This window comes from Xiphias gladius, chromosome 13 (assembly GCF_016859285.1).
Source record: "Xiphias gladius isolate SHS-SW01 ecotype Sanya breed wild chromosome 13, ASM1685928v1, whole genome shotgun sequence".
NCBI lineage: Eukaryota > Metazoa > Chordata > Actinopteri > Istiophoriformes > Xiphiidae > Xiphias > Xiphias gladius.
In genome coordinates, this window is record NC_053412.1 from 9030051 (window position 1) to 9174229 (window position 144179).

A 144179-nucleotide genomic window follows, 5' to 3' on the forward strand; every position below is an offset into this window, starting at 1 on the left:
TTAGCTGTACCCATCAAATGACATAATAAGGCTTGTGCTTATCTTTGCTGTGTGTCTTCTATTTCTGCTCAGTACCATCCTCCCCCATGACATCCTCATTCACTTCTGCCAATTCCTCCCACTCTCTGTGCCCAGCGTATCAGAAAAATCAAGCGCCACAAAACATTTAACATTCCAGCACAGGACTGCTGAATCCACCGCTGGTTTCCAAAGGGGAAGTGTCTGCTTTTGCTTTTCTTTGGAGGGGAAACTTACTGACATTTTCATTGTCCGACAGCCAGCCAGCCTTGTGTTTATGAAGCCTGAGGAAATCATACAAAAATGTACATGCCTGCAGTAAAAATTTGGGTTTGTGAGTATATGTTTAACTGATTCATACCTACAGTGTAGTGTAAGCATAGCTCCATTTTTTACAACAGGAAATGAGTCTGACAGAAAAGTGCAGAGACGCATATGCCATCAACAGTGGGCATATTAATGTTTCATTGCCGAGCTATGCGTCTGTTCTCTACTTTTTCCATCTTCTTTCCTCCAGCTTTTCCAACATCACTTCCTTTTAATTTTTCTTTTTCTCCAATTGTCCCTCTTCACTTTTTCAATGAAAAGAAGAAAAGGATCTGTCATGAATGAGTTAAATGTAAGGCACTGAAGCCACAGAAGCTTGTATTCTACGGAGCTTTTTTGGTTAAGGCACGTCTAACTTTATGTAGGGTTTTCCACTCTGGGGTATGATCTCCTATGTGATCCTTTTTAAGCCATGATAGGGGTGTGGCTACAGAGATGGCAAAGTCGGTCAGTCTGTCTGTCAGTCCAACATTTTGGTCCATGCTGAAATATAATATAAATACTGTAATTGGATGCAGTGCCATGCAGTTTGCTCCGTTTTCCCCAGAGGATGAACCCTAAACAATTCAATGATCCTTTGACTTTGCAATTAGCGGCACCGACAGGTCGCAGTTATCAGGTGAACCTGCAGGCCAAGATTTCTGTCCAACGCCAGTGTTTAGTGCCAGTGCAGGAGGTGTGCCCTATACGTAGCAAAGTGAAAGCTGTGCAGCGGTGCAGGTCAGGGTGGCATGCGGGAAACCCGAGTTTGTCTCCTGTCACAGTCCGACAATTAAGGTTGAGGTTGACAAAGGTGCGCGAGGTCTGATAATGCAAAGTTGAGAGATGTCCTAAATATGCCACTGTTTAGAGAATGAACCCATCTGATTTACGTCAAAACATGCATTTTTCTCTGGTGCCACCTTCTGGTCAAACTTTACTACTTATTGTTTGAGCAGTACGACTGAAATCAAGTTGTTTATCATCTTTATAGTAAAATAGCAATCTTCCGTCAAGCGATAATTGAACCCAGACAACTTCAGCTAGAAGGCTAATAGCTGCTGGTCTTCTATACAAGGCTGATATTTGTTCACAGAAATTTGTACATATGTCTCAGAGTCTTGACATTAAAATGCTTTGCACAACACCATTAAAATGACAATGAATGTAGAATATCGAAAGCAGAATATATCTACTATAAATTCAGGTAAAAGGACTTTGAAGTGATCTTACCCAGGGTTTTCTCAAGATTTCCAGATGGCTCAGGCTTCGTCTAGGTTCCAGGCAATGGTGTCGGTTGGGGGGTTATAAATTATTCAGGGGACATTTTCAGTTTTTGTTTTTGTTTTATATGAAAAAACTCTTTGACCAGTGGTTTTCATCAGAAAAAGATGTTACGTGTGAACGTAACAAACTTAAGTTTGTTTAGCTACCAAGCCAGGTGTCTTTATGTAAGATCAACTAACTATGCTTGCTGACTAATGTAACTTAATTCAGTACATGAATATCTAGGTTACCAATTTCTTTAGTTGTAAAATAGGCTAGATTAGTTATATCCTTTCTCTATTTGCTATCGCTTTTGTTAACATCCAAAAGAATTACTCCCTAACAAAAAAAGTTACGCTTCATTTATTCTTTTTGAGGCTTGTCATATTGATGGCTTGAAATATCCAATCAGCTGTTTAATTAGCTTGGCGATGAGCCTCTGTCACACAAAAATCACACACATGTTCGTCCGAGCACTGTTGATTGGCAGGTCATGCCTGTTGCCAGCTTACCTTTCCATTAGAAATCAAGGCACCTCTGCATGTTTTTTTTTGCCAGCACAAAGAACTCGCACCGTTGTTTCTACATTCATTCACATCTGTTGCCTAAACGCCTTTACACGTTCAGTTGGCTTAAGGTGCCTTTCTATGGCAGGGAAAACTCTGTAATCCATTTTTAAATTTTAAGAAACATCTTGTGTTCTCTCTCAAAGATTAAAAAAAAAATCTGTCTGGCCTTGGGTAGCAGATCTCAAAAGAACATGCAAGACAAATTGTTAACAGCAATCGTGCCTGACTTTTGCCGGTGTGTTCAAGGCTGATGGAGGATGACATAAGATTTAGAGTCACACAGGCTTTTTAAACATTTCTTTCCCATTCCCAAGGACAACATTTCCTCATTGGATGATGAATGACAGGAAAGCAGTGCTGATTTAAATATACTGTCCTACTGTAGCAGTGCGCAGTGGCAATGTTCGCTAAAGGCACATTCTATAGAGATACAGTATCTTCTCTTTGCACCGAGTTGCTTTCAGAAAAATCCAGCTTGTAATAGCTTAACAGCATTACTAGAACACTGCTGCATTATTTATTCCCCTTATGTGCCAAAGCAAAATTTGTAGGATCAATGTTAAATAAAATCGCACACCACTACTTTTGTTTTGCCTGAAGTAGTCCAGTTAAAATTCTTGTCCTCAGTGAGTGGAAATATACAGCGTGTGGCTTGAGCAGGGTGTCTGTGGTCTTTCACCATGTCAGAAAATACTGCATCAGCATCCAGTCCTTTCCATTTCCCTGTCAGAGAGCAACTGTCTTTTTGTTTTCACCATGACCACGATGATATGATGCTGTAGCTTTGAATATGTCAAACATTCAATCTGTCAATTGCGGATGGAAGTCCAAAGTGATCATTATAGTCGGAGTTCTAGAGAGTAAATCCACTGAATTCAAGCCACATCTGCCTTCAATTTGAATACAACATGCTTTTAGCCAAGACCTCAGTTTGCCGTGTCATTCTGTATCTGTTTAAAGTAGTAACAATGAATGAGAAACTGTCATTGTGGACTCCCGCAGAGTGTGCAATTTCATGCAAATTTCTGTTTTTCTAGTTCAAGTTTTTACTTAACAAAATTATACATGCTTAAAAAAAATGCCTCGGATGGACTTTAAATTACTGAGACAGATGACATTTTGCTGCTTACGCTGAGTTCTGATACAATATATCAGAACATAATTAAAGGGCAGTACCGAATGCATTATAAAGATTTTGCAAGAAACATATTTTGTCAGCTTTCAGCCAGCAGCTCTGTGAGGACGCGGGCACAGCACTGCTTTGAGCTAAATGCTACTATCTGCATGGCAACAGTGACAAAGTTAACATGCTGATGTTAAAGAGGAACAATGTTTACCTCTTTAACCATCTGAATTTATTGTGTAAGCATGCTAACATTTACTAATTAACACTAAAGACAAAGTGAAAATGTCCTTAATTTTTAAGGTATTTGGCCATAAACCGAAGCACAGGACAAATTAAATTTATGATCCGATGATGATGCTAGATAGAAAGAGAAGGGATAACCAAAGTTCTGAGGGGAGCAAGAATGTCTGTAAATAATTTCATGAAAAAATGTAAAAACACATTTTTTATCCATTTGCCATTGTAATAATCATTGTATCAGACAGATAAACTCAATTCTGATCCAGTCATGTAAAGGGCAGTCATGTCTCAAAATTTAAAGCCATTTCATCACTCTTATGCTGGTCGTGCCACACTGTTAACTTTCACGCCACCTCTTCAAAATGTCCTAGTAAACGTCTCTTCTGGATTCAATAATTAGAGAGTGTGTTACCAAAAACTGATGTGTGAAACTTAGTGATATATCCCTCATTTTTAAGACTCCTCATATGTAGACAGAAGATCACTACTGGAAAGTTGGAGCACATGAAGATTGTTTTGCTTTAAACTTGCCAGAAAACTACATAAGATAGCCAAAGGCTCCTGGAAATACAGTGGAAAACGTGACTAAGTTTGTGTGTGTGTGTGTGGGTGTTCGAGTCTTGCCCACAGAACCAGTGATCTCAATCCCATATTAGGATTGCTCCCAAAGAAAGGATTAAGTTGTCACAAGCATAGAAATCTGGCTGGATCACTGAGAGAAGACTTCACTGAAAGATTTGACCTTTTCAGTCGTTCTGTGATTTGTTTTATTGTTTTTCTCCATTTTTCAGATACTGTTTTCCACAAAAGTGTTTCAGAAAAAACTTAGCATGACATCCTCTGCGCTGTGAGTCCACATGCTTCAGGGAAGCGGAGGACCATGATATTTTGTTGGTTAGCGTAACAAACAGATGTTATGCCTCTCTACAAACAGATCTGAACATCAAATCCACATTTACTTCATTTGTGGATTTACTTCAAACAGGCTGGATCTGCCCACCTCTGTCCTGTGGCGTGTACACATGCAAACAGGCCCTTGTATGTGTGTGTCATCTTCATGAGCGCTGGAAACAGCATATTGAACTGTTGCACACAACTTTAATGCCTGGAGACAGTGCAACGTGTTCGGAGTGCACAGTGTGTCAGATATTTCCGTATCGAGGGCAATATGCGCAAGATGTAAGCTTATTAAATCAACACCTGCAAGAGGATTTTCAGCAAACTCTGTAGTGGAACTAATTTTAGGACAGGTTTGCATAAATTACCCTTCGAACGACCTGTTGGCCATGTTTTAAAGCTATTTCCATGTATTTCAAAAGATTGAGAATTTAACTGTTTAAAGCCGATGGTGTGAATAATGAGTTTAAGAAAAGCATGTTTGCAACAGCGTCATACCCAGGTGGAAGGAGTTAACCGTGTTGGAAGAGGAAACATCAAGTGAGCTTTAAAGCTGCACTTATCAGTATTTTTATATTAATGATGGATCAGATGACTGTTTAAATTTGAAAGGTGTCACTTATAGTGACAAGTCGACAGAGAATTATCATCCTACTCTGTAGTTCCTCTCAGCCCAAAAGAGCTTTTTAGCCTCTTTTAGCTAATTGTTTTGTTTTTTCGACCCACAAATTCTGCTTTTACCAATGTCATTTACAACCGCACTGGGCAACTGTTTTCAGTGAAAAAAAAGCTCAGATGAACCAAACTGCAATGCACAAAGCTTAAATAGTAATGTCAGAACCAAAGAAAGTTGACCACCTCATAAATGTCCACTGAGTCGAATTAAAGTAGGTAAGACAATAACAAACCCAAATTGATATTTTCAAGCAAAGGAGTGAAGTTAAGCAGAAACATAAAGTAGAGAATGATGTGACACTGAAGTTGAATTTTCAACTCTGCAGTGGAAAGCTTGTACATGAGCAGCCCTTCAATATACTTGAAGTGCCTTTTAAAGAAAAAAAAAACTTCAAATAGTAGTTCTTTAAAACATCAGTGTGACTGTGATCTCTGATTTATTCACGAAACCAAGCACATTTACTGGTTTCACACTTTCTAAGTGATAAAAACAAGACCAAGCTCCATTTAGTCTCAACAAAAAGAAGACAAACACTTACTTTCTAAACTCTGTTCGCACTTTTGGGTTTGTCCTTGTTGACAGTCAACATTTCTCACCCGATCAGAAAACAAGTCAAACACCCACTGAGTGAAACCTTTAAGTCTGTTCAGTGCTAGCAACCACTCGCCAAATGAAAAGGAAAAAAAAGTGCTGAAAAAGTGTTTAAGATTTCATGTGGCTTTTGAGAGCCTTTCATTCCCTCTCGAAGCGTGAGTTTTCCGATTCAGCTGACAAACCTTAATGCTTCCTAAGAGCCAAAGGCTGCATTGTTCAGAAGACCTGCTTGGTATAAGTAAAAATATAGACTTATACAGATGTAGAAATACAGTACAAGAATCAGAGAGCATGAAATATACATGGAGGGAAGTGGATGCTGTGGTTTGCCCTTTTATTTGAAAAGCTCTCAACATGATCTCAATTGGGAATTTAAAGGAGGACGATAAAGCAAATATAGAAATGCTATTTTATGATACGGGATAACAGAGCATCTTGGGTTTTTCTGACTTACTACAGAAACAAATGGTCAACTGCTCAGTGCACTTTCATTCAGAAGATGTAGACGGGCTGTTGTACAATTAATCGAATTAAAGGAAGTTGAAAAAAAAGGGGCAAATTAAATAAAAATAATGATTATGTTTGTAAATATTCTCATTTTTTTGAAAAAGGAATCTCTGAACTAACCCTGTGGACTCAAAATAAACCGACTAAAGGCTGGTTGATGACAGCTGTAATGTTAAATAATGAATTGAAATTAAAATGAAGTCTACACAACTGACCTCCCCATGCACTGCAACATAAGAAAAAAAAAGATATGGTACTTGTGTTTATTTCTGCATATGTAATGTATGTCTTTAAAGCGGTGCGTCTAACTGTATGCTAAAAGCAGGTGAGGAGATACATAATTCAAGGCATGCAATGGAAAACAGATGTTGGTATACTGGGAGGTTGACAGACCAATAATCCACTCAATATGTCTCGCATGTGTCAACAGGGCCACACATGTGCAGTGCATAAACTCAGGCAGGCAGAAAAAGCAGGGGCATAAGTATGCTGACAAAGCCACAAGACCACAAATGAAATCATCTGAATATGATAACTGACCACACATATAAGTACCTAAACCAACCCAGCCACCCACACACACCTCTTATTTTCTTTCTGTTTCTTTGTGTGGGTGCTTGTCCTGTGTTTGACCTTAAAACCTTTCTCTTTACCACCGTGGGGAACTGTCCTCTGGAAGCTGACCTTCTGCTTGTGGCCTCATGACCAATATATCTTCAAACCACCCTTATGGACTGAACCTAATGTGCGAATGTGTGCGCGTGTGAGTGTGACATGTGGGCAGAGATTTCTGGCTGGACTATGCTGAATAAATGAGCAGGCCGCATTTTTTTACACTTGTTAATCTATCTGTCTGACTGTGCAGGACTTCTTTAAAGCTTTTTGATTAGTATCATTACCACAGATTTCCATGAACTTTGGTATTCAGATTAGTCTTGGGCCAACAGAAAAGTTGAATCCAGTTTCATGGAGTTTACAGATTTTCATCTTTTGGTGTAACAGGCAAGTTGGACAGTTGTTCAGTGTTGGTAGAAAATCATCTAAGAGCTTTACTTTGCCTTTAATGTCATACATGTGTGTCCAGTATGAAGTGAGGCCTTGAACATCACAGTTTGATTTTGTCTTTGTGTGCCATGGATTGATCCCAAATATGCCTACACATTTTGTTCAAATGTAAAGAAAAAGCCTGCAACTCATTTACTCTATGTCTGATGGGGTGGACGACATAGAAATGAATTGCATATATATTGTATAAATAATCAAAAGTACACATTTGTGAGTGAGAATGGCTTACGATTTGTCATTTGGATCAGATCTGGGTTTGATTTGAGAAGTACACATGTTAAAATTTGAAGACACAGCAACACTGGCCTTTAAAAAGCAATTTCAGTCAACCCCCACTTGGATAAAAGTATATTGTTTAACTTATATAGTTCTTTGTCTAAAGTCTTCAAATAAAGAGATATAAATTACCCACAACTGCTCATAATATACCGTATAAATTTTTACTTTAGTCTAGGTCGTGATTCCTGCTAATTAACCTCGTTACACTTTGAACTTTCCTGTGGGACGCCTGAGCCATCTATGAGCCACAGCCAACCTGCTAATAATACTCAGTTTTAGATAAGAAATCCCACAGAGAAGCGACCATTTTTGGAAGCATCATCATCAGTTAAACACTGACATTTGAGAAGGATAAGTAGACTCCCGGAAGACCGTGGGTGTGTTGAAGCCCCAATCTGACACACCAGAATTTACACTATCACTCGTCATTGAGAGAACATTTTTAGATTGTGCTGTAGAGCTGAGCAATCAAAGGAAAAAAAATATGACAACTATTGAGCTAAAATGTTGTTCCTTCCATGTTCTGCTTCTTGCATACAAATTATGCTTGCATATGTATAGATTCCTAAAGGAGAAGTTTTGTCAGAAGTCCACTTGTGGAATTCTTCGTGTGCTATTTACTTTGTACTAAAACTTTATGAATAATCACAGTAGAGAAGCCAGATTTGACTTTTCTAAATGCAAATCAAGTCAGGGGCTGTGTGGGGATTGTGGTAAGATACTCAAATGGGGAAAGGGGAACAAAGAGCAACAAAGAGCAGAGGAGTCACCCTTTTCATTAATTATGTTGGTTCTAGCAGTTGCCCTTTACAAAAGTCAGTGGACTTAATTAAATTACCACACACGCTCGCAGGAGGAAGAAGTAGGAAATAACCCTGTAAAACAGAGCCTTGCGAACATTCAATCCCTTCTCTAATGAAAATGAGCACCGTGGGGATGTGGGGAAGTGTCCTCTGAGTCCCTCTGTTAGTACTATAGTAAAGCAAAAAGTAAGTAAAATAGTAAAGAAAAGCAAAGTCCTTGGCAAACATCAAAATTGCAGCACAGCTACTATCTTATATGTGAAGGCTAGCATCCGCTTTTCTGCACACTGGTTTCAAAACAGCAGCTCATGGTGAACAAACACAGCCAGGGCTGATAGGAATGATATTGCCAATGCTTTCAGCCCTGCTAGTTACTGTCCTATAGATATAATGCCCTTTAAACCCTCCGGGGCCTTCGGAGCAAAGAAATTATTTTTCCAGGTCAGCTTGCATGTTTGCTTCTCACAGCTGAGTCTTGCTGCCTACTGTTAGGACAGCCTATATAGGATAATTAACATTGGTCCAAGGGTCGAGGGAGCCAGAAGAGGCTGGCATGAAGAGTAAGCGGTCATGACATGCTTGCCCTTCCCCCTACACATGCTCCAAAGCCCAGAGGCATCGCTCGAGGTTATGAAAGCTTACTGAAGAGGCGGATGAATACCGAGTAATATGGCAAGTGGAAAAGCCACAGAAGACTGGGCATGGAGAGGCAGAGTGTAAATGCCAAGTCCTGTTGTAGTGCTGCATTACAGTGGTAGGGAAGAAAAATGAACTGGAACACGAGGAGGGAGCGACACTGCCAAAACATCTAAGAAATGGAGAGGAAATAAGCAATACACACAAGCTGCTCTTCGATGGCATTTAGGAAGTCTCCAAATTCAACTCTTTATTAACTTAAACTTCACTGATCCGCCAGTGGGCCAGCCATTACAATCTCATGCTGTGCAGCCACACACTGTTCGAACCCACAGAGGTAAGATTGCAGAGGAGATTCCAAAGTTTCCAAGTACAGCAAATGAGTTAAGTTGAATTTCAAGGTTCGATTTAATTATACATAAATAACAACAACATAAACAGCAACAACGTGGAAATTACACGTCACACTCAACCAATGCTGATGACAAACATAGAAGTAGTGTGGTCTACTACATGATTAGCGACCAAAGGTAACCAGTGTGAATTTTGGGGAAATAGTACAAGTCCAACAGTGCGACCTGAAGAAGCTGAGCAAAGTTCAATGTTATGCAAATGTCCTCTGATTTACTAACCTTGAAGCTTGTTCAAAACCTTTACGACCACCTGACTGTTAATGTATTTTGCACCATCTGACGCCTGTTTTGCGATGTCGCCCCTTTTTTTTTTGGTAGTGGAGTTAAATTGGGTATTTATAGGTCAAAAATGTCAAAAATATGCCTTTTATTGAAAGAACCTTCTTTGAAAACCTCTGGGCTGTTGTTCAATCAGAAAATATTGTGTCACTGGAGTCATAGGGTTTTTAACATAGTAAAATACACTTAGACATATTGCACTTTCAAGAGCAAATAGGTCAACCATGTGTTGTTATATGGACTACAGGCAACACAGTCACTTAAACATCTTCTGTGCTTTGCACCATCCCTGAGCTGCCATACCCTTGAACTCCTGCTGATTTCTTTGACTTATATAAGGAGTATCCATGTGGGAAAAAGTGAGTAAACAGGGGGATTGCTTTTTCAAGTCGTTGATCACGGTCCATCTAGCTTGTTAGAACATATTATGTGCAACATGCTGCCTTTGTTCCCACAATTCTTCAGAAAAGTGCATTAACAAATATTTAATTTCCACTGTGACTCCCTTTTGTTGTTGAACTAAGCAACTCTCGGGTCATGACGCTTTAGTGGCTCTCCAATCAACCATGTCCTGGCTCTTCAAATAGAAAAGAATATTTTAATATAATAATGCTGATACAGTATGTGAAATATTTATGCAAAGGCTCGGTGGCAGGAATTAACGTCACCCTGCCATATTTTAATGTAAATGTATATGACAATAAGAATTTGGTATCTATTTTCTTCATTCCCTGTAGAAAGAAAGAAGGACATATTTCCTGTTCCCTTGCATTTAATGCTGTGTTGAATGCTTTTGCAATATCCACAGAATAGTTCAGTAATATAAACATTGGTATCATAAATTTAGTGATAGATTTAGTAACAGTTAAACGGTCAGGCTGGTAAAATATCAAATATCAAAAGGATGGGTTGCCACCCAACAATTCCATGTTCTTTGGCCTTTCACCCAAAATTTAGCTCATGTTTTAGCTAAGGTTGATGTTGAGTGTGATGATGTGTGATGATGTGTGAACAGCTTTCACTCAGGAGACTAAATAGTAACTAGGATATACTCTTATGTTGGTAATGGTGACATGTAAGGTCTGTTTATATTTCCTTCAAATACCAGTCGTGTATTTTCTTTGCCTTTTTCAGCTGTACAGATGGGCTAAATGGGTCAACAGACGGTGGATGTGTGTCAGTGATTCCCTTCTGGTGCAGAGCTGACCTGTTTGTGGAGAATCAGCAGAGAAAAAGCTGCGGATGCTCACTTAAAAGCAGCCTTGACCTGTTTGTTTCACTTTCAAACTGTATACAGTGCACAGCTGGGATCTGTGTGTACAGTGTGCTGGCGCTCAAATAAACTAACATCTCATTTTGGAACATATTGATCCCATTAATTATCATCTTTGATGTACTTTGAAGGCTATAAACCAAACTCCTGCTTTATGAGGGTAGGTTTGTGCCTTTAGGCAGCAAGGTAGTGAACTGTGAAACTTCAGTACCCAGAAGTCACTTAATATCATGTAATTAAACTGCGCTTTCCCTGTATTGTCCTTCAAAGTTTCTAATTCCTAGCTGTTGGTTGTTAATATGGTAATAAGTTTCATCTCTGGGTATTATTTTAAAAATTATGCTTTCATTCCTCTAATAACGAATTCTAATAACTTTGGTGATCCACTGACTTTTCCTCTAGCTCCAACATGAGGTTGACATATTTGTTTTGTATTAAAATATCTGAATGACTTTTGGATGGACTGCCATTTGTGGTCATTAGATGGTGATTTGTAACAACTTCAGTCCTGTCCTCACTGCCAGGAATAACATTAACATTAACTACTGAATCCTTATTTCATTTCTGTCCAAAAATATGTCTGAAAATACTGGAATCAGACTGTAGAATACCTATGCTATGTACATTTTCATTTTTTAGTTTACCCTCCAAATTCCCCTAAATAGAGGGGACATGACCTCATTGTCCTTAATATAGATATAGCCCCATGGATTGTATTAATGAGCCATCAAATCACTGCGTTTTACTTGAAACAGAAAAAGACAAGAAAATGTCATTTACAAAAATTAAATTGTGAGTTTGGCTGTCTTCAAATACTATAAACCTCTGTTTAAACCATTAAACAGTCATCCATCCCATGCATGTTTGACTGAACAGATGCACCACCCTTCCAGTCAATTTCTACACCTTGGATTTTTAACACCTTCAGTTTTAACTTGGCTACGGTAATGTGGGTGTAGTCCTATGTTTCTCAACTTCTCTGTTCTCAGGAATCAGAGAGGATGTGTGTCCCCCCCCCCCCCCCCCACACACACACACTCACCTCTGTTTCGAAGTAATGTAAGACACAACAGGTCTATCATAATATTTTCCACTGCAGCAAAGACAGGATGACAGCATTAAAAAAGTGCCAGAGGTTGTCCTGGAACATATTAGGACTGATCTTTGAGCTCTGGGGAGACACTGAGACAGCTGCAACCAGCACAAACACATAAGCAATACAACTCTCAAATATCTTTGAATGTTTCATGGGAGCTACACTGTAGGCTACATTGTCTATTCCTCCCTCATTGATCACTGAAGCTCTTGTGGCATTGTTTAGAGCACACAACAACAGCCCTTATCGAAGCAATGTGCAGCAAGAGAACCATTTCAGTAAGTTACTCTTTCAGCAAAAATACAAAAATGGATGCACTTGTGTAATCTGACTCAGATAATACACATGAAAAGCTAAAGGCCTTCTCCTGGGTGGCTCGGAAGATTATCCCACCACTTCCCTGGCAAGCCAACACATCTCAAGATTATCTCCCTATGTGTTCATGGGCATGAGGGAGAGAAGATACAGACATGAAAATCAGATCCACAGTACATCCTCTGTAATCTTTATGGAGCATGAATAGCCCTCACTCAAAAGCATGGCACATTCAATATTCACTTTAATCTGTTTTCTCCTGCAACTGAAGCATATGATTAGGCATGTCTGGCCTCATCAGCAGGTCTTACGCTCCCTGGTGGAGCTCGATTTAGCTGCTGATCATGTTGTTAGGGCCGTTGGACAGCTTAGATCATTCAAATCCTAACCACTGTCAGCAGTGATGTCCAAATTGCTTTCCTTAAGAAGAATATGGGCAAATGGGTTAATCTGTATGATTTGGCCATATGAATTCCTCTCAGGACCCATTTGTGCTGGCTGGAGAATGACCGTAAAATGATAACATGAAGAAATGTAAAATGAAGGATTCTAATTCATTCACATTCATTTGTGTTGAGTTTCATTTTTGGTTTGTGTGTATAAATTTGTACACTGACCTGCAGCCTGATTTCCAGCCTTAGGTATTCTGTCATCAGAGACTTCAAAGGGAGGGCAGAGTGTGCAAAAAAAAAAAAAAAAAAACGTTTCTGCCACAGACTAGAGAGAAATGTTTTTGAGCTCTGACATTTTTGAGGTTTAAGTGTTTTGATGGTAGGATTTGGGTTCATCTGTTCTTACCATCTTTGTCAGACGCTGGAGGTACCACAATAATCCAAATCCTGGCTAAAGCCATAGGGGGGGTGAAATAGTCAGCTGAGTTTGATAGTCTGGGACACCTGTCATTCAAGGAAACATGCCCACACACCACTTCTTAACAATTACTGTTCTATTAGCCACATCACAACAAGTGACGTTACTTACTGAAACTCTCATCTGTTTATATGTGGACTTCAAGTTTTCTGATATGTGTTCACTTCATTCCTTCATCTCATTATGGTTAGAAATGTAATTTGAAACCAGTCACAGCAGTGACTGGGAAGAGGTCAAAGTCATTGACCAGGAGTCATGGGTGGGCGGAGAAAGATCATGGGCGAGATTCGGCATTGGATGTGAAATCGACTGACAAAGATGGTGAGAACAGATGAACCCAATCATTCTCAAGCTAGAGGCAAGGATCTATGGATGCCAAAGGTGGTAAGTCTGTAGGTCAACCACTACTGGTCCATACTGAAATATTTCAACTACTAGTGGATGAAATTTTGTAGGGACTTATGATTCTCAGAAGATGAATCCCATCCTTCTTAGAGCCACTAGCAGGTCAAAAATTTCACTTTTCCAGTTAAATTTCACTATATCTACTTGATTGATTGGCACAACACCGGCACAATGTATCCTGATGACTTTGGCGATTCCCATTGCTTTTCCTCTTGCACCACCACTAGGATGACATTTGTGCCTTGGAGTGAAATGTCTATACAACTCTTGAATGACCTGGTATGAAATTTTGTACAGGTATTCATTCCCCACATGGTGCATTGTGAAAACTTTGGTAATCCCTTAACGTTTCCTCTAGTGCCAGCATCAGGTCAAATATGTTAATCTCTCCAGTACTTTGGTTTATGACATTCCTTTTCAGCTGCAGCATTTTGCATTTTTTTTTTTTTTTACTAATTAGCAAATGTTAGCATGTTAACACACAGAGCTAAGTATAGACTCTTACCCAATCTGAAATCCATTCTAGCTCAGTTGTTAGTATTTAATTATATACGATCCACATTCGTTGATAGGTTATAATGATACCATCAGCAAACATAGAGAGTTTGCTTTAGAAACAGGTAACATATCATTAAAAATAGAAAAAAGACCAATGGTCGCAATAAACTGTATTCTAAAGTTAGAACAAGTAAAAATACTGTTGTCTGCGACTAGATTAGGAGCCTCTCATCCAGTTAAGGGCAGAAAGTTTAAAACCATGAGCAGCAGAGTTTCCTTAAAAGAATTCAGTGTCATATGATGGTCTAACATGCTGATTCCAACACTTTTCCTTCCCACCGAGATCAAATATATTGCAATAAAATAATCATTTATTATTTTCCGGCATGAGAATACATTTTAAATACCAGCTACTGGCAAATTAAATACTTTGTCCATTAGTTTTAATAAGCCAGTTTCAGTTTAGAGTTTTGAAAGTCAAACTGTGGAGATTGAGTTTGAAAACATCTGCTGCTCTATGCTTCTATTCCCTTGGGTGACAATGACTAAAATTTAAAAGCAACTCTAAGCTGGGAAAAATTGCAAACATTACTACAAATTGAAACAGATTGCACCAGCTTTTAGAGTGAGAGAAAAAGAAATATACATCGTAACATCTTGCGTAATCAGCAAATGGCTGCACAGCAAGCGCAGTCCATTGATCCAATTGAATTGAGGTATTGTGGCTATGTGTCCGCATTCAGACTAAGTCGTGGGACTTTGATTATCCTCGCTGGGACTGACTTAAGTGAGATGTGCAGTTGTAGCCAACTGACTTTGGAAACTGGACAGATGCCTTTGAATGAGATGTATCTACATTTTCCACAAGGAGAAATTATTTATTTTTTTATTTTTAAGGATAAAATTCTAGGAAGTTGTGATAGATGAGCCAAGATGCTGGATATCGTCTCCCGCCTCTCCATTAATCTGCTGTGGATCAAACATGCAGAAGGGGCCAAGAAGCTCAATGTTCCACGTAATGGAAGCCTGAGTTTCCCAACCACCGGACAAAACACTTGGAGTGCTGGTTTCCTCTGCCCGCTTCATGCTCGCCTGAGCCTGAACAGATGACAAGTAAAACCCGGAGGCACCAGGGTGGGGGGGTGGCTGAACAGGAGGAGGAGGAGGAGGGGAGATGCAAGAAAAGATCCTAAGTGTTTTGATTTGCTTGTTCGCTGGATGTGTGGATGCATGTATCTGCGTCCTCTCTCTCTCTCACCTCTCTTTCCCATCTCTCTAACTCACTGTTTCTCTCCCTTTTCCTCACTTTCTCTCTTTCTCTCTCTCTCTTACTCTTCAAGGTTACTCACTATTGTTTTTCCAGACTGGAATCATTGCACGCTTCTCTTCCTTTCTCTCGGAGGACCATGTGAGGTTCTTGAATGTAAGTGCCTCCTTTGTTGCTTAATTCACTCTCATTGGGACCATTCCTTTAGAGGCAATAGGTTTAGGGATTTTTTTTTTTCTTCCTCATAGCACATGCACAATAGGATGTCATACATCGGAGGGGTGGAGTGGGTCGGGATGGGGTGGGGGTGTTTAGGGGGCTTGATTGCTCCATGTGGTCCAAGTGTGGGAGCTGAATGCACGTGTATGCTACTGTCATTGTCTGAGGGCAGCTTTTGCACAGCTTTATCTTTAGTTTTCAAATTGAATTTCTGCATGTGTTGTTCATTGACTTTTGGTTGGCTTTGTATTGTTTGTATTTGGCGAACTCAAATTGCTTGATTATAGGTCTACAAGATCCTTAGATTAACTGCAAGTAGATAGTCTACTGAATTTTAGAAATAAACAGTGGAAGCACTACACAAAAACAACTATTTTTCATATGTGAACAACAGTAATACAATACGCTCTTATTTAAATATAACAAAATATCTGTGAATTAGGGACTTGAGTGGCTAACTACTATTACTTAATGGTGGTTATACACAATTTAAAGAGCAAAAAGGTAAATGCTCACAATTAAAAATTACTTCCATCCATCTATCCCATCATATGTAAAGGCTATTTGTCCACTGATTGCACATTAACTCAACAATCTAATTTAAGTGGTCATATCTTTGGTCATATTTTGGTCAATATGTGTGTTTGAGTATTTTTAAACTGTCTAAAATCTACAGAACGTTATACTTATGTTTTAACACTAGCTTGTTAGCTGTACACTGCAACTTCCCAGGAGGCCTTTGTTTATTTATAACAAAATATCATCCAATTTATTCTTTGTTCTCTACGTACATGAGCCAATGAACAAATTGCTTGTTTGGAATCATGTTATGGAAGGGAATGTTCCCCATTTGGGCTGAATATTTTATAAAGCTCAATCTTCTGCTAGTCAGTATAATAGGCCTTGTTTGTTGGGTTTGTTAGGATGCATGTTATGTTTTAGTCAAAAATAAAACATAGGATAGTACATACACTTTAATTCAAGTCTTCATGTCCAGAAAAATGAATTAGGCCACTTGAAATACAAACCCAGTCTCAGATCTACTGTCTTCTTCCATGAGCTGCCGAAAACTTGCGAATGCTAAATACTGTAAGCAATGATTTGAATGCACAGGCACATTCCTAATCTATAAAAAGCAATAACTTTGACCGACAGAGAGGTATGTTTCCCATTATATTCTACTATAATGATGATTCTTATGTAATATTCAGTTTGAACTTTTGTTTGTGCTCTCAGACGCCTCCAAACTGAAAATTCTTCATTACAGTTCTTCCTCTACTGGGTTTTAATGCATGCAAATGTGCACTCACTCTTTTGCAAAGATTAAAAGTATAGATCAACTCCACAATATAAGAAGCTTACATTCCTTTTGGTCTGCATGAAGTTCTGTGGAGGTCCCAGCGTTAAACAACCTCCCATGCTTCACTGCAATGCAATATGTCTGAGGAGAATTGCAACTGACATGGCCAATGAATAATACAAATAGTGTATATACACTGTTATCAATTATAGACAACTTTGCTACGCTGAATGCTGAACATAGGGATCTATGGTGAACACGTGCGTTTACATAAACTACTCTATTTGTGATTGCTTGCTTTAAATTTCACCGCGGACTTTTTTTGAACTGCTGACACAGTAATGATGCTTTCTGCAAAGTGGTTCATTGAAGGCCAGCATACAAACACACATAGCTCTAAATACTGAATAATAATGCGAAATGCATTTAGCTGCTGGTGCAGTTAGTGAGATTTCTCTATGGCTGATTGATTACATGAATCTACAGCTTACTTGAGTGCAGGATAAATGAAACATATTTAGCTGTATTTCGCTATATTTGCTGTAGAGTAAAAAACCATATGTTACATACATATATTTTTTTCCCCCAAAAAACTCAGTAAAACAAAGTTGTCATGTAGAGTGATGGGAATTCATGTTTCAATTTGTACAAATTTAAAACGGTTTTGTGAGCTGAAAATCTCCGAAAATGTGTCAGTGGTTTCAAAGAATCATTTAAGTTTGAACTCCTAAGGAGGTTTCCCCACAATAGCAGTAATACTGACTTTTTAAAGGAAATTCTTTTACTTTATTCACGAGGCCCAAGGCACTTTAAATGATGCTTATCTTTTGTCGATTAGGTTTTTACGAATCCTGGTTGTGCGTTGACCTTTTCCTTCAAGATGGATGAAATGTTTCATAATTCACTTCTAACCAAGCCAACAGAAACCTTTTGAGGTTGTCATTACTGCCGTGGTCATGTAGTTCATAATATTCCCGGTCCATCCCTTCCCCATTATGGATTCCACACACTTGATTCCCTTATCATTGCTGACATGTGGAGAGGGAGGTGTTGGTGAATGCATCAGGATGTGACAGTTGCGTACCTGGAGCTAGCGGCACTGAGGTAAAATTGAGTGAAACGGTGTGTGGAGGAAGGTTTGGATATATGACACTAACCTCAAGCAGACATTTGAGTTCCTGTCTAGTCACAGTGTGAAGTAAAGGTGGAGAAAGCAAAAGATGGCTAGATAGTGAAGTAAAAGTAGAGATATTGGGTTTCTGGAGGCAACACTCTTTTTTACTTCTTCATTCGACACAAACTGCTCTTGCTTCTGCCAGAAACATAACATTTTTGTTATGAAAAAGGACATTTGTTGATTTAAATATAGGAATATAATTTTAATGTGGTTTGATACAGATTAAAATCATCCTCCTTTGACGTCTTAATTATTTGCACTACACTCAAATTATTTTCAGTTTTAACACCCTCTTTGCCATATTTGGAGCCCAGCAGGGTCTCAAGCTTGGAGGCCTTGGCATCAGCGACTGCCAGTGTGTCCAATCTTATTCATATCCAGCCAAAGCCCCCCCTCCCAACTTTCCAGCTATAAAATCCCATCTCTCTGCTGAGGACTTGAGAGCTTGGCATTCAAGTCTCAGCTCCTCAACAGCCAAAATCTGGCCCCTTGCCACCTCCTTGTCTTATACCAAAGCCCAAGAAAATGAGCTTGAATAGAGAGAAAATGCAGGGGGGTGAGTTTGGAGAGAAGAAGGTAGGGTTTAAATGGAAGTAGAGGCATTTTATTTGCAATGGCCCCCTTTCATCCACCCGGGGGGTATTGGACTGTATGAATGAGCCGGTTTGTTCTACGGGTGACCAAACATGACACTTGAATGTTCATCTGCACAATGACTAATCTTGAGAGAGCCAAAGACACTCGGTGATGAGATGGACCATGAACTAGTCAAGTGCCCTGTTCTGTTCAGTCTCTGCTGAACACACAGCTTTGGCTCGACCACATATTTGGCCATGTTGGCGATCCAACTTCTTTCAGTACATTGTGTATTTGTGCCAGCCTCTAGAGGACAATAGAAGGGTCTTACTATGGTTTAATATGCTGGGAACCTTGTACAGATAGCACTGCCTCTATGAGAACTCACATTTGGAGTGACAATAACCTTGCATAGAGCAGAAGAGAATACAATATAACTTTTTTTAAACCAGATTAATGCAGTTACCTTTTAAATTGCCAATATCAATTTAATTTGGGTCCTACAAACATGTTCCCAATGACAAGATGAAATATTTTTAAGGTTTATGTTATTTTTCATGTTATTTCATTATAACATGAAATTTTTTAGGCAGTGACCCTCAAGGATAAGCGGGTATAGCTAATGGATGGATGTTGTTAGCTTAACCCAATGACATGATAGCAAACTAAACCTGTCTGCTAAAAAGCTGCAGAATGTGTCTCACGAAGCAACCAAGTTGAGTGTATAGTTTCACTGTATATGTGGGATTCAGTCAGACCAGCCCTGCGCTAAAACAATGCAAGGGTCTGTTTTAGATGCTGGTGAGACATGAAATCTGATCCTCTAAGGCCAGTCTGAGTTGTAGATCCATGAGTTTGAATGAAGTGCCAAAACACCACACAACGCTTTATATTGGCACAGGATTACGCAATTCTCGAAAATCTTTAATTGTTAAAAAGTAGTGCCAATTTACAGTTGCTCATTTTTCCGTGCTAGGCTGGTGCCCCAGGTGACCCTGTAAGGGAAGGTAAACACAGTCAATGTTCAGTGGTGTTGGGGTGTACTGCCAAGGAAGGACAAACATTGATCTGGCAGATCAATCTTTTTCACAGTTGTTATAATCAACAAAACCTGATCTGGGATTTTCAACAAAAAAAGGATACAATAGAATAAACCTCCTAAATACCAACAGCGGGTAATTCAAACGAGATCATTCTTAACGACATACAGTGATAGCTGACACTGTATGTCTCATGTAGTTTACAAAGTCTTTGTGCCTGTGCAGCTTAGTATGCCACTGATTAACACTGCACTGCAGGTCAGTCTGCATAGTGCTGCCTGCATTAATTGGCTCTTTGATTAGCTGAAGCTCAGAGTCAATGTCAGGCCTACAAGCAGAAGTGGATTGATGTTTCCTCATGGAGAATTCATAAACTGGGAAAGCAGTGTTGGGAGAACTGGTCCCAAAGAGAGTCTAGTTCAACATCACGAATGTGCAGTTTTATCACTGTATCATGATATTACATCATACTCCCCCCGTGTGATTCTGGGAAAAACATGCAAACTAATTATTGGGGGCAGGTTTTCCAGGTGCAATGTTGTGATCTGTAAGCAAAAGCTCAAAACATTCCATTGCGCTCTCATTCACATTATATGTTGCGGGGTGAAAACAAAAAATTCAAATGCTATGCTCCAACATGTTAAGCTGAGAAAGAAAAAAAAAAATCTGATCAAGCTAAAATAACCACAGAGCAACAAACAAGAAGGCTGGCCACAGTGCTCTCACCAATAAATCCAAAAAAATCTAAAGATTGTGGTGCGCCCAGCCTTTCTAATCAGGAAACATAATCCTAGTCAGCATGTACAATTGCACTGTTACTAAGACAACCAATACAATAATGACAACAAAAGATTAAATATCCCAAACACAAATTCATTGCGGAGGCTTATAAATGACAGGGTGAACAAGTCAGCCTTTATGATTATTGAAAACAATTGGATTTGTGTGCTGTCTGAACAAAGGATAACTGTCTGTTAGATGTTTACTGGAGATATGATCACTTTTGGTTCACATTAGCCTTGAGGGAGAACCACAAAAGGCCTGTGTCTGGTAAACTGAATCAAAGTCACCAAACTGTCTTGGAAAACTGCAGCCAGTGTAGTGCTCAGGGGAAAGTTCATATCTGTAACTTGAAGGATAATTCAACTATTTGACCCTGCTGTCAGACCTGTAAGGGCATCAGGAATCATGTTGCATTGGCCAAATCAGGGTGAAACTCAATCAAAATGCATTTCCCTAAGGATGTAGAAAATTACTTTGACTTCCGAGTTACTGTGTAGATTGACGCATGGGTGTATTATCCATAAATCATATAATCATATATCCCTGGTATACTGCTGTAAAATACCATGACAATATAGGTAGTGACATTCACAATTAAGGTCATAAAAGGTTGAACCTTTTTGTAAATTACCTGTAAATTACCTACCCCTACTGTTATTTTTATGCTTTCCTTTTTTAGGAATTTACTTTAATGGAATCAGTAGTATTTGAACTAACACTGCCTGTCATCATACAGGTCAACGGGGCATCTTTTTTCCCCAAAAGAAGGGTGTTTTCTCTCAGGATGCCTTATGAAGTTACTTTCTCACCATTGCCACATTTGATAGCCTTCACTTACAGATGAGGAATTCTGGTGTGGGACCAGTGTGGGGTGACTAGCTTCCCCTCTCCATGAAGAACTGTAAGCTCAGCTTTCACTGTACAGCCTGATTTCAGTCATTTTGATCAGCCCAGGATGAGACATCTCACTCTCTGCTGAGGGCTGAGATATATCAAGATTGCTTTGAGCTGTATCTACAGTGACAAATCTTTCTTTGTTATTCTTTTTATTTTATTTTCAGTCTTTATTGCTTATTTCTTTCATTTTTATATTTCCATGTAAAATATAGATGTTTTTATATATACAATATAAAAATGGTAAATTAACTTATGATATTTCTCAGTTATCAATATTAAATGTATACCTTGTACCTTTATTCAACTACATCTTAGTTGTATTATTGATCAGCATCAGGATTGCTTCACCCCGTGGGTGTAGAGTAGCACAAATGGGATATTCCATTAAGACCAATGAATGTAGCGTGATTGGCCATTTCTGTTGGTTTACTGCAGTGAAACTTGAGGCCAGATATTGGAAGGAGAATACAGGCTTTTCTTTGTTTTGTTTTTTTCCTCCAGGAAACTTTAACCCTCTCAAAAGATGGTCTTCTCCATAGGATCTCCAATGGCGTGATGAGCCAGTCAACTTCTGGGTTGAAACAAAACAATGCTTATCTCCCACCATTGCTCAGTTTGACTGATGCATACAGGGTTGGCTTCTGCATCCGCAACAAGAGGCGATGCACCCTCACAGGAAGGAACAAACACTTGAAATTTTCTCTGAGACTGGATTCCCTTTGTGCAAACAGATAACACATGCTGAGATGTAAAAAGCTGTACATTCCAAGGGAAAGTAATGCAATATGACTAATGATTTTATAGATAGTCTTGTTTGTTTTGTAGCGCAGTAACAAAAATTTAAAAAAAAACACACACAGACACACACACACACACGCACGCAAACCCACACACAGACAGACAGTCCAACAGTGTCTCTCTCTGAGCTTTGGAAAAGTGCCGGGGGTGTTTTATCGATCGAATCTCTGAGGTCAGGGTGTGTGTGTGTGTGTGTGTGTGTGTGCGTGTTGGAAAGGGGCCTTGTGTGTCTGCGGCCGGCAGTATTTATCCGTGCTGATGTTAGAAGAATAGAGACTAGGTGTTGGCGCGGCCTGAGGGGACAGCTCGAGCTTGATAGAGAAACTTAGACAGGCAGAGAGGGCAAGTAGCCATGTTGGAAGCAAATGTCATTCGCTTTAAGAAGCTTTGTCCCCTGGGATGATGCACCTCCGTGTGCCAGCAAACTGCCTGTCTGTCTGCCTGCCCATCTGTCTGTCTAAATACTGCATTAGAAGTGACTTAGATACATGTTCTACCTCTTCAACCTCCTCCATTTTTATTCCATCTGTGAGCAACTGATTGTCCAGAATGCCAAGATTTGCTATGTACTGTGAGCCGAATTGAATCATTATTGAGATTAGTTTTGAACAATTGAAAATCCATTTTTGCTCAGTGGTTAGTAGCTCACAGGTTAGACAGTCCTGGGTTCAAATCGATACTCCACTTGTATCTGCATTATTTCTTTTGGGAGCTCTGGTTCCCTCCCACTTTCCAAAGACACAGAATTGCACATAAGTGTTGACTGTGATGGCTGCCTGTCTCTATGTGCTAGCCCTGTGACAGACTGGCGACCTGTCCTCTTTGTACAATGCCTTGCACCCAGTGTGAGCCCGGATAGGTTCCATCCCCAAGTGACCCGGCACAGGATGAACAGGAATAGATAATAGATGGATCAAAATCAAATGTGAGTACATGTTAATTCAGTATAAAGATGTGAGCACGTTTAATTAAAATATGTCTTTTTTGCAATTTTGGACATTATAGGCTGTACTCTAGACATATGCCAACCCTGTCTCCTAGAAATTACTTTTATATACCACTACTTGCAACAGAAAATATATTTGATTGCATGTTCTATTAACATAATGAGTAAACTTTTAGTATCTGCCAAGTCACAACACATTGATACTGAACTTGACTGACTGCCAGCTTAGTGGCTGGTTTAATATTGAAACTGTCCGACGTGACAGGTTGCACAAGAAGGGACGTGTTTTCTTTAATAACACTGAACACGATCTCTCTCCGATCTTAGGCAAAGTGCTTTTGTTGCCTAAACCTAACCACCTGCGGGACTTAGGATGTGTCAACGTCCTACACTTTGTATATTACATTAACATAGCACCTCCTACAATGCAGAAATGTTGCCAGGGGACATAATCCAAGCTGCAACCAAGTTCCACATGAAAACACAACGGGCAATAACAAATTAAAAGGAATATAATTATGATTTTGAGGAGACAGGAATGCATATGCATATAAATATATGGTCACTTAGACTCTAAAGCAGCTTTCACTGCCTTGCTCTTGCATCAATCATCATTCATCAAAAGGTACAATATGACTGCTCTATGCCCTAATCTGTCAGACAAAAGCTCAAATGAAAGGGTGTGAGTAAGAACTAAATTCCTTAAACTTAACTCTTAAAATTGTTTGGCTGTACATGATACGCACTCCTTAGTGGCCAATTTTTGAACAAGAAGAGTTAAAGTTATAGAAGGAAAACATTCGGTATGCTTCTTATCAATTTGACAGTGATAGCATAGTCCAGTCTTGGGTTTTGATTTTTAAAGGTGAGACAAATTTTGTTATTTACTTTTGGATCACAGATTTAAGAAGCCCTAAACTGGCTAGACCAGATGATTTACGATTATTGAAATCCCACCTAAGCCCAACAGAGTTTGTTAATAATTCAAACCATTAACGATCCAACTGAGACCGTTATTTATTCCATTTATAATTCATCACCGTCTCATGCTGTAGTCACACTGCCACTGTATGGAGCCCCCTCCCCACCTTCATACAAAATGCATGTTCATTAATTAATTTTCCAGCTTTCACTGACTTTGCACTGCATTCGATCATCATCTGCATCCCCAGCTAGCATCCCTGATTCTTTTTATGGCCATAGAAGATACACAAGCTTTTATATTCACTAGGAACAAAGTGAGATGTTCCCACTTTCTGTTTGTGTACAGCATGTGTGTGCACTCACTGTCATAGGTGATGGCAGGCCCATAAATCAGAATATTTTCTCACTGCCAGTGTACTATAGTGCATAAACCATTGCATTACATTAACGACCACACACATGAACACACACACTGAGGGGCACTACACTGCAGGGACGAGACCGGGGGAGGTCGGAGAGCCTGACATTCACTTATAACTTATTCATGCTTTGCACTGTCATTTGGCACACCTGGGAAAAAGTCAATTTTTCTCACAGTGGGAAGGCTCATCCAAAGCAGCAGTATGACTTTAAAATAACACCTTGCTCTTCAAACATCTTCACATATAATTTCCTATTACCTCCTTCTTCAGGACTCCAAATGACAGAGTTGCACTTTGTTTTGCAATGCCTTTCCGGAACCACAGTAGAACCACAGTAGGTGTCCCAGCTGGAGCAGTTTTAGGCTTGGCTGATTGAATCGTTGGCGCTGGGTTGGAGAGATTCGCCTAAAAAGGTCACAAGTGCACGATATGACATGACACTTTAAGTCAGTCTATAAAGTTATTTCATGGCCCCGCACATATGAGTAGTTTTTATCCTAGCTGCGGTTAAAGCACTTCAGATTTGACATATTAGGCGTGTGATTATACTGAAAGGCAATAGCTGTTCACCAGCCAGTGATGTTTGCTGTCCTTCGTTGATTCAGATAGTGCTGACCTCCATTTAATGTAGAATGACGACTCCTGAGTTACACAACCTCCAGGGAAAAATTGAGAGATAATTGGGTGCAAAATCCATGAAAACCATTGTGGATAGGTACTGTCTGTTGATGGACTAACTGGAGGGTTAAACATTGGACATAATGAGGATTGCAGTTTGAGAAGCTCCGTGATGTAGGAGTGTACTTCACAGGAGAACAACATAATGATCTTCCTTCCTGCCATGAACTCATAACAAATGTATTTTAAATTACATTTGCTTTTCCCCTGGGCTCAAAGGAAGAGAAATGAAGAGAATGTGGTATGTGTCATCATAAGGGTGTGCCCTTATTTCACTAAACACAAGATGGCACATAAACTGTACTCTCCTCTGTGGGAGAATTTTAATAGATAATGTAGTGACGCCTGAAATAGCACTTTAGCTTGAAGATAAACTTAGCTGTGTGTGACAATGAATGCCTGAGACTCTGTTGATGCTCACCAAGTAGTGCATAATATTCAATGACCTATTAAATACAGTCAATGCGCATTTACAGTATATCTTGTTAAACCTTCAAGAGTTAAGTCTGTGGTATTAATAGACTGGGATTGGTATTAGTAATATGAACAGGTGAAATAATCAGATCGCTTTAGTACTTTTAAAATGTTCTCATTAAAAAACGTGCAGGACGTTGATGATGACACGGTGAATGACTAATGAAGATGGTACCATTTTAAGTGCCTCAGTGCCTATGGTAATCTTGTAAAAAGTCTTCTGGCTTTGTTGGCCTTGATAGTGAGCTTAGACATTGGTTTGAGCATTTATAAACCGTAAACTGGTCAGGAAAATACACAGATCAGAAGGACTGGGTATCAAAATTTGGATTTGAAATTTACCACCATTTTAATACTTTACTTTTGGCACCATGATACTTATTATACAATACCTTATTTTGAGGAATGTGTTAATAAGATGTTTTAAGGCTTCACATTAAAACTGACTTATAGGCATTTTATTAACTCTAAAAAGCTTATTTGTCTTAGAACAAGGGAACAGACCTGAAATTGAATTAGAAAAAAATACAATTTCATAACAAGCTCTCCTGATAATTAAACCTGACTTAACTTTTATGCTAAAGCTAATGTTTTTTCTGATTGATCTTATGATTCCGGGTCTGTTTCCAGCGTGAGTATGAGTTGTTTTCCTAGTGCGCCTGCGGGTGTTGGTTTGGGTTGAGGGCGAGCGGCAGAGGGACGTGACTCCCTATGTGACAGTTTGAGGACACATTGGGCCTGCTGACAGCTAGTGATGATGCGGCCTGACACCCGTATATATGCGTGTGATTATGTGTGTGTGCGAGTACATCTGTGTGCGTATGTTTATGTTTATCAGTTTCTATGTGTGTGTGTGTGTGTTTCTGTGTGTGTGTTTCTGTGTGTGTGTTTGTGCGATCGCTTTTGGGCATGTATGTGTTTGTGTGCTTCTCTGTGTGTGCATTAGCTTGGATGATGTTGCAGTGAATTTCGTTAGTGTGACAGAGAATGACCTTGAGCTGTTGCTGCTGGTGAATGTGTCAGGGTCTGGCTATGGATCTAGATGTCCATGTGTGTGGTGTGCATGCATAATGTGCAAGCACACTATTGGATGCTCTTATAGTAGCTTCATCTAAACCCTGAAATCTGACAAGTAATCCAGACAGTCTTCCTTCGTCATCCTGGAGGATGTTGTTTCATCGCATCCAATTTGAAGGGAGCCAGCTGGGTAAAGATGCTCACAGCTACTGTTGATTCAGAGTTTCTTAATACTCACTCTGACCTCAGTTGCCACGTGCGCACACACACACACACACACACACACACACACACACACACACACACACACACACACACACACACACACACACACACACACACACACACACCTCAGCTTCATGTGTTTTAACCTTTTTGATTCATGTAGTAAAGGAGCTATTTCCAGCGACAATGAGTAGCGTCTCAGATTGCAACAGTTTTCTGTTCCCTTCTACCTCTCGATTTTCGACTACTCTGCATACCAACAAAACTGCACCTACATTTTAACCTTTATCAACTAGACTTCTTTATCTCCTCCACTCCTTATCCCTCTCCCTCCACATCTCTTAATCTGCCTGTCTTACTCCCTCTCCTCCTCTCTTAAAATCTGTTTTCAGGGCTTTTCTGGTATTACTTTCTTCCTGATTAGATCAGTTTATTCGCTGAGGTCACTTGACAGAGGCAGATAACTCACAGACAACACAGCCGAATCTCCTTAACAAAAACACAAAAAGCTCTGAAATACTCATACAAACACTTCTTTCTGACTTTCATTCCCTCCTAATTCCAAACTGTGCATCAAAGCAGCTGATGTGTCTCCGCTCGGCTGGTATCAGCTGTACATCTTCTCCTCACTAATTGAAACCAGCCCTTTACTGCCTGTGTTTGAGGGCAAATGTGTTTGACATTTTCCAAAAAGGGCCTTAGCTGTGACTATGAAGGTGCTCTAAAAAAAAGGTCACAAACACTATTTTTTGGGGCACAAGCGAAAATGTATGTATGAGGAGCTCTACAGAATATCTCGCAGCCTCCCGTGAGTCATGCGGTATGAATCCATATCTAATTTACTGTCCAAGACAATGATCAGTGCCCCGGGAGGTTCTAAGACACTGTTTATCTAAGTCATAAAGATTCCTCTGGAAGATGATGAGCTGATGAAGCTCATGTGTTTATAGATATTTTAATGTACAGCGGTATCAGACTTTCGGACCCCACTGTATGTGCGGGTCTTTGAATGCTGACTTACATTGTTGGGTAGCCTTCAGTATGTGTCTTTTTACATTTATTTTACATGAGTGGTTGATTAAGAGCCATTTAAATTATCAAAGAGTTGTGGTCACGTGTCTATGTGCACATGTGTGGCACAAATCCTACAAATCCCAGGCTACCAACAGCGTTGGTGCCCTCTGCAAAGGTCTTGGTCATAACCCTGTCGTGCCTTATCCCCGTAATGGTCTCACCCTGAGAGTAGAGACGGACTCCACCACATTCTGCTCATTCTTGGTTGTTAAAAGTAAGACCTCTCTAAACTCAAAGTAGAGGCCAGCTTTCCTAAATTCAGAGAGTTGGAATGGGAGAGCTGGAAATGAAAGACAAAAGTGGAGTTAAAAGTTTTCTCTTTTTCCCCTTACATTTTACAGAAAAGGTAGCAGTTAATTTGAAGCAAACAACAGAAAAAAGATGTTGGTTTTGCTTGCCATAGCAGAGTTTTATTGTCACAATCCCTTTCATTTACTTTTTGCATAGTTTCTAACAGGTGACAGAATAAAATCCTGACAAGGATAGTTTCTCAAGAACAAACAACCAAGGCCTTGAAGAATACCGAAAAACTGACACAAAACGTCATCTAACATCTCAACAACTTCTCAATATGGCTGTGTTTGTATGTATGTAACAGCAGTACAACGAGAACTGAAGCTTTTCTTTTTCAAATCATCTTCCCGGAAGTGAGATTTCTCTTGACTTTACCTCACTTTACTTGGTTTTTCTTGTATGTTGTACTTGTACCTTGCACTGAATACGAAGCATTGCCTCTTGCAGATCTTACATGTCCATTTTGCCTGGCAAATCAAGTCATGATTTGGAGCTCAATACCCTCCATCTCTATTTGCACTATGTCATTAGAAGCTCATTGGATATCAGTAGCGGCAAGATAGGAACATATATTTCAAGGTGAAAAACTGCCACTTGACTTTGCGTTATTGTGGCGGAGGACACCCGTGAAAGCTTCAGTTACTGTTTCTACTGAGAGACTTGAATCAACGAAGAGGCCTCCTGTCTGTGTGCTTCAATTCTGAAGAGTGCTGTTGAATCACCTCCTTATCGATTATCATATGTTTTCCCTTTCCATCACAGCCAGCTTCTCACGCCACTTTAGAGTGTGGCTGTTTGGAGCAGGAATACCCACTCATCAAGGCATGCAAACTATTTGTTTTTGAGCATACCTATAACTTAATAGTTAAGTTCATGACTGAAAAGCAGCTGACTGTATAGCTACTATTTTCTGTGATACACCAATAGTGTATAAAAGAGGGGAAATGGAAAGTGTACACTAAGTCAAACAACAGTTTTGAAGAATTCAAATTTGTAATGTTTAACAAAAAAAAAAAAAAAAATCAAGCTTCTGTTTATGCTCCAAAACATGAAAATCCGATTACCAACCCGTATAATTAGGTTCATAAAGCCATCCCTCTAGCTATCTGTCATTGTGACATGTTAGAACATAGTTTGGATAGTTCTAAAAGAGATTGCGACAGAGATCACTTTGAAAGAAAGTTACTGACCTACGACCTCCTGTGACCTCCATACTTTCAGATTTTAAAAATATTTATTTTTATTGCACTGACCTCCCTGCAGAGGTACATATTTTTCTCTTTTTCGAATCATACTAACTATGTGTGCCTATGTTTTCCTTCTTGCCGAGGTGAGGGAACGTTTCATTTCCTGATGGAATGGTAGAGAGTGCTCGAAGAGTTAGTGGTCTTGCTGTTGCTGAGAACTGACCCAAGATGGAAACTCTTTCCTTGTCCTTTTCCAGAAGAACATTCTTTAGCAGCCACCTCACCTCGAATGATCCCACTCCAACTGCTAGAAACACCCAGCCAGAATCCCCACCACAGCGTGCCCACACACAAACACACACACACACACACACACACACACACACACACACACACACACACACACACACACACACACACACACACACACACACACACATTTAACTAACTAAATCCAAATATTATACATGAACATATTGAAGGCATGAAAAAGCTGTTTAATGGAAAATGCCATCACCTGTAACACCTATGCTAATAGCCTTGTAGCATGTTATATCTTTGTGTCGTATAATTTAGCTATAGTATAACTTATATCCATGATCACTGGAATTCGTGAATTTCTTAAATTTCAGGGGAAGGTTCTGAAACTTTTCACTAAATCCACTAAACAACCTCCGTTTGAGATCTCTGAGCCAAAGCTTTAAAAGCACATTTTGAGTGACCTTACAGGAATTCCAATTCAATTATCTAATTGAAATCTCTGTCAGTGTTTGGCATTTCAGTGGTGCATTAAGTTTCAGACATGCTTTCTGGAACATATCAGACCCAGTCACACAGTTTCATTTGATGCATAAAACTTAATTTTGGGCCAAAATACAATTTCTGGCTCTGCAATCCTGCAGTCCAGGATACAGGATTGAATTAAACCCATAACCCTTTGCAGGGTAAGAATAATGTTTTACACTACAGGCCTCACTCCCCTGGTGCAAAATGTTAGGGATTATTTGTCATCTAGCTACCAATGAGCAACAGGCTTTCAAAGCTTTCACATCACATGGGCTGTTAAGATCTAAATAATATTTGGGCTGATAGTTTTCCATTTTTTGGCTATATTGTGCTTCTGTCATTCTCGATAGCCAGTACTGAGAGCACCGTGGACAGACATGACGGGGAGATATATTTTCCGACGAGACAGCTGATGAATGCTGAGGATTGTGGATGAAAGGTTGCAGTTATGGCCGAGCCGCGTGCCTTGTGTGGGAGGGTAAATGACTGACTTGCATCTTGGAGATTAATTTAAGCTGCTTTCCTTGTGGGCTGCATAAAAAAGGGGGTTGTTTTTATGAGTAGTGGCCAAAACGGCTGAAGTTTCAAGGTGGCGAGAGAGGGAGAGACAGCGGGGAGACAAAAAAAAAAAAAAAGATTGGTGTCATGGATGCAAAAGTACAGACAGATGAAGATAGTATACAGTAAATTCACAAATAGTAGCCTTAAACCTTAACTGGAGAGGGGCCTTATTTGAAAGAGCCAGATATTTCCTCTATGTTGTAAGTATATTTTATCATATTTCCTGATTTTCCCCATTTTGAATTGCTCCTGATGGTGTGTGCTGTTTATGCAAAGCCATGGTTTTTAGCCACTTCCATACTATTATTGCACCATATTGGATCAGAAAATTCTCAGCCTCCCAGTCATAATTACGACTTGGATGTTGATGTGTGCACCATTTACAAGTCGGAAAATTGTAATTATGATAACTACGGTATGACATGGATGCGGTACTGTCAATGATCTCAACGTTTCTGGCACAGATGTTTCAAATTAAAAGCCTTTCAGCAGCTAAAAAGGCATAATCCCTCCCTGTCTTAAAGTCTTTTAATGTCAAACATATGCAATAAGATTGAAAGAACGACAAAATAGAATAGATTGGAATTCATTCGTGGATGAAAACTGTACTTGAAAAGAGAAATTGAGAACAACAGAGTGGTGAGTTGAAGACTTTGTTGTTGTATTGATGGAATTAGCAATTTAGAAATCTGAGCCATTGTGAGCCATTACACAATGGGCTCAAATTTGGCTTGAAAGGTTTTCACCCAATTGTTTTGAGTCCTCAACTTTTGTCCTCCATTCAGCTAAAGCGTCCTATATTCAGCCCTGAAAAGGGATGTGAAGTCACAGTTCTGATATGGTTAGTGAACAAATAGGAAGCAAAGCCATCAGACTGTAGACAGTGTACGATGATGCTGAAACTCAGCAATTACAGTTACTTCAACAAAATGGGGGTTGGTTTGCTTGTTGTCTGACCATTAGTTTGATGGAGGATTGATATTAGGTTAGTCTCTGTGCGTTCAGTGGAGCTTGCTTGCTTCGCTTATAAAAAGAGGAGAAACGTGTCTCCTGGTCATTAGAATTGAGCGTTCCAAAGCTTCCTACCAGTATTTAGGTGTTTGTGTCTTCTTTTTTGTGGCTTGCTAATGTTAGCCACTGCCGAAACCTAATGTTCAGAAATTCCCGTGTTTTGCCCAGAGCTGGCTGGTATGTTAAAAACAGGGTTTTGGCACATACTGTATCTAGGATAAATTTGCAGCGCGAAGTTGAATAGAAGTGAACCTGTGAGCCTAGCGATGACGGTCAAGATTTTCCACTGAAACCAGAATTGCATGCTTGAATTTGTCAGTTATGCAGGGTTCAGTTGAAGGGAATGGGAGATGTAGTGACAGGAGTGCAATCGTAGTGCACCTTTGGGGGCCAGCCTTTATTTGTTCCTTCAAAATATGTGAGACCTGGCCATTATTTGCATACTAATTTTGAGAATTAATAGTAAAAGGGGTGAAGATTACAGTGAGGTCTTCTTACTTAAGGCAAAATGATACTTGGCTAAGGACTGCCTCCATGTGTACATATTCACATCCACATATGAGTTTGCATACAAGCACATCAGCAGAGACAAGTAGACACACACACACACACACACACACACACACACACACACACACACACACACACACACACACACACACACACTTACTCACAAAATGTCTGTATGAAACATCTGACTGCAAACTCACACTTGCGTACAGGCGGCCCACACAGACTCCACCCCCACTGGATCAGTGATTGGCCTACTTAGAGGCAGGGCAGCGCACTGGCAGATTTGGATACAGGGAACCGGAGGGGGAGGGACGGGGAGAGAGGAGGAGGGGGCGTGGGGAGATAGAGAGGGGGGCGGTGCACTAGTTTGTCCCTGCTCTCTCTCTCCCTCTCTCTCTCTCTCTCTCTCTCTGCCGGGTCAGGATGGAAAGGCTTACACAGGCAGGGGAGGAAGCATGTCATGAGAGGTGATGACACAGTCACGGAGACGTATCCACATCCTCGCTGACTCCCAACTCCGCTGCTCGCCGCTGCTTCACCCGCTGCTGCTGCTGTTACTGCTTCCCACAGAGGAGAGAGGGAGCCAAAGATAGCCCTTCATTCTCTCTCCCCACCTCTCTCTCTTCCTCTCTTTTTCACTTTGTTTGTGGATGATGGGATTTTAATCATGTGGAAGGTAAGGGGGAAGAAGAGAAGGGGAGCTTTTGTTTTGTTTTCCTATGCATACTCTATAAGGGGCCTGTCTCCAGTGTCTCACTTTGTGTTCCTCTTAGTTTACTTAAGTCTGTGAGAGTCTCCAGGGGATTCCCGCATGCTTACACCCTCCATTCTCAGCTCAGAAAATTATTCTCAGTGGAAATGAGGAGTGGAAGAGTTGAGTGCTAGCATTACTGGAATGATAATGACAGAGCAGCGGCTTCGGGGCTCAGCCAATGAGTGTTGTGGAGCCATCTGTATGATGGTTCGAGGAGAAACTTCTGCAGGAATAGTTGCTGAATTTACATTTATAACAGGGAGTCTGTTTTTACCACATGTTCTGTAGGATTATGAATACGTTTTTTTTTATTCCTGATTGGTTTAAATGTGTCATTCTTTGAGCTCTGAGCAACTTCAGCCACAACAGCTTTAATTTGGGGTGATAGTCCCCAAAAATGATGCAGTCAACATCGATAAATGCAGAATTGGTTCAAGAGTAGAGTTTATGGTGAATTTTGTGGAATGTTTTTGAAATTTTGCTCTTATACTTAAGAGGTTCATTTTTGAAGATTGACCAGAAAAGCCCATACATTAAAACTGTGTATGTGTGCGTATTTGCGCATGTGTGTTTGTGGGTGGGGCTATGTTGCGTGTGAGTCCGTTTTGTGTGACCCAATTTCAGAGAGCCACTGTGTGTTTTGGTGGTTGCTTGAAGCCCAAGACACAAAGACAGGAGACAGTGCCTTGAGGGATGCTTAAAATGTGCGTGTATTCGAGTGCTGGAAGTGTGTGTGTGTGTGTGTGTGTGTGTGTGTGTGTGAGTGGGTGTGGGTGGCTTTAAAAAAAAGGTCCCGAATGTTTGGTCTTTTTTGCACTTAAGATGGAGGAAGTTTGACAGCGTTAATTTAAAACAGCTAGAGGGAAGAGGCCACCTTTAGCCGGATGGCACTTTTTCCTGCATTTTGCGTGTATATGTGAAGGTAACACATGTTTGATTATACATGCACGTGCAGGTCATGCCACTGTAGACTCTACATGTTACTCTTCAATCCACGTTGGTGCAACTCTGTCGACCGTCCGTTTTTATGAGCCTCATAGAGGTCACATTATTCACTTTCATCGCATCGCCTATGTGCTGAGGCATGATTAGTGCGCATTTGTGCCTGTGTGTGCAAGTGTGTGTGCCTCGCGTGCGTGCTGGAGCGTGTGTGCGACAGCTGGCTGCCGCAGGCTCAGCGCTACCACTGATCCTTCTCACCTGCTATGGGTCACAGGGATCGAGAAAATCCAGGTTCAGTGTTTGATCTACAAGACAATGGGAACTCAAGGAAGGGAGGCAACTGTAACTGCAGATTATAGAGCTAGTTTAAGGAATGAGTGTAACTTTGAATTAAAGAGAAACATGTGGGACTTTTGGGGCAGCTTGCCCAAATTTTAGTCCACATTTTTGAACTAAAAGTTTTTTAAAAGGCTTTAAATTTTTGTATCAAAGTGTCAGATTTGACCTTTAGTGAGTGTGGGAATCATATATAGAGCTTTGTTCTCAAAAAAAAGCTTAATTTCTCAATAAACAGTTTAGGTTTTAATACTTTTGATGCATATAAGCATGCGGTTTGCCATATTCCAGATTTGCTTGGACAAATGGAGACTAGGAGGTAAAAAAGGCTTTGTCTGAAGTTTGGTTTGTAGTTGTCACGATGCGGACCAATATAGCAACAATAGTATTGTTGCTGTTTCTTTTCCTGTTTCCCCTGACACGTTTCAGTGGCATTGTCAGCCTATGCGAGCTGTGTTCATTCTCAGATCCTTCTCCCCCCCCCCCCAACCTGAAGACTGACTGTGGGAACCGTGTAGACAAATATAGTGAAGGCATTATTTTCATTTCTTTTCCTGCATGGGACATAGGATGTTAAGATGCTCTCTTGATCTTATTAAAAATCAAAGCAGTTACTTTGAGTGTTGCTGCTTTTAATCACAAGGAAAACATGTTTTCAGGAAAACTTTGCTGCCTGTTGCTGGTAGCATTCGTCACCTACGTTGCCCGCCGAAATCCTGTTATCTCACCGGCCTAGCGTAGATAATAAAATGGGGAGGTATAACTCATGAGACTGTCATCGGTCCCTAATTGGTTAATTTGATCTTCAAAGCGTCAGCAGTCGCCCACTTCAGACGCTTGAGGGGCAAACTACTAATTGCTATCTAAACATCCTTCAAAAAGGCAAAGACAGACTGGAAGATTTTTTTTCTGCTCACATCCTCCCCCAATTTCCACTCCAGTTCAGTTCATTTTATTCACCCCAGTGCGTTTTTTAATCACCAACTGAATAAGATGAGTGTGCAATGTTGCCATGGAAACCTCAGAAATTGTGACAATGAACACAATCGGTTCAGTGAGACTTTGCAGCTTGAGCAGTCCTGTGGAGAGGATAAGGGGTTCCTCAAACTTTTTTTTTTTTTTTTACAGTTTTCAGGAGCCTGTACCAGTTGGTTACTTTACAATTCCAAAATGTGGTCTAACCAAAGACTTTTAACATTTGAACTATAGATCTATTATCATACCTTGCTCCGCTTTTCTTATAATGGAATTTTAGAGATAAAGGCAGTGAAACACAAGTGCCTCCAAGCTGGCTCCAATATCGACTTCTTGTATGATTTGCAATGCAAGTAACTGGTGCTTCTAAATGTATCGTTTGAGTGCAGAAGTGCTTAACAGATTGCTTTGTTCATCATATTTCACACAGTAATCCTTCTATCTCATAACTTATGGGTTTCTTCACTGACCACCTGCAGAACTCACTTCTTGTTCTGCAAGGGCTTGCGAATAAAACTACCCACAAGAGTGGCAAAAGTAAAGCTCCGTCCCTTTGAAAGCTTGGTGAAACATCCCCTTTTACCTTTTCCTTTAGAAGCAAAATAAGCCGGGATTCTTTGAGGACAAACAGCCTTCACAGGTTTCGGCCATTGCTTGGTTTTAGTTATTTTTCCTCCTCAGATTGGGAGTCTGAAGATATGTCGTGGCCATCTGATATGCATCGAGGGGTTTTGGTTAATCTACTGCAGACCGACAGATGTCAAAAGTCAGGTCACCTCATTTTGAAGTATCTGCCCCGAAAGGGGGCTCTTGAAAGTGCAATATCATTTTTTTCATTCCTTCCCTTCTCATTCAATATAAACACAGATCACGTAAAGTCTCACTTTGCTCTGTAAAGCTCAAAAATCATGCATAATTGTAAACATTTTCCCAAGCTGGCCATATGTTAGGTATTATGACATACAATGTCCTCTTGGATGTAGGTCAGCAGGGTCATTTTAGGCATGTTAAGGTTAAACTGTGGTCACATGTGCAAAAAAACAAGTTTCTCAAGAAGGTGCAGTCACATAACTCCAAGCCGACGCTAAAAAAAATAAAAATATCTTAGGTCATTTCTGTCTTTAATTAAGACCTAAAATCCTCATTTTCATTAAAAACAAGTGAAAAAAAAAAATCAGCAGATTCAGTGAAAACATTTAAACCTGTTGCAAATAAAAATCTTGTCTCAATTCTCCAGAAATTAAGTGTCTGTCTTTTGACACAAGTAAGAAAAGAGTATCACAGACCTCACAAATGGAACGTGAAGTCAAAAAAATCACTTGATACGGAGGATATGTTGCCAGCGGACACTTGAATGCCCAGAAAAGTGCGCTTCAGATGGGAAAATCTGCCTCCGTCACATGACTTCCTTGCAGCTGCCCTGCATAAGCCATGCAGATGCTGCACGCTTTGGCTTTATCACACCAGTGCTATGTTCATACATGCACACACTGGCTTAACCCAACTTTGCCAGCTCCCTGGGGCCTCTTTCACGTTGAAAACATTTCATTATCCAATCAAAGTTGCAATGATAATTCAGCACTTGTGGGAATAACCACTATTTAATCACTTTCATCTCCACTAGGGGTTCCTAAGCACATATTTTGAGGCAGCATTAATGCATTAGTGAATAACTGATCATGGAATGAGGCATTAACTAAATTTGAAGAGCCTAAAAAGGAAATACAGCAGACATGGCCCCATCAGTGAATGCTCCATCATCCCAAATGGCATTCCCAAGGTTTCTATTTTCCTACCACACCTTTAAGATTAAATGTTTTTTTCCCCTGTTTTTTTTTTCAAACAAAAAGAAAGTTTCCGCAACCCTCACCATCCTAATGATTTTCGTTCAGGCCCCAAGAATTTTTTTTTCAGCCAACTTGCCTGTCACTGTGTGTGTCTGTGTGTGGGGAGATCATTCATGGGGATGAAATATGTCCTTGACAACACCAGACTCCCGTCACATGTAATTTAAAAATGCCGCACTGTATCCGATCTGGGTCACACAAGCAAGATCCCAGACAGACCCTGCACTCAACCACCCAAACACACACCCACACACACACACACAATCACAAATGTCACCCTTTATCATAATCACTAATAGCTGCAGAATCCCGGACTACAACCAGCCAATCCTGTTAGGTGTGACTGACCGCTTCGGAACATGAAAGGCTGTGATTGGTCACAGCTGGTGTGGTAGGAAGCGGATTAGGGATCAACATGGCATGGTGTCTGAAATCAGACAAAGACTTTGTTTGTGTGTGTGTGTGTGTGTGTGTGTGTGCGCGTGTGTACATGTGTGCGTGGCAACAGTTAGTTTTGTTAACTTGTTAACGATCCAGAATTCAGCGCCATACTGTACAGGGAGAGGACGGGTAGGCCGAGGAGGTGGCAGAGGAGGGGAGGCAAGAGGAGGAGGCTGTGGAGAGATGAGAGAGATTTGGAAATCTAGTGCTCCTTTGAATTTAACAACCAAAGCTCCGAGCTTTTTATCACTAGTCTAAAAGTGGAGTTTGGACTTCTTTAGCTCCAGCTCTTGGCGTGATCATCACCCAATCTTTAGCTCCAGCTCTTGGCGTGATCATCACCCAAGTACACTTTTTCCTCTTCTGTCCTAATTGGACTTATAGAATCTACACCTGCAAGCCCCTATGTTGTGGACCACATGAAATGAATTCCTTCCGGTACAAGCATTGCAAGATTTATCACGTACTTCCTAAAAGCAGTAGCCAAGACAAATATTTTGCCAGGCGTGCTGTAATGCTGTTGAAAAACGTTTCGCCTTTGCTTCACATGGGAGGGGAGCATATCAGCACTCTTTCCGCATGGCTGCATCCATATACTGTACGGAAGATAAAAAAAAAAAAAATTAATTTGCAGAGGAAATTTGCTTGGACCTTGGCATGGAGAGCTTGGCGCTGAAAAGACAGCTTGTTCTCGACGACCCTGTGAGGTCGAGGGGTTAATCTGTCATCGCGCACTGTCTGCTAACGCTGTGGAAGCAGATTATGGTTTTTGAGAATGGCAAATCTCAAAAGCAGTTCAGGGATCTTTAAAATTCTGTGATGCACGGAGGTAGACAAAGTGATGTAAAATTAAAAAATAAAAAATAAAAAATTGAGCAACGGTCCTTTCTCTGCGTGTCACTATTGTCAAAGTAGGTGATGTTTCTGGGAAGGTTTAAAGATGTGATACTAAAGTTAACTGATGTCATTGCAATTAGCTTTAAAGATCGTAGATTTTAGAGGTAAAATATACTAAATTTTATTCGGCTAGCTACCAATAAAAACAAATCATGATAGCCTTTGTTATTAAATCTGTTGTGATGATATTTCAGACAAAGTTTCAATCTCAGATTTTGACCAGACTGATTTCTGTTCCGGAAACGTAACATGAAACGAACACAGGCAGCTGTTTGTGAGCCGCAAGCGCCCGTGACCTAATTTTAAGAGCCCTTCTCTCAAGCGCTTATTGTTGCTAGGTTACAAAAACCGTCAATGTTAGATCGTAAATAGCTGGGTTGACAGCGACAGCCAGGATCAGTTTCTCTTCCGCCTTTGTTGGCAGTGTTGATATCGTAAGTGCTGCTCCTCTCTGGATTCTGATTGGTCAGTGAGAAAGGAGTGACATTGACGAGCTCGGCTCCAAAAAGTTGAACGATTTTCAACTGAAACATGGCGTGAGCGCAGCGGGGGAAAAAAAACAAACCCCTGTGTGCTGAGGGGCGTTTTTACGCCGAGGACGTTGAGCGCTGTCAACGCTGATCTTTATAGGATTTGCATAGAAAATAGACGCTACCAGCGCCAAAACAGCTTCCCCGTGGACACAGGCCTTAAAGGCTGATAGGCATCGCGTTCACGCTCAGCTTCGGATGCTTTGCCGTCCTTGCTCGGTTCCGACATTTCACTGTGTGTTATTCTCCGCCTCCTGTGATTTAAGAGAGAATTAAGACAGCACAGTCATACAGTGACACGCACAGAGACAGTGTATGGTGATTATGTGAGCCAGGTCAATGGGGATGACCTACTTCTCGGTTCCACCCCGTGGAGTGCCACAGCTGCTAACGTCAACTCACCAAATTGACCCCTTCACTCACCCAAATATGTTTTTTGGTGGGGGTTAAATAGCTCTTGGCTGCTTACCATAATTATTTGAGTGATTTTGTCTCATGTACTGGGAGTGAGCTTGAAAAGGAATCACTCCCTAGCTCAATTGGCTGAGTGATGGTGTAGTTGAAATTTTAATTTTGCTGAAACAGAAATGAAATAAAATTCCCCTGAAGCAGAGGTTGCCGAGGACAAAATCAAGTTTTTATGCCGAGCCATTCACAATCTTTTCCCAGTTCAAAAACAGACTCTTGACTCTTTTTGTCCGCATTGTGCTTTTGTCGAATCAGTTTTTAGAAAATGGATCGAAAGAGCTCCTATGAAAGTTTTAACAGCTTAAACTAGGAGTGGAAAAGAAAGCTGCAACCTCCTTGGACCCAAAGTTAATGAAAGATTTAGAAGTAGAGCACAGACTAATGGGGGAGTCAGCCCAAATATAAACAGGAAGAGAGATCCAAAGCTGAAGGATTCAGTGGGCTTTATTGGTTGTTCTCAGACATTCTTATTTGTTTTTCAGGGAGCCAGTGGACGTCCTTCAAAATATTAAAAGTGAGGTTTGATTTTATACTGACATAACACTAAAAAATATTCTGTTGCAAAAGGTTATTCGCTGACATTTATGGATCAGAGACCATACAGAAGGTTTTTCTTTCAAAATAAAAAAAAAGGAACAAAAAACCACCAGACATTTGAGAGAAGCATCGCTGCAATGACATTTGCAACCCTCAAAACAGAAACGTAGCTTTTGACTCGTCAGAGGAATAGAAATGAAATAGAGAGAGAGGAAGAATATCAAACAGGAATGTGTACCCGATCTTTTGAAGGATGCAAACTAACACACACCTAAAAGATCTCTCACACATATTAGCTTAAGTTGTTGTATTGGAAAGGTCACATGGATTCCTCCCATTTTCAGGGGGTTACAGAACAGTTTTTACAAGCAGTGAGAATTGTTTCTTTATTATATTATTCATAGGATAATTATATTTCCAAATCAATTCTTCATAACTTTTTCACTCTCATGTTAAGTGGTTGACGGGCTTAAAAATCTGCTGCAGTATTCCCTGTGACGAAAGTGACGACGCGATGCAGGTAGTTTCCCGTTTAACCCCAGGAACTTGCACGCTTTAGTCTCAGCTTATGCTTGTGTACGGCAAGAGTCCACTTTACGGACACATTTCCGTGATCATCGCAGTGTTGATGCAGTCGTGAGTTAGGTCTGCTGCTGCAGAGACTCCTCGCCGGACTCAAAGCAAGACAGAGGCAGATGAGTCAGGACCGAAAATTGGGTTTAGTTGCTCCAAATTCAATATAGAGGTTGGTTAAAGGCAGGCAGTCGGTGAGAGTAAACAAGTCCAAAAAAGGGAGCAGGCAGGCAAAATCCAAAAGCAGGCGGAGAAGTAGAGAGGGTGGAGCACTGTTTAATCAGCTATGCGGTATCTATTAGACACAACAACAACAAAAAAAAGCATCTTAAATATATTGATATCATGCTAAAAGACTTAGGCCAATGTTGGATGTAAGAGGTGTGAAGTCAGGATCCTCACCACTTTATGATCCATGGCAAGGAATGAAAGAAACAGCATTTTTCTTTCATGTGTGGGGCTAGTTAGTCCTAATATTATGAGTAAGATCAGACTACTTACTTGGCTTGCATACTTGCTCATATTTTCAAAGTCTTTTTCTCATTTTTTAATGTTACAAGAGAAAGGGCTTTTGCAGCTTACGTTTAATCCATTCCAGTTTTGCAGTTTTGCTCTTGTGTTTTCGGTTTTTGGGGCAGATGATGAGAGGGTCTGGAATACCAGAAAAAGGTTAGAGACTGGCAGCCATGGAAAATGGACGGAAAATAAGCCGAAAATAAGATCAAAGTGTCGCCCTGACAGCTGGAGCTTCCTTGAAATCAGCTATGAAACTACAGCAAAGTTTCAAGGTGCATGAAACAAAGGAGGAGGAACAGGGCAGTGGAGGATTCTTCCACTAGTCATTCAGCTTTGTGTTGCCCCCCTCTGAAGAGTATTGGTACTGACGTTCCAGTGGTGCCAGCGCAGGAGATGAGCCTTTCACACACAGTGGCAGCTCTGACAGTCATGAGGCACAAAGTGATGGTTGGAAAATAAACAACTTTGCCTGGATTTGATCAATTTCCTCCTCCAGTCTCAACCCCCCCCCTCTCACATTCCGATTTTCTCCTCCTTCCTTCCTTTCCTTCTAGCCTTCCCCACTCCTGTGCTCCTCTCTCCCCCTTTCCCGCAGTAACGCACACTCTCCTCTGCTCTGTGCTCCGTCACCTCAGCGCATGGTTCAACAGTGTCACCTATGGTATGCTGAGAGGCATTTCACCCCGCCTCACCTGCCAGTGTGGATTTGTGTGACGACGTGCGTTATGTCTTCGTCTGAGCACACATTTCGGTTTGTGTGCATGTGCGTGCGCGCGTGTCTTTGTCAGAATGCGGTGGATTTATTTTCTTTATCCTTTACTGCCTCCAGGTTTCCCTCCTGTCAAGCAGTAACCAGTCAAAGCTCCATCAATGTCCGACTTTCCCAGTTTTGTCAGGAACTTTTTTTCCCCTATACTTTCTCCGCTTTTGTGAAATTGTGCCTGCTGTTTATGTTCCTTGGCTGACAGCTGTGTGCAGGGACCGGCTGCATTAAAAAAAATATGAGGTCGTCCATTAAGATACATTGATTTTAGCTTACTGTTTAATAATATATTTCTTAATGAACTGGAACCACGGCTACAAACATCTGAACCAGTATTTCCCATTAATTACTTAGACTGTGGCAGCCCACCACAGTCCAATGAACTGAACTGAAAATATTCTTTCACTGAATATCTCAGTAGTGATTTGGAGTAAACTCATTCCGTGAGGAGACTAACACTGAAATCGGAGATTTTTATTTTGGCTCGTCATCATCCCACGTGTTGACCAATGGAAAAGACCCAGTGACAGCATTCGGCTCGAGGTTATCGCGCATACTTTCAAGTGTTTGCGGATTACATGAGAACAGATACCACGAGGGTGTATGACGCTAACGCAAACATTAAAAAAAAAAAAAAAATCTCCTGACTTTCAGTGTTCACCCTCCTACACAAACTTTGGTTCCTCATTTCAAAACAAAAGTGAATATTTAGCTGTAGAGCTGCCCCCCCCCCCCCTCTAATTCCATTTCATGCTAGAAAAGCTAGTCTAATGAAGCAGGGATGGTGCACTGAGCCGGCAAATTCACCAACAGGCCAAAAATAACATGCTATAGTTTATTCCAGACGCCTCTCCAAATTATCCTGGACTGTCAACAAGCGTCAGTCTTCCCTGACGAAATATCTCTGGAAATACCTGAGGGAGGCTCTTTCGCTGCTGTTGTGTTCGTGGGAATGAGAGTGCGTATCCATGTGTATGGACATGTGAAGACTCATAAGTGTAAATGTAAGTGTGTGTATCTCTCTGAGGATTTGTTGCGTTTGAAGTTTTTCTCCTCAATAAGAGATCAAAGTTGACTCAGTGTATTTTTTTGTAACCAAAAAAAAGAAAGTGGTTCTCTGTGCACAATATCTTTTCCTTCCATCCATTTCTTCGCTCTTGCGGCTCACCTGCACTGCGAACGAAACTTCTCTGGCTTCAGACATTTCAGGCGACAAAAGCGCTCGGACGGCAGAGAGCTCATGTGGGGATGGTTTATCCGCGGCGCTCGTTTTTGTTTGTCATAGGATGAAAGGAGAGCCCTGCGTAAGGACGGGTGGAGAATAAGCAGGAGGGAGATACTCTGATTGCAGTCATCCACTCGGATGCACACAAGCCTTAAACTCAGTAAACAGTGACATCTACTGAAAATACCCCTCTGTGGGGAGAAGAGTGGATGTCTTGCCTCAGATACAAGCACTTCTTTTTTTTTTTTTTCAAATCGTCATTTTTGTGATTTGTAGAGGTTTTACTATCAGAATTTGTGTAAATTGGAGGATTTATTATAGTATTGATTTTCATGTCCACAATTATCAAGATGATAATCTTGAGATTGTTTGAGAAAAACATATCTTTACCTTCTTTGATGCTCTTGATGCTCTTCCTTCAATACATTCACACTCCCATAAAAACAAACACCTCCCATTATTTTATTCTAATTCCGTGTTGTATTATCTTCAATAGATTCCATTTGTGCTAGTGTTATCCATATTTTATTCTTAAACTTCTTCTATTTTCTTTTAGGGGTGAGTTTAGGTTTCATCTAACCTTCAAGGGCTTTTGTGGTTAAAGTTTTTTTCACCAGCTGTGAAATCTTCATTAGGTGCCGCAAACTGACAGTTGCTTTATTAAAAGCCCGTTGGCTGAGTTCATAAATAAAAAAGGAGCAAAAGAAAACAGAACTTGCACACGGCATTGAATTATTAACTTTTAGTTAGAGACTCAAAGTTAACTTTTGGACAGACAGTGGTTACTAATGCCTTACTGATGCACCTATCGCTCTAAATCTTCAGATTTCTAGAGGATATTCATTTTAAGAAAACAAATAAAACATCTGACAGCTCCCCTACAAAATCCAGTTAACATCTACGGCTGTGTTAACCTGAAAACTGCAAAAGCGTTCAGCTAATTTTCTCAAAAGCTCCGTTACCACTGAAACGCTTGTCACGTGCGTTTTGAAATCTGCCCCTTGAGAGTATCTACTGCCAAAAAGGTAGTATTTGTGATAAGGTTATATACACAGGTGACCGTCCTCTACCAAGCCAGAGACACACCAACAGCGTGCAGGACCAAGAGTCAGTGCCTCTGCAGGGGGGGAAGGCACGGACCTGTGCACTAATTACCAACTGACTACAGCTGTGGTTGCAGCTGCCACTGCTGCGCCAGATAGCAAGACCGCACCCCGACTCCCACACGAGTGCTGAGCGTTGAAAACTTAATGTCAGACACATAAAAAAAAAGAAAAAGATTCTGCTCCAACGCAGAAACAAGCTCTCCCTCTGCCTATGGTTTTATTTTCATTCATTTTTACAGAGACTGTGAATCCAACACGGAAAGTGTTTAGTGCAAAGTTATTTGAATGGCGTGTGGCAGTCCTGTTTTGGAAGAGGACCTCCACCGATTTTATACGTCACGAGTCAGCGCTAGTTGGAATATTAACTGTGTTGTCTTCTTCTGCTGATGATCTAATTGCCGAACCAATAGACAAAGAGACCGATGTTAGTGTGTGTATTTTCAGTCTGCAATTGGGAGTGTGTTTGGGTGTTCCATAGAAAATAAGCCATACACACTGTGAGTTCGACGATCGGGACTCTTCATATCAGGTCTGGCACTATGCGTTGTGTGTGAGTCCTAGATGGTTGTTTTCTGGTGTGTTTCTTCCTGTCTCTCTTTTTATGACTTTGACATCTAAACATAAATATTCAATTTTTTCACTCCGAACCTGCACCAATTATCTCATCTTCATCCCGGCCTGACTTTCCCAGTGTTATTTTGACGAGACCAATAATAAAAGGGTTTGCATCTTCTGTCTGCTGCACCACAGCCACACCCTCCCTTTATTATTTAACATTCTGTCGAATCGACAGCGTTTTCTGAGGAGAATTTAAATTCCACAAAAAATCTGTGGGCAGAAGGGGAAGTTTCACTGCCAGGATGCTGTCAGTTGATGGCTTTGAGGATCTAGATGTCCGATGATAAAGCAAACCGAACTTTTTTAAGTGTTCTGTTTTTGTAATCTTTGAAGATATCAGATTTCCCCCATTTTCAGTTTTCACGCAGACTTAGAAAATCCAGCACTTAACACTCTGCCATTCTTTAAGTGCACTTGGTGGTCTGCTCAATTGAGATATAAGCCCTCCCAAGAAAGCAGTGAGAAGTAAGCTGTTTCACACCATTTAATCACAAATCCCTTTGCTTTCTTTTTTATTTTTCCCCTCTTTCTCTGCTTTCCTCCATCTATCTCTCCGTCTCTGGCCCACAGACAGCTGAGCAGCTCTTCTGGATTTCGCTGACGCTGCGTCTGGTCCCGCCTGGCCTCCTCTGAGCAGGATGGACACTCTGGAGTCAGAGCTGACCTGCCCAATCTGCCTGGAGCTCTTTGAAGACCCACTTCTGCTCCCCTGTGCCCACAGCCTGTGCTTTGGCTGCGCCCACCGTATCCTCATCTCCCACTGCGCCACCAACGAATCTGTTCAGAGCATCGGCGCCTTCCAGTGCCCCACTTGTAGATATGTCATTTCTCTGAGTCCAGAGCGTGGATTAGAAGGACTTAAGAGAAACGTGACCTTACAGAACATTATTGATAGAGTTCAGCGAGCCTCATCTTCGGCTGGGCTCCCTATACCACTGCCTCTGCCTGCTCCCCACAGCGGGCCCAACTCTCCCGGTGAGGAAGGGAGCAACCGCTTGGCGCTAGTCCCCGTCAGCGCCGCCATGTCCAGCCCAGGTACGCCTCCCGAACCGGTCCAGTGCCAGTTCTGCGAGCAGGACCCCCCGCAGGATGCCGTCAAGACGTGTGTGACATGCGAGGTGTCATACTGCGAGGAGTGCCTCAGAGCGACGCACCCCAACAAGAAGCCGTTCACCGGCCACCGTCTCATTGAGCCCATGCCAGACTCCCACCTCAGAGGGCTCCAGTGTCTGGAGCATGAGGAGGAGAAAGTGAACATGTACTGTGTCACGGATGATCAGCTGATCTGCTCGCTGTGTAAACTGGTCGGAAGGCACAGGGACCACCAGGTGGCAGCACTGAGTGACCGTTATGAAAAACTCAGGGTAAGCACAGAAGTTGACCTACCGTTGTTGTTGTTTTTTGGTTTTTTGGGGTTTTTTTTGCTACATTTAGCCTCGATGGGGTGAGTTTGTAAATACGTATGTCCGGTTTCTTTTATTACTGCTCATATTAATACCTGCTGCCATTTTTACAGAGGTGTGGCTCATTTTAATGACAGATACGGTTATAGATTCATCCCATTCTTCATCTAACACACACAATAGGCCTATAATGAATTTTAAACTGTAATTTTATTCCGCTCTGCACTATAAAATTTCCTATTATCCTTACCCAGGTATCTAACGCAATTATCAAGTGAGATTTTATCATCTCATGCTGACTTATTATTTCTCCTGAATAATTAAGCAATTAGCATAATCACTACACCCTGCCAATGTGCCGGGAGGGTTTTCAGAGGCATGCTCACACAGTGAATATGGGGAATGTCATTAGTGACAAGGCACGGTGTCTTCAATGAGGTTGCAGGTTAATGAGTGACAATTGCCTGCTGGGTGTAGGTGTGCTTAATTGAGCATGGCTATTAGAGTTAGCTGGTAATGGCCATAGAGGCAGTATGATGTGTGTGTGTGTGTGTGTGTTTTACAGCAGAGCTTACGGGGAGGAAAATGTTACCTGGAATGTCCAGTGGATGTTGCTAACAATATAATAATCTGCTCTCTGGTAATATAACACTTTTCTTAAAGGGCTATTCCACTGATTTAGTATTGTCCTTCAACAAATTAGTAAAAAATTAACTTGTGAGACAGAAAAAGAGAAAAAGACTGATCAAAGACGCAGCTTTTTCAAGTTCCATACCCCCGATATGTTAGGCAGCCTTTCTAAGCTGAAATGGCCCTGATGACATCAGCAGGGTTATTTTCTAAAAACTTCACATCGTAGAACTGTTTTCAAAGGCTGAGTAGTAAAAAAGGAAATTGACCTTAATGTATAAAAGTTCCAAAGGATTTGCAGAATGACAAAAAAATTGCTCCGCAACTATTTTGATTAAAATGAATGAATGAATGAATGAATGATTAATTGATTTAATTAACTTTTTCCAATCATACTCAAGCCAAAATACCAAACGAGGTGCAATTTCAGCTTCTCAGATGCGTGGATTGGCTGTTTTTCTCTGTTTTATATCACTGTAAATGGAATTTAGGTGTTGGGACTGTTGGTTGCACAAAACAGGCTATTTGAAGACATCCCTGTGGGCTCTGAGAAATTGCAAGCAGCATTCAATCACATTTTTTTTAGCACAAAGTTGTCCAGCAGATTCAGTTTTATTGAGGTAAAACTTGGCCGTTGGGTGAAAACAAAATATTAGGTTTTTCTGTCGATTAATCCATCCAACAAAAATATTTTTCAACCATGCTGATTGTCTCACGCATTAGTTACACATTATAGATTTGGAGCGAGAAAATAAATGTAACTTTTCCGAAGCGTCATTTACCCAGGGAACGTTTCCGGCAATAACCTACTGCACACCCACTTGGAAAGTGGTTTCACCTTGCTAAATGAAGTGCCATGGCGTGACTCCTATGAGAAATAGGATTTTTCCTTTTTCCAGGTTTGAAACACATGTTCAAGTGTGAAGTCGTTCGTAATATGTCCTCAGAGAGGGGAGATGCCTTTAGTGATATAATGGAGGAAACCGAATCACAACAGCTGATTCCAAGTTTGAGGTATTCAGGGAATAAAAAGGTACTGACACTGTTGTTACTGAAACATTAGCGCTCAGTATGAAACTAGCAGCTCTATAACGTTCTACTCTAAGAATTAGTAGTGTAATAGAGTGTAATATTAAGTAGTAAAATACCCTTTTAACATTGAACCAAACCAAAATCAGTGACTATAACCATCCATTTTCACTGTTCACTCCATCTTCCTCAAAAAATAAAAAAAACCCCCATCCTACAAAGTGGTCATCGTTTCCCCGGGTTCATCTTAAATCTGCAAGTAGTCACTATTGCACCATTCCGTCTATTACTATGGGCCCTCTGCTGGCTGGTACCAATTATTTTTCAAGCCATTCTGCCTCAAATAATGGGCTTTATGTCCTTTGTGATCAGAGTTGCTGCGTGTGTGTATATACCATCTAATCTTGCGTGTTTCAGCAAATATAAGCAGAGGAGAATAATTATCGGTAAAAGCTACAGGTCACTGCATTATCTAATTATCAAGCCTCTGTTTCTAATTACCATGCTCCTCTGTTTCCCCCCCTCTCCCTCCATTCATCCGGAGAGAGAACGTAGCATGGCACAGGTCAGCACACCCAGCGGTTATCATACAGGCTAATAATGTGCTATGACACAAAAAAAAAAACAGAGGAACAGCAGATTTCTCCTTGCTCTGACATGCTCACAGGTTGCCAAATATTACCTGTGTACGCAAAGAAAAAGGTACGACCGTAGTTCCTCGTAAACGCGTTGTAACAAACCTGACGTGTCACACTGGGAATCCTTGTTTGTGTACCACACACGTGTATTCCCACCCCAGAAGAGATCCTTAAAGGTCGCATGACAGGCTTCACCTGTGACGCACAGGTGCAAGTGGCATGTGCTTTACGCTTTTTTTTTTAACTCTATGAGTTTGAAATGAAATGAATTGTCTGAGGACTTCTTGCACACACTCGTCCCTGTTGGTGTCTGCTTTGAGGGTTGAGCTGCTAAACATACAAAGAACACGACTTACAAATGAAGAAGCTGGGAATTACAAGATTTGGGAGAATGTCCCTGTGAGCAGCTGAGAAAAAAGTATGTTTATTATTCTGCAATATTGAAAATAATGATTAGAAATTAGACATTACCGCTCCACTTACAGCCTTCAGAGACAGGTCAGTAGACAGGTAAATATCATGTTTCATTCAAACAGTCAACTTTGGCTCCTTTTAACCTCGAATGACTGAGGAATCATTTTTGTAGTGGTCATAAATATGCATTTTCTAAGGCATTGACTAACAATGTCAGTGTCAGAAGACACTCATATGGGTTGTTCAGAAAGACAATGACAACGTATTGTGTCAGAGGATTTATCAGTGCGAAATTATTCTGCTTTATATGTAATCCTCAAAATAAATGGACTTTTGAGCATGATCTCTCTGCCCCCCTCACACACACAGGCGCAGCCACGCACACCAAGGCCTGCATGTCTGCACACACATACACAAGAGGCCCCGCCATCTGCCCTCCACCCCTTACGCTAATCTGAAAATAGACAGACAGGACCTCCCGTCTTCGCGCACAAACAACAAATGTGCATCTTCTGCCAAAAGCTACAGGGGATATGACCACCTGCTGAAGGCTCAAGACCCTCTCGCCAGTCAGCTGGCACGAGACGTGGGTTTGACACAAACCATGGGTTCAGACTCCGTTAGCGCCGAGGCCCTGCACAGACTCAATGCACAGCAGTGAAGGGGAAGGGTACATATGCAATTTGTGAGTCTTTCAGCTTTCAAGTTTAGTATTTTTTATTTATATAGCACTGTAAAAAGCGAAAACACGTTTTGCACCAAAGTGCTTCACAAAAACATACAGTATACTGTATTGTATGTACACACATACAAACACAAAGACATAAGTGTGCATAAGAGTTGTTGTGGAAAATAAAACAAGATTTTAAAAATTGATTTGATTTAAGAATTGATTTCTATAAATGTAGGACTTTGAGTTGTAAATAAAAACTGACATAAAAATTAGTAACAATCACTTTCTGATTAATTGACATGCCCATCACAATTTACTAACACCCAAGTTGATGTTGTTGACCAAAAATTAAAGATTAAAGATGTTTATTTTCACGCGAGACAAAGAAAAGCAGCAAATCCTCACAAGGGAGATCCTGGAACCAACAACTATTTGGCATTTTGGCATTTGTGTGTCATGCTCTCTTTGTCAGAGTCACAAATGACCATGGAGCTGTCGACCGAACAAACATGACTTCAATTTCAGGATGAAAGGCTCATCAAAAATGTCACATTGTACATTAAGAATTTAGTTAAATCCAGATTATACCAAGCCACATTAACTTTTACCACTTTTTATTCAAATCACTGTCTTGTTTTGCAGCATCATAAATTACAGTGAGGCTTTAATCGTATCTCAGCCCTAGGCTAAATTCTGTTAGAAAGCTAAGTGAAGCTAAGAAGAAAGTTGAGTTCTGTACATGACATTTCACTTAACATGAATTAATTTCAGTAAACACACCCCACCCTCCCCCCCTTTTTTTTTTCATTTCTGCGTGGGAGCATTTTGTGGCACCCACACCCTGCATATGCAAACAACTCTTGACAACAGTCATCTTCAATTACGATTATGTAATTTGTTACAATTAATGTAAACTTTTATAACCTTTAGACAAAGACTAATATGTCCACTTTAAGTGATGTAGTTACTCAGCTTGATTAATTGTACAGAATGTTACTTTAAATTATTTGCCAGCTATTCTGAATTGAGCTGAAACTTTTAATAGGCGAGATTTTAACTAGCAATAGAAACGGAAAGAATTAAATTAGATCTAAGCTAATTAGGAGGGAAAACAACCTAACTGTCATGCAATATTTATGCAGAACAACACATTTGATTTTTAATCCGTAAAGACAGAAAACTTTAAGGGAACTTATAAGAGCAATGAAAAGCAAAGGTACAGAAGCCTCAGTTTGTCAGGTAACCCAGTGGTTCAAGTTGAAATACTTAAGATGTTACTCAGATATGATGTTTCACTTTCATTTTGGAGTCTGACAAGTTGAAACTGTTTTGGTCATATTTTCCAGACCATTTCATGCATGTCACTTTCTGCTCTGATCTGCTGGAATTTGAGATATCCCCACTCGGCACAGGAAAAAAAAAAAAAAAAAAAAAGAATATCAGATAATTGGAATAGTTTCCTTTTTCAGGGGTGGTGTGTCTGATAAGAGCCATGGAGGTTATTGTGGGAACACCCATCCTTTTTCAGAGATAAAATTACCCCAGTCACAGGAAATTGACAGAGAAGGCGGCTGGAAATAGCTTTTAAAGTCCTTGGCTCTGGGTCTAAGGAGAAAGAACCTTGAGGATGAAAGATGGTAGCTGCTGTGTGTATGCGCCAGCTTTGGTTTCAAATCACAGGTTTGTTGTGTTTATGTATTAATCCATTTGCTTTAATCAGCTGCCCTTTTTGCCTGTCAAGTGCCAACATGCACAATAAAGCATGAACAGACACAAAACATTACATGTGATTCATAGCCCCCCCAACAGTGATTTCACGGGTCCTGGGGGACACCTGCACATCACTGTAGCAAGGTGAAAAGTTAAACTACTGGAGGCCAGCAAAAACAAGATTTCCAGGGGTGTTAAGTTACTCTTTAATGCCTTGATCGTGTTTTACTCTAAAGTCAACCGCATTGTTATAGCTAAGTCTTTCAGATTTTTAAGTCTAAGATTTTCTGGCCACTTAGAGGCAGCGGAAACACGCTGTAGACTCAACTCTGACTCTAACATATTATCGCCTCAAGGCTGACAAGGCACATTAGCAAACAGTTGTTTATTTACACATCCAGCAGATATGGAAGAACATTAGCATTCATTTGGAGGCATGTTTGTGTCCAGCTGACAAATGTAAGTCCAATATTCAGTGTTCTTTTAGCTCTGCTTTGGTCTCCACAAACTCCTGAGGGAAATAACAGGTCTCTAGCTGGTAAACACGCCACTTTCTTCGCCAGTTACTTGTTAACTCCGTCCATCAGTCGTTTGGTGCCAGGCACTAGCTTTTTTCAAAAAGCTATGGAGGTGTTGATAAGAGCAGTGAGGCTGAGCCAAAACGCTACAGTTGCAGGCCCGGAAACCAAAACAAAGAGCCGAAAGGCGCTTTAAAGCTCAGCAGAGCCGAGGAGAATTCCAGAGCGGGATGATAATTCTCTTTAGGTTCGTCACTATGAGCGACCCCTTTAACATAGTAGCCATGTGATCAAAAATATTGATCGTATTGTTAGCAGCCTTAACAATCCTAATTCCAGGGCTGGATCCTCCACAGTCCACATTTCAAGAGCAGTCACAAGGCCTTACAGAAAAAAATGGGAAGTTGCGTGGTTATATCTACCATTGACTCTCCTTCAAGCATTGAGGTGAAGCATCACTACTCATAAGTCAGGTATCATGAATTTTGTCACAGTTGACCCCATGTGCAGTATTAACACTTCTGTTTACCATTTGAGGGGAAACTTCCTGGATATCTCAGTCTTTACAAACTGATGAGGATCCCCAGATTGCATCATTAGTTTTGTTTTCTCTGAGGCTGAACAAACTTCTGTAGGCATCCTCAAAGACCCACCAGTTCTGTAATCGCAGCCTGTCTCAAAAAAGACCTGGTTCTCTGCTCGGTTGAAGTAAAAAAGCCGTTTTTTGAGATTTTACAGTGCACTGTGCTATCTACGTTCTTACATTCTGTACTGAATGTTCCCTTTGCTTGGGGCCTTTTTGTCTCTCAATCAAACACAATCACACACACTCCATTCTTTCCCAATTTTCCCCAGTGCATGTCCCTTCCCCGCTGTGTTTTCTTTTTCTCCGCTGTGCTTTGCTTTTGAGTTAGTGCTCCCTTTTTCTGCAGGAGTCATCTGATTGTCTTTCAGGCTGATACAACTACACAACGTATGAACATTGTTTCCAATTTACGGAGGGGGCTTACCAGTGGAAAGCTGTGTGTCGAGCAAAGACACCAGTGCCCTCTATCAAATACAGAACAACCAATACAATAATGACTTAGCAATAAGACATAAATGCAGTATAGATTTGTGTAAAGATGGGTAGACACACTGTAAAGCACAGCAGTAAACAAATAAATGATGAATCCTCTAGTACCCGTCTCACTGTTGCTGCTTTAATTTCTATCTTGCTGTTCCACTGTCCACCTTTGTTCTCTCTGTACCTGCCTCAAGTTTCTGTCTTAAGGTTTCTCTGATCTCTCTCTACACACACACACACACACACACACACACACACACACACACACGTATATATGAGCAACGACGAAGTTAAATTCTGTCAGTTCAACGAGGATTCCTGAGAATAAGAATCCTGCATAGTGTCACAGCAAATCTTGAAAAGATGTAGCTCCTCTGAAGATCAGTTGCCTACCTGTCTCCATCTATGGATGAGTGTGTGTGTGTGTGTGTGTGTGTGTGTGATCCCCCTTGCATGCATTCTTTGCTTATCAGCGATGGTTTGGGGTGACTCAGTCCACTCACACATGTACAATAGGAGTAGAAATAGTGGAAAATATCAAGAAGGAAAAAAACAAAAGTGATACAGTATGGACTATGGAGTCATTCATCTTTTATTATTAAGCAGAAATGAAGATGTTAGCTGATAAAACATACGCAAAGTTCGGTTTCAAAGAGCAGATTCTTGTTGGGTGATATAAGAAGAAGCTGTGAGAGGATCTGAGTGTGCTGCAGCAGAGCAGCTTTCCACTGATTAAGAGCAGATGCTGTGGAAGGAACCAGCTTTCGTTTGAAAAAAAAAGGAAAAGAAAACTCGCAAAACTGGCTCTGACTCTGCAAGCTGACCACACTTAGGAAAAGAAATCTTATTTTTAGAAATGTATTTACATTTCAAGTGATCTGACAAGACTGCTTGTCTCCCACAGTTGAGTCCGAGGGGAATTTTTCTCTATTGCCACGTAGCCATGTACATCATTGTGGATTAGAGACTGAACACCTTGTCATTACTTAGATTTTTTTTTTTTTTTTAAAAAGATGGGGCATGGCAGGCTATCCAACTTATGAAAAAGAAAAAATGTATACATAGGTTTCATTTTATTTTTGGACGCAAAGCATGCCAGTAGAAAACTGTGTGTCAGTTGCTTTCTGGACACAGAAAGCAAACGTCAGATTTGAACTAAAACCAGGAAAAGAGGTTATATTACTCTATTTTGGGCACCACTACACTCGTTTTCGATTTAATTTACATAGATTTTAAAATGTTATTGATTACTTCTAAAGGTTCTTTGTAGTCAAGCTTCAGATTATACTTTTTTTTATACGCTGTACGTCTTATAAACTTAATTTTTGATTGTTTTATTGGCTCTACTTTGCTTTTTTCATTGCTGTATATTTGATATTTATTTCTTGGTGTAATGCACAGTGTGATATTTGTTTTATAAGTGCTATACAGAGCATTTAAATTTTTCAGCTGGAGCTAATTTTGCCTACTCTACATGATATTGGGTAGTTCAAGATATAATGGTGCATTATAAATTAGAAACATATGCAAAAGCAGCACTTATTTTTAGACAGAGCTGCTATTAGCGCTACACCGTGCATATCACGCAGCACAGCAGGGCATCGGTGTCCGCTGATCATCCTGTCATGGCGTCCACCTCAAATGCTGTCGGAGAGCAGGGCCTAACATTAGCAGACCCACCCTGCCTACAAGATGTCAAAGAGATGGCACATCAAGGGTCAGAAAAAACTTTTCACTCTCTCAAGGGTAAAATACATGACTAAAACTGAACAAAGAGCTTCAGTTTTCAAGTGAAACTATATTTTAGGTCACATTGTTTCTTGTTAATTAATATCTAACTTTATTTGTCTTTTGCCTTCTTTATCTTTTTGGGATATATCATAATATAGTGTTGTTATAAATACATGTGCTCTTATTTTCTTATATTTACAGCATTTTATAGCCTTGTTCATTTTTGTTCAGTAACTTTTAATGGCCAGACTTTTGTCCTGTGTTATCTGTGTGTATTTATAGACCACAGGATGCCAAGCAAACAGTAAAAACTAATGGGAATCCTGTTAACAATAAACAATATTCTATAAGATGATGTTTTGTATGTAAAATATTAATCCGCCAGGTAAATAGTCAAAAAATGTAGTGAAGTAAATGTACAAGATTTAGTTTATGAAGTGGCAGAAACTGGAAATACTCTGGTGTTAGGTTGTGAATCTGATTTTGCACCCACGCAGCTCAACACCGAGATTATCTGGGTCCATTGGCTTACTGTATATCTAAAAACTCATCAAATCAAAATGGCTTAGCTCCGTTGGTTCAAAGCAGAGCTTACCCTTAAACCTTTCTTTTTTTTTTTTTTTCCTCGGGGGTGAAAATCCGGCCCGAACTGGCAGCAGAAAAAGAGGATAGACAGACAGAGAGAGAGAGAGAGGCAAACGAGCAAGACTGACAGGTGATCAACCTGATGGCCAGGCAGGCAGTTCGGCACCTAAAGATTACTACTAGTTGGCAACATGGACACTGCAGATGGGGGTTAACCCCTTTGTGTCCAGATCTGACCACAAATAAACCCACACACTATAGGATAGATACGCAACCCCACACAGAGGCACGGAAAACTGACAGCGGGTTTCATTTTTTCAAATCCCTGAGATGTTGTTTTCATGCTGTATGTTGTCCCCTTGTGCACATGTCCCAGTGTATTTCACATACTGACGATTGTGTGTGTGCATGCAGAGATGTAAAGTTTTGCTTTGTATACATTACGTTGGTACCTAGACATAATTACGAATGTTATTCTCTTTGCATTTAATCATGCATGTATTCATGGCCTGTACGTGATGCGGATGCCGACTTGTTCTGCTTCCTGACCTCCTCATCAGGCTTTAAGAGGTTTAGTTTATTTTTATCTCTGTGGATGATAAGGCAACAACAGCGTCATATTCCTCTCTCCGGGTAGACCTTCATGCTGCTTTTGCCTTTGTGTGTCATCGCCGTATTAAGGCCATCCATTAAGCCCCCCAGTGCCACTACAGTTCACACACACACACACACACACACACACACACACACACACACACACACACACACACACACACACACACACACACACACACACACACACACACACACACACACACATACAAAACACTCAAATCCCACAATCTCTATCTCTGTTTACCGTTGCTGTTTCTTCAATATTCCCTCCGGGTTAACTCCTATTTAATCCTCCACACAGCATCAGAACCTGGCTTTGCTTACATTGCTGCTAAAAAGTGGTTAAAGGTTAAGTGAATTTAACTTGTAAATGAAACATATCTAGCTAGCTCGCTCTCTTAATTTAAGAAAGCGAGCAGTTTGAATTTGAATTTGAATTTTAAACCGTAGCAACGGGATTTATCCGAATGCAAAATGTATGTGGATACCTGAATCCCACTGAAGCTATCTGTGGAAATTTTGCCGCCCCTGGCCTCGCTGCTCCAATGCACCTACAGATATTTGAGACCTGCGGGTAATCTCAGCATTCACCAAGTCTGAGTTTACAATTCATCGGGAAAACAGTTTTGAGCAGCACGGGACTGGAGACGTGGCATCAGAGCGGCTTAACCACGCTCGGTTTGGCAATAATATGACGGTCTTCGAAGTAAAGGAGACAGCTTGTGCCCAAGCGGATGAAAAGCAGCAAAACAGAAGAAAGGGAAAAGGGGGAGGGAAGAAAAAAAAAAAGGGAGGAGCTTTAAGGAACAGAGCTGACGTGCTGTCACCTGTTTGCCGGTTCGTTAGCCAAGAGCGCTGCTGCGTGCTCTCGAAGGGAAAGCTTTTGATGCCTAATTTGCCACTTGGCTGGGTTTGCGCATGGCTTGGTGCTCAGTGGAGTGGCTGTCCCAGTCACAGTCTCTCCTAGTGTAGGCTTCTCTGTCGGAGGCTCGGGCAGGGCAAGATGAGGAGGCAGTACAGGGATGAGGGTTATCACCCGCGCTCAGAGGTACGTGGACACCAAACGCACCCCTTCCAAAAGGGAGAAGAACACTGTGGAACTCCCCGGGATACTTGTGCAGGAGAAGAGAAAAAATTGCTTCTCTTTCTTCTCTCTCCTTTGGTGAATCTGCTACTGAGGAATCAAACATATTTGCTCATTTTGCCTTGTGTTTTCCAGAATGCAGTCGTTTTCCACTTGCTTTACAACTTTTTCGTTTTCTGATGTAGCACCTGAGGTTGTCTCACAAGGTCTTTGGCTTGTGTGAGCAGATGAACCTAAGGCGGGAGATCTGTTGCATTTTTTTTAATCCTTCTTTGATTCACAGCTCTGCCCTCCATCTCTGTTTCTTTATTCTTCTATTCTGTATTCTTTTTACATTTATTCTTTCCGCTTGGTCACTCTGTTGTCTCTTTTATTTTGTTTGCTACAGCAAGCCCTGGACTCCAACCTGAGTAATTTGATCAAGAGGAACAACGAGCTGGAGTCACTTATGGGCAAACTGATCCAGACTTGTCAACATGTAGAGGTGAGTCCCAGTGGTCCTCTGAGGTCAACACTGACCTACATTTTTTGTGACTTGTTATTATACCATACGTTTAAATTTGTGTTGTAGATTTTACACTATTGATTTGCTTTGGGAAGCATGAAATGCTACTGGATAGGTACAAAAAAATAGTTTTCTTATTTTTATTATTTGCACTATTTGGAGATATAAAATATTAGACTGCGGTTTTTTATGAGTTTAGATTGATTCATACATTTATTTACACAAACAGTAGGTTTACATTCCCCAGTGACTGTACCACAGACCTTTCTCCTACGTGGCTTGTATCATGAGTCCAGATAGAGACCAGTGTCTTTTAGCTTAGCATGTAGCTATGGTTAGCAGATAAACCGACCATAACGGGCTGAATAACGTGGATATACCGTTTAAAAACATAATGTTTTTTACACCTGAAAAGATTTGCCGATTCCTCAGGTAGAATAAGCAACAATTTTGATAAATTAATAATCATTTATGTTATTTATCAAAGCAAAAGCTGCAAACAATCTCTGATTCGAGCCTCTCAAATCTGAGGACTTTCCACATTTATTATTATCATTTTTATTATAATATTTTCCATCATTGTAAATTGAATATCTTTGGATTTTGGACGCTTGGACAAAATAAGTAATTTGAAGCGGTCACACTAGGTACTGGGAGCTTGTACTGGGCATTTTTTCACTATTTTCAGATATTTTCTGGACAAAACAATTAATTTATGATGAAAATAGTACATTTTCTGCCCCTTTGTATTTGTTTTATGCTAAATCTCTGATGTTGATATTAGGCTAGAGAGTTGTAATGCGTTTCACATGCACTGAGAATGCTAACAAAGAACTAGTAACAAGTCACTGTGATGTGTTTTAATTATATCTGCAGCAGTCTGTGCTTTCATGTGTGAAAGGATTTTAGCAACAGATGATAGTGATTTAGCATCATACTCTACAGTATATTCTAAACACAATGTGCAGGCATAAAGTTTAACTCCCCTTTTCACATTTTCACAAACAGTTTTATTAGTGCATGAGCATTATGGCCACTGTGTTGTTTTTGCAATTACTCAACATCTGGTTTGTCTAATATCGTCATTATTAGGATAATAACAGAGTGTGTGAATGTCTGTGTATTTAGCTCTACAGAAGGCAAGTCTGTGCTAAGCCTGCCTGTTCATGTTATGCTGGCCCACTAAGAAGCTTCAAATGAAGCTTTGCCCCAGGGTTAAAAAGCAGTGACATCTTAGTTTAGAAATAATGGTGAACAGCAGCTCTGCCTGGGAAGACCTATACAAACTGCGAGGAAAGAGGATTGTGATTTATTAAGGAGATTTAAATTTTTTATATTTATTTTTTTATGCTGAAGCGCTGGGTGTATATTTTGTGAGCATGTTTTTGTGTTGCCATCACGCAAAGATGTTTTCTGTGAGCCTAAAGCTGGAGGGCAAATTTTGATGATGCAGGAATTTTAAGATGGAAAAAACACCCTGTCTGATCCGTTCAATCATCACATAAAAAAGGACCAAAAAAGGCAAACACTCCACTCATAAATGATGCACATACGAAGGACAAAAAAATGCTTGACCTATTTTTCCCCAGAGTATTATGGTCACAACTACACATACAGTAGGGCTTCACAACACACTCTAAAGCCTAAAAATAGCTTGCGGAGTGTACAGTGATAGCACGTTGTCTTTAGGTGCGAAAAGTCATATTGCACAAGTAGATGGAAATTCTCAGAAAAATATACGTTGAACAGTTGATCATGAGCCAAAAAGTAATTGCATGAACTCATAGAAATTTGGTAAATGAAGCTGTCTTACATGCACATGCAGCAGCCCATGAGATGGATGAATGTGACAGGGCAAAAAAAAAAAAAGAGGGTCACACAGGAAAAGCACTGTAAAGGCAACTTGGCGTGCTGATAATGGAGCTTTCTGAATATTTCACATCAGATGAATCTATTCCAAAGCTTCCTTGGAGTTGGCTGGTGAGATTCCTCACATCTTTGAGGCTCCAGGTGTTGCACGAAAACTGCGTGGTTACATGAGAAAATGTGCATGTATTGCTGCAGACTGAAATTGAATAAGTTATCTGATTTTTTTTTTTTTTTTTTGAAACAAATTTTAAATGGCGAAGATGGCAACCTTTGTTAAGTGATCTCACATCCAGATCCTGTGAATCACCATCTGTGCCATTTAATGATCCTGCACCACATTGTGTCAAATCCCGGAATTTTTTTTTCAGCTGGCAACATGTCATCTAATAGAATCAAGATGCTGAAATTGTTAGAGTCTAATACCACACAATATTTGGACTGTTCTCCGCTGCCTTTTGCATTCTGAAAAACAGGGAACTCAAATATTGTGTTTAAATCCAAGTGTCATTAAATAATAAAGAGGAGCAATTTTAGGGAGTCAGTTGGTTTGCTTAAAAAATGCAAAAAAGGAAATGATTCCAAACCACTTGAAAAGTACCAGGCTTACCGTTTTTTACTGGGAAAATCTAATTCAAGCGTCTTATTAGCAAAAGCCACAACGAAAGAAATAACTTTGATGTCTCTATTATGCTGTGCAAATGTAGTATTGGTGAGTCATTGTATATATTAGGCCTGTAATGTTTAAATTCACCTCCCCTGCACAAGGTTTCGTTGCTATGCCTTTCTAAAAGTTTGGATATCCTCAGGGTTTGACTCGTGTTTGTGTGTGTGTGTGTGTGTATGTGTGTTTTTCTAAAGTTAAGTGAATAACTTAATGTCCCTACTGATCAAATGCTCCAGAGGGCTCTGCCTACAGTCATTAGATGCTCCACATATTTACAATGCACATGATGTACTGTGGTCACAGTCTGTGTGTGTGCGTGTGTGTGTGTGTGTGTGTGTGTGTGAGTGTGTGTGAGTGAGTGAGTGTGTGTGGCCAGTACATGGTTTAGTCTCTTACAATTTTACCATTCAACCATTTACTATATACTTACTTTTATAATATTTTTGGCTACAAGATGTCTTCATTTTAAGTTTCAATAATCTTTTCTTACTGTAAGGCATTGACCACAGAGTGTGTCTATATGATGACATGAGTCTACGTAGCCTTGTGGGCGGCTGTTCCAGACGGATGAGCAATATCGGAGCATGTCATCTTTACTCACCTTGAGTTCTGGAGATAAACAGTGATGAAATGTCAGAGGAAGTGAATCAGAGCTTCACTTGAAACGAAACAGCAATCTCTGGCACGAAATCACCCAAAATTTCATCACAGGTCCATTTAAGTTTAATTGTTGCTTATCAGTTGTTGGAAACCGTTCCTGAGCCACCGGCAAATTAGCACAGAAAAATGAGAAAAATCTGCTGGAGACCTGAAGAGCAGATGAACTTCAGTGTGTGTCTTTTTGGTTTATTATTAAAGGGGCTCCTACCCCAAAACCCCATTGTTTTTAGATCTGTAGATGTGTACAAAATGCCACAAAAAGATAACAAATACAGTATACACGGGTTTAAATCTTAAGCTTCCCGAGAGCTGTCACAGTGACGTCCATCAAACCAATTAGCCATGTTGAAAAGACAGATGCACTGGCATTGCTACAGCTACCCTATACAGCACCGCTAACATGTCCGGCTCAGCTTGTCTCACATAAGCACCAAGAAGAAATCCAGGTGGCAAATTGTTCCTGCTGGCAACGTGATCCAAGAAAAATCACATAGAAGCTGTTTAGGAAGGGACGCAGAGGATATTAGGGAAGTCCTTTCCAGCCCTGTTTGGTTCCGGGGAGGAAAATGGCAAATGGCAAATGGCTCCCCATGATGTCATTATTAAAACACCTGTCAGCATGTGTGTGTAAGAGAGAGTGTATATGTGTATGAATAACTAGGCAGTCTCTTGTTGGCTTCGCAAAGCTGACTTCCCTTTCATTGCTCCCCGTGCTATTGCTTTGCTGCAGCAAGAAAACACTTTACAAGGCACTGAAAGGATCGATAGGAAATGACCACAATGAGAGATTGCATATTATGTTAGGACCTACGCTCTAATTGGACTTGAACAACTTTTATAGCCTGCTGAGATTGTAAGGTTTCCAACTTCAAATGGAATCAAATACCTCAGAGAATGGAGCTGGATGCCATTTTTCTTCTAAAGATTCTTATGGCAGAACGACCCTGAATGTAATCAACAGCGTCAATTGCAGTTTGCCTGCAATTATATCATTTTTCTTAAGCTTAATTGCCATCAGTGGGTTTTGAGCCATGCTGAACCCACAGCCACAGTAACGAAATATTGCTGTTATGTTCTCTGACAAATTATATTGTCAGAGAACAATATAATTTGAGGAGGTCCTCAAATTGAAATGTGCGTCAGGCACAACAACTTGTCATTTTATCTCATGTAGCGTCGGTGGAACATGACCATTTCCTCTTCTACAGTATAGGAAACCTCATGGGGCTCTGATGAAAAGACTAGCGTGTTTGCCTTCCCGTGGCTGGTCGACATAATGCCATGCTTGCTGACATTCTTAGTGCCCTAGTGCCATTTTCAATTGAGTTAAAAACTTACTGCACACGTATGATAAGATAAACTATAGCGAATGTCTGATTCCCATCTTGTCTAACAGTAGGATTTCCCAACCTCAAAATGGCTGCCATGCATGGAATTAGGGCTACTCCTTGGCTGTGTCCGAAATCACTCCCTTGCTGATTCATTCACTATTCCCTATATAATAGAAGTGGAGTGGTTAATTTAGCTTTCAGACACTTATCAATTATTGACATTTTGCAACTGTAGACTCCAACTACAATGTTTGAATTGTGGGATTGTTAGCAGAAAGAAGGGCACACGCCATGAACACTACCTCTCTTCCTCCGGTGTGGGAATTTATCAGGGCACTATGTACTGAATAGATGAAAAACACTCAGAATCTGAACGCTTAAATATAATGGCAGAGGGCAAATATAGTGCACGATATAGTAAATAGGGACTGATTTCAGAAACAGCCCTTGTGTCTGGAGTGTCATGTCTGCCTCTAAAACCCAAAGGGCCTCATGCTTATTTTACATGTCACTCAGCTCTCAAACCAGCGGGAGGCAAAATAGCTGAATATGGCTCATCTTCCTGAAGTGTTTGCTTCCAGACAAGAGGGCTGGCTGATGGATGAAAATGACCCCCCCCCCCACCCCCCATCAGTCTCTTTGTTTATCTAATAGTGTGTGTGCATTGGTTCTCAGGTGAACGCGTCCCGCCAGGAGGGCAAGCTCATCGAGGAGTGTGATGTCCTGATTGACATTATTCAGCAGAGGAGGCAGATCATTGGCAGCAAGATCAAGGAGGGAAAGGTGAGGTGGACACTCAGAGGGCCAAGGAGTGTGATAGCAGAAACAAATTTTATTTTCCTTTGCTGTTTGTTGTGTCTCTTTCACTCCATATCCTCTCACTTTTTTCATTTTTAGGGTGGCATTTTTAGCCTGAATAAACTAAAATTTGTTGCCCCTTTTAAAACTTCCCATGGGGCCACTTGTCATTTCGTTCTTCGTTTGCAAACAGCATAATGTACTTTCTTTAATTATGCTTAATTTGCTAATTTACCGATGCTTTTGTAGCTTATAATTTAAAAACAGTCTTTAATTTTCTTCCATCAGTGAACCATTTCGGTTTGCATAATTATCATCAAGGGGCAAATATTGCCTGCAGATCTCATATTCCACAGTCATATGCATAAAAATAAAAACAGGTCAACTCTTCTATTCATTCAGTATATGCAATATAATGTGCAAATTTGGTACAAATCAATATCCGGTTGACAGGCATTCACAACCCAGAGGATTGGATTGCTACAGTCGATTGACTGCTAATGCCGTCACCTTTATTCATCATCATTAAACACCCTGAAAACACTTTAAGCTACCACCCGACCTCATTTTGTGTCAAACTGCAGTACTTCATCACAGCCATTTGACTTGATCCTTACATTGTGAACAGATGGCAAACTGCTCCACTGCCTAAAACCCTAACCCACCACCACATTCCAAACAGACGGTGAAAATAGTCCGCCTGGCCAAAAGTAGATCCCAGAACATATGGGAGGGCGTGTTTATTTGTTCTCTAAACCCAGATGATTTTTTAAACTGTGTCTAATGAGACTTGGAATACACTAGGGATTTTTTCACCACGTAACGTAGGCTTTTAGCTTTTAGGATTGGATCAGAGAACATACAGAGATAGACGCACAGATATTTATTTTTAGGCCAACAGATTTCTACAAATTGCTATTTAGTGGAGTGCTACACCATGATCAGTAGCACTCAAAAGGCTTTTGTATGAGACCAAGTTTCTCTTATGTCTTTATTTTTTTTAACATGATGATGACTTTGCAAATTCAAATGGATTTGAGCTGAGATTACACTGTTTCGGGTTCGTCACAAGCCAAACTGCAGATGAAATGTCCTTTGACCTCAATCCAGCTACTGACCTAAATCTGTCTCTTAAAATCTCTGCTCATAGGGAGAGCGAATGAAACTGAGGGGCAAACAAGGGGAAATGAAATCCCAGAGTTGTGTGCAATACAATCATTGACACTGGCCTGGAAAAAATGTTGTGTTAGCAGGGACATGGGAGAAGCTTATCTGATGTAGTTCAAACCTCTTTGTTTCTTGCTTACCCTTTCTTGTTCATTAGAAATCAACTTTCTTTAGAAGCTTGGTTGTAAAATAACACTCATAGTTTACAAAATAGAGAACAATTTACCCTCGAAGTTTCTAGTTCATTTGCTGTAGCTTCACAGTTACAAGAGAACCCGGACTTTTAAACACATCGTGGGAGGCCAGAACAAATCAGCTTTCCGTCCCTGTAGCTTTAGCTAATCATGATGGACGTGTTCATGCCCTTTGCTACAATTTACTTTCTCTGATGTTCATATCAATTAAGAAAACATGAAGAAATAGAAATGGAAATAGAATGCCTGTATCAGTCAACTCTGGATTTGACCTTTTCATATATGAGTGACTTTTGAAATGTTAAAATCCATCTCCGTGTGCCCATAAAATCCCACATCTTTTGGCCATTTCCTGTCGTCAGTCTGATTATATTCTCATCCCTAACGACCCGTAACACATTTACCCGGATGAGGACATTTTCATGTACTCTTGATTTGATTATTTGATCTGTCCTAACAGCACTGTTCTCAGACTTCTCTTTGCATTTGCCATCCTCTCCAGACGCAAAGGCTTCGGAAGCTCGCCCAACAGATCTCCAACTGCAAGCAGTGCATCGAGAGGTCCTCAGCCCTCATCACGCAGGCCGATCAGACACTGAAAGAAACCGATCACGCTCGCTTCCTGCAGACTGCCAAGAGCATCAACGAGAGGTCAGACAGCCCACACACTGGCCACGCATGCTGGAGTTAGTCAGCCTACCTACATAAGTTCTAAGTCAAGGGAGAAGTTAAATATTGCACGCAGAGATGTTGAGAAACAATATGAGAACTTTGTGTCCTTGACTTGTCTTATTCGACTTCCTGCATAAGCTTTCTGACTAATTGATTCGGCAAACAAAACCCGGTGTCCAGTTTGTGCATCCACAGGGGAGACAATGCGTGATATACAAGAAAATCATTATGCTTTAGTCGGCCAAACATAAGACGTGTTTCTATCACAATCTAATCTGCAGAGCTTCGCTAATTAGGGAGATGATTCCATTCAGATTTGGAACTCAGTATTTTTTAATTTAGCAATTGCTGAGCAGTTTGTTAATCAGGTAATATGATCTGTGCATATGCTAAAATTCCTTGCTTCTACATCATGCAGTAAAACTTCTAAACACATTCTTCAGTTCTTCTTTTAGAGATGATAACAAACACTTATGATACTGATGTGCACATTACTGATACTTGTACTTTTAAGGTAAATTTGCAGCGTATTTAAAGTGATCCATCCTTCAAACTGTACAATACACCTACATGTGGAATTGCTTTACAAGTGTCCCTTTAAACTGGCAAGTCCATTTTTATTAGTTGCTCTTTTATATTAATCGCCTGTAGTGCCGAAATAGACTATGGAGACCTGTTCAATTTTGATTGGTAATCATCTAGGGTTTCCATGGCAACCGCATCAACCCAAGTGCTGATCCCTGAGATACACCTAACGGACACCTTCGACACCTTCGCCCTGGACTTCACCAGAGAGAAGAAGCTGCTGGAGAATCTGGATTACCTCACTGGTAAACATTCAAAGTTCCATCAAGGACTTTCTATTCTGAGAGAGACATTTATTGATTCAACTAAAAGCTATTCATTCACTGAACTGTCCCAGCCTCATGTTTTAAATCTTGAGGACTTATTTGTAGTTAAAATCAGTAGGAATTTCAATTCATATGCACCATAATTGACTGCATAACTGCATTTGAAAGAACATGCCCCAGCCTATGACCTCCGAAATTGATTTTCATCATTCATTTCCGATCTGCTGGATCTGCCCAGTTGTGAGGACCTAACAAAAAAGTCACTGTATGAATTATGAGCATGCTCGGGACAGAAACAAGGCATCCTGCGTAGCGGAATTGAAGGTCTGTGGAAATGGCTGGCTAGTATTTATTCTCCGCGATGCATGAGGGCTTTGCTGGAGGGCCTTTTCACAAAAGTGAATCAGTCTGAATCACTCCACGATGTGCATCCACTCATGACAGAAGCCTTGGGAGAAGGAGAGAGTGACAGAGAGAGAGAGAGAGAGAGGGAGTGGCTTTAAAATCAATTCAAGCTGTGCCTTTGTATCTTTGTTTCTGTATCCTTAGTCCATTCTCTTTCTACTATGGGCTTCATGGCTCAAATACAAAAGGGATTTGTTTCATTTGTTTATTTACAAAAACAGCTATTGACGTAATAAAGTTTGCCCATGAATCAATTCATGTGTGTGGGAGCCAATTTAGGATCTCTGGTTATGTAACAACTCACAATTGTTACTGCTAAAAGGATAGTGATATTTACTCTTCAATTCCCCCTTGTGAGCTGCTTTTTATCTGAATCTTTTTATTATTTCTCTTCCACATGACTTTGATTGCTCAACCTACCAATCTACTGGAAAGAAAATCTTCAGTCCCGCGTGCAATGAAGCCTTTGTACTCATAAATTCAAACAAATGAACACATACGAGGTTAATTTGGGCTACTGTTTGCCATGACAGATGACAACCTTTGAGTGTGTTATCATTTTAGAATATTACTAATGTAATTAGTTCTTTATTCAAAAAGAGCACAGCATTAGAGCCTGAGATTTTGTTGGATGATATCACTTTGTCTCACACACAGCTCCAAGTGCTCCTTGCATAAGGGAAGAGTTGTGCACAGCTTCCTACGACACCATCACTGTTCACTGGACGTCTGATGATGAATTCACCGTGGTGTCCTATGAGCTCCAGTATGCCATCTTCACTGGACAGTCTAACATTGCTAGTAAGTATTTGACAAAAAAAAAATGCTGCAATAAAATACAAACTAGAGGATGCAGTCCAACTTGCACCAAATTTTCCAGCCTTCTCTAAATCAGTTCAAGTGGCCATCTTCAGGGTTGTAGCTACAATAAAGGAAACTGGGGTTTTGAAACTGTGAGGGCTCCCCAGGGTGGGAGACACAGCAGAGTTGACTGAATACCTTAGTCGAATCTGAACACACAGACATGATACACATTTGAGATTCAGTGCACTTTTAAAAGATATCATTGTCTCTGATGTCCATCCATCTCCACATCCAAGGGTGTATTGAAAACAGGGACGCCCAGTAGCTAATTGGGCACACTTTTAATGGTGCCGATTTGCCAAAATGTAAACAAATATAGGCTAAAAAAGAAAAAAAATGGGGCTGAAGTCGCAGCCCACAGCAGGACTCACTGAAGTCACAGCAATCTAATGAGTACAAAAAGTGGCCAGATCTGTTAATACAAACTCTGTCATGTAGCAGTGTACATATATATGACAAAATATTTGGGAATTTAGGGGGAGCCTGTAACCACTGTTGTGGACTCTTAGTATTTACAAAACCTTAGCTATGGCCCTGGCCATTGTCCCACATCCTGCATTCTCAACTCATTACAGACCTGAGATCTGCTCTATACAATCATGCTGCTTTACTGGTGGCCACTAACTCCCCTAAGGCAGCTCAGAGTTGTAGTGCTTTTCTAAAAGCTAAGATAGCAGTGGAGTGGAACCTCCTGAAGTGAACCCTCTGGCCTTTATGCTACTATCACCCTCAGATGTTGTCACACATCAAATGACTGTAGCTTGTGAAGAATGAAGGGAGAGTAAGATTTGACAGTCGTGCAGCAGAGGATCCAGATAGTGTGTAGAGCACAAAGCAGAAGAGACTTCTGTGGATATACAGAGATCTTGTGTCTATGCATACAATACAGTCAGGTTTAAGTGGCACTGAAGGGGGGAGACAGTGTATCAGGAGAGATGATGAAGCAGCATCCCGGACACACACTTAATGACACAATTTCTTGTTGAACAGCAACAGACCCAGAAAAGTCATGAGCACACTCGAGTGAGCAACAACTACAAGGAAGAAAATGGGGTCAGGGCATCTGAAGACGAGCTCCCCTGCTCCCTTTCAATCAAACTGCCTTTTCTCTGTCTTTCATCTTGTCCTTTTTGAAGTCTTTTTCAGAGAAATAGATCTACCTCACAAGAAAATACTCTGCTTTCCTTTCTTTCTTTCTTTCCGCCTTCCTTTTCTGCCTCATGTTCTTTCTCCTTTTTAAACAAAATCTGTTAAGGGATTCCTTCCTTCTTCTGTTTCTTTCTTCCCAAGGTTACACCTTTGTCATTGCCTTACAGTTCAAAGCATATTTAGAACCGACAGCTATTAAACTAATGTGACTCCTTTTTTCACCCCCTGGTTTCACAACCCTGTCTCCTTCTGTTCACCAATATGCTGTGATGTTTCTCTCCTGTTTTTTACATCTGATAATGCCAGAGGTGTTGCTGTTGGCATCTAAATCACATGCCAGAAAATTCCCCCAGGTCCAATTCAGATGAATTACTGTGCAAGAAGGGAAACAGTCTTGTAGTGGTAACGTAATAACAACACAAAAACAACATCCTTTACTCCTGTAACTGTTCAGTTCAGCCTTATGGATTGGATTTCCTGGGGGAAATGTGTGTCAGGATGATAGCAACTAGTTTGATTTCTTGTCTGCCATTTCCGTTTGATCGAATAAAGTTGCAATGTGCTTAATTTTACTTAATGTATTTACTTTAAGCCTGAGAGTGCACCAGTAGAAATAATTGCAGTAGTCACTTTGATGGTTACATTGTCCTCATTAGGACTTGTCTCAGTCCTACAATTGGTCATTGTTAGGGTTGGGAGGAACAACAATAAACATTTTGTGGATTTTAATATGTCCTTGACGCAGAAGACAGGCAGAGAGACAGTTGAGTTGAGAAAAAGGGATTACAGTTTTGAGGCCAACACAGAGGTTGTAATACCTTCACTACCTACTACTGCCTTTTAATATTTTACCCCCAAAAATAATTTCCATAGAACCTAATACCTAAAAAATGCTGATACTGCTCAGACCTTTGATGATCTTCCCAGAATACAAGGGGAAATGCTGTATCTATCAACAAAATGAATTCTTTTAGTTTATCTTGTAGAATCTAATTAGTTTAAGAAAAGAAATCTGGAAAATTGAATCAGGAATTTGGATTATTTAAAGTTAAAGTACATTAATTAAATGTACCTCTGTTTTGCTACGTATCTGTCTTTACATCTACTATTAATATTCATTTACATGATAAATTAATTGACAGTTTAAATCTATTTAAATATGTGATTTAAAAATATCTCAACCAAAACAAATAGCATCAGTTCCACTAGAGTTAAAAGCTGATTTTGGTTACTGCTACTCTGTTAAGCTAGCTACCTTTAGCAGATTAGCTGTTTTTTTCTTTCCTCCATAATGAGTGGCATTAGCTTATGTGTAATAACAAACTATACTGATTACCAAGATGTCTGTTCATCAATTGATATTTTTTAATTACAGATAACTACAGAAAAATCCATTTGTTTTAGTTTTAGCTACTGTTAGCTATCTAATTAGCTAGCTTCCACTTGATATGGTGCTCTTGCTTTAGTTGCGAAGTTTGCTTTTTCTCTGTGGCAAAAAGTGCTTGTTTTGCATGGTTTTTAACTATATTTTGTATTCACTTTAGTAACAAACATTAAAACTCTTAAGTCAAGGTGTTTACTCATCCATTTTTTCTTTCAATTGTTTTTTGGTCAAGGTGGACATAGTGTTAACACAACATCTTTATGTGACTTTGTAACAGTAAAAGAATTGAAGGTGCGAATTAGCCTAGGGAAAATTCTTTTACTGGTTTTCACTTCTGGGTGGCCAACAAAGAGCAGCACCATAGCGGTAACTTCCTGCGTAAATTCCTCAGGCAAACAAAGCGATGACATGGAGGGAAAATGTACACGCACATGCACAGCGTAGGAGGTGGTGCAGCAGTACTGAAGTGTCGCTGAATAAAACACACACCGAAGACACACGCACACAGGGAGCAGAGAGAGTAAGGTGCAGCCATGAAGCCAGCGAGGTGTGAATGGTTTCCTCGTGTGTCTTTTCACACCCTGTCACCTGTTCCCACTGCCACAGGTTCGCACACAACCAGCCATTTAGTACACTATCCTTTCACACAGTTGTACATCACTCCACTCTGGGAAACTTTAAAGTAAATAGTTCTTCTCCTGTTTGGTTGTTGTTTTAATGTGCTGAAAGTGCCTGCTGTCAAAATTAAATATATTTTCAATAGATTTCTTTTTCTTCTCCCCTGAAAGCAGCACATAATGTCTACTTGAACTACTAAAATGCATATTTTTTAGGAGCCTTAAACAACCTTGAGTTAACTGACTGTACTCTGCATCTTCCATCCCTCTCTTTTGTGCTTCTTTCTCCTTATCTCGCCCTCATTTCCTTCTCCTCCCAGGTCTCTGTAACTCATTGGAGAGCTGGATGATTGTCCCCAACATCAAGCAGAACCACTACACGGTACACGGCCTGCAGAGCGGCACCAAGTACATCTTTGTTGTCAAGGCCATTAACCAAGCAGGAAGCAGGAGCAGTGAACCAGGGACTCTGAAGACCAACAGTAAGCAACTGATGACTGAAACTGAACACTCCATATAGGATCGACCTTTACAGGAAAATTAATGCGTCAACATTCACATAGAAGTAGCTTATTGGGTGTCTTATGTCACATGCTCCACTTGCTGCGCTTGAGATAGTTCCGTCAGTCAATATGAAATTCAATTTAACTGAAAGTAAGTTAGCTGTTTTGAAAGGAATGTTGCCCGTTATTGATCTCAGTGCATCGCTACTTCAAAATTAAATTTTTCATTTTCTTCCTTCTCCTCTCCCAGGCCAGCCATTCAAGCTGGACCCCAAATCTGCTCACAAGAAGCTGAAGGTGTCCCATGATAACCTGACGGTGGAGCGGGACGAAACCACATCCAAGAAAGGCCACAACCAGGAGCGGTTTACCAGCCAGAGCAGCTATGGTGTGGTGGGAAATGTCTTCATCGACAGCGGGCGTCACTACTGGGAGGCTCTGATTGGAGGGAGCACATGGTGAGTCATAATTTAGGGAATCTGTTTAATTAAAAGTTCAAAATTTGTGGTTTTCACTGGTGGATAACAGAGCCTTCCACCCCTCCCCAGGTACGCTGTGGGTATAGCCTACAAATCAGCCCCCAAGCATGAGTGGATCGGCAAGAACTCCGCCTCCTGGGTGCTCTGCCGCTGCAACAACTCTTGGGTGGTTCGCCACAACAGCAAGGAGCTGGCCATCGAGCCTTCGCCCCACCTGCGGCGTGTCGGGGTCCTGTTGGACTACGACGCCGGATACGTGACCTTCTACGATGCCGTGGGTTCCCAGCACCTGCACACATTTCACGTCTCCTTCATCCAGCCTGTGTGTCCTGTGTTTAACGTGTGGAATAAGTGTTTGACGGTTCTCACTGGTCTACCCATCCCCGACCATCTAGAGGGACCGGAATCCCAAAACTGAAAGCTACAGACAGACACGAATAAATCAGCATAAACTGGCCCCTTTATCTTAAAGCTGCACTGGGCAAGATTTCTGAAAATTCACTAAGATCTGCTGAATTTGCCCAAATTAAATTCTGCTCACATGCACTGTTGCACTCCCAGAGGCAGTGACAAAACAATATGTGAAATATAAACTGTCTCCCAACCAGCAGCTAGCTGGCACTTGGTCCTAAAAGGCTGGACTTACCAGTAGCTGGTCATTTCTTCTTTTCCCATTTGGTTTTCTTTGGTACGTACTGCTACAGACCAGCTGTTTTGGTGAAATGAGCTTGTGAGTAAACTAAAGTCATCACTTTCTCTATCAAAATAATTCAAACACTTGCTACTATTAGTGCAAAGTGACCTAGTGCAGCTTTAATGTGCAAAGACAAAAGGAAGAAATTCCTGAGCTGTTGTTTCATCAAGCTTCTCAAAAGTGATTAGCAATTGTTTATTATGATTTCTAAAAGCAAATATGATGCTGGTTCATGTTGTATTTGATTCAAAAAGACTTAATGTAAACCTATTCTAGATGGATGGCAGTAAGCTGGAGTCAGTGCAGAGGAAACCAGAAACAAATGGACCTTGTTGGACCAGAAATTCCTACTCTAAGGCACTTTGGGCTACGATGGGCATATTTGTACCACGGCAACTAGGAAACAAGCCACAAATCAATTTCTATATATTTTTTACACCATCTTAACAGATATAGCACTTTTAAAATCCTTCAAAGTTCACACACTGCATATACACACACACACACACACACACACACACACACACACACACACACACACACACACACACACACACACACACACACAAAACATGAATGCATTCGCATATACCACCCCTACTTTAATTAATCACGGTTGCTGAAAGAGCAGAGTAACAGGTGTATATTTCGTGAATTCATAGGCATTCCCCCTAACCGTTCCCTCGTTCATTAAAAAGGAACCAAAGTAGCCATTGCTGTCTGTTCAGATGTGTTCACATAAAATTTTACCCTAAATAAATGCTGAATTATTTTTAAAAGTGACAGAGAGGAAATAGCATTATGGTAATATTAAAAGCAAAGTATTCCTTTAAATGTAGACCTTGTTTTTGCACATTGTTTATACTTTATTCATGGTTTTGTAGCCTAACAGTTTCATTCATTTTGGTGCAATTAACATGCATTTATATGGGAAAAGTGTTGTGTTCTGTTTGACTTATTGTGTTAATTTCCTTTTTTGGCAGCCAGACAAGTCCTGCCATTATGATTTTATGTGATACATAATATGTTGTGTAAGAGTTGTAACCCCAGGTTATTATTGGAGCTAAGGGGTAAAATGCACAATTGGGAGTAATTTTTTTTCTTACTTTTCTCTAAAACAAGCTGTTCAGTGAGAAATATTTGTGCTGGTGTGCTAATACTCTAGAACCAGATTAGCATTTAAGTGTCTTCCCATTATATCTTATAAAAATTTTCAATTTTACGTCATTTTCACACTGAGGTCTTATCTCATCAAATCCACATGCAGCATATTGTTTGAAGATAATAAAAGTTCTGTTACTCTCTATAATAACACACCTTTTTCACTTAAGACAACACAGCCATATACATGGGGATCTCCTTGGACTTACTGCATAAAGATGATATCAGTAACGTGCACTCACTCTTTACTTCAGTCATGGGCTGAATCCGATTTTGAATTTCCTTCATTCCTTGCAATTTAAAAAGGACAAAAAGGCTCAAATGAGATTCAGCCACTGATACTCACAGGTCTAGGCCCTTACAGCGAAACCTCCCAAAGGGACATTGTCGATTCTAAATCCTATAAATCTGTTTTCTTGTATATGTAATAATGTTTCAAAGGTGACAAAAATGGAGCTCCTCAGTGTAAATACGATTTGGTTGTATTTCTCAATGTTGCGTTGTTTCAATAACCAGGACACTTAAAAATATGGAGGACAAATAAAAATCTATTCTTTAATTCTGTGTTCCCTTGGCAACAAATTGAGCTGTATGTTTAATTGTATCTGATACAGATATATATAGTGCTTAATTAATGTTTCCATTTGAACTTGATGACCCCGGTGTATATTCTGTCTCTGTGGACAGTTTTATGGAAAACAGGATATGAGTGCTTGCATCACTGTCGTCTGAGATAAGTCTATGACAAGGTTAAAAATAAATGTTCCTTTTCACATTAAAGTGTGCTTTTTTTTTTTCCTAGAGTGAAGTAATATAGCGGCGTGAGAATGTCAAGTGCTTTTCTGATAAAGTAGGATGGAGTGAAATGCCAGGAGCCATTTCACTCTTTCTGGGTGACATACAAACAAAGATCACATTTTCAGGAAACTGAAGCAATACCAAATTCAATAAGTTTAGGCTATGGCATTCTGCTCTGTGTAAAGTTACTCTTTCCCTTCAAGAAAACAATGCACTCATTGCCATAAGCATGAATATGTTCTTCTTCTCAAGCTTTCCCAGTTAAAAAGCCAAATTTAGGTCAGACTGTCAGTCATTTAAAGCTTCTATAACCAGTATTTTTACAACAGCAATTAGATCACATGAAATCTTTCAGCTCATTGTTGTGGTTTTTTTCTGGCCTTCAACTTTACTGCTTTGGTTCAGTCTCACTACTCTCGCAGTGTCGTTTTCGGCCACACCAGGCATCTGTTCTCAGCAATAAAGCTCTAAATACCCACTGTATACTGCCTGCTCAGCACCAAAATGGAAGACAGAAAAAAGTAAGTGATTTTTGCGTTTAGCAGCTTAAGAATCAGACATTTCACTCAACAGCTGGACGAAAAACAGAGTAAAAGAAGAGTGAATACTGGACTTAGCTATTTGCCAGCTGAACAGAAACACAATTTCAAATGAATGATAATGTTGTTCCGTATTACCTGGATGTGTAAATAGGCCACTGTTTGCTAACTATTTGACATATTAGCTTTATTAGGCAATAATATGTCAGAGTTGTGTTTACAGCTTGTTTCTACTGCACGCGAGTGGCCAAAAATTGGTTATTATAGCTTTAACTTGTCAGAACAAACAGAAATCTTGCTCAGCCTCATATCGCCAGAATCAGTTATCTTTGACCATTAGGAAAAAAGCATATCTGGAGATAATTTTTGGAAATTTTGGTTGTGGATTGCGCTGAAATCTGCCTTTGAACTAGCGAAAACATGTCGAGAGGCTTCCCTTCTGATTCCTTACATATTTGAATCATGTTGTTCAGCCTTTCCCCATCCAATTTTTAGCCAAAATCCATCATGTTTTTTTCCAGACATATACTACCAGCCTCTGGATATCGATGGCCCTCTGAAGGCCAGTGGTTCCCCGAGGTTTTTGGCAGGTGACAACTTTAAAGTGCTGCTATGTACACTTACAACTCCTCACCACAAGTTGTCTCTGTCTACATTTGTGAGCAGTTTAATCAAACAGTGATTCTCTGTTCTCAGGGTGCTTTATCTCAAGAACGTAAAAATATCCAGTCATTCAAAAAACACAAAGCTTAATTTTGTGTAGCAGAGATTTATCGTGCAACCCCCACATGAGCTCCTGACCCCTCATGAATTTCTTGTGGAAGAGGAAGTTGTTGAGTTTATCATGTGAACTTCCTGCGGACATCGGGGGCTCTTCCTGGTCTTCCAGAGGCAATTGTTCTTCGACGCCAGGGTTCAGTTGGATTTGCGACGCTGAACAGCTACTGTAGCTTCGGCTGAGGATCTGTGTGTGTCGTTCACACGGTTCACCGGTGTGAGCGGGCAAAAACTAGTTTACCCAGCACGCCGTTGAGCAAACAATAAAAAGGAGACAAAGGCAATTTACAGGTCATCACCCCGCAAATAATGGGAAAGGTCTGTGCTTGTTTGTCTGTAATTCAACCTGTAATACAGAGGATAATATGAAGAATAGCATGGGTGGACTTCTCTCCGTTGTTGTCAGATGCAGTAATTAGTGCTACTTTCTAAACTGCTGCTCAATGAAATAGACAATATGATTATGAATAACTTTCACCCGGAGGCAGTGACAAAACACTGAGTGAAATATAAACTGTCTCCTAAACAGCAGCTCTTGAGCTATTTGTACAAAAAAGAAAAAAGAAAAAAAACAAAAAAACTGGACTCACCAGTGTCAGATATAGCACTTTCAAAGTCCCTTAGGCTACACACACACACAACATTATAACATATAGACCTACCACCCCGTTAATCAATCATGGTTGCTGGAAAGAGCAGAGTAACAGGGGGCGTATTTTGTAAGTTCAGTGGCATCGCCCCTATCCTACAGCTCTGCTTACATGGTGTTGAATCGTGCGTAGGAATCCAAACTCAGATAAGCAATCTGGGTTACCGACGGACCATAATTAGTAGAACGCGCCATAACAACCAGTTTTAGGGTGTTACATCCATGACACATTTTATACCCATTGCATATTAAAATATATAGAATCATAATTCACAGTATGAGGCCATCTGTGCTTCTGTGCATAAATTGTCGTGGATGTCCATAGAGGGCAATTAGCTTCTAAAAACATATATTCCATGGGGTCTGTAATTAGGTTATTCTGGTCCCCTACTTGACATAATATAATTAATTCATTGTTAGTTTATTGGACTTAAACTATGCCTTGAGATTTTCAGAAGTCACTGTCAAGCAGTTGCATTTACTCTTTGAAAAATAAAAATTAGTGGCCATAATTTCTGACCTTTTCCTCCAATTTAATAAAAAATTTAGGCCAATTTCATCAGTTAAATGTGCTTCCTGACCCTCTCGTGTTTTCATCCGAGACTTTGTGTGACATTTCAAACAAACAATCGATACAGTAACTTAATGCGATTTTGCTGCTTGGCTAAAATGTAGCGCAAAGGTTGAGGACCAACTATTTTATTAACCTTTATCAAGGGAAGGATTTGCTGAGTGTGTGTGTCTGTTGTTATTCTACACGTACAACGATATTCACACTTGAGAACTGGTGTGAAGAACCGGCAGCTTAAACAGTTCAGGCCTTTTTTTCGCCTCAAGGGCACCTTGAATGTACTTTAGCAAGAAGCAGAGACTGGTAGTCATTCAATTTTTCCCCATGGGCCTTGGGATTTGAACCACTGACCTCCTTCACAAAACCACTTCTCGCTGCTTTAGGCAAACATTGTCCCACTTATGTACAGATCATCAGGACAGAGCTGGTTCAGTGTGCTGCGGCTTGTCCTCCTACCACTGCAACTGCCCTTGTATGGGCAGTCTTGAGGCTCTGCAGTCCCCAGAGGATTTTTACAGCCAAGCCACAGCATAGAACGAGAGACGAGGCTCCAAAAGACACAGCCTCTGCTCTCCTGAGGGACCCGTGCATTTACTCCATAGGCTCTAGCCATTCTAATGTGTGTGTGTGTGTGTGTGGTACGTGAACTCGGGCATGTATCAGTGGCTACTTGCTGGTGACAAGTTGCCATTTCAAGCAAACAGGGAATGGCAGTAATATGAGACAAGAGCAGAGAAGCAATAATGGCAACTCCCCCGGGAGTAGATCCGGAAGATGGGACAGACTTTGTAAAGAAGCACTGTAACACCAAAGACAAAATAAAGCTGAGTCCGACTGTTGTGTTACTGGGTCCAAATCATCTGTTTTATAAGAAAAATGCTGCACGTGTTTGAAAACATCAGATTTGTGCATGTGAAATTCTAATGAGCCATTATACACCACATTCAAGCCTCCACAGGGTAAGAAATAACTGGGAAGTTTAATTATGTGGTGTAAGACATTTTATTATTACAAAACTTTTTTTGTAAGCTAAATAAATAATGTCTTGCTTGTTATGCATATGTTATGTACATGCATATTTATGGTGGCTAAGAAAAAGCCTATGTTGTCTTCTAGCAAAGTGAAATCAATCCTCTAAATGTCCAGCAGATGTCACTGTTAGGATTTAAGAAAATAAGCATACAAGCCCCATACAGACATGTCATTGGATTATGGACAGTAATTGTTCACGCCTCTGGTCTACCTTTTTCCATTTATCACATCATATCTCATCTCATCATATAACTTTATTGCACTTCAATGAGAAAATCCATGAATGAAATGTGGGCAGTCCTCGTACACAAGTGTCAATAACACGTTTGGATCTCCTTCGAGCATTTTCTGAATCCTCTAAGTCACTATCTATTAAATTCACAATTTGGTAGGTTTTTTGGAAGACCATTACTCACAAGTCACTGCATTATTAGAGACCATAGCTGTGTCTATTTTAGGGCACGGGCACGGAAATGTGCTAAAATAAGTCATAAGGCTCGACGGTCATAATGTTCCATGAGTGTTTTGAAGAGAGTAATATGCAATCAGGAGCTTGTCAGTCATCCTCTTTATTTGTAAAGGGGATTCAGTTAACAGACTGAGTGTGTTAGTGTTTCTGTGTTGACCTCAACCCTGACTATATACAAAAAATGGGCAAAGGTCGTGCTGGAAAAGGAAACCTCCCAAAGTTTATTGTGAAAGTGTGAGTCAGAAACACTCTAATTGATACAGAAACAGAGCAGCAGGTCTTGGGGTCAGTAAAATCTGAAGATTTTTTCCCTCCTCACCTAAAATAAAAATTTGTTTTTCAGTCTAAATAAATAATGTCTTGCTTGTTATGCATATGTTATGTACATGCATATTTATGGTGGCTAAGAAAAAGCCTATGTTGTCTTCTAGCAAAGTGAAATCAATCCTCTAAATGTCCAGCAGATGTCACTGTTAGGATTTAAGAAAATAAGCATACAAGCCCCATACAGACATGTCATTGGATTATGGACAGTAATTGTTCACGCCTCTGGTCTACCTTTTTCCATTTATCACATCATATCTCATCTCATCATATAACTTTATTGCACTTCAATGAGAAAATCCATGAATGAAATGTGGGCAGTCCTCGTACACAAGTGTCAATAACACGTTTGGATCTTCTTCGAGCATTTTCTGAATCCTCTAAGTCACTATCTATTAAATTCACAATTTGGTAGGTTTTTTGGAAGACCATTACTCACAAGTCACTGCATTATTAGAGACCATAGCTGTGTCTATTTTAGGGCACGGGCACGGAAATGTGCTAAAATAAGTCATAAGGCTCGACGGTCATAATGTTCCATGAGTGTTTTGAAGAGAGTAATATGCAATCAGGAGCTTGTCAGTCATCCTCTTTATTTGTAAAGGGGATTCAGTTGGCAGACTGAGTGTGTTAGTGTTTCTGTGTTGACCTCAACCCTGACTATATACAAAAAATGGGCAAAGGTCGTGCTGGAAAAGGAAACCTCCCAAAGTTTATTGTGAAAGTGTGAGTCAGAAACACTCTAATTGATACAGAAACAGAGCAGCAGGTCTTGGGGGTCAGTAAAATCTGAAGATTTTTTTCCCCTCCTCACCTAAAATAAAAATTTGTTTTTCAGTCTAAATAAATAATGTCTGCGGCTTTGCTTTTGCTTGTAAAGGTCACGGACACTATGGGGCTGTAAAAGAAATACCTGCCTCAAATCTGAAGAAGACAGCTCAAAATATAAAGTGGTTTTTTTTTCCCCAGAAAAAAAATCCATACTCCTTTTTGTACACAGAATGTGCATACACTACAAACTAAGAGCATGCGGTAGAGTCATAGCTATCATAATAACTGTCTCAGAAAAGTGAGGAACTCCATCACAATAAGGCCTAACAAGGTCTCACCTGTGCCAGCTGCTGGTATGTGAAGAAGCATTCTAAACCAGTCAGTCAACGAGAAAAAAACAAAAAAACAAAAAAAAACAAAACAAAACAGAACACACACACACACACACACACACACACACACACACACACACACACACACACACACACACACACACACACACACACACACACACACACACACACACACAAGAAGCACATTTCCATTGTCAAAAAGAATACTGCCTTACTGAATCCATACCACTTCAGGAGATGCCGCTCTGTGGTGTATTGTGGTGCCATTTATCCTAAGGAGATCATTTGACTATCATAGTATCATTAAACATTACATGTTGATTACATGTGATTTTTCCCACTATTTGGGAAAAATCACACCCATCCTGACAAATTAATTGCTAGTGTGATGGTAAAATTACTATTATTGGAAAGTTATTACCTATTGTGGCTGACAAGTTTCAGGTCCATCATTAGCAGCAAGGTAGAGAGAGGTTCGGTCAGCTACAGGTCTCTCAATGGGACTCTTATTGTCTGACAGTGTATGGAAGATGATATGGTCTTGTGTCTGCCGTTTTGCAGAGATTTACCACTGAGGACAGTCAACCATCTGTTTTGATATGATACTGCCAAACGGTTCCAGCTTCCGGTCGGGCTTCTTGACAACCACCAGAGCTGTGGAGTTTGCTGCCAGCAAGAACTTGGCTGGTGTCCGTGAAGGCCAGTTTGCTGGTGTTAGTACTGGTGCTTCAGGGTTTGGTCGGGGTCGAGACAGGCCCTCTTCACTTGGCTTAAGTACATCTGGGAGGATGCTGCAAGGCTTCTGGCTGCTAGCTGAGCCTCGCCGGTGATGAAGTGGGGTAGCTAAAGGGGCTCCAAGGGTGTTTGGCCAGGTATACCTACCGATGACCTTGGGAAATTCGTCCAAAAGGGCCAAGAGCTCGTTGCCTGGAGTTGATTTAGAAAACTAAAAAGAGGGTAGTCCACTTCTTTAGCCTGTAATCAGCCTTTCTAAAGTCTGTACTAATTGCAGGCCAGCTGTTGGGGGATTTAGAAGTAGCAGGTATTCCACTGTTGCCTGTTCATCCTGGCTTTCAGCACCACTAGGCCATTTAATGCAATTCTTCTAACAACAACTTTGTGTTCCCCTTTCAAGCAAGAAGCTCATGACTTAACAACAACTGTACCAATTCTGTGGCTGACTCCCCACTCACTGCAGCTTTGGAGTATTTCCAAGCTCGCCATCCCCTAGAAGGAGTGCAGACAGATCTACGGTCATTAATGAGAGTCAGCGTCTTGTTAGGACTCCACTTACTTCTTGCTACTTCCTTAATTAAGCTCAAATGTACCCCCGCATATCAAAACCTATTTTGGATCTTTTGATATTTGAAATAGGACCCCCATTTCTTCTTTATTGCATTTGATCTTGATCAGAGACCTGTTTTGTACGCTCCAGCCTTGAATTCTAACCTGGGGCTCCAGGCAAAGCACCAAAGGCTTTTGTGATGAACAGGTTCGTCTATTGATCAGACAAGGCCTGGGGAACAATTAAGGCCAAAGGAAGGAGTGATCACTTTACTAATGACAGGGTTTCTGGAAACTTTTGCTAGGAAGTAGAAAGTTGAACTCCCAGTCCTCGCAGTACAGAATTTATCGTTAAAAAACAATAATGAGAATTAAACTCAAATCTGTGTGACCCTGATTTTGAGTATAAGAAATTACACCTTAAACTGTTTGAATTTCGACTGATCTTGGCCTCTCCAACTGTACTTAATGTCTTAACACTCATGTGTTTCTTTTTCTATGTCTGTCTTTCTTGCTTCCAATTTCCCTTCATCCTCTTTCTTTTATGATAATACATCTTTCTCAGCACTTTTTTGTTTTTCTCGATTTCTCCTCCTAAAACTCACTCACACACACACACTGCGTTCTCTCCCACCTTCTCAATAACTCACTCAATCACTCTTTGATAGTCTAGCAATTTTATCCAGACAGCCAGTCAAGAATCCAATTAGTTTGCACCTCTCAATCATAAAATCTTCAGTCAGGTTGAAACAAACTTGGACAGACATGCTTTTACCGCCTCGCTGCCTAATTAAGAGATGATAATTTATTGCACTGAAAATGGGCGAGAGCTTTTGTGCACTCAAGTAATTGGAAAAAAATATATAAGGGAGACAAGAGAGGGGAGCAACCAAGCGACGAGAAATGATAAAGGCATGAATTAAAGGGTAGCAGACACGGGCAGGGTGTTAGTTAGGTGTTTGAGCCATTTCTGCTCATTTCTCCCTTGACTAAATCCAAATTAAGAGTTGGACATTTTTCTAAAGGTGTCAAACTCGAGTCGTCTAAGGACTCAGGTGTGTTTCATTTCTGTTTTTAAAATTCAAGGGAGCGTGGCTTGTATCAGCAACACTTTGCCTTTCATTTTTATAAGGAAATTACTAGGGCGGGTCTCTGACCCAGGAAGGTAGAAGAACAAACAAAGCTCTACTTCCTTGTGTGTAATTGTTTACGTGTTCTTGTACTTTTGTTCTCGTCAGTAACAAACTCAGTTTTAAACGTTTGGAGTCGCAGTGTTTCTGAGACGTGAGTGGATTTTGTTTCATCCTCAGTGTAGGATTAATGTTTCACATTACAGTTAATTAGGATTAGATGAAAACACCGCCATTTGACAATGTTTCTTTATTACAGCATCATCCATATATAACGCAAATTCTTCCTTAACAATTAGAATGAAACGTTTGGTTAAAATTTCAAAATATTATCCACTTTACACCTGCTCAAGACATCTTGAGAAACTCAGGTGGCAAATAGAAAAAATGAAGAAAAAAAAGAAAGCAGGAGAACTTTAGATTGACAGTATGCAGCGCACGCTTCATTCCATGAGCTGACACCAACATTTCAGCAGGAGCGTGCAACAGGTTGTTCTCCTCAGAGCGTAAAGGTAAGGGTAATCAAGAGGTAAAGGAGCTTGAATAAAGATACACTGAAGAAAAAGATTAAGCAAGCCAGATTTTTAAATCCTCCAACTTTGCAACGTTAGGAATACAATATTTATCATATACTTCCCCACTATTAAAAAAGGTAGGATTATCAGAAAAAACCAACACGATAAATGGGAAAAATGTAGCAGAGTTGGGGACGAATTTCGACTTTAACATTAAGATGAAGACCTAAGCCAGGTGTAAATGCAATCTGTCCTGTCGGTGACTTCCTAGGAAAAAAATCTGCTCAAAGTGTTGAGAGGCTGCCTGGCTCTTCCTCCCTCACAGACAACCCCCATCTTCAACAAAAGAATATAGGTGGAGCCCGCACGGCAGCATTCTTTCCCTCCATCTGCGACGCATCGTATTTTTTGCCCGCTTATGTACCTACTAGAGCTGTCCCTTTTTCTCCAGTTTGAACGTGAGCATAAATTTTGAATTTAAAACTTTCGTTAATAAGTGCATTTGGACCGCTTGAAGTAGTTTACCTTGTGGTCCAGCAGAGGGCTCTCTTAACACTCACAGTCAGCTTGACCTATTCCATGATATATGGATTACGTTTGAAATAATTCAGAAAAACTTAGGCGCAAATTCAATGTAGTCTGACCTTAATATGCATATTACAGTATTAATAGCAGGTGTAGATGCAAAAACCCATGATCTTTATCCAGGTAACACGTTAATACAGGTTGTATTAACGATTGTGCTGGAATCAGGTAGTTATGGTTTGAGTAAGGACTCAAATTACTTCAGTGACTTAGCATTCACTTCCATTAAGTTGTGGGACTCACAAGAAAAGATTAAAAAGAAAAAATAATATTCAAAATAGATGCATCCGAGGCTGAGATAACCTGACTTTAAGTCCCCATTATGGGTCCATAATAGGTATTCCAAAAACATTGGATCCTACATTTCCTATAATGTATCTTTTTGAAGTCTCAAGACCCATCGGAAATAATCCAGATGACAACATCAGGGTTATATTTTAGAAAGTTCCTTTCCTTTCCTGAGCCAAGAAGATAGTCTGCAGTTGATTCCACAGGTTGAGTATTTACTCCTCATGAAAAGCAAAAAGTAAACTCAAACTTGTGTGGAAAATCCCCTTTCAGTTTATGAAGAAGGAATAAAGAGGGGCCCGTGGGGAAGACCTCATTAGGACTGAAGTGTAATTCTCGTGTGGGTGCCCATGAAGGAGAGAAGGTGAGAAGTGGGAAAATGCGAATTCGGTCAGTTTAAGCGAGCAAGAAGAAGGGAGTATGAGGGAGATTAGGTGAGAGGAAGATGCACATTCGTATATGTGCACATTTGTGCCAGTGTGCATGTGTGCGCGTGCACCCTAATGGCAGCGTGTGTTCTTGCCTGAGTGCATTTGCACAGAGGAGAACGGATATGACAGGCCTGTCTGTTGTCTCCTCAGAATAATTGCTTATGGATTACCTGAGGTGAGTCCCACTGGAGATACTTAGAAATGACACTCCCAGGTGACTCCTTGAATCGTGTTCATATCCGGTTCTGAGCGAGAGTTTGATTTCGCTTTGCCCGATGTGTGCGCATCCTCGTACGTGTCCCTGTGTGTGTATGCGCGTCTGTGCTTGTGTGCGAGCGTTTGCAGATCCGAGGGGATACGTTGTCTCTTTCATCTTCCTGACTCACACATAAGTAATTCCAAAGATGTGGCAGCTATTTATTACACACACACACACACACACACACACACACACACACACACACACACACACACCAAAAACATACTTTCTCCAAATCCATCATCTGTGACTCAGCTAAATTCCACCCGGCAACAGTCTTAATCGCAGGAATCTTTTGCTGCTGATTGTGTCGACATCCAGGATATCCAGGTGGTGTGAGTGCTCCATCAATCCACAACCACTTCAGCACCACTCCACTGACACAGACCCTTTCTACACGTACCAGTGTGCGTTACGCAGTAGGTTTTCAGCTCTGAAACCCTCAAGGTTTGGGGCATCATCAGGGGTGACCCCTGAACGAGACGGGAGGGCCAAACGCTGAGCAGGGACCCTTGAAAATGGCTGTGATTACAGATATTTGAGAAGCGTCGTGTCATTGTCAAGGGGCCCAGAATTTCTAGCTCAAGCGACGCGAGTTTGAGGATGTGAATGTTTACATGGCTGTCAGAGTGAACCCCTTTCAAATCTGTCTACTAATTACAAATGTATCTGCCTGGCTGATAAATATACACATAAAGAGCTATTACATTCACCATTAAAATTCACAGACACCAAACAATGGCTGCCCTTCAGCAGATTCTGGGAGATATAATGCAATATAATCCATCAATATAATAATGACATTGTACATGCTTGTCATTTTTCTGTGTGACTGAAATACTCTTCAGAGGCTTCCCAAGCCGTACCCCTCTGTAGTGAAAAGAAAACTAGCCAAACTCTTTCTTTAGGCTCCCTCTTCTTCAAACCATTGGTGTTAGCTTTGGGCACACAATTAATTCTTTATAATACAGTCCCATTAGGCCAGGAGAAATCTGTAACACACACACGCGCACGCACACACACACACACAACACAGGAAAGGAGAAAATTCCACTCAAGGTATGGATTATAGCATCTCTCTCGTACTTTTGCTTTTACTGCGCAACTTTCTCTGTGCTAATCACAGGCGTCATTTACGGTCAGTGGAAGGAAAAAAAAAAAAAAGAAAATGTCCAAAACACAGAAACAAAAGTTGCTGCAATTATCTCAGTCGGCGATAAGCTTATTTTCTGATTGATAGCAAATTAGGATTTCAAACGCTGACTGTTACTGCCATCAAGAATTGCTCCCCGGGAGGGTTTTCAATATCCCCATGCACAGAGTACAGAGTGTAGAGGTCAGTTTACTGATTCAAACAACATTTTTGCAATAATGACAAAGAAAAAAAAGAAATCGTACTTTGTATGAAAGTGGAAAGTGGAGGTCCTTTTTCGCTGGAACATTTATTGATTTGATAGTGAAATATGTCCTCTTGCAAGTACCGTCCTTATAATTGACTGCACTTATATAAATGCCCCTCAACGGCAAGGTGAGATAGGGAAGTGAATGATAAAGTGTAATTCTTCAGTGAGGTTGTCCCTGAGTTCACACATTGTATTAAACGCCACCCCTCATTTACTTGAATATACTTGGAAGAGAAATTCAGGGCTTTCTTGGCTCACTCTCACCATTAAAAATCAGAAAGAAAGGGGGGGGGATCTGCAACAAATGGAGGAGGGTGATAAATGTTCTGCAGCAAATGTTTTTATTGTCACGTAAAAGCCAGGGCACTTTGGCTGAAATCCCTTCAACGGGACAGAAAATGGTTCTAAAGCACCCTTTCTAAAATTGACACATCAGTCAAAAACAACTATCAGTGAACTGATAGCAATCAGGTAAAAAGGCCACGACTTGAACTCAAGAATCATGTTGCATTTCTCAGTCTTGCTTATACACCGTTGATCCACTTTGCAGCCAACTTGTGATTACATAAAATAATTTAACCCCCCAGTGCTACAGAAGAGGAAATAACCTTATAACTATCATGTCCAATGCAAGCTGTATAATCTCCTCCTATTTTACGCTGCCCGTTATTAAGCTAAAACCAGGAAAACACAGCTGATATGAATGAAGCCGACGGTGCTCATTTCACACTGGTGGGTGTTTTTTAGACCCGGGGAGGATATTTTCGAGTAGGGTAGTTGATGGAGTTTTCAGTCGGTGAACCTGTGAACCTGTGCGCAGTGAAAGGTACAGGTAACATTCAATTACATACTTCTCCACACACCGCATGCGTTCGACCATGGTGGGACTGAAGTAGATGAGGGGTGACAGGGATAAGCTCAAAACTCAGCGGTCCTTGTAATTCTATAAGCACAGAATCACTCTGTGGTTGTGTGGTCTATGCCAACAGTGTGGGCTTCGTTTAGGTCTCATGAAACTTCTAAACCGTCTGTACCTTGCTTGAATTTTGTGAATTATTACAAATATGACGTTTAGGTGTGAAAATGCCAGCGTCTCTTTTTTTAAAATGAGAATATGAGAAATATGAACACTGAAATCCCTTAATTCCCCAGATTTCTTATTGATTCCTTAAATACCTTATTTTGCCAGGTACCCTTGGAGCTCCTCGACTGACCCACTGAGAATCACTGCTGTTGCACGGCAGGTCAGCTGATCTCGGATTATCACTACACAGATACCTGCTCGGAATTACTGATTTTACAGGCAACACTCACATCCTCACCCTCTTGCAGGAACTTTATATCCTCGACTTCTTTTTGATTTTAGTTTCTGTTAACTCATACTTTTGGCAGCTTTGAAACATTCCAAATCAGTACTATTAACCCTTAATAGTTAATACAATACTACACCCTAACACCCGGTGTTGAGTTAAGCCCCTTCTTTTTCTCAAACAATAGGGTCTCTAGAGACACAAGGTGTGTAAAAGTGTACTTTGCAGAAAGTGGGTAATAGCAGTTAATCTTCTGTTTTCCTGCTTTGCCTCGTTTTGGGTCACTGATAAATAAATTAATGCAGACACAAGGAGGAACATTTTGATAAAAGTTTACATGCAATGTTTTTTTAAAATTTTTTTTAATTTTTATAGCCCAATCTGTGTCGCTTAAACAGGTCTCGAAAGACCTGAGGCACACATGCAAGGGTTAAAAAATGGTTCAAAAAGAACTGATGGATATCGCATCAACTGTCAGTTGGGGGGAGAAAAAAAAAACTGTATGCAAAGATAAAAGAGGACAATATGGGTCAGATGGTGGAGCTGAGTGAGTGCAGTTCATACAGTCGGCCAGCAGAGAGCGATACACACACTATAATGGAGCTTTTCCAGACTGTGGCTTTGGAGAAAGGCTTGAAGTTACCCTCCTACCCTCTAAAACAGTTAAGAGGAGCTGACACTAGCGAGTGTGTGTGTGCGGGTGTGTGTGTGTGTGCGCGCTCCCGCATATGTGTGCATCTGTCATAGTACTAAGCTTCAACCCTCTTCAGCACACAGAGCTGGATGCTGCTGCCTGACATTCACAAACAATGGCCGCGCAAGACAATGCAAACAAGATGCCTGGGATCATTTCCCTGTCCCCGTGTGCAACAGCTTGCGAGGCTCTTGCTGCCTCCACCCACCCCTTTCCAGCTCCGACATAAGACAGCGCCCAAGGTGTGGATTTATGTAACCACGTAGATCCCTTTACTACCACCCTTTAACCAATCATCCCACATTCAAAGCATGGTGATATATCAGCTCCAAATCAGACGCGTTAACACTGGAGCTGCTAACAGCAAATCGTGTTTTTTTTCTTTTTTTTTTTCCGGAAAGCTCTGCAACTACTCCGGGTTGATTTGAAGCTCACTGCGTTTTGCAGCACAGAATAAACATCCTAAGTGCGTTGTTTGAGTCAAACATCCATTTGTCTTAGTAATTTTATGAGTGAACTGCACACCGGTGGCAGGGCTCTGGCAGCCCCTTGAAAAGTAATGCTCCATCGGCATCCTCTAACAGTCTGTGTTCTCCCTGCTGTATGTACGCATGTGGGCGCGCGTGTTTATGTTTTGGTGTATTTGTAACGGCAAACCATCTGTCCAACAAACTTTTGAAATACTGCCATGCGGGATTAAAGCTGTGCGGGGGAAAGAAAAAAAAAAAAAACCAAACACGCGCTGGAGTCTCAGTTGGCGGAGTCACACTCTATTTGGAGGTATGAGAGCTCAGTGGAGGGTTATTTCTAGTGTTTGGTATAACTTTTGAGGTGGAACTGCAGCCCACAGCGAGATGGACAGTAGCATACTCAAGGTCAGACGTCTCCCAGTTCATTTTCGCACAAAAGAGTTGACTGGTGAGTTTGAATAATTGCTTCCAACTACGATTAGATTCGCCTTATCACTGTGCATGACACGGCATGAATTAAGACCAGGGCTTTATTTTACAATTTGTTCGGAACGTTATCAGTAATGGCGTACAAACATTTAAACAGTATAGCTTTAAGGCCCCGCTGCTGCCCAGCACACCCACAACGTCTGAGTGTAATCGCCAACACTTACGCAAACCAGTGATAAATATGTTCTTTCAACAAAATAACTCCTACACTGCACTTGCTTGCTTTAAGTACTAAGAGAAATAACAGCATTGCTGCTATAATGGTCCCTTTCAACGTTGCTCAAACAACACTATGTTTACTCTGATGCCTCCTGGTTTTGTGCCATGTTCACAGCAGGAAATGAATATACATTTTAAGATTCAAAGTGTTTCCCCCCCCCCCCGTTGGAATTCCTTGTATTCAAATGCTTATGTTTAAAGATCTACAGGAGCAACTTCTCACTATATATGGTCTTAATTGATTGTGTTGATGAAGCTAAAGTATTGTTTTCTTGGGCCTAAAACTGACACAATCAGTGGGGTCTCTGCTCTGTTTACCACTATTACGTTCCTGCAAGTGTGTAAAATGTAATTATCACTCAGAGGTCAAGGTGAACGGCTTTTTAGCAGAGTGTGAAATTTCCAAGTTGGGGAAATCAGATCCTCTAGCTCAAACAGAAATTGGTAGTTGAGATGTAGCTGCGTTTGCAAACAATGCTGACAACTACAATGCCTGATGACAGTACTGAAGGATGCAATTAATGCCGAATGATCCCATCTTGTAAAATCTGATGAATCGCAGTGGTATTCACCTGCCTCTATTAGGAGGGTCATGGGCAATAAAAACAAGATACCTCTCACACTCGCAAGTTAAATGTCCCAATTCCCAAACAGGGGAAACATCTAACATGCACACGAATCCACCGTGAGTGTCAAACTGTAGTTCAGCCCATTTCCGGTTGTGCACTCTGTTATTTGTTTACTATTTCTGCTCTAAAAAAAATAAAAATTCTCAACTCGCATAGCAGCCAGTTTTCCTTAAGATGTTTACATCAGAGTGTGTATGGCTGCCCGGCCCTGGAGATTTTCTACTATGGAACGAATGCTGTGGAAGTAATGGAAACTGAAGGCACATTTAAATCCGGTGAGTCGGTGTGTTTTGAGGCAGGAGCGATGCCCTTATATGCTATGTTCTGTATAGTAATGGAATTAATGCCCAAATGGATTTTAGCTCGGGGCGTATAGCTCGCAGCACCGTGGAAGTGCATTTGAAGGTACAGATTTGGGGATTTCAGGAGCATTTGAGGCTGAGAAGTGGATGGAAAAGTCATCTGTGTAATGATTATAATATTATTGCTGGGGGGAAACTGCAGCGGGGGCTGACTAGAAGTGAAACTCAAGTCAGAGAATCAGTGCAGCAGTACACAGGCGTCGATTAAAAAAGATGTACAATACCAGAAACCGGCAGGCTTTCTTTCACAGGTTCTTCTTTTCAAAACGTTAAATAGGTTGAAATATAATGTGTCAATTAATTATTATTATAATTATCATCATTTTGAACTATGAGTTCCACCCACATTTCTAATTAAATGAGAGGGAATTCTGCACAAGTAGTGTTGCCTGCGGTTATGAGCAAAGACATTTATTTAGGATTCAGGTTAAGAGAGCTTATCTGTGTGTTCACATGTGTATAAGTTCATACAGAAATGTGTAGCGGGACATGTTTGCATGTGTGCGCAGTCAGTGTGTGAGCGTGTGCCAAACGCGCGTCTCAGCTCTCCGGCTCCTCCTCTTTCGGCGTGTCTGGAGATCTGTCTCCTGCAGATTGCCAGAGCTCCAGGTTAGGCACTTCAAAGAGCGACGAGAACTATTCAGGCTGAGAGTGAAACAGGGAGGAATCAGCTCCTCTACTCCAATCAGCCCGGCGGATGGGACGGCGCAGCTTGTGATCCCTGCTATATTCCACTCTACAGAGCCAAAAAAACCCAGAGGGATTTCAGGCCCTCGTGGATACCTCACAGCTTGCAAGACCTGCCAGAGTGCAATACTAATGAAGCGTGATAAGACGATAAGCAGAGAATATGACAATTAAGGGAAATAAAACAAAAGAAAAAAAATTACAATGCCAAAAACATGCACAAAATTTGGATTTATTCACCACCTCCCCTCCTACTTCAGTGCCTTTGAAGAGAGGCAGCTAGCCACTGCTCTTGGTTATTCTCTAAACACAGTCTGCGGTGAGTTTGGAAGCCTGAGAACTTAAGTTTTGGATCCCACTTGTCGCTGGGATAGATAATTCATCCTGCTTTTTCTATCCCCCCTGATAGGTTTGCTTTTATTCCTCTAAAACGTGACTTAGAAAAATGTTGAACAACTGAAAACGAACAAGGAGGTAAAAAGTAATAAAAATTTAGGCTTGAAAAAAAATTGCTTTTCTTCTCTTCTCTCACAAACGCTCAGCAACAAATGAAGAATGTTCATAATAATGATGGTTAATGATTACTCTGTAGGGTAACAATATTAAAGACAACAGATAAAACATAAAAAAATTGCAACTTATTTCATGCCAAGGTGGGCGGTGTATTGAAAAACCTGTGTTTTTTATAAACTATCAGCTGCCATTATTATGCTTTGTGTAGTAATATGATTGGCTTTCTGGAGTCTAATCGCACCACTCTACAAGCACCACTCTACAACCATTGATGTTATTGTCGACTTAAAATGAATACAAGCCATGCAGATTCAAATCGGAGGTCCAATTTCTCTTTGGCTTAGAATGGAGCAGGTGGATATCCACCAGTGCCCTACAAAAGCTAGCTTTCATTCTTTCTACTGATTAAATCTATGTGGGAGCCATCAGCCTGCTATTTTACTGAAAGTCCATCAAAAATCCTGTCAGAGCCCCTATGATTTCAATTACTTTGGTTAGGTGTGTTGAACACTGTAATAACAATGAATCTATTTGCTTGTGTATGACGTGTATGACGGTTGGGATGTATGCTCTACTTTTACTGTTTTTTTTTATCTCAAAACTGTACAGTATTTAACCAGTGAATGCACTGAAAGGGATAAGATATATAAAGGTTGTAGCCACAAATTTCCCATTATAACAAAATTAATTAGATTCCTATTACTGATGCTCATCTTAATGTTATCTATGCTGATAATGATAATACATTTAGAGTTGAGTGCGTATGCTTTGGAAAGTGGAAGGAAACTCATGTAAATGCTAGAACATGGGAGTTCCATGCATAAGGGTCAGTGAAGAACACTGCTTGCCATCCTACCTGTGTATATTAATTATACTAAAAGGTGATCAGACCTTTTTTTATTCTTGAGAAAAATCTGCACTTAAAAAACAAAATAGGAATTTGTCTAATGTGCAAACCCTACTTGTCTTCACATCATCAAGTATGTCAAATTGTGAACAGTACAGTTAAGCTCTTCTTTTAGAAACTGGATGCACATGTTTGTGGAGGCTGACAAAGGTATAAAAAGGTCTGCTAAAATAAAGATCATGGTCATGTAAATTACTTATGGAGACATCTGATCTGGTGAGAATTTCTTCAGTGTTCTTCTCAATCCCAGGCAGAGAAACAGAAATCAAGAAAAGAGCGCACAAGCATGCTAGTGGCTCTCTGAGTCTGTACTTAAACACAGTGGTCCTTTGAGCTAAATGCTAAGACCAGCATGCTAACATGCGTCTGATGACATCATAATGTTTGCCATGTTCACAATCCCTTTTTAACGTGTTAGCATGCCAAGAATTTCTAGTTTGCATCAAACTCAAGGCTGATGGGACGTTATTAGTTTTCTAGGTATTTGGTCATAAACCCAAGTATTGGACAAATTAGCACTAGATGTAAAGACAAGGTGTCACCAAACTGATACAATGTATTCTGAGGGGGACTTGAATGTCTTTACTAAATGTCATCCATCCATCCACTGTAACCTGCTGGTGGCACTAGATGAAAAGTCAGTGGATCACCACAGTCAGTGGGACTCATCCTCTCGGTAACAGAGACATTGCCATCCATGGATGGATTACTAAATGGGCCTGCCAGGCACAGACGCAGGGGCACAAGGGGGCAGTGGGCCCCTGCACTGGAGCCTCTGAAGCAACATTTCTTGCTGGAAAGTCAAATAAATGACAATTTAAAAAAAAAATAAAAAAAAATCGCAGGATGACTACAAAGAGATGCAAAACGACCACAAAGAGACTCAAAACAATCACAAAGGGCCAAATGAGGACCTGGACCTGCTGGAGTGTATAGGGTGAGCATAAGCAAGACACACCTCATCTGTTGTTCTACAAAATGAAGAGAGATTCTGAAACCCCAGGAGATATTTCTCAAGAAATTACGCCGACATAAAAATAAATACATGAATAAAGATATCAGCCATAAATACCCAAACGTGTAATGTTAGACTTGCTTAATTTGTCACTTACAACCTTGTGGTTAAGTGTCAAAGGGGGTGTCATGGAGTATATCCAGTACAGTGACAGAGCTGCCTGCTTTCCATAGCAACACTTTATAGGTCCCAGCAGATACACGTGTGAAAAACCTAATTTGAATGACAAACCGTCTTACTCTGTACTACTTTCACATACCTGCTGCACCTTTCTGTCCTTCCCAGCTATAGTGTCCAAGCAAATTGGACAGTCTTTATGGGGTGGGGTAAATTTGAACAGGATCCATTCCAGTTGAGACTTTGCCGTGTTATTTTCAATCAGACTCCCCTGATGCAGTTGCCAGCCCTTCATATTAACCCTCCCTCCCCGTTCTCCTGACCCCTTCCATACCTCCAGCCCTCCACACCCCTCTTCCCACTCTCAACCCCAGCTTGCCTCCAAGGGATCAATTGTACAACAAATTCAATGAATTCCTTGGCAGGGCCTGTATTTCCTCTGAGAGCAGTGGTTGCTTTTGAGCTTTGAGTGAAAAGGCGATGGGAAAGGAAAGATAGGGAGAAACAAGTGAAAAAGAGAGAGGTAGCCACAGAGAGATGGGGAGAGAGGGAAAGAGTACCTTCGAGGCCACTGCATACTTAGCACTGGGCTTTGACGAGGCTTGGCAAAGAGAGGTGCTGCGTCGTGGCGTCTAAATGAAAAGCGCCAGACGGAAATGAAAGGGGGCAAAGGATAAGATCAGGAAATACAATAAGGAGCTGTCTTGTAAACACACCTCAATGCCAAGTACACATAATAAAAAGAACAGGCTGATGAAGCAGTACCTTTATTTTGCTCGACAGAGGGGTGTGTCCAGGTCATTATCTTTTGGGATGGATTTAGGAAGTGCTTCTGGCATTATGCTGACACCAATATTATTTGTTTGAGGAGCTAAATAGCTCTTTGTAGTTTTGCAATATTTCCTCCCTTCCTCTACCTCCAACTCCTCCATCTGCTTTCACAATCTTTTAAAAAGGTAAAACTGCGGAGAAAGGACCTTACAATACAATCAGAGCTGGAATACTTGATATTCACTGCTGTGCTGTGAATCAAAAGAGATCGCTCTGAGCCATGCACAAAAAATACCAGCTAATAACATTCATAATGTGTATGAGAAGAATATGTAAGTAAAGATTTAGCATTATTATTGATTTTATTCATACATTCTGTAAAAGGCCATCATAACAGTTAATTAGCTTTAGATGGCCTTATACATTATGTATATTTTCCAATATAGAACAAAAGAAAAGATGCTGTTTCAAAAATATGCCTCCAAATGCTTAACAGCAGTACAAGGGGTAATTATACATTGGTGTTTGTGTGAACGCTCTTCTTTTGAAATTACGATATGTATGAACTTTTTTCCCCTCAGAGGGACTACCAAAATGGCAAGGCACAGTAACTGGACGAAGCACATCATGTATACCAAAGGATGTTCCAGCACACTAATGAGTTGAGGGATCGCCGTAACTCTTCCACACAAAGGAAAGAGTCAAAGAGAGATCAAGTGCATGACTTTATAAGATTGTTCTAATTGCATCTAATTAATATACAGTGGGTGTCTAGCTAAACATATTATATGAAGGCTGCAGTGTCTATTAAATCAAGTTAAAGTAAAGTTTGTTTTGCATAAACAAACAATTTTTTTTTTTTTTTTTTCCCTAGAACTGAGTTTTAGGACAGATCATCCAAATTGATCAGGTTGGATTAATGTATTTATGCTTTATCAACCCATCAGCATGTGTTGCTGTGGTAACAATGTAGATGTACTTCTGATGGTGCCTTCTTCAAATGCTCACCCAGAGCAGCAGATGGATGGAGCTGTACCTTAAATCCCCTTCATGCCATGTAGTTATATCCATCGCAACAGATCAGTGGTGACTGATATGTAGAAATGTGTTTGCGGTCATGGATGGCCAGCTCTGAACTTGACGTAAACATCAAATCATGGCAAGTACTGTTTTGAACACGGCCGTGCTGAGACAGACCTCTGCAATTATAGTTACAAACATTGTTAAATGTGGCTTATATCCAGTATGGTAGTGAGATGGCTCTGGGGATGGCAGGGTCAGTTGGTACAGACCTGGGCTACGCTGTAGATTATTTTGGATAAATGGAATGTGAGTGCTGCATAGATTTAGCCAAAGTCACGTTATTCCCTTTAATTTTTAATTTGTGTGATCAATGTAAACCATGATTATTATATTTAGGAGTTTAGTTCATTTGTATCACCATATAGTAATTTATATTCCTCAACCATTTGACTTCATACTAAAGTGACTTGATTCTTCCATTTTCTTTGCTGTTACGGTCATGCCTCTGAATCCATCTAGTGCTCCATGCAGAACCCTGAAGTTGCATTTGGATGAAGAGACATCCACAGTAATATCGAATGTTACAGTATAAAGGTGGGAGAATCTGTTGCTAGAGGGGTGTCAACTCATAGCATGTTGAGGAAACAAGGAAATTGCTTTGCAAGGGAACAAATTAGAATACTGAGTGACGTTACGAGCAATTTAGTGCACAAATTTGTGATTTTAGGGGAAAAAAGGTGTATCCATCCTTCCCGGTCTTTTCAATACACGACTTTTGAGGCAGACAAAACCCAGGGAAAATTTCTCTACCTTTTGCTGCTTTGTTCACTTCACGGAATTGTTTAGCAACATAAAAGACAAGTCTTGCCTTTCGTACAGTTTGAGTGTGACAGATGGCTCTGTCTGTACATAGATGGAAACTTTATGGTGATGTGAAGATTAGAAGATGGTCAGCACAAACTGGTGGAGTCGACCACCCACACAGGTTCCAGTTAAGTCTCATTAAAGAACATTTACAGGTATATACTGTGTTTGCTGCAGTAATTATAACAGCTCTGTAGACTGCACCCAGAGAAAATGTGTAGGCGCGTCAAGAGGGAAAAAAATTTAAAAGGTCAGTTAACCAAAATCATAAAAAAAGCCCATAACTTTACCCTTTGCAGATAGATTTAATTTTATCTTGCAGAGTTCTGAGATATCCAAAGTTTTCTACTTCTGGATTAATATAAGATCAGTGAATAGAATGAGTTTGTGTTTATCAAGCATTAAAAAGAAAACCGAGCGAGAGAGAGAGAGAGAGAGAGAATATTGCACAATGCAGGTTCCACATACATACCACAAGATAAGAAGAGTAATAACAACAACAACAACAACAACAACACTCACAGGACTCATAATAAGAGTAACAATAACAATAATAAGACTAATAATAATAATAAAACTGATAATAATGAATGAGACTAATAATGGGGCAGTAAGGGCACCTGCAGTCACAGATCCAGACTGCAGCTCCAGAGGCAGAAATACCAGCAGAAAGCGACAAGTGGAGAATGGAGAGAGACGAGAAAGCGGAAAACTAAGGGAGAAACAAGATGCAGAGTTAGTAACAAGCATTGATGGGATACGAATGCACACAGATGGAGAGGGACAGGAGGAGAGAGGAGCTCAATGCATCATGGGAAGTCCCCGGTCAGACTAGGCATATGGCAGTATAACTAGGGCATGGTTCAAGGCCAGCCCGAGGAAGCCTTAACAATAAGTTCTATCAAAAAGGGAGGTTTTGAACCTACTCTTAAACATGGAGGAGGGTGACTGCCTCCTCGACCCAAACTCGAAGATGGTTCCACTTGGTTCAACCAACTTGTGGTTCCTTGTGGAAACTCTAAGAACCACACATAAGCCTGCATTCTGGGAGTGCAGTGCTCTAGTGGAGTAATAGGGTACCATTAGCACTTTAAGATATGATGGTGCCTGACCATAAAGAGCTTTGTGGGTGAGGAGGAGGATTTTAAATCACATTCTGGATTTTACAGGGAGCCAAAGCAGTAAAGCTAACATGGGAAAAATATGATCTCTTTTCCTGGTTCCTGTCAGTACTCGCACTGCAGCATTTGGGATGAAAAAGAGTAAAACAAAATGTGAAGGTCTTTGCTGGATTTTTTTCTTATTCATGATAGCAGTCAACTTCAGGTTCACAGTCAAAATATATTTGAATTAAATCCTAAAAAAAAAAAAAAATCCAGTAATGCCTGATATGTAGTTGTCGGTTCCATTAAGCTCTAAATATAAATGTATGGCAAGATGAAGGGTCCAACTTTACCAACTTTGTAGTCCTTATGGGATTTATGCAGGAAGTATGCTGATTACATGCACGGAGGGAGAGTTGCACAATAGCTTGCACTGTATCTTATTAATTTTTTTAAAAAAAAGGACAGCATGCTGTGTGCTACACAGTACAGAGATGGTTACTAAAACACCCTGTGCAGATCCAAAGAGTATGGATAGAGGCAGGTGGAAATTTCATTCCAGTTGGCATTTCTTTGAACACAGAGGGGTTCTTTTGCCCGTAGAAGATGTTTAGTTATGTAAACTGATAAAGCCAGGTTTTATTTGATACTTTCCAGTAGGAATGGAGTTACACATTTATAAAGGCAGCAGATCAAAAGGAAATTACTGGCAAATACAATATGAACAAACTTCAGTGCATGCAGAGATGTTACAGAATTAGTTAAACTGATTTGTAGGTTCTTTGTGATGCATCGGGAAGCCAGATATCAGAGTTTTGCAAATCCACAGAGAGTGGATCAACAGAGGAGAGTATTTCTGTGAATGCTGACACCACACCGAAGCCACACAGCGGTGAGGAATGAAGGAGCCCACGCTTAGCTGGACAGCTTGCCGTGATGCATGATCCTCATTGAACGCTACAGGCAACCACATTCATTGCAGATTTAATGGTGTGTTTAATTAGCTTTTAATCATATTTTTATTCAGCCTCTTTCACTTCTGTGGAGTAAACCTGGATTTCTCCCTGAGTTGATTACCTCAAAGACGAATGCCCCATCGTTTCCAATGATATTCTCCGGACCTCAGGTAAATCTAACCTTTCATTTCGATCACTAAGGGGAATAACGTGAAGATTCCAAAACACTGACAAAACCAGGCTGTAAGCTAAATTAGTCAATTGAGAAATCAAGTCAACACTCTGAAAACACTGCCTCCGCAGGCTGCATTTCTCCACTTACTGCCAACTGTCTGACAACGTCTTCCTGAACTGTTGGTAGGTGCCAGACCACCATGCATTTTTAATTTGCTTTGTCTCCAGGATGTATAATGCAGGCAAGGTGTCGAAATGAGATAAACGTCATGCTCCAGAGGTAATTACAAATTCTCTATCCAAGTCTAGGTCATTTCTCCAAACTCTCATAGAACAGAAAAAAAAACTAAATAAATAAATACGACGTCCTTTTTTAACTTCAGCTCAGCCTGTCCAATGCGAGAGTAGTTGTTAATTCCCAAAGTCACTTTCCCTGTCTGTCTTAAGAACGGAGTTAGCGGAATCGTTTCCGCCTCATTTCCTAGGCAACCTCTGAAACCGACTCCTGTGTCAGGCCAACCTGTGCTGACAACCCCCTGCTGGAGTGCACACGCATACGATCGCGTGCAAGCGCACGCGCGCAGTAGCCACATGCAGTCTGAAATCCAGCATGATGTCTTGGATCTTCTCCCTCTCTTCTCAAATCTTGATTGACTAGCTAGCGTCTGCGCTCAGCCTGCCAGCCCTCCAGGGTCATTTACGCTGTGCGAAGAAGAAAAGAGATGGCGAAAAGAGACAGATCAGTAAGAAGAGCCCAATAGAGGGAATGAATAGCAGAGGTGAAAAAAAAGAGGAGACCAGTCTCATCCAGTTGTCAAAAGCCCCAGCTTTGTGAAGCTGAAAAAACCTTGCCCCCCCCGGCCGACTTTCTTTTTATTTTAGGAAGCTCACTCTGGGATTTTGTCATTAATTTATTTCTGTAGAGCAAAGTTGGACTTCAGTTCAAAAAACACAAGAGTTTGTCAACCTTGGAGCCAGGGCCACAAAGTTAGACGCTTCATATGCAGATTACTGTGGGAGATTTCAAGGACAGATATATTTATTTGTTTGATGTGTAAAAGAAAACGGTTAAATTATCATTGAATATAATCTTTTCTGTATAATAAATTTGTAGCTCCCTGTATGTGCTTAAAAAGGGAATCAAATCATGCTTTAGTCAATGTTTGGGACTGTAAAACTGGGTCCAAACATCACTTTACTGTGATATCCAGGTCTTTCCAAATATTTGTGTCTTGAAGCCACTCTGTCGTTGTCTCAACGACGTACTCGTGGTAATTGTCGCGGTGGAGCTGGAGGCTAGGTGATGGAGCGACTGCTCACAGAGCCAGTTGGTGTACTGCTGTAGCTGGCGAGCTAACTTAACTTGCTAGCTGGCCTGGTCAGGCGAGCGCTAGTCAGTAACAACCGTTCCCGGAGGCTCTTTCCTTTTTATCCTCTGCTATTTTGTTTACTTTCGCTTGATATTTTGTTCCCCATTATACAACATTTTATTAAAAAAAAAAAAAGTTACTCAAGAGGGAAAATAAAACTCTCCAAGCTAACAAGCTCACTGACAGTCATTAGCTAACTTGTGAGCTCGTTATCTTAGGTTGGGTGCTAACAGGACATCTATGGGATTAATAAGGGCGTTAATTGAAAGAAATCAAAGACCTTTAATTGTGAATGAATTTAGGCATAAAACACATTTCCTGTGCTCATCTGTCATAATTCATGTGACCAAACATAGGCCGAATCTCCTGACTGCTCAGTTAGAAATGTCCCCGCATCCATCTGTCACTCATGAAACTCAACCAGGCAGTTCTTTTTTGGTTTGAAGCACAGGTGTGCATCACATTTCCTGCACTTCACTCACCTCGTTCTCCTTATGCCCTTCCTCCCTGCCATCACTCATGCTGGCGCAGTCTTCCTGATGCTTATTATTCCTGTCTTCCACTCTTACAACTGCCTCGTCCTCATCGCTGCTGCTCTCACTGTATTCACTACCCTCAGGAATAGGCATTGCCTTGCCTTTCACCTTGAGATAAAACTTACAAACATCAATAAGAAAAAAAGATAAATATGTAAATTGTCCAATCCTCTGTATCGCAACAATAGGATGGAGTCATTATGGAAATTTCTATGGAGTTTTTAAAGGTTTTGAAGATCAATTTTTAGAAGTCTTCACATGAAATGAATAAAAGTGTTAGAAAACAGTTTTAGCTATCTAGCAGTATTTTTTTGGTAAATGATTTTTATATACTTTGTTGTTTAAAATGGTCTTACCATCATGCTACTCATGCATGTGACTCAATATATGCTCTTGTCTTCTTCACTTCCTCGTAGCAACAAATGTTATAAACATATTAAATAACCTTTGATTTCATTGGTTGGATGGGATGTCATATGACACATTTTTGGGAAAATGTCACTGGTTATGAGTTTGTGTTTTTTTTTTTTTAAGCAGTTTTCCTTGTGTCCTTTTTAAATGGCAAAGACTCCTGTCTCTTAACTGTCTGCAAACCATTCCTCCAGCAGTTTACACTCCCTAGGACGTTAAGTAACAGTGAATGGTGCAAGGCAGCCGATAAGCTTTAGTAGCTATCTTTACTTTTGTATATATGGCTCTCCGTCCCCTCAAAGGTCAGTAGTGACGGCTTGGTACTCTTCAACGGCGACAATTTGCAGGTCAAAGTTCTTGGACATGGGTTGGGGTTAGGGTACAGATCACATGTCAATACCTAACAGCCTAACAGTATATGGTAAAAAGATTTGCCAAGTTCCTTTAAGCGCTCTGTGCCTTTCACTCATGAGTTGCTGTCATTTGGTCATTGTGCTATAAAGTCCTGACTGATGGAGAGCTACAGAGATGGATTTCCCTCTCGCAGAATCTTCCATCTCTGCAGACAGAGGGATTCTGAAGCTTTGTTGCCTGCCCACTTTGAATCATTGTGCTTCCCAGCCCTTACCCCTTTCACAAAGGAGCCTGCTGTGCTGGGAACATTGCATAGGCAAATCTTTATGCTCCTCCTGGAAGGATGCCTCGACATGATTCTATCTTGGAGGTTTCAGGGCTTCGTTTCTGCTCTAATACACACTGTGAATATGCACAGGCTGTATTTAGACGAGTGTGCCCCCCTCCCCGCGTCATGTCCACCATTTGCATTTGTCCCCTGGTGAACTGCAGTCAAATTCTACAGATATTTTAACGACAGTCCAAAGGAAACAGGATGCATCTAAGATTAGCTGGGAGAGTCATAGTGAAGGGTATCTGAATGACGTATTTCTGGGAAACCAAGTACAGACCAATGTAAAAAACATGTATTCAATCATTTAAATATATTTTAGAATGAAATGTGGAACATTTAAAGGATCCTATGAGTAACTTTACTCATTTAGAACTGACTCATTATTGAGTTTGCTATTAAGCGTACAATGGCAGGAACACTAAGCAACATGTTGGCAAACAGCGGAGAAAGTGGCTTGTTTATATATGCTAGGGCTTAGCGAGAGCACAAGGCACAGGTGTGAGTCAATGACGGACAGGTGTGCAGGGAGGAGCAAGATCAGGTGCCTGGAACAGAGTGGGAAACAATTGTGGGCATATGGTGGAGAGACTGGTAATGGCAAGGACTGAGAAGTTCCAAGATGAGAAAAGGACTAGGGGGAAGTCTGAAGCAGGAGGTGGAAATTGGGAGACATATATGGCAACCATTTCCCATCACGTTCCCTGCCATTGTAACCAAGATATTCTTTGGTTGTTCAAGATAGTGTTTATTTTGTATTACAATTTTGCAAAATTTCACCAATCCCATACACAGCTACTAGGCTAGACTGAGATGGAAAGATGTTATATAGTATATAGTAGTACTTTTGGTGACATTGCAAGGCAACAAATCTGTCAGCAGGAAAAGAAACTGCACAATACTACAGCAGGTAAATTAGGTGTCATTTCAGGCGTCTTGCTGAGCAATTTTGCTGAAAATGTCACCCATTTCACCTATGCTACTGCTGCTGTATGCTACTGCTGTATGCAACATTCAGAGAAGAGGGAATACAAGTTTGTATTACAAGTTCCAAATGGTAAAAATATGGGAAATTCATTTGCTGGCATTAATTTTGACAGAAAAAGGGGGGAAAAAAATTGAAAGGAGTAGGAAGGAATTTACTTTCACATCAGCTCTCATTTTCATATCCTCTCCTCCCTTTTATCTGCCACGTCATTGTCCTGCTGACTGTTAACGCGTTGAAAAAAAACCAAACAAACAAACAGAATCAAACAAAGTGAGTGATTGGAGAGCAGCACATGCTGAAGATTTGTGTGTCTCCGTGTGTCTTATCTTCTCAAAGGTGCTCGGCTGATACACACCTATGGTGACACACACAGACACATTTTGAGGCTCGTCTCACGGGCTTATTAACACACACAACTTCTCAGGGATTTTTAGAGTATTTATTGCTCATTACAATAGACACATACACATGCAGCTCACACAGTCACACTTCTCGCACTCTAATATTCATAAACAGAACCTCGCTTGGATCTCTTTTGCAAAGCCGGGTGTACTTTTAAGTCATCATGCGAGTTGAAACTTTGCCCAAGCTTCACGCTCATTTGCCATTTCTCATTTGTGCAAACGTTGAGACCAGCCTATCTGAATAATACAGTTGCTCCATTAAACTGCAAAACTAACACAGTGCGCACATTTGCTGGATTAAGTGTATTCTCTTGCTTCATAGGTACTTTACAATGTACTTTCTTCTCACTGAAATGAATTTGAATTTGGCACCTCAGAGTCAAATACAAATATGGGGCTGAAAGGAGTGAAAAGATGATAGTGAAGCAGCCGACGTCTTCTTGGCTGTTTAAAATGTAACATGAATTCTCATTAGGGTTGGAACGGACTGTTGCAGATGGAGTAATCCTTGGCAGGCGCGGTAGCAAGCGTGCTAATATTTCCAAAAGCATTAATACGTCAAGCACATTTGGGTGTGTGTAAGAATGTGTGTGCGTGGGTCTTACTGGCTGCTGGGAAGTAGGACGCCTGCAGAGGGAAGTCGACAGACAAACACTCCCGGCGTCAATGTGACAGAGGCAGACACGTACCCACCCGCAGCTGAATCATCTGAAAAGCGATGCTGCCGTAGAGCTGCGATTTGTAAATGCAAATTTAGGTCCAATCACACCCACGCTGACTTTGTTTAGGAGAGGAGGGAAGACACGGGGAGAAAGGTGAAAGGAGAAGGGAAAATCAGAGCATCATTAAAGGGAGTAGACGGCTGGGAGATAAATAGGACGGCAGTTAGAAGACAGAGTTGCCTTCCCATAGGGAACAAGATAGGACAGACAGACAAGGAGGAGGGATGAGTAAAAAAGTTATAAATTGATTCTCCCACATAAAACTGCAGGATTGGACCAGGAGGGAAAATGACCACAAGCAATACAGCACTCATGGTTGAATAACTAAATAACAAATTTCTCATTTGGAATTAAGAGTTTAACAACACAAAGGAGTCCTCTACAATGTAAAGTAATTTTAGGAAAAAATGAATGTTTCTCATTCATGCTGAAAAGCCTCTTAAGTTCCTGGGATATACCTGATGAACTTCTCCATTGTTCTATATTCTATACAAAGTATAATAAGTTGCACAGTGGTTCCTGTAATGAAAGTGTCTGTACATTTCTGGCCTTTGGAAATATACAGCCAGCTCTTGGTATATGGAACACTGTGGCCCTTTGGGAAATGCTAATCAGCTAGTTGGGACCGGTAAAAGGCCAATATACAGTAGCTTTGCCTGAGCTATCGTAGCCTCTCTAGCAGATAAGTCTTCATTTAGACATTTAATATGATTCAAAACACTGAGATAGGGCTCTCAGTGACTGCTGCTGCTCCCTGGGCCAGCAACACATGGAAATATACCAACAGGATGTAGTCTGGAGGACATAAAGGTGACTACTGCTTATAGAAACTGATATCAGGAAGGAGATTTATCAAATGAATATATGTGCTGGCCTGTACATGTGTTCCCGATAGGAATGTAAAGCCACAGTATGGTTAACATATCCTACATATGTGTATTTAATAAATGTTTGGGGGTCTAAATGGGGTCAGAAAAATCCCCTTGAAGCAAGGTATTTTGTTTCAGGTAGTGGTAAAAGCAGTTCATGTAAGAAGATAAAGTGTTAGCTGGACAAAGAATGTATCCAGTTTCATCAGCTAAAGAAAAAAAATTGAAGGTTTACGGCATCACAGTCTAAGCCACACTGTTTGAGTGATAGGAATGACAGGCGATCCCTGAGAAATACCAGCGAACATCAGGGACTTCCTTTCTTTACTTTACAAGATAAGCCTTGGCAGCGGGTCATTGTATTACTCAACTTTAATAGTCATCATCAACCCCAATACAATGAGAGTTAAACGTGTTTTTAATGTAGTTTAATTTACTCAAATCTTTCATTTGAGAAAAAAGAAGCTTAATGTTAGAATATGCCCATGCAGTTCTATATTTTATCATTTCAAACAGCATTTTACTGCAGTGGTCAGGGCAGTAGCCAGGATTTCAGAAATACTGACAAGTCCAAATTCCCCACTGCAAACACACCCAAGATTTTTTTCTTATTTTTTTTTAAATCCAACTTACCAAATATATTTTCTGTAAGTTTTATCTCCCTACATGATGCTCTGTTGGTGGTTTTAAACATGTCCTGGATGTATTTCTGGTGGAGAAATATTGAATTTCTTTATTACATTTAATACTTTTTAAAATGAGACTTTTTTTAATGCAAAGTCACATTTTTGCATTAAAAAAGTCACAAAAATCAGAATAAGCCTTCAAAAACCACAACTTATAAGGAGGCCAGGATCTTGGTGTCCTCAGTGGTTACTATGGCCCTGGCAATAGCCAATCAATTATCTGTATTAAGTAAGTAGCCCACAAAGCCTACATACAAGGGATTAACAGGGAACGATGCATATGGAACTATAGACTAGGTTGATAAATTGTTACTGCTAAATACCCCCTTTCATATTACGCATCATCATTTGATCCATTGTTAATACGAAATAGATATTGTAGCAGCTTTAAAGTAGATTTAAATTGATGGATTTTCAATTGCTGGTAAAAAAAAAAACACGTACTGTGGTTAAAAGGTCCAAAAACACTAGTAAGAGATTCAAAGTCAAGAATGAACAATAAAAGGTTCCCAGTGGAGCTTGTTACCTTAATCATGAGAGTATGAACAGCTTATAGCCACTTGCACTACGCAGATTCACCAGCTTCTTTATATTCTAGACGGATACTAGAATCTGCACAAAAACACTTAATCGCATCAATTTAATCAAAGCTAAGTTTCACTTTTTATTCTTTGACTGCTGTTCAAATTCAACATCTAAAATACTAAAAATGTAGCAACATGGCCTCGCAGAAGATAGAGTATTTCTTTGTGGTTTTCTAGGTCACCATTATACATGTATCACTTTAGAGGTAAAACAGGCACGTATACATGGGCTATTCAAGGACAGTACTTCCAGAGTACAGTCTGTCTTGATGCCTATTTGGACTAAAAGCTATTGATTGATCAGATGCAGTGCAGTAACGATCTAAAATTGCAAAGTTTAGATTGCCGACCACAGGCTTATGGTTACCTGCATCAGCTCCGCTGCCCCCACATGCATCTGTATGGGAGGTTGAGTGGACAGAATATTAGAGTATCAGACTTGGTTGAAAGTCTATCTGAATATGGTCTCATATATCTGCAGCCTACAATGCAATTTATCCTTCCAGACACTTATCCATTTCCCAAACAAGACATGTCACTGGCAGGATAAAGATGACACACACGTTCTTCACGTTCAGTCATGCATTCACAATGTACTCCGCCACTATTTTCTCACACTCTGAAATCTACTATGCAGTGCAATTGCACGGGCAGTGACTCGAGGATCAACACAGGGGCACAGCACTTCTCTTTGCAGTATTTAACCAGAACAAAAAAAGTGCCTGCTCTCTCTGTTTCTTTGTCTCCCTCCTTCCACTTTTCCTTGTCCTCAATATCCTCCACTGTTCCTCTCTCACCCTTCTATCTACTTTTACTATTGTTTTCCATCTCTGTATTTCCTCCCCTTGCTCTCTCTCTCCGTGCTGACTTGTCTATAGAATGTTAAAAGCCTCTAACACTGTGCTGTCCCTGCAGAGCTCCCTGTCCTGAGAGTGGAGGCTGAGCTGAATGCTAAATGGGCTGCAGCATAGCGGCGGACGCTTGCTACCAGCGCGACCTGTTCGATGAGCAACCTGCGTCCGCGTTGGGCGTGCGTGAAAGTAAAATAACGGATGCGGAAAGGAGGGTGTCAAAGAAAGAGCCCGAGAGAGTGTGAGTGAGTGGATGGGGGCATGCGTGCCGGTGGGTGAGGAGCTAAATAGGGTTACAAAGGGGTTGGCAAATGAGGCATTGTCCCGGTCTCTCCTGTGAACCTTGTAGAATGAAGATGAGTGAGGAGTGCTAGGACTCCGACTGTGCTGTATCTAAAAAGGGAAACAGCCAAAAAAAAGGTGTTTTTATCCTCACCTCCCGGTACTGTAAATCCTCCTCCGTAGCAGGATGTCTAAATCAAACATTTGGGTTAAAAATAGAGTTAGTCCACATTTACTCAAAAGACAAGCTCTTATTTTATGACTGGGAATAGGTCGTGACTGCAGTCCTCACTGACTTTAATGTGTGTGTGTGTGTGTGTGTGTACAGCTGTAACTGCAGTCAGAGTATTAACCGAATGCCCATTGCATTTGCTGTCATCTTCTTGCTCTCTCTGGACTGACATGCAGCCACTTTGCCATTGATATAAAAGATCAGGTAGCAGCTTTTATTTTAAATTTTTTTTTTCATTTACAGAGCATAGAGGGTTTTTTTTGTTTTAATTTATTTTTCTATGTGGAATGAAAACTAAGTAAATTTACTTTAAACCTCAGCTCCATGGCTGATCTGCGAAAACATGGCATTAAACCACAGAATTAAATTCATCCAAAAAGGGATTATTCTTCAATGAAGAATACTACATATTGTCAAATTTCATGAAATGTAACATAGCGTTCTCTGTTTTGCAATAAGACAAATGTGTTCTTTGTGAAAACCAAGCATAGGTTAGTTTAAAGTGTGAAATCCAGCCTTCAGACCCATAGTACAGGGCCTGGAAGACACTGTGTAGTTTTTGACCAATATTGACACTATGGAACAATGTTTTTACAACTGGGTCCCTATTTTGTTTTTGTTGTGCGCAAGGATATTCATAAATGTGTGGGAGCCCACTGGCAACGCAATACACGTTTCTGCTGCAGGTTTTACACTATTCCACTGATAGGCAGTTGGCGGCAGTGACACGCAAATAAATGTTGCAATGCCCCATCAAAGGCAAGAAAGAAAAGGACTGCAGGCTGTCAAACATGAATGTTATCAATGCATAATTGAAAATCAGCTTTGCAAATGTTTTATGAGTGAGAAAATGCATTCAGTGTGTTTGTCAGCCCTCAATGACACACAAAATGTGATTGGTGAGTAACACTTAATGCAAGCAGAAGCTTTGTTTGCACACACGGAAACTCTACTGTGCACCTGCAATTAAACTGAAGAAGTGATTATAGAAAAGTACGTCGCTGAAGGCCTCCAACTACCACTTATTTTCATTAACAATTAATCCATCCATCCATCCATCCATTTTCTTCGAGTTATCCTGAGTCGGGTCACCGTGGCAGCAGTTTAAGCAAGGTAGTCCAGACCTTCCTCTCCTCAGAAACGGTTTCCAGTTCCTCCTGGGGGAGCCTGAGTCGTTCCAGCCCAGATGAGATACAGTACGGAAAACCTCCATTGGAAGTTGCCCAGGAAGCATCCTAATCGGTTGCCTGAACCACCCCAACTGGCTCCTTTCGACACAGAGGATCGGTGGCTGTACTTCAAGCTCCCTCCAAATGTCTGAGCTCCTTACCCGATCTCTAAGGCTGAGCCCAGCCAACGGGGCTCCGCATGGAGGAAGACCTGCTTCAGCCGCTTGTATTCGCCAGATTCCCCAAGATACTTAAACTCCACTTGAGGTGGCAACCTGCTCCCAAGCCAAAGGGGGTAATCCAGCCTTTTCTGGCAGAGAACCATGGCCTTGAACTTGGGGGGGGGGTGCTGACTCTTAGTCATCTACTGGTTTGTTTATTCTGAGTCATCTGATGGTTTGCCATGATCAATATGTGGATTATTTTCTTGATTAATCAATGATTTGTTTTGTCCATAAAACGTCAGAAAATAGTGAAAAATGCAGCTTATATTTTTCCACAGCCCATTGTGATGCCTCTAGGTGACTGAATAAGCAAATATTTGGCATTTCTGCTTCAGAAATGACCAAAATGTTTAAGTGATTATCAAAATAGCTGCGGATTCATTTTCTGTCAGTCGACTAAAAGACTAATCCACTAATCGTTGCAGCTTTAGTAATGCACATACCTAAAGTTTGGGGGACTCACAAGACAGTATGCAGTATGAAATACTGATTTCAAGCTTCTTTCTGTAACCAGTTTTGTTTCCTGCACGGTAAATTTCCCAGTATAATTGAAATTAAAATTTTCTACTCTGTGTAAAAGAGGTACTATTTTTGAAATGTCACTTTCATAAATTTGAGGGACAGCTTCATGGAGTGAAATATTATCAAAAAAGAACAGTCAAAATTGATGCAGCAGAGGCTGAGATATCCTGGTTTTTAGTCCCTAATGTGGGTCAGGCTTCAAAATCCTGGATACTACAGTTCATAATGCAACTCAGTAGCATCTTTCATAACACCCTGATTGCCTGGAAGACCTACATCTTTCATTAACTTCCTGCCCCAGCTCGCAACACAAGATCTCTGTTAAAATGTTCCAGCTTCCAAGGACTTTCTCAGACTTGACCAATTTCCTCCAGAGCCATTATACAAGACATTACACAACTCCTTTTTTTTCTTTTTTCTTTTTACTGGATGTGTGTCCCTCCCTTTGACTAGTACTGTAAATTGACTTTGACTTGTAAAACGGATGGAGTACCCTTTTAAGTTAAAGCCAACAAGTCATAGTCGGCAACAACTAGGGTTGACTGGTTATCAAAAAATGTATAATCATAATTTATTATGTACTGGAAAACGCCCAAGCCTTCAATTAATAAAACTTAATGGACCAAGTAAAACTACTCAAAATAATAAATTAAGCATCATGGCAATATCATTGCTGTGAAAAAAAACAGCCAAATGAACGTGTTTTCAAAAATAACTTTCATCCTCATTCCGTCACTTGGGCACACACCAGTGCAACTGTTTAAAGGCAAATGATTGGCCCAGCGGCCAGCACAGCAAGCGACAACCTTGATCAAACAGCAAACAGAGGAGAGGAAAAAACCTGATGTTATGGCCAGTGAGTCAGCAGGCTCATCAGGTTTCTGTCAGAAATATGATCCGGCCATGGCTTATGTGGCAAGACAAGATCCTTTTGTGGTATCTTCTGACAAAAAGAATATTTTATCATTCATACTTGAACAGACATCCATGCCTTTGCTTTTGTGGAAAGCTGCAGTCCTCTGGTCTCTGGGGATCCAAAACGGTGCACACGGAGCCATGCCTGCAGTGACTAGCTGATCCAAATTCATCCTTTTATAACAACTGATTAAAGTCTTCATTAGTCAGTGTCAGCTGACAAGGGTTGGGAAAGGAGAGACATACTTTATATGTAAGATGTTCTTATAAGATGACTAAATATGAATGGGGGGGGGCTGCTAAAAATGCATAGGCTGGGACCTGGGGATAGAAAATGGTAGAGGAGAGCTTGTAAGGGAGCAGGAGTTGGTGACAAATGCACCGCCCATGTACGAACAAATACAAACCTCACACAAGAGGATGCATTCCTGGCCGCGCACAAACACAATGACACCTGCCTACATGTATCCATACGCACACCTTACTGCACGCAAACACACACACATTCACAACTAAATGAACAGCTGCAGTGTTAAGCATTATCTAAACACAATCAGGATGCACTCACCGGCAGCACAATTTGCATCTCTCTCACTCTGTCTCGGCATTTCGCCATGGCTCGTCAGCACTTTAGTAAAAGGGTTTTTCACGCACAAACACAATAAAGCCCCCAACAGGCGTCTCAGGTGGGTAGCAAAGCTGTAATCCTCTTTCCATCTAAGCACCTTTTTACTGTAGGTAGAGAAGAGAGAGAGCTGAGAGCCAAAATTTGTCACCTCTTTCCTTCCCTCAGCTGCAGGAGTATTTGCATAGCATATACACAATGTGAAAGGATTGATTTAATTGGCTATCTTGTCTTCTTCACCGAAATATGACGCTGCGGAAAAAAAGAAATGAGGTTATGCAGTGTGTTCGAGAAAGAAACAAAGATTTCCAGCACTTTTGATAAATGTGTGTGTCTCCCTGTCTGTCTCTGTGTTTGTGCTTACGTGGCTGTCAGCGTGTGTGCGTGCGTGTGTGTGTGTGTGTGTGGGCTGGTGTGAGTGAGTGTGGAAAAAGTGTCCAACTGTGTGCGAGCGCACTCACGTGTGCGGGAAATTCATGTGCGTCTCTGACAGGAACGAAAAGGGTTTTCAGAGTGAAGCGGCGAGGCCGAGACAGGAACACACTCTTTAGCTGAGAACACAGGCCTCATTTAGGTTAGCACAGGATTAGCTACGCCGAGCCGCACAAGCACAGGAATTAAAATGCAAATGAGGACAAGGATTGCACAAGAGGCGTGCAACAAGATGAGGATAAAATAGCATGGGCAAGGATGGATGCAATGTGTGCTGTACTGGTAATATTTATATTGCTGCCGTTTTTAATTGCTGCTGTTGTGGAGATGTCACACCAGCTGAAGCAGATCGAAACATGTATTTTATTAATAGGAATTAAGATATCAGACATTGAAATATATTTCTCTTAATGTGACTATACTTGCAATTAAAGTGCTTGTTGTAAACAAAGGAGTCCAGAAGAAACAGAAGGATATACGTAGACCGGCGCTACACTGTGACTGCTACTGATTAGTTTTACTAAGTTGGTTTTTTTCACTTTCATCAAAGTCAGTTTACTTGTCATGGGTACTGAGTACTACCCAGTTTATGAACTGTTTTTTTTTAATGACTTTATTTACACAGTGGAACTTTTAATTGGTATACCATTCCAACCACAGTGAGTAGTAGGTAGTGCATAAATAATAATAAAGAAATATAACAGATAAAATGCAAAAATAAAAACATATTAAAAACAAATTCATTACATTAGGCAGAAATGAGATTAATTGGGATTAATGTCTCCCCTTTTCTTGGGAGACATTTTATCAGTAAAAATGCCAAATAAAATAAATTCAATTTTGAATTTGGGTTGAGTATCTAATTTCCTGTTGGCTAAGTCATACCAAGAAAGTTTGACTAAAGGTACAGTCCTAAAAAAGATGAGTTATAGTTTCATCTCTGTTATGACAGAAAGAACAAACTTCTCGCACCTTACTTGAAACAACAGCATAAAAAAAAAAATATGTATACCAAGATACAAATTATTTGAAATAAATGATATTAAATTGTAATTGTTTAAATATTCTTTGGGGTGAATAGGAATGTTATATTCTGATAGGAATTCATTATAAGTAAACATATGACCCTCTCAAAAAACTGGCAGATAAATAGTTTGCCATTATCTTCTAATTTCTTTAAAAACAATGAGTTATGTTTGGAACATATATCCTGGTCATTCTAAACGTAGTATTTGTGATGGGAGAAAAGACATTTCCTTCCCGAAGACCTCGGGCCTGTCCCATGACGCACGCTCAACATACCGAGGATATCTTTTCGTTATCTGGCTTGACTCAGCCTAACATTGGCCGACCTGGATAACCTGTGTCACGAAGCCGGTTATCAACTGGCTCAGTTAACTCTGGGTTTACCTGTCTGGCTATAAGTGCATTCATGTGAAACAGGCGGGGCTGTTGATTTACAAGCAACATTATCAGAACCACGAATAAAGCACTTAATATGATATGAAAAGAAATGTGGATAGCTGCAGCTAAATTTGGTTATAGCAACAGTCAAAAGTGATATTCAACAAGGTGAAATGAAAACAGAAGGATCACATAACTAGAATAGAAAAACTAGAAACACTACATATAATTTCCGATTAATAAAATCAGGCTAAGGATATATTGTAAATAAGTACAGAAATTATTATTATTTTTCTTATTATTATTAGTGAGTATTTTTGCTTGTTTTTCTGACAATGAACAAACTACTATGAATATGCGATGCAGATAAAAAGAAAAGTTCAAGTAATGTCAGACTGTTTTCTGCTGCCAAAGCAGAGAGAAGAGGAGAGAGGAGGAGAAAAGTAGTTTGCGGCTGATGAGGTCAATCTGACTGGCTTGTTCAGTTCTAATCACGGGAAATATTTAACAGTGTGTGGATCTTCTCTCAAGTAAAAGGCAGGGGAGGGTTTAGTTTTTATTTCTAATGACTGTCACAAAGTCTCCTCATCTTATCTGAGCTGCGGTGATGGAATAACAGTGTAAAAGCATCAACACTGTCAGGATCAAAGAATCTTTGTTCGATTAAATGCAGCTATAATTGTTATTATGTAGTTCTTTAGTTTGAGGAACTGTTTGTTAGAAGCTCCGTTTTGAAACCAGAGCGGACACATGAAAAGCCTGGACAGCAAAACGATTCGCCTGATCAAGAAAAATATCTGTTGCTCTTTATTATTTCTGACTTTATTGTGAACCCTTTTGTCCCTGTCCGGATCCTTTTAAGAATGACGACTCGGTTTTTTCCGGTCATCTGATTGGTCGGTTTGACGGGTTTTGATCTGATCCTCTGACGTTAACCCGCTCGGGAGCAGGCTAGCCGTGCAGCAGAAGTTACCATGGTAAGAAGCGAACTATCCTGACCCTGAAAACCCAGGGTTAAACCTGAGGTTACCTCGGTCGCCACAAATCCCGCTTCGTAGCGCTGGGCCTGAGTAGTGAAAACAGCTGTATAGCGTCAAGCGAGAGAAAATGACGCTGGTGATGTCGTGGTTATGTCATCATGGTTATCTCTTTTTGGGCTTGGAGAACACAAATTTGTAACCGAACCAATAATTTATTGCACTGGGCGGGTCTGATAAAACCTATCCAGTTGTATTATGGGAGGCGTGGGATCCGGCAAATTCGGATACTAGGGACATCTTGGCCTCCGCTGTATCCATCTAAGTTTTCTGAGTTTTTTAATCCGTCTCTCCTAACTCCCCACACTTTATGGAAGAGAATTAATAAATTGTCAGAATACCCTTTCGAGACACAACAGAAAATATACCGCAAAATGAACCATGCAGGAGAGGAAAGCAGGTTAAACCAGTGTTAGCTTTGTATCTAAAAGTAATAATCCCGCACGAAATTGTTACTGCAATTGAAGACAAAAATGATTTCATTTTAACATGGTCCTGTATGTTTTCTTGTTTAGTGTAATTTCATTTACAGAGGGTTTGAAAATACAATCTCACAGTTTTTATATAATATAGAGCCGGGAGAAACTTACTGTAATTTTATAGGCTTCTAAAAACTTAGAGCGGTGTCCTGTATAACTCCAAAATGAGTACTTCCATTTAAAGCCAAGTATAGTCGTGTCTCTACAAAACATTTTACTCAAGGCTCTCTCACTGATTTGCTACTGTATGTTGCTGCAAAAAGAGCCTTTACGAAACTCAAAACATATCGATGGGAGGAGAATAACTTAATTATAATGACCTCACATTGTTTTTTCAACTGTAGCAGTTTTCTGATGAAATCCCTTCTAGATTAGGCATTATTGAATAGGGGCTATCTATCATAGGCTTGACATTGAGAAGGGTACGGAGTACTCAGGCAATTATAAGTTTTCTCTGCTTGCATCTGCCCTCCAGCTAAAACACAGTGGCAAATTAATCATCTTAAAATGTCCAAAAGTAAAGGTTAGCCATAATCCTCCACATCATTGTCATTATGCAAGCATGCAGACACATACACACGCATGCTCCTCTCCTCGTCTCCTCTCATGTCCTCTGAGTGGACATAATGAAAGTTAATGAATAAATCCATGAGTTATATTTTAAAAACTGAACTCCCTGCGCAGGCAGGAAAGGACATTTCTCTTTATATGTGCATAGATTTCAATAGGGCAAGAAGGCTGCCTCCAGAAGGTTCCGGGGAGCGACCGAAACAGAGGACAAGCGGGGGGAGCAGTGGAAAACAGATGGAAGGAGCAGGAGCAGGGATGAACTAAAAGCAACTACCCATCCCCTTTTATGGCTGTAGAAAAAGGTTTCTTTTAAGTTTGATTAATTGGGTTTCAGAGGGAAAAGAATGCAGCCATAACACAGGTTTTTTTTTTTTTTTTTTTTCCTTTAACAGAAATCGATTGGTCACTAACAAGATTCTACCGTGTATCTGCACCGAGTCTCCAAACACTGAAATTTGGAAGAACGGTTCATCCCGAGCAGGGTAACAATCACTGTCAGAGGACACTGGTGGTTGATAGGCAAGGCAAAAGCAGCATGGGGGTGTGTGAGAGATGTACAGCCTCTGCAGTCAATGAGGCTTTCTGTCAAGCTGTATCTACCATATGTTTGTCAGAACCTGGACCTATTACATAATGATTGAAGTGCCATCATGTCAGTGTCAGAGCAGGTGTGCAGTCAGTCGAGTTTATCCCCCTAAGCCCGTGAGCCAGCCTCGATAGAAGGTGTCAGTGAAAAAATAACGCTACACACCGCGACTCTAGTTCTCTGAGTCCTCGAAGAAGTCACCCTGCTGTTCCGCTAATTGCTGGAGACCTGGTGGACGGCCAGCAGCCACCTTCTTATTGGCCCCGCACCCGGATCCGACTGGATTCGTGTCTCCCGATTGGAAAAGTATATGGATGTGCATTTCAGTGCCACATGTAAGTAGATACATTGCTAAGGCCTGCAGAGCCCCGTTTGAGGGCTCGGAAGTAGTGGGGACTTCCAAAGTAGCATTTATTACATTATTAACAATTTTTGCCTTGTCATTGTTTCCCCATAATTGTGTTTGTCAGGCTGGAAATGTACCTAACATATAGAAATCTGAAGACTGTTTTTTATGAAGCTGTAATCCGATTAGATCATTTATACAATTATTTCATTGTCAGTTATTATTACATCTTATTTAATGTGGAGAATACTGATGGATATCTTTCTGTTTAGCCATGGAAACGTCCTCTAGCTACACACGATTTCCCTCTGAAAAAAAGATTCTGAATCGGACAAAAAAAAACAAACAAACGAGCAAACAACTGACTAATGAATAAGTATCAATCATCCAAACGTTTCCTGGATTTTACATCAGCTTGAGAGTTGAAAGTTTTTTCTTAAGAGTTGGAATCCCACATCCCAGATTTTGATTAGTATTCACTGCAGCCCTGAGATCGAAGCGCTGACTGTCCTGGTGTAAGCAACTGAGATTTACGACGGGTGTTTTTGTTGGCCCGGCCTAATCCATAGGCTTTCTTCAGAATGGGACCTTGTCACATAGACCGACAGTCAGACAGACTTTTCTCAAGAAGGCTTTCTTGTCAAATTGCAGAAACACACACACAGGCACACACACACACACACACACACACACACACACACACACACACACACACACACACACACACACACACACACACACACACACACACACACACACACACACACACACACATTTTCACAAGGAAGGGGTCACACACCCAATCAGGTACACACAAACATGTAGACACACACACACATAGTAGTGTATTAGTTTGATATGGCGCTCAGAGTGTGATGACAGTATCAGGTCCATGTGTGATTGAGGTGACGGAGGCAGAGACAGGATGGGGGCTGTCATCAGCTGTGAGTGACAGGAAGCTGAGGTAGGGGAGGTGGGGGGGGGGGTTGACAGCTGAGTTCATGGCATGCGGTCTATCCCTCTGTCTGTCTATGTGTTTGTCTCACCTTCTCCCGCTCTGTCTCTCTATCCATCCATCTCTTTCTTATGCCTGCCAGCCTGATTCAGCCTTTCCATCTTCTCTGTCCTGTCGGCCTATCTCTGTCTCTCTCTCTCCATTTCAAATACATATATATTTTTTCCTCTCTCCCCGGATGATGGGTGGATGAATTTTGCCCTTTCTTCCCTGTGTCAGACATTGCATCAAGCAAAACAATGGGAGACCCATAAATAGGGTTTAGAGAACATGCACCCAATTTACTTTGACAGCGGGGGAGGTGTGTTTGTGTGTGTGTATGTATGCGTGTGCATGGGTGTAAGTCACTTTGACAGCTGCTGTAAATGAGGCAATATTGCAGGTATTGACTGACATCGTCGGCCCCAGGCCCTGTGCTCACTAAAAAAGAGTGGTCATCATAAATCACAAGTTGTATTAGCAATTGATGCTCCGGCTGGAGATGCAGAGACTTAAAATCTTAATCTAACATTTTTTAACAATTAAGTGAAACTGTTTGGTAAAGCCAAATAAAAGGGCTGGGCCATGCTTTAATAAGAAACACCTTAAAAAATGGAGTCTTCATATTTAAATTTACTACTAGAAATATAGAAAATCCATGTGGAGTCCTTGATGAACCGATAATCAATTAGACCAGATCTTAAAATAATTGCTTTTATGGATAATCTCAAGGGATCCAGCTCTAAACCACATTTAACGCCTTATTCAGTAATACTCAAGGATCTGCACAGGTGTCAAGATCCCACCTTTCTTGCCATCGGGGGCATACAGAGTCAAATTTAGATCAGGGAGTGGTTAGACACGTCATTATCTCAGTTTGCCAGCAGGGTTCATTGTAGAAAAGAAAATCAGTTCTTACAAATCCGGTTTTTCATTTATTGAACAGGACCTAAATAATTAAGGAAAGCAAAAGCTGTATTAGAGGGTGAATTTCTGGAATATAAAGGAATTGTTCAGGGATATGTTTGAAACATTTTAAAATCCGAGGATATGATATTCTCTGTAGAGTTCTTTGACCGCCTGGGAATTTTTAAATCTTAATTGGTGGTCCTTCCCCACAGAAAGCTCTTAATAGAGCTCAAAGTTTTTACTCTTTGGGCTGGAAAACAACCCAATGAAACCAAGGAGGAGTACCATTTTACATACAGAAAGTCATGAAACAGCACTGAATTTACATCATGTACACCACGGCAAATCTGGTTATTAAGAAAATGTAGCTTCAACTATCAATTTTCGAATGTTAACTGCTCATTTTCACACAACTCCCACAATCCCACATTATTCATCAACCGATGCACTGCCGGCCCGCACAGACACCCTTACGGTACATTCATACCAAGCACGTCACGGCAGGCCAGCTACTCCCAGGTATCCCAGCAGAACACACTATTCTTAGGCTTTGCTTTCATTTTTGTCCCTCTTTTTTGTCTCTTTGTCTCTCTTGTTTGGAACAAAGACTGTGAGATGAGGGTCATCGTTTCTGACAGCAAGGGCGGTCAGCCCCACTGAGGTTGTCATACTCCGCCGCCTTTCACAGTGACCTCTTTGCTCGGGTGCGCGTTCCCATGCTCTATATGTTTGCGTGTGTGTGCTTGAGAAAAGGAGGTTGTTAAAATTTTGATCTTTTAACACTGCCCAGCTTCAACCTCTGCTCTGCTTGTGTACATGCGAAGGGGAGGTGGCATTGTCCCAACGCTGCCCTTTTAACATCATTCTGCTTAGACTTCTTTTGTTTTTTGTGCCCACAGTGTAAACGTCCCACATTAACAGATCTGAAACCCTCTGACAGGAAGGGTGCTGACCTTTGAATATAAATAATACTCTCCATTTGACTCGTGAGCAGAACTGATACTCGGTTCTCCAAGCGCCTGTTGGTGGCCATGCTAATTGCTTTAGTGTGCTTGTCTCGTCGGCTGCCAAGTTGAACTCTGCTGAGCCACAGACTTGGCCTGCGCATTAGAGAGAGTTGGACAACAGGGCTCTAAAATATGCCAACATCCATTTGACTGCTTGGCAGTAAGACAAAGCGGATGGAAAAGAGAGGGAGAGAATGAGAGGGAAAGAGAATGAGACAGAGAAAGGAAGAGCGTTGGTGAATGAGAAACTGTCAGTGACCCAAAAGGTAACAGGGCCAAGAGAGATACAGAAAAGTGAAAAATAGTAGACAGAGTGCATAGTGGATAATATCCTCTCATCTGTTTTAACCTTATTTTGGATCCTGATAGCCCATGACGCAACAGGCGCTATTCTGCTGTGCAGAAATTTACAAAAAAATCAATACCTATTGACTCACCACTAAATTTATTCCCCTTTCCCCTGAACTATTTTCCTGCTTCCTTCTCCCCTTTCTAATTCCTAATGATTGCCTCTCTGCGCAGTGGGGAATCTTCCGAAGCCTCGAAATTTTCCTCCCTGCTTGGTTTGCATCAACTTCCACAGACGCTCACAAATGCACCTGTCTTCCAAAGCAGGCGGAAGTTGAGTGACAGCATATCAAAATCCCAATCTTTTAACTGGTCCTGGTCGGAGGAAGAAGATAAAAGCCGATGAAAAGGGAAATCACCCCGAAGGCTGACTGTGGAGTCAAGAATCTTGGCATGCCAGCAGAGGTTGATTCGTGCATGTCGTTTTCTCATAGGCTTGTATAATGGCTTTGACACTGAGCATTCTCATTGTGACCATCAGTAGTAAGCCTCCATGTTAGGTCACCTACCATATTTGCTCTCTGGCAGGAGAATTGAAAGTGTCAGTCTGCAAGTGCCAAACAAGGAGCAGCGACGTCCTCCCCAACATTTCTGCTTGACAATTAACAAGCTATGTGTTGTATCCATTTCAAAGTTTTATCAATGAAGATCTACATGTAAAAGTTTATTTTTTATCCCTCTCTTATGGGAGTGATCAATATAACATCTGTTGTGAAAACAACTCCGATGGCTTTAAGCTACAAACAGAAATGTATAACTATAAATCACTGTACTGTAATCTCCAATAACAGTCCGCTGTTGTTCAGTGATGATCAGTGGTCTACTGCAGCATTTCGTCTTCTGAACTGCTGAACATCTAAAGGATATTTTGATTGTGATGTTGCGGAGAAGAGTCTGTCCACCCGTTCCAATTAATCAGCTATGGAGCTCTGCATTTGAGAAACTCTCAAAAGTTGACGGCCGAGAAAATTGTGACTCTCAAACTTTATTTCTTAGGCGTGGTGCAAAACTTCATCAGTCAGTTTTTTATTGGTTACAAAAGAAAAAGAACAGGCTGCTGGGTGTATGATGCCATGGAGAAAAAGTATATGCCTCTAAGATAAAGTGAGCTTCGAAAACGCTGTATCAACAAATGATTATGTTCATAAATTTGACAAGCTTACCCGCATCCCCATTTGATTGCCACAGCCTTTCAGAAGGCGCCAAAGTCTTTCTGATTAAACACATTTTTTAGGAATTGGATGGTGTGAATACTGCTGAGTGAACCACTAGCAAGAAGCCAGGATCAACATGAGAGGGGGGATGTCAATTGTTAAATCACACATTGTAAGAAGTCACTGTAGAGGAGTGATTTGTTGGCTTGAGGGTTCAATCTCTCTATTAAAGCACTGGCTTTTCCCCATTGTCCTGCGTATCATTATTTTCCAGCCCCTGTCATTATTGTCATTGGTCACATTTTCCCTTTGTGAAGCAATGTGACCATATGCATATAATACTTGTGCCTCGCAGAGCTCAAAGTGTTCAGATGATGAGCTAATTCGTGGACTGTACTGAATCAGCCTGCAGGGCATGTGTGACGACGTGAGGCACGATGCTTATACAACAGACAAAAGAGCTGAAAGTTGGCATTGGGAAGCTAAGAAGTGATCCCCCCTTGATGAGGAGCTCGCAGATGATAAAGTCAGCGAGTTCAAGTTGTTCAAAAATCTCCATCACCAAGACCATAGAAGTCATCACATAAAAGCATATACATAATAGACATTTTACTTTTGTTGCACTGCAGCCTAGTGTGGGTAGTGCATGGCCTGTGATTACGCACTGTACATAGCCCGCTATACAACTGCTGCTAATTCCCACCTGAACGGGAGATTTACAAGTAACTGTGTGGGTGGAAGGCTTAAAGCAACACGGAAATCTAACCCACCCAAAGCACAAAGTGTGTAGTCCCGTGCTGTCTAGGAAATGACCCTGCAGCATTTCGACACTGGAGCAGGTTTTTCACTGAAGCTGTAAAAATACTGAAGAAGAGTCTCGCAAAGATACCTAAGTGAACTTTACTAAATCCTGAGAAACCACTATCCCTATGGACACCCACCCATATTTGTAAAGGGAGCAGCAACCTTTGTAATGCATTGTTTCTTTGATAAGTCCTGTTTTGGTGATGGCAAATGACCAGACTATCAAAACTCATAGTCTCTTGTAACTGCAGAACTCAGTACACGAGGAACACTAAAGGAAGGGGTGCTATCATTGCAGAAAAATTAAAAACTACTACAATTTCCTCTTTCTGGTAATAATAATTTTGCCCAAATAAGTACATAAATTAAACACGCACCATAGATATATGCATTGGTTTCTTAGCAAAGATGATTTTTCATTTTAGTTTAATGTCCACTGGGTGATTACCTATGTCCAGAATGTACCATGACACAGTACATTAAAGGTCTCTTTCTGTTGAATGGCAAGAATGTTGACGGATAGTCTGACCAAGACTGGAACTAATGTCTCAATGACGCTGTAAGTTCTTGTTAAGGATTTTTTCCCCTTCTCTACAGAAACCTCTTGCTTAAATCAACTCATATATGAAGTCTCAAGTTCAGACTGACTTGATTATCATGCAAACGCGCGAATGGGGGACATAAAGAACAATGAGCTGCTCATTTGTATCGTCAGTCACCACATTGGAGTCTATTAAATAATTTACACTGCTCAACAGGGAGTGACTGGAAAGACGGGAAAATAAGGGCAGAGATACAGAGTGATGAGTCAGATTAACCTACAATATCGCAAGTCCAGCAAATGAATCCTACCAATGTTCCTTGTGAATCACTCTTCAGCCCTCTGCCATGGAAGAATTTGCAGGTTTTCCCTCCAGACAAACTGTACAAAAGGCTAATTCCACTAATTGGTTCTATCGTATCTGGCTGAAAGTGTTAATCGGGGAAATCATCTGCTGTACAGTTCGGCTGGAAGGAAAACCCCCACAGCCTTCCACGGCAATGGAAACACATTGGTTTTGGAAAGCAACATGGGAGTTCATTGGGACTGACACAAGAACCAGTGTGTCTGGTTGTGGCACTCTTCCTAGTAATTCCACAGTGAGTTAGTGACTGGGGTGTGACTAGAAGGGAAATATGCTTGAAAATATGAATCCATAGAGAGCAGTGCTGTGGATTGATTGAACTTTTACTACAGGGAAACTTTTTAATTTTTTAATTTTATTTTAGAGGTTTACTTTGTTAGTCGTTTTGAGTAGAAAATGTTTAATAATTAATACATTTAAGACATCTCAGATACCATTTCTGGCAACATTTCTTTTCATTTGCAGACAATCTGAATTGTAACTTGAAATTTAAAATTTGAAATTAATAGCTAATTATCTGCACAACACAAGAAAAAAAAAAAGGTTTTCAATGGATACTTGTAGTGCTATGGAGCAATTTTTCCAAAAGTGGGTGTGAGTGACGTGATACAGAGTGCTGCTGATGGTTACATGTTAATCGTCAATGTAGCAATGTGCCAGCAAAGGCAAGGAAAGAAGAAGACTTCCAACAAGCAAACAGGCGTAAATAATGTAGATTTCAAATTTACTACCTTCACTACCTTGGAGCTGCTTTAACAAGCAGTGGTATTTTGTGGGAAGAGAGGACATGTCATAACCCACAGACACGATATGTCCCACAATTAAACAATCAGCCAGCTGCAGCGATCTGCCCTGCGTGATTCAGAGTGGGTTTACCCTTTAACACAGATGCTGCAGCTATAATAAATGCCGTATGACCCAATCCATCATAGTTACATGACATTTCAGCACTTTATAATGGTTAACAAGGCTTTATGTACATCATTCCCAGTCTGAGATAATGGCATACCCATATGACATGATATAAATAAGCAAAAATAGAAATGTTACTGTGTCCTGCTAAATTTCTGGAATTCTATGGAATATTGGACCATCAGACATTGTTAGATTATTTCGCTTTTTTTTTTTTTTTTAAAGGCCTGGCCGCGCAACCCGCCACCCACTCACCCACACACGAGCTTCTCTTTCTCCTGCAGAATCTGCTTCGACAAGATAAGTGCGGGACTTGTAACTCTGCGAGGGTACTCATCTCTCCGCACTGGCTGATAATAGTGCTGTGAAAGCCTTGTGCTCATTACGCTAGCCTTTGTTGTTTTTATTGCACAGCTCGGTAGATTATTTTTTTCAAAACAATTCAGAGGGTTTAATGCTCTCCCTTGTTCTGTAAACAGAGCTGCTATTGTGGTGGCAAACCCCTGCAAAAATAAACCAATAAATAGGTGAATGATTAAAAAAAAATCCATATTCCTTAAAAATAATGGAATACATGGGGTTCTATAAAACACTTTCCATATTTGCACACAGCCAGTTGGCATAAAGCACTTGTGACAACAGTCCTGGTAATAATAGAGGAAACTTCAGCCTGCTTTCTAAAATGAGTGAACACACCAAGTGGTGCTCACAGTATTAATGGCAATGGCCCGGACCAATTCAACCCAGGCAGTGTGCAGAAGCAGACAAATAGAGATAAACTCTCCACATTTATTTTCCTTGCATGACAAATACTTAGTCAATAGCTTGTGCTGGAGCTGTGTATGCTGTAGTTTCTGAGTATCTTTTTGAAAAATATGGGATTAAACACAACCTCAGGTTTAGCAGCCTATCATGTGGAGATGCAGATACAGTCTAAAGCCATAAGTCTTAGAAATCAACCTTCTAAGAGTTGTTTTAGACTGCAGAAGCCGTGGACTGAAAACATTCTAGCTCTTTAAACTTTGCAACTAATCATTCTGAGACAAAGAATTACATTTCTGTTCACTGCCTCTCATATGCATTTACAATATAAAAACACACCATGTATACCTCTATGTATTAAAGAATCAGTACACTGTGAAACATCCCAGCCCCTTCTTAGTTATGCCCACTTATTTCAGCCGTTTAGCTCAAAACATCTCCATGAACTTATTCAACAGATTGTATGTTAAAGAAAGAAAGAAAGAAAAAGAAAGAAAGAAAGAAAGAAAGAAAGAAAGAAAAAGAAAGAAAGAAAGAAAAAAGAAAGAAAGAAAGAAAGAAATGAGGCAGGAAAGGTGCTGAGGAATTTCCTGATTTTTTTTTTTTTTTTTAGAAAAAGTAAAACTATTTTTCAAAAACATGACACATTTGAGGCATGGAAATAATTAACCAGTTATCCACAGAAGAAGATCCTCCTTTAATACGTTGGGGCAAACAATAACTTGATAAATTTGAAAAAATGGTCTAATGTTAGCTGCACTAATATTAACTTTCTAGCTCGTGCTTTGGAATTTATGTTGATAGATGCTACAATGGCGTCCCGGAAAACAGGCAGAAGGCTTTTATCAAGCTACCATAAGTGACCACAGCTGTGTCTGCAGTACACAACTCATTGTATTTATCACTTCTGTATCAAAATAAGCGGTCAACTTACAACAAAGCAATGTTGAGACTGACAGTTGCTTGTTGCGGGCCTATCTACCATAGCACATGGCTTTCATCGGCAGACGACAATGCGGAATACAATAAAGATGATACCTTTGGCCACTTGTTAACTACTGGTGTGTAAAACTGTCACACTGAATGCATGAGTTTGTTTGCACTTGCTCCAGTGAACTCAAGTTTACCATGTTTTCCATTTCAATGCCATAGTGTCAAAGCCTTTCACCTTACTGTGTTGCTTCATGTGTACTGTAGATAAACACTGAATACCAAACTACTATAAACCCACAAAATTCTTCTGTATGACAAGGTAGGAGCAAATGGATGTTTTCAAGGCCAGAGTTCATGAACAACATTTACAACCACAGTAGATGCCATGGAGAATAAAATGTATTGGATGACATAATGAGTCATATAATGTTACATAAATAATATATACGTACTATAATGTAGAAAATAATACTTTATGTAAAGCCCATTAAGAACCTCTGTAATTTGTCTTTTACAGTGCTGATACAAAAGGCAACATTCTGAACATCTGCAATTGGCAACTGTGTCAAGGAGTCCCCCAGCATCATTACTGTAATCACCAAGGAGCATCTTCTTGCCAGGAACCATTCAGACAGAGCCTGTAACTGCAGTTTTTCTTCATTTCCCACGGGGAGGAGAAACTTCCCCGAACCAAATTTTTAACCACGGGATAAAGCAAGTGTATTTTTGAACATGTGGAGCTTGACGTCGTGATATAAAGGGCAGATTAAAGTGCAGGAGAATGAAGCAAGGACATCTTGACAGTTTGGTCAGCTTGTGCAACTCAAAGGGTAATCTTTGTGTAATACAATACAATGAGCCATGAATTTAGTTGGATTAATTATCTAAAATAGAAATGGAATCAGGTACATGATGGAAGGCATGCTTCCATCAGACTTAATGATCATGAAGCGTTATAATAAATATCACACTCATTCATAAAACCCTCAATAACCAGGCTCCTAAGGTTAGGGTGTCTGGATAAGTAACATAAGGTGCATCTATGGAGGACTGTACAAGGTCTTTTTGTTCCTTTTGACGGTTCGGGGATCATTTTTTGGAACTTTGTACCCACAGAAGTCATAACGGATCACTGGTATGGGATCTCTTTAGCTCAGGAAATTGGGTTCAGTCGTGAAGTCATTGAAGATCTGGTGACTGTCAATGAGTTTACGGTAATTTATTGTATCATTGTGTTTTGTGCTGTATGATATGAATTTTCTTGTAGAGTTTTGTTCTTGTACTATTTTGTAAGTATTTTCATCATGAGTTTTGTATATATTAAAGGCCCATTTAGGGATGGAGACTGCAAACTAGCTCTGGTTATAGATGCATTGTTACATGTTATATACTTGCTGTTATTCAAGTAGAAATTTAATTTCAGTTCTGTTTCATTTATGACACCTGTGGTCACTGGTCCTAAGTGCAAGTACCTCTTGCATCAGTTCCTACAGTTCCTTTCAAAATGACGAGTAATGTATACTGACCATTGGGGACACCAAACACGTCTTCAACAGTTATTGTGTCAGAAAGACTGCTGAAGAAGAGAAACTTGCGTATTACACACCATCCAATAAAAACAAACAAACAAACAAAAGACAAAAATGGGAGACATTGCCTCACATTGTAAACCAACAAAGACCAAAGAAGACAGACAGACTGGACCAGTAACACGAAGGTGAGATGTACGCATCGTCAATAATTTTCAAACGGTCATTTTTCGTTTTGCAGAAAAACCAAGAGGAGGACTAACTGGTTGGTTTGGCAAATGTACAGTATGTCTGGTCAACCGCCCCCGCCTCTGTTAAAGTGTAGCATTCAGCCGCGTCCTCAAGTTTTTCTATGGGACCGTCCAGGACTGTCTCCCGAGTAGTGAATTAGACAGTTGTGAATGGGGCTAAATCAAGGTTTGGGCAGATATAGGGATATTTCTCTTAGGAATAACCTTAAAACAATTTTGTGTTAAAAACAAAAAAAACCCACATTGCGCTACCCTCCATTTACTGATACATTGTGACGTTAGAATCCTTTTATTTAAATACTTTAGTTAATACAGCAACCCCTTAAGAGCATGTTAGTGATGTTAGTCAAAGTTGTGAAACATGTTAATAATTTCATACAATTTCATTGTAATCATTTACTGCTCGAGGTAAGACTACCTGAACCACCGGATGTGATTGTATTCACAATTGCAGACTAGACAGGGCTTTTAACTGCAATAATGGCTGAGCATAAAGAGCTGCCTTTGAGGATGTTCACAGTTCAGGAACTGTATCTTCTGTTTGTACATAATCCCCCCAATTTTGGCTTAGTGCAGTAAATGTAAATTTGTGTGAAAAGTAATAATTGAGGCTTTCTGGTGGCTGTTTTCTGGTTTAAAATTTAAACAGGTAATCTAACAGATTATATTAGGGAAAGAAGTATAACAAGTGTGTGTAACAGCTACATTTAGAAAAGGATGTTGTCAGAAATTAAATTGCGCTGAAGCGTTAAGTGCACAGGCTTTAGTCCTTTCGATGACAGCACAGCTATTAATTCATGCCAAACTGTCAGATTAGAAACAGAAATAGAGAATGAAAAAGAAAATATACCAATGCACAAACCCAAGCGCAATTAGTTTTTTTTCCCCACTAGTTTCCATCCCTCCCAATCATCAACCCTCTCCCGCCTCCCCACCCCGCTCACCTCTTTCCAGGAGAATGAGAAGTACTAACAAGTAAAATAAGCTCGAGAATACTTAAATGATTTGATTATGTGGGAAAAGACTGTGCTAAAGGTAAGGACAAGAAGCACCTAAGCATTATCCCTACTCCATAAACGCTGCAACCAATCTCCTGTTATGAGTTCCTGTTATGCAGAGGAGAATAATAAGGCCGTCTCTTTTCACCGCCGAGGACAATAATGAGTTCGCTGTGAAACAGTCGTCTTGGTTCAATAGCTGCACCTTTGATTCTGATGGCTCTCTCTTTTTCTTCTGGTCGGAGACTTTTTTTCCTCTCTTTCTCTCCTGCTGTCACCATCACACCCACCCTCTCTCTCTTTCCTGCTCACATCCAGTCTGCGGCGAGGAAACTCCTCTCTGGGCACCAATCCTCCACAAATATGATTAAAGCACTGAGTCATCATTGGGCCCACAGGGTGTAGTGACCAAAGCAGCAAGGGCTGCATGTGTGCGTGCGTATGGGGAGGATAGCAGAGTGTGTTCGCGTCCATGTCTGTCGGTCTGTCTACGACATGTGAGAGGGTTCAAAGCTGAGGATCCGTGGAGGACTATTCCTCTATCCAGGAACAAAATGGGCAATCCCATTCCTCTCATCACTCTGTCTCTTTGAGATTCAGCTGGGAGGTTGAGGCATGACCAATCACACCCAGACATCCTCGCCCCTTCAACTCCTTCTCCTTCCATCACCCCTCCCTTCCCTGTCCTGTTGCCCCAAGGCTCAAAATGTAATTGCAGCCGCTTTTTGCAAAACCTCGCCAGCGAAGTGTGGAGGGTATTTTTTTTGATTTCTCTTTTGTCTTTTTCTTTGGCGCGCGGGGCCACATTATGATAGAGGGGAGGAGAGACAAAGTAAAGGGTATCAGATGGAAACCGAGGGTCTAAAAGGGGCTTGATGCGTTTCAGAATGTCAAGTTGAATTTTCTTGGGCCATGTGAGGCAATGAAAACGGCTTCGGTGTGGAAATGATGGCAATTACAGTTATTCCTTACTCTTCAAAGGAGACCTACTATACTTTGGAGCTCCTTAAATGTGGAGCTCCTTTGCTGTCTGTCAGATGTACAGAAAGAAATGTCGCTACAACTGATGGCACTGGGATTCTTTTTTCCTTGAATGCTAAGATCAGAAGACTGGGAGAACGAGAGCACTGCAGTTAAATGCAACAGGCAGTGACAGACTTGTCACCACAATGCTCCAATCAGAGCGCAAAAACCACACTATTGGTGACATATCATTTTGGACTGCTGGTAAACAGTAAACAATAGAGATTTTTACCATGGCTGACTGTCAGCTGAATGATGAGAGCCACATAACTTGTAGCCTGGGTTTTCACGCAGTTTGTTTTGACAGGTGATGCAAATTAGCCTTCTCGCACACATTTAAATCCATGCACAAATGCAAATACGCACATCGCACAACACATTTATTATATTTTGCACTGAACAATGATCAGAGGGAAGAAATTTATCCGCTCCAACTGCCTTACTCAAGCACATTTGTGGGTGTTTGTCTATGTACGTGCGTTCTGTTTTGCTATTACTTATGAGACAGTGCACGGCACACTTTGTCATGTGAGAACTCAGAGGACAACCGCTAGAACAAACGCTTTGAATCAAGTTTATTTGTCTAGCACAGAGAGTGTCTGTTTGCTCTTGCTCTGGATCAAAAATAGTACCTCTGTTTCTGTGTGTGCGTACATCCGAGAGAGACAGAGCCTTCTGTGAATGGAGTCTGTACATTTCCAGCTTGTGCACTATTGCTGAAACTTTACTGTACTTGAAAACTGGTCTTTATGACTGCACTCCTAAAGTATTGATGAAGGAGCCCGTGAATCAGTTCTGATGTGGCAGTGTCCAGAGGTGGTAATGAGGAGACTGGTTTTGCTCAGATTAGAATGAGAGTTATAAACACAATCCAATGTTGATCTTGCATCCCTAAGACGACTGGTTGGAGCTGCCAAAGTTTACATTTAAATTATTCACCATCAGCTGAAGGAGATTTTATTTATTTTGTATTATTTTTATTTTATATCTTTTTTTTTGTGGCGGCGGGTTGTTGATTGATAATATCAGTCCTCATAGCTACAAAGAAGTCAAGAGATTTCAGCTCGCTGTGCTGCCGCCTGAACTCATGTTTTCGGTACATTTTAATTATTAATGACATTTGCTGAGCAGTGGAGCTGCTCAATAACTGCCAGAAGAAGTCCGGAGCTGTTCTTAGCAGGCAAAATTAATCATTCAGTCAAACAATCATCCATGTATCCAAGACATTTTTGTTGAACTCAAGAAACTAGGAGTCATTTATTTCCTTGTTTGCTTAAAATATTTATCCAAGAAACTTTAATTTGGAGTAAAAGTGAATTTTTCCAGTGACCAAATGTTTAGTTTATATGCAAACGCAGTCCCTTCCTAATACTCCAAGCAGCAAACCTGCATATAAACACAGTTGGCAACACTCCTGAGCCACCCTCCCTGCCAGAAGCTTGAGGAGAGAAGGCCATCCAGTGACGATTAGACACAGTGACACCTTATATAAATATATATTTATAGAAGCTGGGCAAAAGTCGAGCTTATCAATAATGCATATGTGATTCATTAGGGCAATCAACTTGTTCTCCCCTCCACCACAAGCCAAAGCGGCACAGATAACATCTCCATTGGCTGGTGTCGGTTTAATTGATGGGTGATGTGACCTCTGAGATCGGGAAAGGAAGGAAGCAGGTAGCAAAGGGGAGGATGAGTTGGAAGGTGGACATGAAGATAAGGGGATGTGTGTGGATGAATGTGTGCTCTCTCAAGCCCAGTTTTAGTGTGGCGTTAAGACTTTAATGTTTATGGATTTTTAACCCGGTACTGTACTACCGCCTGCACAGCTTGCATCACAACTGGTGCGGTTAAATGTGTGTTGTCTTGAGAAAATAGAAGAGCAACAATTACGTATATTATGTATACTGTATCAACTCATAAAGACCCATAAAGATTGAATATCTCACTCAAAACTTTAAGCTAACAGCTGTAGGACAGATTTTCATTTGTTGCTCATTCGATAGGAACTACAGCCATTTTGAGTTGGGTAAGGTTAAGATACGAAAACAATTAAAGTTTTAGGTTAAGTTAAAGCTTACTTCAGCCATTTAAGATTACAGAGAGGAAGGTTGAGGCATCCTGTCTTTTACTCCTTTGGGGTTAAGCTCCAGATTGCTGGATCCTGCATTTCCCATCATGTATCAATAGGAAGGCTACATACCATAATTACTTATGAAAATTGTAAACTTACAAGAACAAAGTTTGTTGAAAGAACATTTTGGAAAATAGTTTTGGCTTTTTTGTCAAGAGTGAGACAGATAATCTGTGGGTCTGTACGCTAAATATGAGGCTAGAGCCAGCAGGCAATTAGCCTAGCTTAGCATAAAGACTGGAAACGGGGAAACAGCTCGCCTATTATTTCTTGGCCAGGCACTGTAACTTCTTGGAGTCTTGTTGTCACTGCAAAGTTGTCAGGTAACTGGTGCCTATTCAAGAAATAATCCGGGACATAACCCCCCTGTAAAACCACAACCGTCAGTTTTACACTTTGCTTTATGGACAGATTGAACAAAGGAGACTGGTTGGGCACATTTTTTTAACCTTTAGACAAAGCCAGGTCAGCTGTTTCCAGTTTATATGCTAAGCTAACCACCTCCGGGCTATAGCTTCGTACAGTATATGACACTGGTATCAGTTTTGTCATATAAGTCTCAGCAAGAAAACGAATAAGTGTATTTCCCAAAATGTCCAAAAGACATTCTCAAGAGTGACTGACTTCTGAACAGGGAAGCCAGCCCACAGGTAACCTAGCTAAACTCCTTCATTTGGTCCTTTTTTTGGTCATTTTTATATTGACTCTGGTCTGTCTTTGTTTGTTTGCTTTTGTTTTCATGCACCATGCACGAATCAATGCCACCCTGTGCAAGAGATTGCGATTACTACTGTGGTTAGTCAGTGCTACAACCAGTGTCCATCAGAAGATATGGTCACTAAATCTGTGTTCATTAGCATCTTTTTAAGTCCTTTTCATATCTTAGCAAAACCTCCACTTGAGAAAATCACCTTTGCAGTAAAGCCCTGCTTTATTTTTATGTTGCAGGACAGGGTTTATTGCTTGAAGATTGAAGCAGATCCCCCAAGGGCCTAATTCCGACTATCAAAGCAAAACTAATTGGCAAAGTATCAAACTGCAAATGGTCAATCAAGGACATATGCTTTGTGCGAAGGTTAAATGCACTGTCTCACAGCATCTCTTTTCTCTAACCACGGCATGCATGATACAGAATACATGTTAAAATGTCGTGTGTGTGTGTAAACACGTTTTTGTTACCTCTTTGGGACCATTTCTGGTATAAACACTGACCTCGTCAGGACCGCTAGCCCTCATGGGGACCAAATGCTGGTTCTAATGAGGCCAAATGCATTTCTGAGGTCATGGTTAAGTTTAGGGTTTGGGTTAGGCGGTTCACAATGAATGGAAGTCAATACAATGTCCTAACAAGCATAGCTGCGCAAACCTGCGTGTGTGTGTGTGTGTGTGTATAGAGGTTGTTTTTATAAACCCTGCTATCTGTTCTGATTGCATGATTCACACACACACAAACACACACACACACACACACACAAACCACGTCCCAATCCACCCACCCACAGCTGTGTCCACCCCACTGCATCTAGAGCAGGACAATTAGTAATCCATCACCGCTGTTTACAGTCTGGGTGGTGGTGCTCTAGAGAGGGAGAGATGAAGGGAGGGCCAGGAAAAGGTGGAGAATGTTTTAAAAGGTGACAAAAAAAGGAGGTTAAAAAAAGCAATGTGAGGGGACAGAAAAATAATAGTAAACAAGGGTAAGAGGACAGCAGGGACATAGAAGTGTTTTTATTCTGGCTAGCAACTTCTTCACTGTGTGTGTCTGTGAGCCCCGTTTGCTTGTTTTTAATCATTGCAGTGCATGGGCACAGTACACAGAGAAGTGCATGTAGGCCTGTGTAATGTATGAGTGTGTGAGTCCAGGAAAAAGAAGATGGAAGCGCACACTGCAAGATACGGTAGCAGGGGGATGGAAGAAACAATGAGAAATAAAGGGAAAAGGAGGGAAGGATGAAGAGATGGATGACAAAGGGGCCCACTAGATGGCACTGTTGAGTGGTGAATTTAATTTCTCCATCCTGTCTGTATCCCCTCTTTCTCTCCTCCCTTTTCTAGGTCTCTGTTTCTATCTCATGTTTTCCCTTCCAGTCCCCCCTCCGATTCCCTCTCTCCATCTTTTTACCCCCCTCCCCTGCTCTCTCTTTCTCTCTTCCCCTCTTTCTGTGCGCAGCATGTATGATGGAGCCAGTTATACAGCTGGGAATTTAACACACAGAACTGTAGTGTTCCCTGAATCGAAGCTAGGTGCTTGAGAAACCCAGAAAGCTTATCCAAGGACAGTGTCTGTTTGTTTAATTGACTGCCACCCTTACATAAACACACACACACACACACACACACACACACACACACACACACATATACACGGCTGCACCTATTCATGCTCACAATTTCGCACGCACATAAACATTTGTGAGTAAATCAGACCAACAAAGAGCCTCAAACTCATCTGTATGAAAGATTTGAGCCTGCCTATTTTCATGGCAGAAGAAAGGGGAAAGACAAAGGAGCATGAGTACACAATTAATACCTATTAATCAGAGAAGAGGTAAAATTTCCACCAAGGTGAGAGGAGTGTAAATGGATACGGGAGCGTGGGCGAGCTGTCAGTGTATAGTGGAACTGGAGCGTTGGTGAGTGATCAGTGCAGAGGCTGGGAATAAAGGGCGATGGATCACTGATGCCAGGATGAACTGTTTTCATGAGGTGTCGCGCGCACATCGGGCGCCTTGATTCGCGAATGCCGTTGATAATCAGCCCACCGCTGCACACACTTTTCATCTGATTATGAAGCCGCGTCTTTATGTAGCACAACAGCCAGCGAGCATCCACTGGTGTGTAATGGTCAGTGACATTGCCTCTTGGTTTATTGGTCATTTTAGACACAATTAGTGGTTATGGCAAACAAGAACCACAAATAAATGACCAAAGAGTAATGAGTGGCAGCGTTTAAGTACAGAGAGATGGTGTTGGAGTGCTCATACCTGCTCATACAATAAGGAAATGTATTTAGGACAATATGATTTATTATATCTCAAGCTGAGCTCCAATCCAATACCAGGCATCTATTCACTGATATTTTTGTGATGGGGAGTTCATGCAAATATGTGAATACAACACCATGGAAATTATGACTTACAGTGCAGTATGTGACTAAAATTTAAAATAATAAATAAATTTGAATGAAAATCCCTGACAAAATTGCCCCGCATGCTAAAACTACATCATCCCTAGGCATCTGGTGTCTCTTGTGAAAATCTTCTTCTATTTCCTCTTCCATTTCTTTCAGCTATGTCAGTGCCATGGCTATAGGGGTAGCAATGTCGGTCTGTCGGACAGTCGGTCAGTCCGCCGTTTTGGGCCAGACTGAAATGTGAAACTATTAGATCTATTGCCGTGTCATTTTGTCAACACATTGATCGTCCCCAGAGGATGAATTCCAATAACTTTGGTGATCCTCTGACGTTACCTCTTAGCTCCACCAATTTATAGTAAAATTTATCGAGAACTATTGGATGGATTGCCATGAAATTTGGTACAGACATTCATGTCCTCCACACTCTGCTATTCAAATTGACTATAATAATACTGTAGTAGTTGAAATTTCTACAGATATGAATTTTAACTTTGGACAAGTTGTATGCAGCATTCACCTCAACTGACTCAATATTGACACGAAATAAGTCGGTCATTATCGATGAACAATATAAATAAAGGTTTGCTTAATGTAGGAAAGTTAAAAATGCTTATAGTTATCTGCTACTGCATAAGAGATGCACATAAAGTGAAAGTACATTAAGGCTCAGACGGCATCTTTCCATTTCTGCTGCTATGTAAAGTTAAAGTGGTCCTAAGTGGGCGACCAGCAGTACTGAAATTCTCATACTGAGTCATGCCCAAGGTCATCATTGAGACTTCAAGACATGACCAGCCCTCGAGTTGGATGGTTCACATTCTTAAATGTCCACAAGAGCATTTGAATCCTTATTTAAAATAGGCAATAGCTACTATATGAATTACTAAATACCTGCGCTGGGAATAAGAAGCATAAATATTTATACTGCTGGAAAAAGTGGGCAAGTACTGTAACTGGGTTGACCCGTAATTCATCCTTTATCATACAGTATCATTATTGTTTTTGCTGGTGTGTCAAATCTTACAATATCATTCCGCACCATATTGATCCTGTCCCTTTCACTTCCTGAGAAAGAGGCTTTACACGACTTCAGCCCCCCATTCCCAGGAAACCCCTCCAGGCAGTGTCCACTTACACCTGCATGCATTTCTGGCCTTGAATCCTTCCCGGGACTGTATCGTTTTGGTGGAGGATAAGGGCTGCACGGAAACCCTCAACGACAAAGCAGAGTAGTCCTTTGGCAAACTGTATGTCTAGACATCTAATTCAAATATGACTGTGTGAGTGATGGCTTTGCCTGTGGATGAGATTGAGTACAGGGGAGTTTTTTTTTTTTTTTTTTACTTCTTCTTCTTCTTGCACTCCAGAGAACTAAAATTGAGGAGTCGGCTCTGTGACAGATTCAGATTCAGGGACAGATACTGTCAGCACCTCTACCCGGCCAGGAAGCCATATCTCAATATGGTTTTTTCTGTTGATTTGAGATTTTTTTATCCTGAAACTATAATGACTGAATGGTAAGCAGTCGTTAAGCCTTTTCATAATCTCTTTTTGCTAACTGTGTCTCCCCCGTGCTTGGTCTCTGCTTTCCCCCCCCCGCCTCTCTTTCCCTATAGAGCCAAGTAAATTATCAGATTGTTTACAAACTGTAAAAGAAACCTATTTTCAATCCACCCGCAGCTCTGAACCACATTGCCATTATGGAAGGATCTGATAAAGTAGTTCAGCTGAATCATGAATGTTTGAATAAAATGACCAACAACCCGTTTTCACTTGCTATCTGTGCAGCTGCGAATGAGACTTAAGTTCAAGTCAGTCTAATCTCCAAAACCCACTGCAAAGTTGCTTATTTTACTTGACTGGAGTGATTTTGGCCCTAGGGGCAAAACCTGTGCTGAAAACTTGTGCTGCATATGAAAACAGATCTGCTGTGAGGTTTTGACTGCTTGCAAGATATCGGGACCACAAAACTACCAATGTACAAATTGCGATTTCAGCTGTTTGAGATGATGTGTAATGTATTAGAAGCTATTATCACAGCTATTAATGCTTTCCATGATCGGATGAAAGTATAAAATAATACATCATTGACATACTTCGACATGGTGAAACAGAACGGTGTAAGACAACTGGCACATAACTTATTTCCAATAACATATATTTTTTAAGATTTTTTTTGGCTCTGACTTTCAAAACAATGCTATACAGTATATTCAATAACTGAACAACTTGTGAACAGCAACTAGATTATACATACAATTTGAGTTGAGTCACGGGGAAAGCCCCGATATCCAGGCAGAAAAAGGAATTCTCTCATGTGTGATGTACAACTACCAAATAACAATTTAACTTTCTCATTTATGCAGTAGTTTATTCAGAGAATCTGAAGTAAAAGATACAACGTAAACACATTTTGGTGGAATAGTAAATTGGGAAATCCTAAATCTGAGGTAAACTTGAGCTCTGCCCTGCAAGCTAGATAATAAATGGAACACTCCTTACTCATCTTTATTGTTTTTTCACTGTTTTTGCCAATTTGTTCTCCTTTGTTTGTCACACCTCTGACCCTGATAGTTCCAACTCCAAATAGTCTTAATGGGAAAGACTGGCATGATTCAGACCACCTTGATCTGATCAGTGACCACCAAAAGTCAAATTGTATAATCCAACATTTGTAATGAGAATCTTCCCCTTAACATCATGTATTTTATCTTTAGGTATTAAAGCTGCAGTATATATAGTGTAATATAACACGGTAAGAAATAAGTGCAGCTATAATGAGCACTGGCAAAAAATATTAAATCGTAGGTCTTTAGCTGCACACTCAGGCTGACCAGTAAGTTTCTGTGGGCATTTCCCTGTTGTAGCATAGTGCTGTCTAGACAACCCAGCTAGCAAACATTATTGCAATTTACCCAGTACCTAAAAGTACCTCTGAGTGTTGTTTTTCGTTTTTTTTTTTTTTTTCAATCCAGTCACTTGTTCCCATGGTTCCCTCAGTGCTTTCCTGCCAGCAAAAGATGCCTTGTGGACACGCTGCTTAAGAATAATGAAGAGCGGAGCGAAATGTACAACAGCCGAGGCCCATTTATGTAACACTTTGACATCAGCACTGTAATTTGTATAAATTTCTTTCTTGTGCTGGCACTGAAGGAGGCACAAAAATGACAAGGTCAACTCGTTGTGAGTTCATCAAATAGCTCATCAAGGCAAGTTTTAAATACTGGAATGAAAATTTGGCAAACTGCTGTCTCAAGGTGAAAAGTTATATATTCTACAATATTAAAACGCGTTTTTAAAAAAAAAGTACATGACGATAAAAGAAGAAATGTGGTCACGTGTCCCAACTTTTCTATAATCCCAACCTTCTAATATGCTTTCCGATATTAGCCAATTATATTGGCTTGAAGCCCAACCCTCTTAGGGCCTGTCGGAGACCAGAAGTCTGTAAAATCCACCACCTTCCTGTGGTTACAAGCATGTCCATCCCACTTAACACTCTATGTAAATGCAGCAGACATGAGCGGAGAGTTACTGCACCTGAAAAAGCCTGTACTGCTTTGGATACTACTCATGACACAGCATGGGATACAAACCACACATTCAATTTCAATGTATTACGTCATATTATCTTGTACTGTCACGCTGGGTCAGTTTACCTACTGTTGTAGTACCTAAGATTCTTGGTCATCTAGCGGTAGGAGGTCAAAGGATGTTTGAATATACTGTACTTTGGGATCTTTGTTAAAACATTCTCAGCCTGTGCTTCTTATGTTAAATAAGATGCAGTGTGAAGGCTCAGATGCATTTGGAGAGGGGAGACTTCCTAGAAATGCAAATGAGGAGCTGACCATTATATATATATATATATATATATATATATATATATATATTTATTTATAGAGGCTCATTGGCACTATCCCCCAGCCACATGCTTATTACTCATTCATCACTCCATATTCCTTGCATGAATCATATATATATTGAAAATGGCTGCTTCCTGAACCTTTTTGCAAACCTCTCTCCTTGAACACATCTCCCTTCATTCCTTCATTTGTCCCTCCCTTCCAGCTCTCGCTCCTTTCGCCTCTGTGTCTCCTCCCCAACGGGCTAAATACTCATCTATCCACAGAGTTGTAAGTAGCCCGCCTGGTCAACCAGGGTCAGCCCGGTTTGTTGATTTAATCCTTGTCTGATGTTGTCTCAGCTCGTAGCCAGGCTCAAACGACTGCAGTGCCGGCCGAGCGGTCCTCTCAGTTTAGCTGTCTGATAACACCTCTCCTCAGAGCCTGCCACCCTGATCTGATCTGAAAGCTGATGAGAAGCAGCCGCAGCGATGTACCGGTGTTTACTGGAGAAGGTCTAAGATCTGGGATCCAGCTGGGTGGAATGGGATGGAGTGAAGTGCAGCAAGGTTCACAGCAGAGAAGAGTACAGTTGTGTTGCTAAGGCAAGTCTCCAATGTATCTCATCCAACTGTTTGAAACATCGGCGAAAAAAGTTTACAGTAAAAAGAATTCAGCTTTTCACAGCACATACACCACATTTGCTAATGACTATTGAAGCTAACACTAACATCCTCTGAGCATGTGATATATAATTTGCTAAAGGAGTTAAGTAGTCTTATTGGCTTATGCATGCTCTTGCCGCACGCAAATGCATGAGCAGAGCCCGGGGATTACAACTTTATTTCCCGTTATAGATGCATGTTAGCATCATGTGTGACTTTGGAAATTGGAATCATATCACATTCGTAAATTATTCATGTTGCACTCTGCTTTGAAACTGGAACAACATTTGAAATGCCGCTTCTTTAAGAAGCCCATAGCATAACTACCAGTCGCTGTGGTTACGTTTTGTTTTCTTTTTTTGCTTTGAAAGATTCATTAAGCTGAATATTTGACTTTGCTAACATATACTGGGAGCTGCCCCGTACAACTGCAGCCCACTGCCGCTGGCCACTGAGCCCCTTTACTGGAGAAAAGGCTTAAATGTCCTCCTCAATAGCATCTCGCTGTCAGTTATTAAGGGAGGACTGAGCATTAATCATTCATCCCCTCCATTCCGAATTGCCAGCCTGTCTGAGGATTTGAACTGGCAACTCTCTGGCCACAGAAGCACTGGAGTCTACTGAAATGACTACTATTTCTTGAACTTTTGTCAGAACTGTCACTATTCTGTGTAAGTGCGTGATTAAAAACTCAAGTTCAACGCTGTCCTGCTGAAGCGTGCGTGCGCACGCGTAAGTGAGTGCGTGCGTCCCTTCATTTTGTTAATGGAAATGCTGGGAAGCCTGTAGTAGTTGCCACTGGTAATGGAATGAGAACATATGTATAATTTAAGGCTCTGCTACAGGCTCCCAATGGAGCCAAGGAGCACACACTCTGGCAAACACACATATCCAACAGAAGCTTAATCACTGGCAGTGTTTCTTCATCTGAGTGAGTGAAAGTGGAACTAATACAACTATGTAGTTTCAGTTCTCTTAAAGTCCCACCAAATATCCCTCTCTGCTTATTATTCTGCCAGTTGGCCTAGATAAGTCAAGACTACATCGTGATAATACGGAGCAGAAAAGGCACGGTGAAAGCACTTTATGGGAGAGCAGCGAGCATTACGGTAAAAGGGAAGGTTCGGGATTTGAAGACTCCCGTCCTATTGACCAGTAAAACCAGCCCTCCTGTATCAAAAACAAAATATTTTCATGCTTAGATTTGGGTTACAGATTGGAAATTGGCCCGGCTCTCACTGGCAGGGCCAGTATGAGTGTCTGTGCGTGAAACAGCAAGGTTTCATCAAGACCTTTATCCCATCAAAATGTCAGTGATGCCTCCTGGCTTCAAGCTGTAATGCTGTGAATGTGAGTGTGAGTGTCCCTGCCTCCCCCTGGTGCTGCTTCTAAAGAGCTAAACGCTGAGCGAATATTGGACTCACAATTGCCACGTCGCTAGATGTGTAAATAGACAACTGTTTGCTAACCTATTAGCCATAAATACTTCTCAGGGATAGTATGACAATATTGTGTTTACAGCTTGTTCTGTTGCCCCTGTGTGGTCAAAAAAAATCCATTCATATTGTTTTAACAAAGTAAAAGAGGTGAATTATTCAGTTCCTGTCAGTGTTGCTGCTAAAGTAGCAACTGTCAATGGAAAATGTAATCAGTTGTAGCTAGTCAGCGTAGAGTCCAGGCTAGAAAATGAAACTCTTGACTGTTGTCTGGTTGGTTGCCTGCTAATCATGTTTGGCCAAAGACGGCGAACATTTTAATGCTTGAAAAGATCGAGTGGAATGTAATTTTAAGGTTAAAAAACAACAGCAACAACAGCAACAACAAAAAACATGTGAGTCTTCACGTAAACAATTTAGCTAATTGCATCAAGTTATTTACAGACAGGTAGCTAGCAGCTAGCTCATTGAACTCCAGGGTAAATGACTGACAGCTGGCAGATAGTGAAGCATAGTTGCACCTTCCAGTTAAGCTTTTAATCTCATATTCTTTTAAGCCCATCAACTAAATACATCTGAATGGGGACCTGTGGGATTGGGAGCTGTAAAGCAGCTTGTCCTGCCAATGTCACATCGTGAACACATTTTAAAATTATCGAGCTATGTTAAATATACCACTAATGTAATTATTTTACTAAATTTGAGCTAAATGGGCATTTTTTTCTACAGGAAACTATCCAAATTTCAGCCAAAGCAGTTTTAGAAAACGCAACTATTCAAGTTTACTTAGACGTTTGCATCATTTTATCTGATTATTTTCATGTAGAAGCAAGATATGCTTCTGGTTATGCTTGATACAAATGAATTTATATGTATATATGTATATACCCTACAGGTCTAGGCCTGAAGATTACACACACACAAACACACACACACGCACGCACAAACACATATATATATATAAATAATCCCAATTTAAATTGCAATCCTCTCAATCTGTGTGTATAAATGCCATGAATGCATTTGAAAATGAACCCTCTCCTGCAAGACACAAAGGAATATTTCAAACCTGACCAAAGCATTTGGATGATTTCATGTTATTAACAGAAATAAAACATCAAAGAAGATATATGTCAGTATAAAATATGCTGTCAACATCATTTGTACACAAAGAACTCTCCACATTGTTGCTCTTTTTGCCCTTTAATTGGTATTCGCCAAAGGAGATTTCATAACACATTTGACTGTCATATCATTAACATCCACTCAGTTTCCTTCTGTTTGTGTATGCAATTTGGTTTTGATTGATATCATCAAGCTGTAATTTATGTGTGTGAATGTGTGCGCGTGTCTTTCCTCTTGTGAGTGTGAGCGAGTGCGTGTTGCAATATGATGTAGGCCGCCAAGCGATGAGTAAGGACATCATAATGACTGTGCGGCACTGTGGAGATAGGTCTTCTGCTCTGTATCTCCCTGAGTCAAAACCGGCTCCTTTGTATCTTGTCTCCGAGCTCAAAAGTCCCCTGCTTGACAGGCAATTCAGATTCCCAACAGCAGCCCACAAAAGGGCCACGACGTATGGCGACTAGCCGCTTTATTTTTCCTTCGTCTGTCCCTTTCTCTGTTTTTTTTTATAGAGCGTGAGAATGCAATCATCACGGCCGTTTCAGATGGAGGAAGACGATTTGGAACAGGACTGTCCCTGGCATGTTTATAGAGAGCTCTGCCAGACGACGGCAGGAAACGATGGAGGGAGAGGACAGAGAGTGGAGTGAAGGGATAAAGAGATGCATGGAGATGAGAGAGGCACAAAGATGGAGAGCGACTAGAGGAAAAAAAAGATTGATGGAAGACTGCACGAGCCCAGGAGTGATGGGTGACTGGAGGAGAGAGGCTGAGGGTGGGGAGAAAGCATCTCTTCCACCGCCGTGGCAACCCCGACGATGTCATTTTCTTGTGGCTCGTGCTACTGGTACTAAAAGACCCCCCCACCCCTCCTGTGGAGTCCTTCACACATTCTACCCGCCCTCATATTTTCATACAGACAGACACACACTCCCCTTCGCATTCTATTAATCTCCCCTCTTTCTCCTCCGTGTTAGCATGGAGTCTGTGTGTGCAGACAAGAATGTGTGTGTATGCGTGTGTGTGTTTTTCGATCTTCAGTTTTCTATTTCTCCCATTTATTTCCCCCCGCTCATTGCAGACACTTGCTGTAATAAAGTAAATGAGGTTGGGAAATGGCAAGACTCAAGGTGATATTTCAGCAAGCCACTCCCCAGCAACAACACTGTGGTGGAGGCAAACAGCTGAGCATCTGAATGAGATGTCTGAGTGTGTTTGCGTGCGTGCTTGTTTATTATGTGCACTGGACTGGAGTGTAGTATTTGTAGAAGCTTGTTTTATATGTGTGGAGAGTGTGTATGCCCACACCCAAGTGCTGGGGTCTTCCTTTATGCAGACTATTGATGTTTTTTAGGGGGGGGCTGTATTAAAGATATTAAGGTCATTGAAAAACCAAGCCCAATCAAAGAAAAAAAAAAATCTATACATGTGCAACAGCAGTATCTGTGTTCGGACTTAGGACCTACTGCTATTTCTGCTTAAAGGAAACAAAGAAAGCAGAGAGGAGCTAGATCAGGCTGGGGTGACGGGCTTCACAAGCTACCTGCGCGCAGCTGAGGAAAGCACTTGGGGTTGAATTATCTATGCCACACATACACTACATCTTCACACAAGCAGTTAGAACCAAGCCAAGTGCTAAGTACCAAGCGGCTGTTGTATAATGAAAAAAAATATTGGAGCTCTCCTTCGATATCTACCACAGGGCCCTCCCACCATTTTTTTCTTGTTTTTACTCTTGTGTTTCTGGTACAATTGAGGCAATTTATTATGGAGCTGACTTTTATTATTACTCAGCGGGATGCCTGTGAGGATGCAGGAAGAGTTTGCTGGGAGTTAAAGCCAGCAGCAACAAACAATAGCGAGGACTGCAATCGGGGGCATTTTGCATTGTCCAATTTGAGTCTTGGAAATCTCTAAATATATAGTGTCCACGGGTCACTTGTACAATTTAAGGGTAGCTCCACCAATTCATCACGAGGAGTGCTACTCAGCCTCGGCCAATAGTTTATTATGTTATCTGTAGCTCTAGAGGGAGCTTTCCGAAGTTTGAAAAAAATAACCCAGAAGTAATTGTGCTTTTTTTTACACGAGTATAAAAATATCTGAGCATGATACTGTAGAACTTATTCAAACCCACATTGTTTTTGTCCTCGACCCTCCAGCCATGCACCACCCTGCCATTCTGCTGCTTTTATTTAAACAAACACGGAGACACCAAAACAGCACCTATTAGACTTTCCCGAATGAAAGGTCAGTGCTTCCCTGTGTCCAAAATTAGCCCGAGCCTAGCAAGTCTCCCTGTTTTGTAGTCAAACAAGGCAGGGAGAGAAGGAATCTCACCTTCTCCGTCATTCAAATGAAAGGGTTAAGTTTTCGTGGCATGTAAATAATGCAAGATTGTGATTTCGTTGACGTTTAGAAATTAGATGAGATGGGATGATCCCTGCAGGGAAAGTGGGTCACTGCAGGAGCAGGCAGGGGGGATACGCTGTAGATAAGAATGCAACAGTATATTAAAGCTCAAAAAACAAACATTGGCATCACTAGAACCTACTGAAAATAGGTAGGTGGTAGGGGTAAACTGTCTCTACAGTGTTGATGAATTTGCTTTAGTTGACATTTAAACTCTACAGCTGCAGCTCCAACCTTTTGCTACCTGTGGCTGAGATTCTATCTTCACTTTAGTTCAGCTCGCCATGTCTCCCCATGCGTGTGTGTTCTTAAAGATTAAGTAATCGTTTGTGATTTCTGGACCCCTGGCTGCTTCGGCTGACAAGCTCTTACAAAGAACAGTGCTCTGAATTCTTCCCCTCCAGGGGGCAGGTTGGCTGTGAGCTGGCTTTAGCAGACCGTTTCCATGAGTCCCACGTCTCCTCCTATCCCAGTCGGACTCGCTCACACACATATCCTCGAGGACACGCACTTTTCAGCCCAAACATACACACTTCAAAACCGCAAAAACAGAAGTGTGACGCCAACACACACGGACACTTCTGCATTTCACAAGTAATCTCTCTCTCTGACACACATGTTCAATTTAGCGTATGCAGCAGCTACATGTAAGGGCATGAGTGTATTAACATCGACAAACCAAGGCACACGCATACTCTATATGTATCCAAAAATGTCATTTTATCTTTTGATGTACAAATACATCCTCATCCAGTCAAATAGACACACAAAAAATGTATCTATACAGGAACACACACACACACACACACACACACACACACACACACACACACACACACACACACACACACACACATTCAGACCATTTCATATGCAGCCTGGTTTCTGATGCAGTACTTTTCCAAAGCCTGCTGTGAGGGAATCACCAGCCAGCAAAATGCACATAACCTCATTCCCGCTCACATAAACGTCCCTACATGTGATCGGTTGCACACATTCATATTTGTGCTTACATAAACACAAACACACACACTCTGACATTTAACGTGATGAAATGACAGAGGAGGGAGCGGAATGTCAAGTACAATAGACGTCCTCTTGTGTTTGGGCCTAGTTTCTGATGCGGAGTGACACATTACGCAGCTCCGTAGGTATGCCATTTGTAAAGATTAGATTGTGATTTGGATGATACCAGAGGGTACATCAAATACAGATAGAAAGAGAGAGAGCGAGAGAGAGAGAGAGAGAAGAGAGGGAGACAGATGTGGCAGACAGCAAAGAGGAAGACAGATTCCGTGGGGAGAAAGAGAGATAGAGACAGAGACAGAGGAGGGATCATTATTTTGCGTGTCCAACAGGGAAGCAGGCAGCCTGTGTGTGCTTTCTGGGCATGCAGCTTCAACAGCTCCCCTCAAAGTCCTTTTTAATAATGTAAATGTCCCTCAGTAGCAGGCCCGTCTTTTCTCTGTGCTTAATTGTTTCTGGCCTGTTATGCCATTGCTCCCTTGTACCGAGTCTTTGACTGTGTCAGTTGCTTGCTCCTGTTTATTTTGCCTATGTCTATGTGTATGTGTTTGTGTGTGTACAGAGGACTGTGTGCGCCTTGCCACAGATCATGCATGTGTGTGTGACTGTATTTGTCGGTAAGTGCAAGTTTCCTTCTCTTTTTCTCTTGTGATTGTGTGTATGCATGTGTTTGAAAGAGACAAGAAAACCGAAGAGAAAAAGACAAATAAATCGCGACACCAAACTTAAGACCAGCATGAGAGGCATAAGAAGACAGCAGTGGTAGGACAGGAACAGTGTAAATGAGGGGACGACAGAGAAAGCCAGAGAAAAAAAACAATAGACAGAGGAACCGTCTGTGCCAAAACCAGACACGGAGCTGCATGTTGAGTGCCGTGAAACTGTAATAGGGAAAAATGAGGAAGAGACTCAGTGATTAAAGGAATAGGAAAGTAAAAAAGAGTGCTGGAATGTGAACAGGAACATGAAAAAAGGGGGAAAGGAGAGGGGAAAAGAGTGAGGAGGGGGTGGTGTACAATACGGAGATAGTGTATTTGTTTGGCTTGTGTAGCATAAACCCTCCCCCAAACACACACACACACACCACCGCCACACGCCCGATAGACAGGCCTCCCAGCGGGTTCTTAGCTATGCTTGCCGAAATACAGCTTCATTTCTTTTGACAGCCGGAGGAAAATAATTGCCCGATAACAGCTCATCAAAATGCAGGCGATATGTATGATTTTCTCATCCAGTTGTATCTCAGACAGTCAGCAGCAGTGTAAACAACTGAACAGAGGGATCGTTTCATTTCTGTCAAGGTGGTGTCGGAGTAAAGTTTGGATTTGCCTCCACTCACATTGATTTTATAGATTTTTTTTTTTTTTTGCGTCTGAATGATTGTTGTGGGTGGTAGTTCACTTTCAGATACAGACAAATGAAGGATCTGGTGAGGGGCTATTGCATTTTTCAAGGCAATGAAGTTTTGTTTATTTTTAAGAATGTTATGTTGCACTTGTGCTTTATTCGGTCGAGCAAAAGAGTAGAAACACCAAAATAATGAACCAAACTTGGACCTTAAACCACTGAC

The 144179-nt window shown here is 40.8% G+C and overlaps 1 protein-coding gene across 4 annotated transcripts; it reads left to right on the plus strand.

Moving 5' to 3' along the window:
* The first annotated feature begins 15501 nt into the window (after positions 1-15501).
* On the plus strand, positions 15502-73634 carry LOC120798277 (E3 ubiquitin-protein ligase Midline-1-like). Of its 4 annotated transcripts, none has more exons than XM_040142458.1 (10): positions 15502-15554; positions 45399-46192; positions 57313-57408; positions 62629-62736; positions 64615-64763; positions 65487-65614; positions 66698-66841; positions 70375-70536; positions 70808-71015; positions 71106-73634. In XM_040142458.1, the coding sequence occupies exons 2-10, from the start codon at positions 45467-45469 to the stop codon at positions 71452-71454; spliced, it is 2070 nt and encodes a 689-aa protein (XP_039998392.1). In that variant the 5' UTR covers positions 15502-15554; positions 45399-45466; the 3' UTR covers positions 71455-73634. The 4 variants fall into 4 exon arrangements, with proteins under 4 accessions (XP_039998392.1, XP_039998391.1, XP_039998390.1 ...); XM_040142457.1 differs by lacking the exon at positions 15502-15554 and adding an exon at positions 32775-32976; XM_040142456.1 differs by lacking the exon at positions 15502-15554 and adding an exon at positions 44333-44739.
* The last annotated feature ends 70545 nt before the right edge of the window (positions 73635-144179 follow it).

What these genes read in the sequence shown, in the direction of transcription:
- LOC120798277 (XM_040142458.1), top strand. Translation starts at nt 45,467, where the DNA reads ATGGACACTCTGGAGTCAGAGCTGACCTGCCCAATCTGCCTGGAGCTC. An exon ending in GAATCTGGATTACCTCACTG is followed by an intron (nt 65,615 to 66,697) that starts GTAAACATTCAA and finishes TCTCACACACAG; the next exon opens with CTCCAAGTGCTCCTTGCATA. An exon ending in CTGATTGGAGGGAGCACATG is followed by an intron (nt 71,016 to 71,105) that starts GTGAGTCATAAT and finishes ACCCCTCCCCAG; the next exon opens with GTACGCTGTGGGTATAGCCT.